General features: G+C 40.7%; 1 protein-coding gene and 1 pseudogene across 5 annotated transcripts; one reads left to right on the top strand and one right to left on the bottom strand.

The window, feature by feature from the left end:
* Window positions 1-6359: 6359 nt before the first annotated feature.
* On the bottom strand, window positions 6360-63705 carry LOC119086088 (calcium-binding mitochondrial carrier protein SCaMC-1-like). 5 transcript variants are annotated; one of them, XM_037207012.1, is made up of 10 exons: window positions 63467-63705; window positions 56196-56322; window positions 44534-44621; window positions 36253-36364; window positions 23214-23372; window positions 17968-18120; window positions 10445-10552; window positions 9437-9604; window positions 7954-8104; window positions 6360-6706 (listed from the first exon to the last, which is right to left on the bottom strand). In XM_037207012.1, the coding sequence occupies exons 1-10, from the start codon at window positions 63650-63652 to the stop codon at window positions 6531-6533; spliced, it is 1428 nt and encodes a 475-aa protein (XP_037062907.1). In that variant the 5' UTR covers window positions 63653-63705; the 3' UTR covers window positions 6360-6530. The 5 variants fall into 5 exon arrangements, with proteins under 5 accessions (XP_037062907.1, XP_028735159.1, XP_037062910.1 ...); XM_028879326.2 differs by having other exon boundaries at window positions 7954-8101; XM_037207015.1 differs by lacking the exon at window positions 63467-63705 and adding an exon at window positions 62078-62278.
* A 7024-nt stretch (window positions 63706-70729) lies between these two features.
* Window positions 70730-71309, top strand: LOC114699960 (annotated as a pseudogene).
* The last annotated feature ends 35029 nt before the right edge of the window (window positions 71310-106338 follow it).

Genomic DNA, 106338 nt, shown 5'->3' with positions numbered 1-106338 from the left:
TGACTACCTCCGCTGTTTGCTATGATGGTGAAGGATGGCTAATACAGACAACAGTCACAGCAAGTTTCTGCATGGGAGAAGAAAACGTCTGTGGACTTCACACGTCTCCATGAGAGGTCTTCCTTTCCTGTGTCTGTTGGTAAGGCCCACGGGCCAGGGGCTCCCACAAAGGCCATACAGAAAACCCTGAACTCATATTTGTTTTACTTGATTCATTTCTGTGGTCAGGGGAAAGTCTAGCATTCAGCCTAATTCAGCACTTCTGCTTTAAAAGGCTTCTGTCCTCCTCCTGTCCTTCATTTCCATGGAAACAGCAGACTGTTTTGACCTCATCCATTTTGATCCTTGAAGACTTCAGCACCGACTTTGGATTTCTTGGGGTGGTAGCGGCTCTGCTTGAATAACCACTCTAGAGCCTCACAGTTTGAGCAGGTAAGCATTTGCTCTTTTTACCAGCAGCTACTGATTGCCCGGATAAAGACAAAGCACCAGCCCTCCACGAGGACCCGCTCTACCCGGCGTGTTTAACAGCTTCACTGTACAGCTACGACGATCATAGGAAAGGGGATCTTATCATGCAGCAAAATATGACCCTGGATGTCCTAGCAGCGTAGTGAGGAAATAACCATTTCAGGTTTAGGCTCCTTCATACCACATTTAAGCTACTTGGAAATTCTATCATACTCTCCAAGTCATTTAGGAGTCCGAATTCCAGGTTAAAAGGCGGATGAATTCTGTCTCTTGCCAGACTATCTACCAACCCCTTCCCAAAATAAATGCAAATAATTCTCAGTTGTAAAAACATGGCACTAAATTACTAACATCACCACCATTACTAAATCATGTGAATACTTCACATTTAAAAGTAATTGTAGCCGGGCGTGGTGGCGCACGCCTTTAATCCCAGCACTCGGGAAGCAGAGCCAGGCGGATCTCTGTGAGTTCGAGGCCAGCCTGGCTACCAAGTGACTCCAGAAAGCGCAAAGCTAACAGAGAAACCTGTTCGAAAAAAAAAAAAAAAAAAAAAAAAAAAAAAAAGTAATTGTAATTGTTTTAAATAAAGAGTTATAACTGGCTTTAAAAATCGTGCCTCAGCACTTTGAAAATTATTTTAAAAGCTGTGTTAAAACTTCAGTGTTTCAATATTTATTCAAATTATGTCCTGAAAACTATACATTTAGTGTAAATAATGTGAATATTTTTAATAACAGTAATCATAGGCAGTGGATCAATCTTGTATATTTCCACTTTATACTAAAATACCGATAGTCTCTCTTCCCTCTGTCTCCTCTGTCCTTTCGTTACCCTCTTCTCTCCATCTCTGCATGCTTCCTTCTTTCCTTCCCTCTTTCCTCCCCATCCCTTTTTCTTCTTTCCTAACTTCTTTACAAGTTAAGAGACGCCAGGCAAGACTGAGGGATGCAAGCTGTGTGGTAGGCATCAAAGGTGCCTGAACAGGATGCCTGACTGGATTGAGTGAGTAGTTCCATACAGGAGAACAATCTGAATGCAATCACGAGGAAACGTCAGATAAACCAGAGTATTCTACAGTCTGTAACCTTTAGATTTGTAAAGATAGTGAAAGTCGAGGAGTGACTTAAACAATGTTCTTGGATGAAAAAGACCAGAAATAGCCAGGTGGTGGTGGTGGCGGCGGCGGCGGCGCACACCTTTAATCCCTGCACTCAGGAGGCAGAGGCAGGCAGATCTCTGTGAGTTCAAGGCCAGCCTGGTCTACAGAGTGAGTTCCAGGAAAGGCGCAAAGCTACACAGAGAAACCCTGTCTTGAAAAACCAAATAAAATAAAATAAAATAAAAGAGAGAGAGAGAGAGAGAGAGAGAGAGAGAGAGAAGAGAGAGAAACCATAAATAAAAGAAGTTCAGCATATGACCTGAAAGGATATCATCTAGAGAACAGGTAAAATTTGGATGGAATCTGTGAATGAGTATACACGGGCTGCTTCTTTTCTATGTTGCATGGGCTTGCTAATTTTGCAAACTGGCTTTTGAAGTGAACAAAGCCCCAATATTCTTTAAAAAAAAATTCCTCTTCTCTAAGATGGGTTTACTTACAACAAATTTTCCTTCACAGGAGCAAACTAAGTAAAACCAGCTCGTTATGACCAGAATAAAGTACAACCCATAGTTTATGTAATACTTTCATGAGGTCAGCAGTGTGATACAGTAAAAGCCATCCAGAAAATGAGAGAAGGAAGAAACACTGGTCACTGATGTTCAGTTGGGTGGCCAGGAATGGGGTTAGAGCAGAGAACTTACCTCCCTGCATCTCCCCCATACCGTCTCCTGTGATGTTGCTGGCATCATAGAGAGGAGGTTGGGATTTGTCTAGGAAGCTAGCAGGAAGAGGTGAGTGACGGCAGAGCTTGTTCTATACACCCAGAGTCTATTAGGGAAAAGGAAATGGCACGTGGAGGGTGCATCATGTGACCCATCCTTGGCCTAATATCACAGGGTGGATTGAGTCAGCAGTGGTTTCACTAAGCCTCTGTATAATTTAACCTTCATGACTCTTCTATCAGACATGAAGGATAAACTTTCCAAATACATTTCTTCATTTTTATGTTGGAAATATTCCACACAAGCATTGAAGGCAAGGCTTGATGTGTAGAGTGGATGTGCAATAATTGAGGTTTTCTTACACACCTGTGGAATATCTTCTACTGGAAAAGCAACACACAGTTTCCAGACTTACCCAGTATAAAAAACTCTCTTTACGACACAAAGCTTGACTGCTTTCTCCTCGCAGACATAGAAACAACACCCAGTGTATGAGGAAGACTCTGTAGACGTGGTGTATTGCAACCACGATCACTGTCCTTATTCAGAGACATACTCAGTTTTTTTTACTATCTCTCATTCCCGCCTCCCTACTTTCCAGAGGGAGAGAAAGTTCAAAGCAAATAAAGTTCAAAGGGTTACTGGGAGTAGTCAAGAACGCTCAAGCCAGGAACAATAGCAGAAGTGACCACAGGCTGGAGGGAAGTGAAACTCTTAGCTAGAGCTTTATTACAGTACAGGACAGTGATACACATTGAGCTATTGAAAGCAAAGTTCCTAGGAAGTTTTGTTGCTTTAGAAGGTAAATTAATAACACAATAAGCTACAATGCAATACAGGATTAGGGGTGAGGAGAGCTGGAAAGATATCTCAGTCAGTAAAATGTTTGCCTTAGAAGCAGGAGGACCTGAGTTCAATCCCCTGGCACCCACATTAAAATAATAATAATAATAATAATAATAATAATAATAATAATAATACATGGCAGTGCACACCCACAATCCCAGTGCTGTAAAGGCAAAAACGGGCTCGCTACCCAGACAATCTTGCCTCAATAGGCAAGCTCCAGGTTCATGAAAGACCCTGCCTCAAAAAATAAAGTGGAGGGCCCTGGAAGGGCTCAGCAAGTAAAGATACCTATTGTTAATCCTGATGATCTGAGTTTGATCCTTGGGACCCACAGGGTGAAAAGAAGGAACTGAACCCTCAGTAACTGACCTCTGGCCTCCACACACATGCCTTGGCACTTGCGCACACACACACACACACACACAACACACACACAATCTAATAAAAATTTAAATAAAGTGGGGAGTGATTAAAGAAGACACCTAATGTCAACCTCTGGCCTCCACATGCACACCTACACATGTGAACACATGCAAAAACAAAACACACAAAAGGTGAGATAAAACTACAATAACATTAATTATTTTATATAAACTACTTCCCTGAATCATGTTAGAGTTAGGTACTATTGCAATAATTACCAACGGTCTAAAAAGAAAGGGCTATAATTAAGATTGGAAAAAGACAGGTAACAAAAAGTGGTATAATAACCCTTGCCCTCCACTGAATATACAACAAGTGTAAACAGATGTTCCTTCCCCTGGGTACGGCTCATTCAACTAGTAAGTCTTCACTGAAATGCCTGCTATGTGCCACCCAAAGACCTCCACGGGGGAGAGACAGCAAGGAAGAAACTAGCTGAAGGCCCTGTGTTTATGGAGCTAGTCCAGGAAGGCAGAACACAGGAGTCCAACACTGTGAGAAATTTGGGTCAGGGGCTGGAGATACGGTTTCGCAGTTAAGAGCACGATTTGCTCTCCCAGAGGACTTGGGTTTGGTACCCAGCACCCACATGACAGCTCACAACCATTTGTAACTCCGGGTGTCACAAACGTTCCCTCCCAAGCCACTGGCAGCCACCATTCCACCTGCCTCCATGAGTCTAATCAATCTTGGTACCTCATATAAGAGAACATACAGTGTTTACACTTCGTAACTAAGTTTATCTCACTTAGTATCATATCCTCCAGGGTCATCCATATTGTAATATGTACCAAGATTTCTTCTAAAAGAGAAAGAGCATTCCATTATACGCATGAACCACAGTTTATTGACCTGTAGATGGACTTCCAGGTTGCTTGAACATTTTGGTTATTGCAAGCAATGCTGATGATGAGCAGTAGCTCGATGGATGCAATAGCATTTGTTTTTTTTGCAGACAGCACTAGCGGCTACTTACTGTAGCGCAGCTCTTGCTTTTTTTTTTTTTCCCTGCTTTTGGACTGTTTTTCAAATAGCATAATGTAGCTGGAGATTTCTCCTGTACTGCCAGGTCCACCGCCACTCAGACCCAAATAAACACACAGAGACTTATAAACTGTATGGCTGTGGCAGGCTTCTTGCTATCTAGTTCTTATATCTTAAATTAACCCATTTCTATTAATCTATAAGTTGCCACATGGCTTGTGGCTCACCAGTACTTTTACCATCTTGTTTTTTTTATTTCTCATGGCAGTGGTGTCTGGCAGCGTCTCCTGACTCAGAATTCTCCTGTCTCCTGTCGCCGCCGCTATACTATACTTCCTGCCTGGCTACTGGCCAATCAGTATTTCATTTATCAATTAATCATAGTAACACATTCACAGCATACAAAGCCATATCCACATCAGCGTAAGCTGCTGGACGGCAGGATCATTCTTCTTTTTGGTGATGAGATCTCCTCAGGAACTGTTCTCCAAAGCAGTGGCACCATCCTCCATCAACAGTGCACAGGGCTCCAGTTTCTCCACATCCTCACCAGAACTCACTGTTTTCTAGGGTTTTCTCAATAATAGCCATCACAGTGGTGTAAAATGGGATTTCATTTAGGTTTGAATTTGCTTTTCCTGTGGTCAGGAATATCAAGGAACTTTTATTTGCTTATTTGTGTCATTTGTATATTTTCTTTGGGAAAATGTCAATCTAAGTCCTTTGCTCACTTTTTAACTGAGTTTATTGTTTAACGTGATCAAAGTTCATAGCATAATGTATGAAAATGACACAGTGAGACTATTCATTTTTGTATAATTGATATTTGCTAACAAGGTTAAAAAAATAATAATACAGAACTAACCAACTATTAACAGAGTTCCGACAATAGACGTCTTATTTGAAAGTGAAATATAAGGTCATAACAGCATTATCACTCAGTCAACTTTATGACCCCTGAAGCTCCCACTCACAGCTCAAATAAAAGGCAGTGACTCCAAAGAGGAACTCTGGAGACAGAGTGCTGTGAGTCACACACTTAGCTCTCCTCCTCCCTTCCTCCCTCCCTCCCCCTCTCTCCCTCCCTCCCTCCTCCCTCCCTCCCTCCTTCCCCCCCTCCCTTCCTCCTCCTCCCTCCCTCCCCCATCTCCCTCCTCCCTCCCTCCCCCCTCCCTTCCTCTCTGGCTCTCTCCCTCTCTCCCTCCCTCCCAGGAGACAGCTGCCCCACCTCCAGCTCCAGCAACTGGTTTCAGTTAGATTACCTGAGATGGTTGAAGTGAGTAGGACTTTTGAGGACACAAATGGGTCCTCAATAAGAAATGTTAGCCAATGTTTTCCCAGTGAAGTGAAAGAGAAGCCGCTTCCCTGGGCAAGTCATTCTCAGGGTTTGTGGAAACCATATGCACAGGAATTCCCCCAGGCTAGGCAAGAAAGGCAGCTCTTGTCTACAAAGGTGTCTAGAAAGGTAAACCAGTCTTGGGGTGGGGGTGGGGTGGGGGGGAAGGGATGTGCAGAAACGGAAGGGACATAGGACTAGCAAGGGAAGTGACAAAGCATGTCACCCAATCCATAACATTCTAGAAGGAATTATGGAACGGGTTTCCACTTTGCTGAAGAGATGAACTGTAGTGTCAAATTTAAATGAACTGACTTTTGCTTTACTGTATAAAACATGTTCATAACTTAAAAAGAGAATGCTAGCAAAAACTCTAGTGTAGCTTACCAAATGTTTTCTAATGTGATTGTAACAGGAAATGTAAAATAAGAACTCTGTGGATAATAAAGGATTTTAAATTATTAAAAACTCCACCAAAACTATTTTTTTAATTTGTATATTTTATAATAAATAAAAAACAAAGTAATTTACAATTAGTTGATAATTCTTTCCTTTTAGGAAACAGTAAGATCATCTGAGAGCCCAAGATTATCTTGTACCTTAGTGATTGCGGCAATGGTGGCAGTTTGATATTCCACTTCTAGGTTAATCCCATAAGGAATTTCACTAGTTCATGAGCCACACAGCCGATGCCCACTGCAGGAAGCAGCTTGATGACGTTAGGGGTGAGACCCCTGTAGAATCCCCTCTTTCCTTCTTTAGTGTATATTTCTTTAATGAGCTGCAACATAGGTATTGTTTCATTTTTCCGGATAACTATAAATTTTAAAACACAGTATAATTCAATATTTAATGCTTACTTATTAATCTAGCTCAAAGATAATGAGAATTTATAGAAATTGAAATCATTTCAGAGGATACTCATATATAGAATGATCCTATGTTGCTCAATAGGGTAGTAACTATACATGTGACTGTTTAATTAAAATTAAATTAAATTTCCACTCTTCCGTCATATTAGTACATTTCAAACAGCCACATGTAATTGGTGGCTACTATGCTGGGCAGTACAGATACAGATGATTTCATCAGTGCAGAAAGTTCCCTTGAACAACTTGCAAGTCTTTCATGAGAGACTTCACAGAAGCATTTGGAAGTGGGACTGAAGGGTAGTTGAACAGAAAAAGGCATGAGTGATGCTAGGCAGGGAAATTCTCCACCTCCATTGCAATATAAATTGAACCCAAAGCCCAACTTAGAAAGAAAAGGCTAAAGCATGTCACCCACCGTGAGACCCTTAATTTACTCAAAAGATAATAGCATTGTGTTGTTTTTCCATCTTTGAAAAGTGATTTTTTTCATTTGTTGAAATCTAAATCCCTAATATTTCACCAAGAAAATAAAACCAGCAGTCCTTAATATCACCTCCCTGAGCAGACTGAAGTACAGAGAGTCCCAAAGCAGCTTACAACAGTAAGAGCAAAACCAAGAAGAGCGACGTGCCTACGAAGATTAGCTGTTGCTTTGATTTAAAGAAAGAAACCCTACACTGCTCTACATGGCACTTCCTAGTTAAAGTCCTCTTAAAGAGATCATCAGTAACCGGAGCAAATGTGGAAGGCCCCAGACAGAACTTTGGAGGGAAAAACAAAAACATTTGAAACTTACAAAAGTTTCCAAGAGAGATAGCTCAATGGTTAAGAGCACCTGCTGCTCTTCCAGACGACCCAAGTTCAGTTCCCAGAACCCACATGGAGGCACATGACCATCTCTAACTCCAGCTCCTAGAGATCTAGTGCACTCTTCTGGCTGCTTCAGGCACTGCACTTATGGAGAACATGTGGATACATGCAAGCAACACACTCATACACATAAAATAAAATAAATAAATAATTTAAAATAATTAATAACAATACATTCAGATTTAATGTTTTAAACTGGTTAGCTTTTCCTTTATCAATTCTATTGGTTTTCTGTTTTTCAAACCATCAATTCAGACTTACTTAAAACATATTCCTTACCTTAGTGATGGCATCACTAAACTAAACTACTGAAACACTCACCTGCCTGCATGCGAGTTCTAACAAGGTTCAGGGGGAAGCTGGCTAACTGACCACAAGTGTGTGACAGTGTGCTGCAGCCCAGCACGATCATTAACCCAGGGTTCACTGAATTCACTGAGTAGTGTTCCAGCCAGTAGTTCTTCAGAAGCTGCTGGAGAAGAAAGGACCTTTGATCTTGCAACTCTAAGTAGAATAAAGTCTCACACCTGAGCCTCACACTCTGCATTCACATGTCTACATTTCTTATGTGTTGTTGTCTGGCTTTGTTTTTATTTTTGTTTTTTGGTTTGTTTGTTTGTTTGTTTGTTTTGCTTTCCTTTTATTGTTTTGGTTTTAAAGACCAGAGCAATAATTCTGGATATTCCCACAGAAACTAACACAATACCATTTTTATGCCAATCTCAAATCTGTCCTGAGACAAATGTATGATCATGACCATGAAATGCCTGTGACCCTGCCTGATAACACTACACTGTCAGGGTTTCACTTCTAGGCTGGCTCTCATCTTTAACCCATGTTTATTCATTTCCTTGATTCTAATCTTCACAACCATGCAAGGATAGTTCTCTTTTCTCAACCTTATCTACACATCAGATTCTTCTGTGCAGTTAGAAAATCTGAATCCCAGGCTGTTGTGAAATATCTGTTTAACTATGCAAAGATGTATTGCATTCATTTAACTACATAAAGATGTATTACATTTGTTTATGTTGTGGAATATTTGTTTAACTATGTAAAGATGTGTTGCTGTTTTACCTTGCCTGACTAAGGCACCTGATTGGTCTAATAAAAAACTGAATGGCCAATAGCAAGGGAGGAAGTATAGGCAGGACTTCTGGGCAGGGAGAGTAAGTAAAAGGAGGAATTTAGGCTTGGAAAAAAAGAAAGAAAAAGAGATACAAGGGAGATGCCAGGAGCCAGACAGACACAGAGAAAGCAGGAAAGTAGGGCATACAGAATGAAAGGTAAAAAGCCCTGAGGCAAAACATATATGAATAGAAACAGGTTAAATTAAGTTAGAAGGGCTAGTGGGACAAGCCCAAGTGAAGGCTGAGTATTCATAATCAATAGTAAGTCTTTATTTGGGAGTTGGTTTGGCAGCACAAAGAAAATTCCAACTGCAACAGTTCTTCCTGGGATAATTAAATCAGAATACCTCAGGATGTGGCCAAGGGGGTCTATTCTTTTAAAGATCTACAAGTAGGTGATTCTGATGCACTTCCAGGGCTTAAAAACTCCTCTTTTATCAGAAGTTATGTCTATAATCATCATTACCAAGAAGTAAGTTACAAAAATAAACAAACAAACAAAAACAAAAATGACTAGATTACCAGATGTCTAAGAGAAAGGCAAATAAGAACACTCAATTTGATTATTGATCAGAAACTATTTCATGCAAAGCCATAACTATATTTCAAAATAAAAATCTTGTGTTACATTGTCAAATATAACGTATAATGTAATACTTTGAGAATGAACTCACCTCAAAGGTGGCGAGATCTAGGCCTGCATATGGCACAATGCCTATCATGTTGGGAACATAGCCTTTGAAGAAGGTCCGAATGCCCTCTGTCTTCAGAAGCTTTCTGCCACAATCAATAATCCCAGAATACTGGCCAGTTTTACCTAAAATCAGCCTGGTCTTCATCACCTCGGTGTAAAAGATAGTAATGTAATAATAGGGTAATGATTAGATTCGCCTGGCTTATGCAGCAATCTAGTGAGGCTTGTTATATCATGCTGACAAATTTTTTAAAAATTATAGCTTATGCCTGTAATCTCAACACATAGGAGACCAGGACAAGGGATTGCCAAGAAGCTCAACGTTAGCCTGGGCTGAATAGTGATTTCCAGACTAACTTGGACTATGGAGTGAGATACTGTCTCAAGCAATCAAACACAAACAACAACAATAAAAACACCTCAAACAGTGCAAAACTAAGTGTCTACTTATTAAAATTTCCTTTCCTTTGTTCAACCTGCTATTTCCACTGAAAATGCCTTTCTTCATAACTCCTCATGTTCAAAGCCTATACCATGATCACACATTCTGGTCATGTCTTTGATGGAATTCTTAACCAGAAATAAATAAATTCTCCCCTTCGAGTTTCCCTAGCTCTATATAGTGAGCTCTCTTCTATGACTTTTTTTCAATTTTGGATCATTGATATCGATATATACGTTTTTTCCCTTATAGACTATGGAATACATAATCAAAATCCCCATCTCAGTCCCCTTGGATCCTACATGGCACCTAGCAAAGTATCTTAAGCTCAGCATGCATAAAATCCATATTCACTTACCAAATGACTAAATAAAATGTATTTTCTTGGTCTATCTACAACATCATTTGTCTCAAACAACAACAAAGTATATTGAGACTGACACTTTATACAAGATTCAAATCATACAAAGTTATTATAATGATCTGGAAGCCATTTCTGATTGTTAGTTGCATTAAAAGCATTATTTTAATTAAAATGTTACATACCTCCATGGGATAAATACAGGTTTGGGAAGTTGCACCAGCCATGGAACCAGCTATAAATCTTTGAAGAACTCCTAAATTAGATTCATCAAAACTAAGAAATTTCTTATACTGTATAAATAAAAATATTGAAATATATAGTATTACTGAAATATATGCCTTTCAAGTTTTATAACAGTAAAAGTACAAAATTATATTAAAATATATTACATATCAGGTGCTGAATATTAGCATAACCTAGTACAATACTAAATTTTAGTTTCTATGTAATAGATAAGTTAAAGCTCTCTATTCAGCTTTTTTCTCTTATTTATTCATTCTATGGAATAATTTAATAGCTACATTAAATTACTTAAGTCTATTCATGAACGTGTTATATCATAAGCAGCATGTAAATAACATAAACAGAAGTTGTATTTTTATCTTTTTTGGGCACTCTGCTTTACACATAGAAGACAGTGTGTTTGGTAACTAGATAACTAGAAACAGCACAGCAGACTCTTTGGTTACAAAAAAAAGCATAGCAAGGAAGACTAGGACGGTAAAGCTTATGAGGACTCTGTTAGCCTGCGGGCCACACTTGTTAGCCATATACACGTGTTAGGGTGGAAGTGCAGAGATGGTTCGGTGGCTAAGAACACTTGCTGTTCTTGCAGAGGACCTGGGCTCAGTTCCCAGCACCCACTTGGGGGCTTACAACCATGCTTAACTCCAATCCTAGGGGATCTAGTATTCTCTTCTGACCTCCACAGACAGTAGGCATACACACAATAAACATACATACATGCAGACATACACATGTAAAAAAAAAATAGGATGCATGTTGTTTGTGGCCTGGGATTTTGCATGTCAGACTTTCAAGGTGACAGAATGCTTTACTTGGCAGAGAAATTCCAAAGCAGTGTAGCATTCAGCTGCAGCATGCATTGGCCTCTTTTAGGCAGATATGTCATAAGAACTGGGGGGTGGGGTGAGCAGAGCTGAAAGACTTGGAAGTCTACAGACTGTCCAGAAAAGGGGGTACATAGAAAAGTTGCTAAGAGATCAGTGCCGTTAAAAAGGAGCCATGTTGCTGAATATAGTGGTGCGTGCCTATAATCCCAGCTACTGGGAGACTGAGGTAGCCTTCAAAACAGCAAAATTTCATCTAAAAATTTTTTTAAATGAGGGGGTGAAGTAAATGCCTTTCAAAAAAAACTAAACTCAAAAATAAAAAGGGAATATTACAGTTGGTATCACAGAAATAAAAATAATTATAAGATACTAGTAGACCAATAAAACTACATAACTTTATCCCCTGAAATATGAAGAAACAGAAAACCTGAACAAACCAATATCAAATAAGGAGACAGGATCACCAATCAAAAATCTCCAAACAAAAGAAAACCAATAGTCATATGGCTTTAATTAAAAAAAAAAAAAAAAAAAAAAAAAAAAAAAAAAAAAAAAAACTGATGTCACTCTTTTCCACTCTTTAATAAAAATGAAAAGGATATTCCTATATTCACTTTAGGAGGCCAGAATCACACAGGTTCCAAGCCAAATACATAGGAAAATAAAACAAGAGGCAGTATCCCAAGTGAATATAGATGAAAAATTCCTCAATACAACACTAGCAAACCAAACTTAAGAGCATACTTAAAAGATCAGCTCCTAGGGTGAAGTGGTATTTATCGAAGACAAAGATTTAGCATACTCACATGTATCAGCATGGTACAACACTTAAGTAAAAGGAAAAACACATTATCATCTAAATAGACAGAAAAGGCACTGAGCATGGGTGACATTCATTCATGATTAAACTCTGGAGGAAAAATTTCAAATAGGTATGTATAGGAGGAACTTTTTTCCATTCAATAAGGTCAAACAGAAAAAACTCTCAGCTGACTCCTTCAGTGGTCCCTCCTCCACTCATGTTGGAATTTAATTGTCTTTTGTTCTAGTTTTATTTCTGTTGTTATGATAAGAAGCAACTGAAGGGAGAAAGTTTATTTCAGCTCATGGTTCCAGGATACCATCCATTATGGCAGGGAAGTCAAAACAGCAGGAGCTTGAAGTGGCTAGTAACATCCACAGGAAAGATCAGAAGGAGAGAAACCGCATGCATGCTTAGTCAGTTAAGCTTTCTCTGCTCTCAATGTTGCCTCCTATTTTCAATCTGAGTCTTCCCACACTGATTAACATAACCAAGACAAACCCCACAGGTTGCCTGTGGACAACCCAATCTAGACAATCTCTCATTGAGCCTTTCTTCCCAGATGATTCTAAACTGTGTCAAGTTGCCCACTAAAACTAACCATCACACCATTGTAACTTATTAACAGTTTGAGAAGGGATAACCTAATTATCACCAGAGTGGGTCAAAGATTACTATAGTGAGCTGTAATGAAGCTAGGTAGCCTCTCTCGCCTCTTTCTCTTTGATATGCTCTCTTTTGACCTCCCATCTTCCACCACAGGATTGTGTAACTTGAAGACTCTCAAAGGGTTAGTAGCCTTGGACTTCACAGCCTCTAGAAGTGTTAGAAACAAATCCCTTTTCTTTATAAGTTATCCAGTGTCTCACACTTGTTAAAGCAGCATACAATGGATGTAGACAGACTGAAAGAAACTTCATAATCCACGGGGGAAAGTAAAAACTTCCCATCCAAGATCCAGGATGAGACAAAAACACTCATTCTCATCATCTCTGCTCAATGGAGTACTACGAGTTCTAATCAGAGAGACTACACAAATTTGTGCAGCTTGAAGGTTTCCAAAGGGATTGGACTTCAGGGCCAGTCTCTTTTCTTTATAAATTACCCAGTCTATTACTTTTGCCAAATTTCCTTTGTGTGTTTTTGTTGTAATAAATCATAGCCATGAGGACCAGAGTAACAATGCTGACACCTATGACCTCCCTAGTAAGTTTACTGAACGTGGGGAGAGACAACTTGTGGGCTTTGGTATAGCCTAAACTTTATAATATTATTATAAATTTAATGTCTAATTTATTTAGACATTTTGCAACCATTTTCCAGCATATTTAGGACACAGAGCGTATTTGCTTCGTGTTCTATGTGTCTGTGTCATATACAATGTTTTGCATAGTTGTCACAAAGTCTTCCTGTCTTTCCCAGTAACAAATAAGTTAAAGTGTAGTTGTCATGGAAACAACTTAGGATGGATTAAAGACAGCAAACACTCATTAACATCTGTGTCAGACACTGCTATAAGCACGATATACACATCATAATTCATCAGGTTCCTACAACACCTCATCCTCATTCCTTCTATTTTAAGTTAAGGGACATAAAGCACAGACAGGGAAGTAGTGTGACCTACTTTGCATGACTAGAAAGAGCGGGAGTTAGAATCTGAATTTAGAAAGTGTGGCTGCAAATTTGGCATGATTGTTCAGTGGGTAGAGACTTGCTTCTAGGTCTGACAACCTGAGTTAGCGCTCCAGATCCTACAAGGGAGCAAGAGAGAACTGATTCCTGATGGTTGTCCTCTGACCTCCACATACATGCCCTGGCTTTGCGAACCTGCACACACACACACACACACACACACACACACACACACACACTTAAAACTTCTTTAATTGAAAGTCTACAAAGTGCATGACCTTAACACCTTACCTACTGTTCTACATAGTCTCTTTATTACTGACAAATGCTGGTATCTAATTTAATTTACAATGAACCTCAACTCACCTCTTTAATACACACTAATACATGATAGCCCTTGTGAATCTCTAATGTGAGATCAAAAGCAACATCTCAAGATAAAGGACCTGAAGCATGATGACTTGGGTTCTAATTCTGACTCTTTCACCAACCAATTACGACTTCAGTAAGAAGTGCATCTTTCCTTGCCTATGTTTCCCATCAACAGAAGGGTGTTGTGTAGCTCCTTTGTTGGCATTCAGTAATGAACAGGCACTGTTCTGGAAATGAGCTTGCACACCCTATTCTGAAGAAGCAGTTTTTCCTGAACAAATATTTTAAAACAGATCTTAAAGGAAAAGATGAACCCTGACGGACCGTGACTGCTAGTTGTATCCTGATATACATTCGTTCTCCCCTTCATCCTCAGAAATACATTCATTTGCAGCTGGTTGTTTCACAACTAAAGACGACACTCCTAAGTTCTTTCCAGCTAGACCTATTCGTGTGTCTAAGTCTAAGCTAATGGCATGAAGCTTAAGCATCCTGTGTGGGAAAGTATCCTATGTAGCTAGAGTTTTCTCCAGTCGTGCATGGCCCACAGTCAGGACAAATCTCTCTCACCCACCAGCAGTCCCACAGCTGCTCAGACCCAACCAAGTAAACACACAGAGACTTATATTACTTACAAACTGTATGGCTATGGCAGGCTTCTTGCTAACTATTCTTCTATCTTAAATCAACCCATTTCTATTCATCTATAAGTTGCCATGTGGCTCGTGGCTTGCCAGTATCTTAACATCTTCTCATCGCAGTGGCTGGCAGTGTCTCTCTGCCTCATGCCTCAGCCTTCCACTTCCCAGAATTCTCCTCTCTCCTTGTCCCACCTATACTTCCTGCCTGGCTACTGGCCAATCAGTATTTTATTTATTGACCAATCAGAGCAATACATTTAACATACAGAACATCCCACAGCAATCCTAGATGGGAGGGATGTATCCATCTTTGATTCCTTCCCTAGTTATTGCCTGGAAGTTGGGTGTGATAGCTGGAGCTCCAGCTCAGACTCATGACAGAGGGACTACAAAACAGAAGACAGACAGTGAGCCAGAAGTGACGGAATTTCTTTTTGCCTACAGGATATCTTTACACTTTCTGCCTTTCCTCAGATTTCTATGTGTGCATAAGTGATGGATTTCTGTCTTAAGTTGTGTGAGGATTTCTGTCACACACCTCTGAACCTAACTCTGACTTACGGAAAGCAGTAAAAGCAACCAGCAGATTACAGCAGAAAGAGAAGATTCTAAATGAAGTCTCTTCTTGGAAAAGGAAATGCAAGATATGGATTCTAGAAAGAATTTCCATAAGAAGGAGAAAAATGTAAGCGAAAATGTGAATAGCATTAATACAGGAAAAGCAGAGTTTGTTGGGGTATAATTTAAAGACTCTTCTGTCAAAGCAGTATGTTGTCAAGTGGCCAATGGTAAGTGTCCAGGACATGCTAAATGGGGAGAAATTACAGAAGGCTTAATATTGGGATAAGGACTTCACACAGAGTCCAAACTGTAAGATACAGTCTCTGGAGAATTGCTGCAACTCACTTGACCTAGCCTCACTCAACACCCATCCTCCAGTAAAGTTCTCTGCTGAATCAAGAGAAAAGTGAGCCTCCGAGAAAACCTGGAGAAGAATACAGGTTAAGTAGGGAAAGACGGGCGTCTAGTCAGCAAGAAAACTGGATTCTAGGTACAACAGAACAGGGATGGCTACTGCTTTTCACACCTTCTGTGGCAGCCCCTTCGTTCTTGTTATCCCTACAAGGCAATGTGCCCCTGGACAGGCCAACAGGAAGCAGGATGGGGCCGAAGAGGAGGAAGCATCAAGTAGGCTGTTGTCTGTCACTCATCAGAAGTTGCACAAAATAGGGAAAGGAGCCCTTTGCTGCCTCTATGTGATTCATTCCACCTCTCCAGGGCTGCAGACTAGACATCTTAAGTCAAAGTCCTGGTTAGTAACACCATTACCTGGAGCGTCCTCTGTGTCACTACATGCCCCCTTAAGTAGTGACGGTGGCATGCTGATGACAGAGAGTCTAGAACATTCTTCTTCTTCATAAATGACAGCATAGACATTCCCAGCTAACAGTCATGAGCACACATTGGACACAACTTTTTTATATGTTTACAACACACTAGTTCTCTCTCTTAAATTGGTATTTTTATTTAGACGAATCGTCCCTGAATTTCAGCATGGACTTTCGATAGAATGTGGATCTGGAAGGGCAGGGAGTTGATATATATCTTGTTTTCTCATGTACCCCCAGACTCTACTATAAAACCTAAGACCTAGCTCATGTGTGTAGGCACATAACAAATACTGAAATACAAGAAATTGCCAAAATTCAAAAGATATTGTAACTCAGATATCCTGGATCTATCTGCTTCCAGATACAACTTTATACTCATGACTATTCAACAGACTTTTGCTACCAACAATCTTGTTTCATTTCCTTGTTCCATCTATACTGTGACTCTCTTAGATTTTCATAGTTTCCCCTCTTTTGAGGCTCCAACATATCTTTGTTTCCCATTTTTACCAAAGAAACTAGAAGCATTAAGAAGAAAGCAACAAGAAACCTACTTACAGCTGTCCCCACTCAATAGTGCTTCTCCTGGGCCTGTGGTTGAAGACCCTGGGCAACACCAAGCCTGCCTGAGCCCCAGCTCCAATTTCTTACCAAAGCTCTTCTCCTTTTAAGGACAGTCACTTTGCATACCGCCTTGGTCTCTTTAGTACCCCCCTCCCTGGGTCACTTTAGGAGCATTGTTTTTTCCAGCTCTAGGAAATCCCTCTCTTTGGACCCATTCCCCCATCTACCTGCCACTTCCCTCCCCTTCTTCTTCTCATGCTGAAACTCCTTGAAAGAGTTGCCAGTCTCTCTCCTCTATTTTCCCAGCAACCCCTGAGATGGTGCATTCATTCATTCATCCATTATTGGTTTTTAGTTTAAAATCCACAAAGACAAATGAGACCTTTTTGCTTGTTGTTATTTGCTACATTTCTATTACTTAGAAAAGGGTCTTTTTAACACATGAGGTGTACACTAGCTGATAAAAACAATACTGTTGAATGAGTCAGCAAATCTCCATTTTAGGAAGAGCTGAATATTCTAATGGCAAGCATTTCAGAGTCGTCTATCTCCTTGCTTTTCACCATCTGACCTAAGAAAGGGTAGCATCCATCTTTTATATTTTCATAAAACAGTACGGCTCTGTGCCCACATGAGAAAGGCCCTGCAGAAGAAGCACTTTAATGCCCTAGCTAAGCATTTATTTAAAGAGGAGAGAATTCTTCTAAAATTCACAATAAAGAGGAAAAACTTGAGAAGCATATAGAGCATCCTTAGACTCTTATGAAGCCCAAATAAAAACTGATGTCTGTCCTGTCTCAAAGTAAATTACTTAAGCAAAAACAAGATCTTAAATCAGACCAAAAATCTTTGAAATTCGGGGCATATTTCTCAACTCTGTCTTCACTAAATAAGAAGGTTAATTCTTGATTCATTAACAAATGGGCTGAAATCTCTGAGAAACATTCAAACTGTTCTAAGAAAAAAATTATGAACTGTTTTGTGAACACCTCTTAAGCTGTGACAATTAACTTAAAAGAACGAGGCACAGACCTGCAGTGGTAATGCAGTGCAGCTTCTAGAAGCACTCTATAGTAATAAAGCATGAATGAAAAGAAAAGTCAGTAATATGTACACGGGCAACTCTTGCTTATATACACTTGTGCTCTCTTTCACAAAAGTCTAAAGTTATAAAAAATTAAGTTTGAAACATGATCATTTAAAACCCCAGAGTCAATAACACTTTACCTGTTCATAGGCTGCTACCTTGAGTGCTGTCTCTGGTGCGATCTTGATAACATTCACACCATTTCCTCGCCAAAGAGAAAAAGGTCCTCCTTCTCTTATCATCTGCTTGAACTCATCAACCAAACTCATTTTACTCATTCTTGAACGACGCACCTAGAAATAAGTGGCAAATTTATTTAAATTTATTTTGCTGGTAATATAAAACTACTTCATTGCTGGTGAAATACTTATACCTTGATCAGAATCTAGACTTGGTGTGTTTTCCTTTGTATCTCCTGTCCCTACATTCCCTCCGTAGAGTGGTCGAGAACCCATTGTAGCCCTGCAAGCGAGGCATGTTAGTATTTTTTTCTTGTCCCCAGTTACACAGAAAAATCATGGTAGCCTTCCCTCTATCCATTGTTTTGCATCCCATGTGGTGGTATTCTAATTGTACTGAAATGTGATTTTGATTGTATGTTAATAAATAAAGTTGCCCGGGGGTCAGAGCTATTAGAGCCATAGACAGAGTGTGGCGGTGGTGGCACACGCCTTTAATCCCATAGATCTCTGTGTGTTCAGGGATACAGCCAGCATTGGAGATATATGCCTTTAAGACCTAGGGGGCTGTACATACAGACAGTGATGAGGCAGTCACGTGTTTGGGTTTACAACCAATGAGAAGGCAGAATGACTATGAAACGACTTACACACAGGAAAATAGCTCTCTTTTCGGGAAGCTGGGACACTGCAGGAGGAAGGGTGAGATTTAGCTCTGAGTTCTGACCTCTTGGCTTTCTCTTTTACATTGTTTCTGTGTTTCTTATTTAATAAGACAGTTGGATACATCTACATCCCCATGCTTCAAATAAAGTAAAATCACAGAAATAAACATTTCCTGCATTTTAAATTGCATGCTATTCAGCATAGATGATGAAATCACCCACCACCTTGCCTTCCAGAGTTATGAGTCACCTTTGTGCAGTGTATCCAGGTGGTATATTCTACCTACCCATATCAGTTAGGAGCTATCTCCATTATCAAATCTACTACTGCAGTATTACCATAGTGCATATGTTCAAGCATCCCTTATTTTACTTCATTAAGGCCCCAAAGCTCAGCAGTAGCGATGTTTGCAATACACATGTGCCAGAGGCAACATAAAGTGCATCCTTCAGTGAGAGATGAAAGTCGTGTAACTTGTATTAGGGTATATTACTATGATTGTTGTACTTTAGTATTAATGCTGGTAATCTCTTATTGTGCTTAATTTATAAATTAAACTTTATTGTGTATATGTATGTATGTATAGGGTAAAATACAGTATTCCAAGGTTTAGAACTATCTTCAGTGTAAGGTAACCAATGGGAAAATTCTCCCAGAGATGGGGACTATTGTAATATAAAACATCAAAGAAAAATAAAGACAACTTATGGAAGACAGAGACCCTCAGCATAAGCAAAGTCTGTGGTTGCTATCAAAAGTACCCCAAGATTATTAAAGAGCACACTGAAATGTTGAAATGCACATTGAAATGCATTGAAAACAGAACTGGATGAAAATACATCAAACTTTCAAGATGAATACATTGAGACTTCAGGGTGTTGTGGATTGTATTGTAGCTCTCAAATATGTCGAAGCCCAGACTCCTATTCCCTCAGGGTGTGCTCCTATTTGGACAGGATCTTTGCAGATAAAGTCAAGCTGATCTACTATTACCTTTATCCTTATAAAAGGGCAATTTGGACATAGAGAAATAGCACACCAAGAAGGAAGGCAATATGAAGTATCCAGGTCAAGGAAAGGCACCAGGAGCAGACTCCCTCAGCACCCTGGGAGCAGTCAGCTCTGCTGTCCACTTGATTGGTCCTCCAGAACTACAACACCACGCTTCTGATTTTATGCCAGGCTGTGGTATTTTGTTACTGAATTGAATTTTTAACAAAGGGAGCTGTAGGAATTACAGGTCAGCTAATGTCTACATCCATGCTTTCCTGTGTTTTTGTGTTTTCCAGTCATCTTATGGTTTTTAAAAATGTGTGTGTGTGTGTGTGTGTGTGTGTGTGTATGAGAGAGACCGACAGACAGACAGAGTCTGACCTGAAATTTGCTATGTTACTGAGGATAACCTTAGACTCCTGATTCTCTTGCCTCCACTTTCCAAGGGCTAAGAGTACAGGCCTGTATCATCATCACACTTGGCTTTAATTCATTTCTTATCTACTCTCCCTCCATATTCTCTATTTTTCTAGATTTTCCTTTCCTTTTTCACATCCTTTTCCTACTCTATCTGCTTTAGTTCTTTCCTTTTTTCATTCTTTCCATTACCCCACATTTGCTCCATATTTTTGAGATTTCTTTGTTTAATAATTTCATACATACATAATGTGTTTTGATCAAATGTCTACCCCCATTTCATCCCCTCCATGTCCTCCCCATCCCTTCCATCACTTTTCCCTCTCAACTTCATGTGCTTTTTAATCCACTGTGTCCACTTGATGCTCAAGGATGTGCATGGGTCTAGGACCATCTCCTGGAGCACAGCCTCTCAGGGGCCACATCCTTGGAGATGAAACTCCCTCTCTCAGCAGCCATCAATTGCCAATTGCTCCTCAAAGACAGGTTTCATGAAGGTGCCTCCCCTGCCCGTGCTGTGGTTTTAGCTGGCTTGATCTCATACAGGTCTTGTGCATGTGGTTGCAGCTGCTGTGAGTGCACGTGTGCAGCAGTCCCACCATGTCCAGCAAACACTGTTTTGCTGCAGATGTTGCTGCATGCTTTTTCACTCTCCCTAATCCAATGACGCATGTGTAGCCCTTAGAGATCTAATCATCTCTACCTTGGTGTACCTACAATGTTCTTTTCCAGACTGTGTGAAGCAAAACCTCTAAAGTAACAATTGCTCTTTTCAATATCGTATCACCATCACAGGTTTATATGTCTGTCATGTTCTGGACAATAAGAACCATGCTCGTCCATCTTTGCATTTCTAGCACCTAACATGGAATAAGCACATAAGCTATCTTTCTTCTTAATTTTCCCTCTTGGCCCTATTTCCATGTCTGTTACCTCTCAACCATGTCTCCTCTGTGTAGCACTGTAAATGTCTGTAGCCGAATTTCTAAGCAGTCTTATTAAATAAAGAACACATAGCCAAATATAGGGGCGAAACCTTCGAGATCAGGGAAATAGTGAGAGGCACCAACCACCTTACCTCACCAGCTCTGTAGCTTCCAAAATGCGAGCTACTTCCTGTCTTACCCGCGCCTTTCTTGCCTTGCTGTTCTGCCCTCTCATTGGCTCTTAGCCCAGCTACCTCACTGCCTTGTCACTGCCTGTCTGTCCAAACCTCTAGGTCTCTATGGTTGGCACTGGGATGAAAGGCGTGGGTCACCACACTTGGCTCTGTTCCCTAGTGTGGCCTTGAACACACAGAGACCCTGCCTGCCAAGTGATCAGATCAAGGGTGTGTGCTACCACTGCCTGACTTTTGTGTTAATGGCTTGCTATTTCCTCTGATCGACAGGCAAACTTTATTTATTAACATACAAATAAAATACCACCACAAATGTCCTTATTATTTCTTTTATATGTAATTTTAAAATTTTTTATTGGAGGCCCAGGTACTGGGAAAACTTGGTTTTCTACTTTAACATGTAACAGAACATTTTCAACTTTGTCTTTCCTAACAATTGTCCAAATTTAGCTTTCTGGCTGAATAGAATATGGGTTACACATGAAATCAAACATATAGAAGGGTAATGGGTTAGTTGCCCTATTATCATAACTAAACTATATTCCCCATATTTTAGATGATTAAACTAAAGCCTTTATTTCCATTGGATAAATTAACCAAGATATTATTATATAGCTACATGAGACATAAGAAGAAGAAATAAAATAGTATCTATTCCCCCTTGGTATTCCCATGGTACTAATGTGTTTTCTGTCCAGTTATATAATGGCATTTCAATATTTATTATCTAATTATCTATTTCCCTGATGTATTATAATTCCTCTAATGTTAAAAAGTGTGTCTGACTTGGTACAGTACCTAATGCCCCTTAAAGACAGGCTGGGCAGCAGTGATGCACACCTTTAATCCCAGCACTCAGGAGGCAGAGGCAGGAGGATCTCTGTGAGTTCAAGGCCAGCCTGGGCTACAGAGTGAGTTCCAGGAAAGGCGCCAAAGCTACACAGAGAAATCCTGTCTCCAAAAAAACAACAAAAAAATAAATAAATAAAGACCTAATACATAACATACCCTGCTAAACAGGTATGGAATAAATAAATAAAGCTCCCTTAATCCAAAATAATGTCCTTGTAACACAATATATATTCTAAAAATGACATATAAATTTAATATTTAAGCAGAGTCACAAATTTTGACAGAATGATGAACAATTACAGACAAATTTCAATGTTCTTAATTAGGTAACATTACAATTTTACATAATTATCATAGTATACTATAATAACTATCCATAATTTATCACTGAAGGTTACCAATATCACCAAAACAACAAAGGACAATAAAACACCCAGATATATCATTTTAATTACCAATTTAAATTCACTCTATTGTTTCTTGAGTTTTATATTCTTACAGCAAAAGTATTCAGCAAGTATTGAATTGTAATTATCAATTTTAATAATTATTGGGTAGACTAGTTATGCTTCTGAAAACCAGTCTAATAGAGGAGTTCTGTTGTTATTTGAAAGTAAAATTCCTTTGAGTATTGTATGAGTTCGTGTTTTCGCACTGTGAGGAAGCAAGCAGCACTTGGGGATGGCTCCTTGGGCCTCACGTCTTTAGAGATTTCTTTCACAGCAGCCAGGCAGTGGAGTTCCCACCGTGTGGCTAGGAGCAGGGAGAGTGAATGTCTGCCTGGCCAGCTCGCTCCCGGTTTCCTTTTCTTCTCCCCTAAGGCCCAGCCTCACCAGAGTGCTGCCGGCCTTCAGAGTGATTCCTCTCCCTTAGTTAATCCTCCAGCAAATGCCCTGATAGACCCCTCAGGCGAGTGCTTTGTTCATCTGCTAGGCTCAGCCTCGTCCAGTGAAACTGACATTCAAGATCGATCATTCCCAACACCATAGAGGCCTCTTGAAGAAAAGGGCGGAATGTTTTGATAGTAAAGAGAAAATCATTTACATTTCCAAGAAAGCATAAAATCTCAATGAGAGGTACTGTGACCTCTGCCAGACATTGAAAAGTAACGTTTTAATGACCGAGGACTCTCCACGGCCCTTCAAGGCACGCAAACTACCTGCATCAGGACTTTCAAGCGGTCCAAAGGCGCCGTGCACGTCCGCGCAATCGCACTCGCTATTCCTGCGGCCACTAAGCGCTTCCACCACTCCCCGGACTTCTTCTCCTGTTCTGTAAATTCATCGGGAATACTTATGCTCTCCCCTATATCAACTACCTGAGAAGTGGAAAAAAAGAATTAGACACTGAAGTGGAAACACTTGAGAAATCAAAGCATAACTTTCTACAAAGATCAAGAAAAAATTTTCACACAGAGCAAAAACTTCAACATTTATTTTTCAAATCACCTCCTATACTGAAGATTGACAATTTGCTTAGTACTCGGTGCTTATACTCAAATCACTTGGTATAACACATTCACATACAGATTTAAAATAAAATTTTCATTAAATTAGCTATTAATTTAAAATAATTCTCAAACCATTTAAATAATCTCTTCCATGAAAACAATGTAAACCTGAGATCAGGGAACATGCCATTCACACCGTGTCTGCCACATACTAGGTGAGGAATAAATACTGAATAAATTTCCACACTTTATTCCAAATTCATACATATGAGTCAAAGTCAGGAGGCAAGAATAGCAACTTACGCACTCTGACTTACTCAGTGACCTTCTGTTGACCGATTTTCTCTTTAAAAATGTGTATTACAATGAGTTTATATTTAGTAATTTTACCTTTAGCAACCATAATTTATTTCCTGAGGAGTATTTTTAAGTGTTGAAGCATCGCATCTCAGTGAAGAGTGCCAAAGAATAGACTTGGATTCTATTACTGTCGATGAGATAGGTAAGTGGCTGCTCTTCTTAGCTTTCCACTTTGATTTATTCACTCTGTTAATGCCCTTTCAGGAACCTTCTTAAATTGTTTTCCCTCTGCCCACAAAGGTTTCTTGTTGACTCAGTCGCTTCCTGTCTAATAATGCACAATCTTGATTGATTAGTTTACTCTGTTTATTGTTGGCTGCTCTTGTACAAAGTAAGCCTGATGAGGCCAGCAACCTGGTCTCCCCATGTACTGCTGGAAACCTAGACCTCAGCTCCTGAAGACAAGGGTGCTCAATAGACATGGTTGAAGCAAACGTCCACACGCCAGGTTCTGGGCTTTGCATTAGTGAGACACAGAGAAGGTGGTTTCTGCCTCTAGCTTTTACAGAGCTCTGTTATTGTTGTCTCTATAATAAGAGACATGGGGGAAAGATACAATCAACTACGATACAGGGCAATAACTACAACAACAAAGGTAGCAAATACAAGTGCCCAGAGAAAATCCTACGGAAACACTGAACGCACAGATCAGACTTGATGGGTTGAGAAAGTGGAGGCAAAGTTGAGTCGGCAGGGAAAGTCGAGTGGATCTGGGAGGAGATGGGTTAAGGGTTAAATATGATCAAGACACATTGCACAAGATCTCAAAGAACTAATAAAAATAAAATAATAATTTAAAAATAAAAATTACAAATTTAAAATGGAAGAAAAGAATTCTTTATAGTTAATGTAACTTAGAAGCCTCAAAGCCCAAATTTGAATTCAAGTGTCATGACCTCAGAGGCCATTGCATTATACTATCTTTCTATACCCACAGGAATGTTCTAGGCAACAAAAATGGTATGCTTAAAGATACTACTTATTCTAAGAACCACAAGATTATATATAGACAAGGAAAGAGATATTTTAAAAATAATAAAATAAAATGGCAAAGGTCAATGAGATAGTTCTGCAGATGGAGATGATGGCCACCAAGCCTGGCAAACTGAGTTCATTTCCAAAACCTAAGTACTGACTCTTGCCAGTTTTCCGGTCCTCTCCACATACCCACCATGGTGTGAGCACATATACTTACACTAGGCCTCATATCTTTCTAAGGGTTTAGATCATCATTAGTTAGAAAGCACAAAGTGGTGATGGGTTCAAGAGCTTGAAATGCCCACTGTTTTGCTAGGTTGGCTGTCAAGAACAAAGGATTTAAGTTTTGAGTTTATATTGTTTCATTCCATGTACAAAATCCAGGTTGATCTGTCTGGAGATGACCTGGTATCACAGACCAGCTAATTAGAAAAAGAAATGAAAGTAAGAGATGACTGAAAGAGGAAAAAACAGAGGAATCAGAATAACAAACCACAGACCACAAACTTAAATGCCTTTGGAGGCCAGGCATGAAGTCTCATGCACGTATCAGGAGAAAGCCCACAGAAAATGGACATATCTGCCTCTTCACTTTAGCCAGTTTTATCCAGTTGTTCTTATGTAGGATGCATATTGGGGCTCTATGTTCTTCTAATGTTCCCAGAGAAACCAGAAAGCTGGGATTTACCTATGAAATTCCTTTAGTTTTAAGCACTATGTGAGTCAAACAGCACACTTGGCCTTTGATGGATGCCGAGGAACTTGTGTCAGAGTGAGCTCCACTGGTCATACCCACGCCCAGTTTGGGTGATGCTGAGATAACACTTTTATCTTGGGCTTTAAAGGTGGTGGTGGAACAAGTTAGGAATAGAGGCTCTTGAGAATGGTGGGATTTATTTTGCATGTGACAATGTAAAATTTGGAACTAAAGAGCGGAATGCAATGGGATGAATGGTGGTGTCCCCCCTCCAATTTCATACACTTAAATCCTAACCCAGTGTGAATGTGTGTCTTAAGAAGACACCTGGGAGCTATCTGACTCTTTTTTTTTTCAACCTGTGAGGGATAAAATATTCCTCTGTAACCAGGAAGAAAATTCTGCTAACAATGGGACTATGAGAGTATGCACCTTTAGCTCAGGGCTCTAGCTGCTAGAATGAAAACACATTGTTTAAGCCACTACATCTGTATTAATTTGTTATAGCAGACCATGATAAGACAAATAAAATCACAATCAATTTTCATTTTTAAAGCAGCTAGAATCAAGAAACTATAAAATCTATGTATAAAAATAAAAATGCAAGTTAATTGGGCTTTAAAAAGTAAATGATGAAGAGTAAAGAGGGGTTGCTTACTTTACCAGGTTCAGTGCACTATAGAGCATGAGCATCGAAAACAGTTCAATACGGCTATAAAATCAGACAAACATTTAGAAGAGACACACAAAGAAAACTCTGAGAATATTGAGCTCTCAATGGAAGTTTGATATCTGAGCAAAGAAGTACTATATTAAGAATAAATATGGAAGCCATAGATTGGTTAGATTGTGTTGAGAAAATTCCTCAATACAGGAAAACATACAAACAGAGCCTTCCCTTGGCCATGTACAAATTCAACTACAGAAGTGTTAAGATCTAAACGTAAGAAATGGAACTACACCAAGAGAGGTCAACAAGACCAAGCGATGGTGAAGGATTCTTTAAAATGCAGGAGTTGAAAACCCATTGACTTTTGATGCATTGAGTATCAAAACGTAAGGATTCCTGTTCAATTAAGAACAATGTGGAAAAAACAAGCAAGTGGGCAAATAACATAGTAGGGAGAAAAAGGATTTGCAAGTCTTAAGTTCAAGAATATGTATCTACAATAAATATGCAATTCCTATGAATGAATAAGAACAAGATAGAAAACCCATCAAAAATAGGCAAAGGCTGTGAACAGATATTTATGTAAAATAACATGAACACATCTGATCTTTTATGAAAATATTTTCAAACTGCATGGAGAATAGGAGATATTCAGTGAAGCAATGAGATGGAACCTTACACCCAGTGAATGTTTGAAAACTGGATGGTGACAAGCAGGAATGGAATTATTAGGAGGTGTGGCTTTGTTTTGAATAGGTATGGCCTTGTTAGAGGAAGTGTGTCACTGTGGGGGCGGGCTTTGAGGTTTCCTATGCTCAAGACACTGCCCAGTGTGTTAGTCAACTTCCTGTTGCCTGCAAGATGTGGGACTCTCAGCTACTATTCCAGCACAACTTCTGCCTGCATGCTGCCATGCTCCCTGTCATGATGATAATGGACTGAACCTCTAAACTGTAAGCAAGCCACCTATAAAATGTTTCCTTTATAAGAGTTGCCATGGTCAGGATGTCTCTTCACAGCAATAGAAACCCTAACTAAGACATAGCCACACCTGGCAGGATCTCATAAGCATTTCCTATCAGGTAACCCACAGCCACCAGACTCTCCTAAAAAATAGAGAAAATAACAGAAACCAAGAAGCAAAGTACCCACCCAGCAAAGACAAGATCAGATAAATAATAGCACCTAGAATTCCAATCATCCCAAACCCAGATTCCTAGACTGCAGGAGGCTACAGGAGTACACAGTAGGTGACAAGTAGTGTTCAACAGGTCGACCCACCAGATGAATAATGCTCTGTTGGGCAACCCTGTTAGGCAATGTCCATGGGGTCACTGTTTGTGGAAACGGGTTGCTTTCTGTCTGTAACTTTCTCATGTGCCACCACTCACCTCTTTAAAAAGAACAGCTGTAAGGTTCTTTCCACATTGAAAGCCCATTGATAGTGTATTTTACATCTTTGGGCACACATATAGCTGTGAATGTTCAGAAAGATGATTTCTGCTTAAGCTGTATAATTCTGATAATACTAGAATACTTTTCATAACTAACACAGGAAGTAACAGTATTCTTAGTCACAAATACAGCTAATTTTAGATTTCAGAACAAATTCAAAACAGTCTAGCTGCCCCTGCAGAGAAAACACAAACATAAGTTCCAGGTGTTTATTGCTGAATCAAGGCCAAAACTGAAGCAACTTTGGTAGACATAAGCCCCTGCAGCAATTCTCTTTCTGCATGTACCCCAACCACTCAAGGTTCATCCAACTAACTGCTATTGTTAAGTCCTAAATTTCAATGCCATTCACTGTCGGGGAAAGAGATACATGCGCGGCCAAGTGTTACTCACTGGCCAGTCAGTGTGACATCTCTAGCCTGAGAAAAACTGTGTGACTTATCATGTATAATGAGAATGGGTTGGACCCTGAGAATGTAACATATAATTGTCCAGAGTCTGGCTGTGAGAGGGAGAAGGAGGAATGAGAGAGAGAGAGAGAGAGAGAGAGAGAGAGAGAGAGAGAGAGAGAGAGAGAGAGAGAAGGTGTGCAGAGGGAGCTGAGGAGAGAGGATGGGTAGCTAGACAGGAGAGAGAGAGCAAGAGAGATTTTCAGAAAGAGATTCTGAGATGTATGTCTCTGTAAAGATCTGAGCAGAGGTGAAAGTGTGTGTGTGTGTGTGTGTGTGTGTGTGTGTGTGTGTGTGTGTGTGTGTAGAGAGAGAGCAGGAGATGTGTGCAGAGAGAGCTGGGTAGAAGATGAGTAGCTTTGTAGAAGAGAGAGCTTGTGTAGTTATATAGAAAAGAGACATAAAGGAGAAATGTGTGCGTAGAGGAGAGTGAGAGAATGAGTGAGTAAAAAGTGAGTGAATGATGTAAAAGTGTGTGTGTGTGTGTGTGTGTGTGTGTGTGTGTGTGTGTGTACATGAACGAGCTGTGTAAAAGACTTGCTGCTATGTAGAGGAGCGATGTGAAGAGGTGTGGAGGGAGTGAGTGTGTATTAGAGTGTGGGGGAGGTGTGCAGAGGGAGCTGAGGAGAGGGGATGAGTAGCTAGGCAGGGGAGACAGCTAGAGAGATTTTCAGAGAGGATTTTTAAAGATGAAGTAAAAGAGAAAGTTACTATCGGAAAGTGTATGTTTCCTTATTTTTTCCCCTCAGATAGAAAAAGTCTAGCCCTCACCACATTCATGGAATTTTTTGCATACCCTGGTGCTGACTGGAGGCTGGACCTCCCAGTTAGCATGATGTTTAGACATCAGCATAAACACACAATCAGTAATAACCAGGGCACTATGTATCCACTAGAGCCCAGCAGACCCTGAGAAATGCAACATAGATGAAGCACAAGACAAGAACTTCAAAATAACCTTTATTCATATATTTAAAAGGATATGAATATATCCATTAATAAATCTATGAAAACACAAACTGAAATAAAATGAAGAACATAGTTCAAGACTTGCAAGTAAAAATGGAATCAATCAAAGAAACCCAAACTGAGAGATAAATGGAAAAGAAAAATGTAGGAACTCAAATGGGAACCCCAGAGGCAAACCTGGTAATTGAAAGAGAATCTCACGTATTGAAGACATGACAGAAGAAATGGATATAGTAGTCAAAGAAAATGTTAAATCTAAAACATGCAGGAACTCTGGGACACTATGAAAAGAACAAGTCTAAGGATTAAGGGAATAAAGGAAGGAAAAGAAACACAGGTCAAAGGCACAGAAAATATCTTCAACAAAATGATAGAAGAAAATGTCCCTAACCTAAAGAAGGGAGTACCTATCAAGGCACAAGAAGCATACAGAATATTAAGCAGATTGGACCAGAAAATCAATTCCTCACAGCACATGATAATCAAAACGCTAAAGATACAGAAAAAATATTAAAAACTGCAAGAGAAGAAGACCAAATAACAGGTAAAGGCAGAAAAACACCTGACTTCTCAATGGAGACTCTGAAGCCAGAAGGGCCTGAACAGAGATATTCTACAAACTCTAAGAGACTACAGTTGCCAGACCTGAATACTATGCCCAGCAAAATTTTCAAGAACAATACATGGAGAAAGAAAGAAATCCCATGATAAAACCAAATTCAAGAAGTATCTATCTACAAATCCAGCCCTACAGAAAGTGCTAGAAGAAAAATTTCAACCTGAAGAGGTTAACCACACCCAGGAAAACACAAGGGATAAATAATATCAGAACAGCAAATCAAAAAAGAAGAGGAAAAAACCCACATCTGTGGGAGCCCACAGAGACTCCATCTTGGCTCAAGGTCAGAGAGCTTGTTTTGTCCCCCAAGGCTGCATAAAGGATGTTTTGGCCAAAGGTGTGGTTACCAAGTGTCTTATACTTCAAGGCCTAATTACAGGATGTTTTGCCATAAGGCATGGCTACTAGATGTTTTAAGAACTGAGGAAGTGCTTACACTTGTCTGTACTTTGTACCTTGAGCCATTATGTCCTTGAGAGGGGGAGGTCTTTTGCCTCTCCCCTTTCTGCTGTATAAAAATCCCATGAGGAATAAACTCAGGGTGACTGTGGTATTGACCCAGAGCCCTCCTGATGCTACTGTGTGTCTCTGTCTTTTTCTTTTCATCTCTATTTTTCATATCTATTATTTCTCAATCCTCACTCCTCCCTTTAAGACTGTTTGATAATCAGGCAGGACCTGACACACTGTAACAACAAAATAACAGGAATCAAACTCTGCTCATTGATAACTATCAACATAAATGATTTCAATTCCCCAACTAAAACACACAGACTAACAATGGTGCAAAACAGGATCTATCCCTCAGCTGCATCCAAGAAACACACCTTAACATCCAGGATAGACATCACCTCAGGGTAAAAGGATGGAAAAATATATTCCAAGCAAATGGACCTAAGAAGCAAGCCAGTATAGCCATCTTAATATCTGGCAAAATAGACTTCAAAACAAATCAGAAAAGATAGGGAAAGACACTACATACTCAAAGGATAAGTACACCAAGAGAATAATTGCAATTGTTTACATCTATGCATGAATCACAAGAACACATGAGTTCATAAAAGAAACACTACCACAGTTGAAGTCACATATTGACCTGCATGTAGTGATACTCCACTCCTGCCAATAAACAATTTGTCCAGACAAAAACTAAACAGAGAAATGCTGGAGTTAGCTGACATCATAAACCAAATGGACCTATCAGATATTTAGAAAACATTTCAGCCAAACACAAAAGAATATATTTTCTTCTCCGCATCTCATGGAACTTCCTCTAAATTGATCACATACTTAGACACAAAGCAAGTTTCAACAGAATTGTGACTACCATGGATTAAAGCTGGATATCAACAGCAGAAACAACAAAAAACTTACAAACTCATGGAAACTGAACAACTCATTGCTGAATGAAAAATGGACCAAGGCATAATTAACAAATTAAAGACTTTTTAGAACTGAATAAAATGAAAACACGACATACCTACGCTGGCTAGTTTTATGTCAACTTGACACAAGGTATAGTCATCAGAGAGGACCTCAACTGAGAAAATGCCTCCATATGATTAGGCTGTAGACAAGCCTATTTATACTTCCTTAATTAATGATTTATGGGGGAGGGCCCAGACTATTGTGGGTGGTGCCACCCTGGACTAGTGGTCCTGGGTTCTATAAGAAAGCAGGCTGAGTAAGCCAATAAGCAGCACCTCTCCATTGCCTCTACATCAGCTCCCGCCTCCATGTTCCTGCCCTGTTTGAGTTCCTGTACTGACTTCCTCCATTGATGAACAGTGATATGGAAGTATAAGCCAAATAAACCCTTTGCTCCCCAAAATGCTTTGATCATGGTGTTTCATTTTAGCAATAGTAATCCTAACTAAGACAATACCTTACTTATGGGACACAATAAAAGGTGGTTCTAAGAGACAAGTTCATAGCACTAAGTGCCTACATTAAAAATTGGAGATCTCTTATATTAGTAACTTAACAGCACACCTGAAATCTGCATAACAAAAGGAAGAAATAACACCCAAAAGGAGTAGACAGCAAGAAATAAACTTGTGAATGAAATCAATAAATAGAAACAATAAAAATGCAAAGAATCAATGAACCAAAGAGTAGGTTCTTTAAGAAAAATCAGTATTGATAGACCCTTATCCAAATTATCTAAAAGGCAGAGTGAGAAGATCCAAATTAACAGAATTAGAGGTGAAAGGGGAGCATTACACTGAGTGTCTTAGCTAGGATTACCATTACTGTGGTGAAACACCATGACCAAAAGCAACTTGGGGAGTAAAGAGTTTATTTCACTCAGAGCTCCATATAACAGTTCATCATCAAAAGCAGTGAGGGCAGGAACTCATGCAGAGCAGGAACCTGGAGCCAAGAGCTGATGCAGAAGCTGTGGAGGAGTACTGCTTACTGGCTTGTTCATCGGATGGCTTGCTCAACCTGCTTTCTTATAGAGCCCAGGACCACCAGCCCACGTGGTACCACCCACAATGGGCTGGGCCCTCCTCCTTCAGACACTAATTAAAATATGTCCTACAGGCTTGCCTGCAGCCTAATCTTATGGAGGCATTTTCTTAATTGAGATTCCCTTCTCTCAGATCATTAGCTTGTGTCATGTTGACATAAAACTAGCCAGAACAATGAGAAAATCCAGACAGTCATAAGGACATACTTTAAAAATCTGTACTCCACCAAATAGGAAAACCTAAAAGAAATGGATCATTTTCTTGATATATATCACCAACAAAGTTAAATCAAGATCAGATAAGCAATTTAAACAGACCTATAATACCTAGTGAAATAGAAGCAGCAATTTAAAGTCCCCTAACCCAAAAAAGCCCAAGGCCAGGTTTCACATAGAATTCTACCAGACCTTCAAAGCAGAGTGAACACCAATACTCCTCAAACTATTCCACAAAACACAAACAAAAGGGACATTGCCCAATTCTCTTTACAAGGCCACAATTACCCTGATATGAACATTGTCACATAACGATGTTCTCACACACGTCTCAACAAAGAAAGAGAACAACAGACCAATTTCCCTTATGAACACAGATGTAAAAATTCTCAATAAAATACTTGCAAATTGAATACCAGAATTCATGAAAAAGATCATCCACTATGATCAAGTAGGCTTCATTCCAGAGATACAAGAATAGTTTAATTTATGTAATTCATAAGCATAATCCACTATATAAACAGACTGAAAAACAAAAACCACATGATCATCTCTAGAGGCAGAAAAATCCTTTGACAAAATCTAACAGTCCCTCTTGATAAAAGTTCTAGAAACATTAGAGAAACAAGGAACATACATAAACATAATAAAGGCAGTTTACAGCAAGCCCGTAGGCAATATCAATCTAATTGGAAAAAAAATTCAAAGAATTTTCACTTAAATTAGAAACAAGACAAGGTTTTCTATTCTCTCCATACCTATCCAAGTCTTAGCTAGAGCAGTAAGACAACTGAAGGAGATCAAGGGGGTACAAACAGGAAAGGAAGAAGTCAAAGTATCTTTAATTGCAGATAATATGGTAGTATACCTAAATGACCCTTAAAAATCTACTAGAAAATTCCTACAGCTGATAAACACTTTCAGCAAAGTAGCAGAATGCGAAATTAACACACAAAAACGTATCCCTCCTATATACACATGACAACCTCACTGAAAAAGAAATTAGGGAAACCATGATGACTTTCGTGCATAACACCCTGGTGAAATAGTAGTACAAAGCTTATGGGAGTAACCAACCAAGATGTGATTTGATTAAGGGCCATTCCATGAGATGTAACCCATACCCAACACTGCTTGGGTGGTCAAGAACATGAGACTAGACAGAGGCCAGGCACCTAGGGGAAAATCAAACACTACTACTCTGCAAACAGAAAGTAGCCATAAAATGACTCCTAATGTCACTCTGCTATACTTACTCATAGATCAGTGCCTTGTTCAGCCATCATCAGAGAAGCTTCCTCTTGCAGCAGATGGGAAAATACAGACACCCACAACCAGACAATGTGCAGAGAATGAGAGACCTTGGAACACTCAACTCTAGAGCATATATCTCCATCAAATCCCTCCCCTCAGGGCTCAGAAGTATAAAGAGTATGAGAGCCAGAGTGGATGGAAGACGCCAAGAAAACAAGACCTTCTAAACACCAGGACCGATGTACATATTAACTCACAAAGACTGTGGCAGTATGCATAAGGCCTGCATAGATCTGTACCAGAGGAGAAGTGGACACATGCCCTATCCCTAACCCAGAAGCTAGCTCCAGTTAACCACTTGCCAATGACAAATTGGTTTCTCCACCAGAGATAACTGGGAAAACAAACCACTCTTGAGAATAGGTCTAATGCCCGGTAGTAGATGGTCAACACAAAGTGAACTCTGGGGCATCTTAGGAAGTTTCTTTGTCTCAATATGTTGTGTCAGGGCATTTTTAACCTTACAGGCCCTTTGCAAATATATTATGGATTCTGATTTTGTGTTTTTATGGGATTACTGTGTCTGTGAACATGTGTATCTCTGTATCTATGTGTGCTTCTCATGCTTTTTCTCTTTACTTTTCTTTTTATTTTATTTTTAATTTTCTTTTATTAACTTTTTTCATTTATTTTACATACAGTTCCCCTCCTCTCCTCTCCTTCAGTTCCCTCACCACCACCCCTGACTCCTGTCTACCCCTCTCCCCATCCACTCCTCCATCTCCATTCAGAGAGGGGCAGGCCTCCCACAGACTTGAACAAAGCATGACACATCAAGTTGAGGTAGAACTGAGCTCCTCCTGCTGCATAAAGGCTGGGCAAAGTAATCCAGCATGGAGAACAGGTTTCCAAAAGTCAGCTAAGCACCAGGGACAGGTCCTGATCTCACTGCTAGGAGCCTTACAAACACAGCAAGCTACACAACTGTCACACACACACATGCAGAGGGCCTAGGTCAGTCTCATGCAAGCTCCCTAACTGTCTGTTGATCCAGGATCCATGTGCTCCCACCAGCTCAGGTCAACTGTGGGTTCCTCTGTCATAACCTTGACCCCCCTGGTTCATACAATCCCTCCTCCCTTTCTTCAGGAGGACTCCTGGAGCTCGGTCCAGTGTTTGGCTGTAGATCTCTGCATCTGTTTCCATCAGTTACTGAATAGTGTATTTCTGATGACAATTAGAGTAGTCACCAATCTGATTACAGGAGAAGGCCAGTTCAGGCACCTTCTCCACTATTGCTAGGAGTTTTAGCTGCGGTCATCCTTGTGGATTCCTGGGGTTCTTCCTGACCCCAAAATGCACCCCCCATCAAGATGTCTCTTTCATTACTCTCCCCCATTCCACTGGGGAAATGGAAACTGAAGTCAGAATATATTGTATGAAAAAAAATCTATTCCCAATAGAAGAAAGATGTAATAATACATCCCAAGTAGTAGTTATAGGAGATAAATTAAGTGAAATGGAAAGGCTGATCAAAAAATAAGAAATTAGGTGTGTTATCAAAATACTATAGAAATCAAAACCAGATGAGAAATGATGTTGTGTGTTCCTCACATGTTCAAACATTCAGGAACACAGATGAAACCAAGTGGCTAACCTAACAAGTGTTTATTGAAAATGTGTTCTTAGATTGTTTTAAACACATTGACTAATGCACTAATTGAACTCTGAAAACTCATACACCTATCTCCACTATCTCATGGGAGAAACTGAGGCGTGAGGATACAGAGAGTGGGTGTGAGGTGTGGGTTCAAACGTGTGCACTCTGACTCCAGAGCTAATGGTCTCTTTTTCTTGTGGACTGTCTATGGAGAGAAGACAGAACACTGATGAGAACTGTGTGTTGTGGGTGCAGTATTTTAACTCCCCCACCTTGCATCTAAAGAACTTAAAAGACTTTCAATACAGAATTTCCTTTACTCCTTACAACTTCAGGTCAAGGGACTTATGAAACTTGAAAGAGCAGATAACTTGTACATTCATTTCTTTTTTACTCTAAATTCTGAAATCTTAATATGCAATTTTATATTCCCAATGTGCAAAAGACCCACTCAAGCATGTAATTATCTGTGTAAAAAGAAAACACATATTTTTCACTTTTCTAGGACAACGCAACTACATATAACAACCCTTTTTTTTTTTTTTTTTTTTTTTTTTCGAGACAGGTTTCTCTGTGTAGCTTTGTGCTTTTCCTGGAACTCACTTGGTAGCCAGGCTGCCTCGAACTCACAGAGATCCACCTGGCTCTGCCTCCCGAGTGCTGGGATTAAAGGCGTGTGCCACCACCGGCCAGCTAACAACATATTTTTAACACAGAATAGATCCTTTTAGTAGGCACCTATTAAGATGCAGGTTTTAACAAGCAAATTGTGGTTTCTATGTTTGCACATAAATTACTAACACTCCTTACTAAATAAGAATATTGTTAAAAGTAAATAACACATCTTTAGCCACTGAGACTAAAACTATAACAGGAACTACGTAATAATATTTACAACTATAACAGTTAAAGAAAAATAAAAAACAGTAAAATGCAGAGTAACCTTACAGTAGAATGCTTCCAGAAACGAATAATTTCATTGACATTTTTTGCAGGGTGGAGGAAAAAGTAGTCTCTCCATTCATCCCAGTCTATTGTCATTGACCCATCGCTATCCATGCTGAAATACAATTTTAAATGGCGTTTGTAAGACTTGCAGCAGCACTGTTACTCACTTTACTCAAACACTTCTGGGAGGTTTGTTACTGAAGTCCCTCCTTTGGATTTTATCAGTACCACTGTATTTTCATTTTTTTCCTTTTTAAGAAATAGACTGTCTTTTAGAGCAACGTCAGATTTTAAGAGAAATGGAGAGGATGATATAGACAGCTCCCATATACCGTCATACCTATGTTCTCCTATTGGTTATGTCTTACACAATTGTGGTTTATTTGTTACAATCATGACTAATGGCTGACACATTATTCATGACTAAATTTTATACTTTATTCAGACATCCTTCATTTTAAACGAATGTTCTTTTAGCCTCGGTGTCACACTGAGATATAACAATCTATTCAGTTATCATGCTTCCTTAAGCTCTTCCCTCCTATGGCAGTTTCCAGACTTTTCTTATTTTTAACAATGTTGACATTCCCAAAGAGCACTGAAGATCAGGGACTAGAGAGACAGCCCAGCATGTAAAACGCTTGCCTGGCAACCACGAAGATTTGAGTTCAGTCCCCAGAACCCATGCAAAAATAAGCCAGGCACGCTGAGGAAGCAGAAACTAGATGGTCCCCTGGCTCACTGGCCAGCCAGCCTCGCATTTGCAGGATGTTCTAGCCACTGGGAGACCCCATCTCAGCAAGGGAAAACAAGCAAACAAACAGAAAGGTGGGTGGAGTCTATGGAACCTGAGCTGGTTTACACGTGCACATACACACATAAACAGGAGGACACACACGGGGACGGACACACACACACACACACACACACACACACACACACACACACACGAGTAATGATCAGATGTTTTGTAGACTGTCCCTTCACTGGAATCCACTATATATTGCTTTTTTAATTGTTTATTTGAATGTAATTTCCACATGTTCCTCGTATTTCTTGAAGAGAGAGATTATTTTAAAGTCATATGCATATCTCTAGCATTTATTACAACTGTTGGGAAAATAGATTGCCACTACCAGAGATGTTATGGTTCTGACTGAGCAGGGACCAAATAGTGGACTTTTAGGAAATGGTTCTACTAGAAACATGAGATCAGACATGTTCCAGACATAAATGCACAACTGAAACTCCAAATTGCAGTTTAGTATGCTTTGTATTGTAGGATATAAAACTAGTCCCCTCTGTGGAGTTAGCTGATCCCGAGACTGACGCAACCTCTTCTAATTCAGTACCCTACTGTCTTCTGTTGTACCAAAAAATAAACAACCAGTGAATGATTTCACCTCATAAAAAATCATTTACACTTTAAAAATGGGATGAGGTAGATCTCTCCCTCCCATGTTTCTAGAGCTTCTTAAAAACTCGCATTTAATAGTTGATCAAATATTCCTCTGGATTGTACAAGAAGGGAGGCGGGGACACTGACAGACGCTATGGATGGCTAGTCGGACTTGGCTTCTTCCTCTTCTGCTTCGGAGGCTGGACTCTGGCTTTCTGTCTCAACACTTTCCACAGGCAGATCTGTATTTGCTGGTCAGCCACTTGAGCCTGCTTGTCCCTTGCTCCCCTCTCCCATTTCGTTTGCACTTTTTGTGTCTGGTGATTTATCGCCATTAGAGGCCTTTTCTGGCTTCGGGCCCTCCTTCAGGTCCACTCGTGGGTTTGACCGACAGCCTGGCAGGGCGGCCCTGGGCTCCACCTTCGCTCCCTGTCTGTACTGTGCTGTGCTAACCTTCCTCTTGGCCACTCTGGCAGCGCCTCCCAGAGTCAGTGGAGAACATGGCTCCCAGAGCTGGAGGTGAATTACCTCTGCCATGTTAAAAAGCTGAAATGGACGTATAGACAATTATATAAAAAAAAGTTTTAAAAAATAAAGTCTTTAAACAGACAGTAAAAGTAATATAAAAAAGTAAGCCACATAAAGACGGAAATCACACACAGAGTCTGGATTATATTGTCTTTGGGATTTTTAACTGCAGAAAGACATTTGATTGTAAAGGCTACTAAATTAAACTAAATCAATATATAAATATAATAATATTAATAATATATATATTTTTAAAGATATCTTGACTTCAAAATTTGTGTCTAAGGATATGTTGCTTTCATAAAGAGGTTCTGTTTTTGTTTCCACAGAAGATGAGAACCTGTGGATTGCTTCCAAACTAATAAGGCTTGACCAGCCAAGATCCCCTGAAAGATCTCTGATGACACCATGGCCCAGATGATCCAACATCCAAAATCAGCTTCAAAATAACTGGCTGAGGCAATCTCTCTTCACAGACTGCAGCCAAGATTTAACTATAATTCTTAATTTTCTCAGGATCCCCATAAGATTACCAGTGCCCCAACCAGCAAAAAGTAGTATGAGACGCTACACACAAGTTCCCAAAATATTTTTTATAAATGTTTATTTTTATTTAAAGGGGGTTGATTATAAATACAATCTCTTTCTAAAAATAAAAAGAGGATATTATATATACGATAGGATGAAAAGGTAGATTATTAAATGTACTTTTAAAGAGCAACAACTTGTTTAAAATGTTTTACATTGCTATAGATTTTAGTTTATTACAAATTTAAAGTCAATTTTGTTATACTGTATGTATATTTCTACTCTTGTTTAAGGTACTATGTTTATGCAATTCATTTAAAATTATAAAATACAATTAAAAACAGATTAATAGTTATCTATGATAATCACACTTATAGTCATGTTACTTAAGTTTTTTAGGTATACATAGATATATTTCAATTAGGTCGGTAATCTTCAAATACCTCAAAGACTTACAAAATATAACATTTAAAATGTTTTAAAAACTTAGACTTTCTTGACAGTGAGACATGTCTGCTCCTGGCAGCACTGATTTACTTCAAAGGAAAAGATAGGCATTGAAGACACTCTATATGGAGTTTATCTTCTTGACAAAAATAGCCATTTGGGCAAGAAACTGCTCTTGCCTGGACTGCTGATAATGTTATATAAACTAGACAAGCAAGACCCATAGGAAGGTGACCACTAAACTTTACAAGGCAAAATGGTTCTTCAGGTTCCTGCTTTGCAGAGGAGACTGCCAAATATTCTATAGGACACAGTGTAACTGAAAGTTTTTCTGTGTCCCAGCTGGCAGACAGTTGGGACAAATCTCTCTCATCTGCCAGTCCTGCAGCCACTCAAACCCAAGTAAACACACAGAGGCTCATATTAACTAAAACTGCTTGGCCATTAGCTCAGACTTATTATTGACTAGCTTATTATTGACTAAAAAAAAAAAAACTCTAGGCCTATTGGCTAAAGATGGATGCCCCAACATTACAGAGGAACTGTATATGACTGTCCAGGCAGCCAGCTGTCTCTATCATTTCCAGAATTTTGGAAGTTGCTTACAAAGCATTTCCTGTTTACTTAGGTAATATTATATACTTCTAAGGTCTTTGATGTAAAGACTAGATAGTTATAATTGTCCTTGGTTATGATAAAAGATAAATTAGATATGAAACCTTAAACTCACAAATACAGGATAAAATATTTCCTTTAATTTTGCCAAATATAAATAGACTAGATATTGCAACTGTAATTCTTGCTTGATAACTGTTTATTATATATAATTTTACTATATTAAAGCTAAAACCTTCCTTTTTGATTAGATAGAAAAGGAGAAATGCTGTGGGATGTCATTCTGTATGCTGTGAATATATGTGTTCCCATTGGTTAATAAATAAGCTGCTTTGGCCTATGGCAAGGCAGCTTAGAGGCAGGTGGGAAATCCAAGGAGAGAGACAGGAAAGAGAGTTGTGGAGTCTAGAAGACACCAGCTGCTGCTGAAGAAACAACATGCCAATAGACCGGTAAGCCACAGAACACGTGGCAAAACATAGATAACAGAAATGGGTTAATTTGAGATATAAGAGCAAGCTAGCAAGATGCCTGCCATAGGCCATGCAACTGGTAATTAATATAAGCCTCTGAGTGATTATTTTATAAGCGGCTGTGGGACTGTGGACTAGGTGGGACCGGAGGAACGTGGGACTGCGGGGGCCAGGTAGGACTGAAAAACTTTCCGACTATAGCACGTGTGTTAAGAATTGACATGTCTGTGCAATGCTCCTCAATCAATAAAATCTCAGTTGTGAAAAAAAAAAGAATGATAAAAAACTTGTCAATATATTTGAAACTTAGGTGAAACTAATAAATTCCTGGAAATATTCTTTATTTATTGGTACATTAATTACCATAATAATGGGTTTCATTATGAAATTTTCATATATGTACCTGTCTTTAGATCATAATTTGCTTCCCCTTTATACTTTCTTATTCCCCTCCCAACTTCCTCTGATCTCTTCCCAAGGAGGAACTTACACTTCCATGTTGTGTATATTGTGTTCACATGTGTGTGTGCACACGCTGTGTGTGTGTGTGTGTGTGTGTGTGTGTGTGTGTGTAACCCAATGTACTTAGTTAGGTTTAGTTAGGTTTGCTCACAGGAACATGAGTAAGGATTTGCTTAATGGAGCATGGGCACCTGACCAGTGATCGTACCACTGAAGAAAATGTCTCCCCTCCCATCAACCAGAAATTACATATAACCCCATGAGTTCCCCTCATTCCATGACAGGATACTGATGAGCCCAAATTGGTGAAATCTTATACAGGAAATCACAGATGCTGTGAGTTAAGAGTGCAAACACCATACCATGCCCTAAGTCATGTTCCACACAACTTCTCCCCAACTTCCTCTGGCTCTTACATTCTTTCACCCCTTCTATAGTGATACTCCCTGAGCCTTTTAGGGGGTGATATATATGCTCTGTTTACAGCTGAGCATCTGACACTCACTTATTCCTAGCATGTTGAGTCAGTTACCTCTGACCACTGCAAAGAAAAGCTTCTCTGACCAAAGCTGACAGCAATAGTAATCCTCTGCTAGACATAAAATAGTTACTTAGAAGGTGATTTGATAGACACATCATATCCATTAGGCAAAACAATAGTAACTTCACCAGATGGGCCATGATTTCACGTGTGTTTGTGTGTGTGCAGGTGCACCTTTCTGTGCTGGCATGTGTGGGGAGACCCACAGAATGTCTTTCCTCCATCAGTTCTCCAGCTTATTTTTTAAGATAGACTCTAAACCCAAAGGTCAGAGTTTCATCTAGATTGTCTGGATACCAGACACCCAAGAGCTCCCTGTTTCCACCCCTGCTACTGGGCCATTCTGTCAGCTTCCCCTGAGTTCTGAGGACAGGACTTGGGTCCTCATGCCCATGCAGCAAGCACTTCCCCCACTGAGGCGTCTCCCCGACCCCACAGACAGTCTTCAACAGCGTTCTTTGTTTTGTTGTCGTTTAATGTGTTGAGCTCTTTATAGACTGTTGAATATTAATCCTCCGTTAGAGTACAGCTGGCAAAGATTTTTCTCCAGCTCTCCACTGGGTTGTCTATTCTCTTTGCTTTTTAATTCCATGTGGTGTCATTTGTAAATTGCTGCCCTTACTTATTCAGCAACTGCAGTCCTGTTCAGAAAGTCTTTACTTACACCTACATCTTGGAGTGTTTTCCCTGCTTTTCCTCCAGTACTCTCAGAAGGTCTTTGATCCACTTGGTGTTAATTATTGTGTGGGCTGAGAGATAAGGAACTGGTTTCATTCTCAGCACATCCAGTTTTCCTAACACCCTAAAGGCTGTCTTCTCTCCAGGGTATACTTTTGGCATCCTTGTCAAAAAAGCAGGTGGCTGTAGTTGCCTGGACTTATATCTGGGTCCTCTATTCTATCCTGTTGATATCCCTGTCTGATTTTGTGCCAATGCCATGCTGTTTTTATTACTATGGCTCTGTAGTATAATTTGAAATCAGGTACAGTGATCCCTCCAGCACTGTTCTTTTTTGCTCCGTATTGCCTTGGCCACATGGGGTCTTTTAGGTGCCTATATAAATTTTAATATTCTTTTCTTTCTATGGAAAATGGTGTTAGGTATTTCTGACAGGAATTAGGCCGAATCTGTAGATTGCTTTTCATAGGGCACACATGGACACATACACAAATACAGCTTTAAAAACACAACTTTTTAAAACTGACTAAAGAAGGACTGCAAAGTATGAATGGTTCTGTAAGTGAAATTTAATTAGAATCCCCCCACATAGAAAACACAGGGCTCAACTAGTTTTGTGTAGTTCTTTTAAACCCTTAAGAAATAAAGAACTGTAGCGACTAATATTAACTCAACTGAATACCTAGGAGACAAGCCTCCAGGCTCACCTGTGTGGGACTGTCTAGGTTAGCCTCTGAGATTGTCTGTGAGGGGTTATCATGACTATGTTAATTGATGGGAAGACCTACCTGTGGTGATATATTGTGTACCCTAATAAACTTTGCCTGAACATCAGAGAACAGAACAAGGCACTAGATTAAAAATAGAGGCCAGGCAGTGGTGGCACACACCTTTGATCCCAGTAGTGGGAAGCACACACGCCTTTAATCCCAGGAAATGATGGCTGGGCAGAGAAAGTTCTATAAGGCGTGAGGAGACAGGAACCTAAGGCTTTCCGGCAGAAGCGTCCCTTTCAGCTAGAGGCCTTTTCAGCTGAGGAAGCTCATTTGGCTAGAGGCCTGTTGGCTGGAGCTCTTTCAGGCTGAGGAGTTTGTGAGGTAAGAGGTGGTGGCTGTGGCTTGCTCTGCTTCTCTGATCTTCAGGCAAAGTTTATCAAGGTACACAACGTATCACCACACCTGCCTATCGTGAGCAGCTCCATTCTTCCTGGACTGCATAAAATGCAGAAAAGTGAGCTGAGTGCAGGTGTACATGAGTTAGCTCATGGCTCTCTGCTCTCGACTATGGATGTAATGTGACCCGCTGCTGGAACTGAGAGTCAGATAAACATTTGTCCTTTAAGTTGCTTAGGTCAAGGTATTCTATCACAGCAACAGGAAACATAACTAGGACAATAATCCAATTCTATTCTATGTTTTACAAGAAGACCCCCCCAACTCATTCCAGGTCAATATACCCTAAATAGCAAAATTAAGAGAGTCAGCACAGAAAGGCTGATCTGGACAACCTCTCTTATGAAAACAATTGCAAAAATCAGGAACAAATTTTAGCAAATTGCATACATCGTGTGTGTGTGTGTGTGCGCGCGCGCGCGCGCGCATACATTCAATTTGCATGCATGTGAAGGCAAGAGGCCAATCTCTGATGTCATTCCTCAGGAGTCATCTACCTCTTTGGCTTTTTTTTTTTTTTAAGTTAAGATCCCTCACTGAGATCTGGGATGTATTGGTTTGGTTTCTATTGCTGTTATGAGGCCATGACCAAAAGCAACTTCAGGAGAAAAGGGTTTATTTCATCCTACAGTCTATAGTCCATCATATAGGAAACTCAAAGCAGAAGCTCAGGACAGGATCATGGAAGCAGGAACTGAAGCAGAGGCCATAGAGGAACACTGCTTACTGGCTTGTTCCCCATGGCTTGATCATTGGTTTCTTATACAACCCAGGACCACCTTACCCAGGGGTTGTGCCCCCTGAGGAGGCTGAATCTTCCTTCATCAGTCATTAACCAAGAAAATGTCCCCAGAGACCTGCCTATAGACAATATGATGAAGGTATTTTCTCAATTGAGATTCCTCTTCCCAGATAACTTTAGTTTGTGTCAAGTTCACACACACACACACACACACACACACACACACACACACACACACACACACACCAGAACATAGGACTCGCTGACTAGGCGGGGTTGGCTGGCTAATGGGTCCAAGGAATTAATCTGTCTCCACATTCCCAAGTATGCCACCACCCTAGATTTTATGTGGCTGCTGGGGATCGAACTCAAGACTCATGCTTCACAACAAGCACTTAACCAACTCCCCAGACCCCATACAGAAAAAAAATTCAATGTGTTTACCAGAAGTATGAATGTAGATGAATTAATAAAGTCAAAACTGAATAATATACTGCACTTACAGGCTCAAGAAATATATGTTCAATCATCTTATAAATGTAAACCCATTTGAATTTTAAAACACTCTCTCTATAAAATGAGAGACGGAGCTTGAAATGTCACATGTATAGCAATTAGTTTCTAGCATAGACCATAAAACACAAAACTAATTTAAAAAAAAAAAAAAAAAAAAAAAAAACAGGAGCACAGGCTGACCTTCTCAGGATGTCGTTTGCCTGAGTGGGAGAAATGTGGATTCCCAATGATTTCACGGCATCAATTACTTCTGAAGCATCTATTATTCCTTTAAAAAGTGAAAAATACAAAGATAAGTATCTGAAAAGATGACAAAGCAAAATATGCTTAGAATGCAACTATATTTGATTTAAAAGTCTGTGTTTGGTGGGTCTTTACTCCCAAATTCATAACTCAAAGCCTAAGAACTCCAAAAGGTTGGCACCAAGTTTACATTCAGTAGAAAAGTCTCTCTCTCTCTTTTTTTTTTTTTTTGGTTTTTCGAGACAGGGTTTCTCTGTGTAGCTTTGCGCCTTTCCTGGAACTCACTTGGTAGCCCAGGCTGGGAAAAGTCTCTTTAAATTGAGACAAGATAAGTTTTACTTAGTTATTTATCTAAATGTGAACATTCATATTTCAGAACAGAAGTATTTATGAATATAATAGCTCATGGCCCAGACATCACTTAGGAGATTAGATATCACAAGCACACTGCATTACTCTAAACTCCAATTTCTAAACTTCAAATCACATCTGGCCCCACAGATCACAACACCTTTGACTATTATACCTACTGAAAAGAACTGAAAAAGTTGGTGCCAAAGACCTGATTCAGGAGACAAGAATAAAGGACTGTTTATAAAGCAAGCTTCCAAAGATCCAACACCCTTAGAGAACCAAGCTCTTTGAACAGAAACATGTACTGTGCTAAATAATTCAAATATGTGAATGTATATATATATATAATTATATTTGTGTATATATCGTATATAATTAAATATATGTGTATATTTATACATATATATATATATATATATATATATATATATATATATTTATACATATATATAATGAAAAATTTCCCTCTTGCTGAGCAGGCCTTAAGTCCAATAAGAGAGCTGTTGGTTTTTACTAAGGTATGTATATGTATGTATATATACATATATATGCCTACTATACAGTTCACTTGTTGTGAAGGGAAAATTTTAAAAATCCATAGTCTCCTCAAACTCTAAAACACAAATATAACACGTATCATTTTCCAATTCCAAAAATAAAGTCAGATTCTTTTCTTTTTACTTTTATTATATCTTTCTCTATTTTTTAAGACTGTAATGGGATTACATCATTTCCCTTCCTTTTCCTCCTTCCAACCCTTCCCACATACCCTCCCCTGCTCTCTCAAATGGCTTCTTTTTAATTGTTGTGATATATGTGTGTGTGCGTCAATATGTTTATATATGTATATATTCTTAAATATGTAAATACACCCTGATTAGTCCACATAGTGTTACTTGTATGTACATGTTTCAAGGCTCATCATTTGTTCCTGGATAACCAAGAGGTATACCCTTCCCTGGGGAAGACATTTATCTTGCTCTCAGAATTCCTTAGCTGCCTGTCGCTCTTTGCCTGAGGTTGAAGTTTCTTGAGCTTTCCTCCTTCCACATTAGTACATCTATTGGAGTCGTTCTTGTTCGGGTCTTGTTTAGGCAGCCATGTTGGTGAGATTCAGTAGATGTAACTTTATCCCCCTCTTCAATAATGACCCCTGGATCTTAAGTGCAGGAGTTGTGTCGGAGATGAGATCAGTTGGAACTTGGCTTCACAGCTCTGCATTTTGATCAGTTGTGATCTTCTAGAATGGTCTCCATCTGTTGCAAAGAGAAATGTCCTTGATGAGGAGTGAAGACCGCACTTACTGTGGGCATAAGGACAAATACTTATAAAGTAGTTAGGGATTGTGCTGCTTTGGTAAGTGGTTGTTGTAGGTTCTCCTCCAGGATCCATGAATTCACTAGCCCTGAGTAATTGGCTAGGTTTCCAGTACCAGCCATGATTTCCCTCTTGTTGAGCAAGTCATAAGTCCAATAAGAGAGCTGTTGATTACTGCCAAGGTATGTGTGTCACTACCGTACCCTTAGGGTTATTGTGCCATGCTGGCCATTGTCGTGAATCCTAGGCATGTCCAAGTGCCACAGTGTATATGTGGAGGTGAAAAGACAACTTTCAAGAATCAGTTCTCTTCTTCCATTGTGGGGACAGGGACCAAACTCAGGTTGTCAGGTTCGCACAGCAAGCGCCTTTCTCCCAGAACCATCTCACTGGTCCTGGTAAATCGTGAATGCATGTATCACTCTTATATCAACTTTACTGTCGCCTGGTTAAAAAAAAATACATCAAAAAGCAACCATAAATTCAGTCATACTTTCCATTTGTATAAACCATTTATAGAAATTATGTATGGGAAACTATATACATGTGAGGCATTACTAATCCATCCACAAAGACACTTTTTCATACAGAGTTCTCAATTTTTCTTTATAAGAATCAAATGTCTCAAGCTCCAGACAAGGCAGTTTACTGGCCTACAAACCAATGTTTCTTCAAATGATAAGCTCTAATCCTTACTTAGGGAATGGCAAATATTACGCTCATCTGTTAAATTTGTTTAATCGACCATCTGCTATGTACATCACCATCTGCACTAGGGTTACTACTGCTACGATGAAGCACCATGATCAAAAGGCAACTTGGGAAGGAAAGGGTGTATTTCACCCACAGTTCCCTGTAACAGCTCATCAAAAAATAGTGGGGGCAGGAACTCAAGCAGGGCAGGAACCTGGAGCCAAGAGCTGATGCAGAGGCCATGGAACAGTGCTGCTTACTGGCGTGCTCTCCATGGCTCACTCAGCCTGCTTTCTTACACAACCCAGGACCAGAAGCCCAGGGATGGCACCACAGGCCCTCCCCCATCAATCACTAAGAAAATGCCTGTCAGGCTTGCCTGTAGCTTGATCATATAGAAGCATTTTTCTCAGTTGATGTTCCTCCCTCTCAGATGACTTTAGTCTGTGTCAAGTTGACATATTATCTATCTATCACAATCACTATACTAAATGTAATCTAATTCAAAGACTGATAAACTCCCCTAAGGACTTGGAAAATTTATATGGGTATTAATATTTTTTAAATATTTTACATTAGAAACTCCAGTAGTACAATCAGTTAGCACATGGCACTTCTGCAAGGTATATTACATTGTGCTAAATGTATGTTAGTTGAAAGATTACAAGCAAAATACAACAGAAGGGTGAATAAGAGTAAAAAATGAAGTATTGTAAAGGATGAACAAGACACTACCAAAAACATAAAACAGTTCCATAAAAGGAGTAGTATGAGCAAAGTGTGACTATTTATTTCACAAAGATCTATTTCAGACTCACACAGTATTAAAAAGTCATGATAATTAATGTGCTGGCAAGGGGTAGTGACTCAGGGGAGCTTGAAAGGAGCTCTACAATGCCAGTGATGTTCTGCTTCTTAATCGGGAAGCTGTTTTCAAGCTGTATATTTACCTTATAAAAATTTATGGAGTTTACAATTATAGTTCGTAATTCATTAAAATTATAACTTATCCATTTTACTGAATATATTATATTAATAAGCATCTCTCTTCATGCAATCTCTCCAACTGAGTAGCTGGGCTTCTTTCCTAGATGCTCAAGAGGCAGCCCATCAAGACCATAAGCCCTGTGTACAAGTCTTATTAACTTTGCTCACATCTACAAAACCGAAGAAAGTTAAATGACCAGTTCACTAAGACACAGGCCCACACAAGAGCAAAAATCCTGAAAGCTGTGATTCACTGGGATGGCCACTGTAAAGCAAAAATACTTAGCCATCCTGAGTTTTTGGTCTCCTCATCTGAAAACATGGCTCCCATGAAGATAGTGTGAGATAAAAAATAAGATACAGAAAAATGCCTTGAACAAACATAGTATATAGGAGAATATAATAAAAAGTAGTTCATTTCTGTTTCCTCAATCCCCAAAAAACTCCATGCAAGAAAGAACACTGGTGGTGAAATTATGCTTACTTTATTTACACATTTGCAACTCTGTTTTTTGACTATATGAACTGAACAGAGCAGGAATTCTGAGAAATTTGGGTGAGAACGTCCAAAAGATCAGTTCACAGTAGGACTTGAATGCCTCCAGCTAGTGAGTCTGAGAGTACATCAGCCCTTGTGCACCCATCTGCCCCCACAAACTGACATACAGCCTGAAAAGCTCCCTGCAGCAATGGACAGAGTCTGGAAAGGACTTAATCCTGTCTACTGTGAATGCTTCACTCGCAAGCACGTGGTTAACTGAAGACCAGAGGAGGAAAAGTCAGATGCAGTGAGCCAGGGCCAGTACTTAGACTGTGGGGAAAGCACTGGCTCCAGGATCAAAGGGAAAATGTTGGAACACAGTGTTAAACTCTTGAACATAAGGGGTCTATGAAATAAAGGTTCATCGAGCTATATTAAATGACATTCAAAAGGTGAAAGAACCAATCCTGGTACAAATCCTCTGAAGTACCAGCACAAAGTCAGACATCAGTTGGGGGGGGAAATATCTTCTAGACCTAAAGAGCCAGAGTGTTATATGATGAAATTTTGTAGAAAAGAAATACAAAACCTACAGATAAAGGACTGAGACCATGTGAAATGTCAAGAGACCTGGGGTAAGAGGTTAGGCCATAAAGAAAAGTTCCTACTACTCTTGACTAGTTAGTTGGTTCTAAAACAAAATATGATGTGGTCTTGGTGTGTGATCTTCCAGCACACAAGAAAAGAATGTGCCTTTTCTTCTTCGCTGATTTCACTTGAATCCATGGATTATAATGACCACCTTTATATCTTTATCTCCATTCTGTGACCTGTAACTTAACTTAGAACATTCCGGAATTCTCTTATCACTAGTAAGTACCCTCTCCTAGCCACCTTGCAAGCACTTTGCAGACTCAGCGGAAAGTGGTTCCATGTACATACGAACTGAAAAGGATGTACCTCAAGACTCTACTATCCTGTATCAGATATAAAACAGAGGGGAGAGTATATTAATTTTTATAAGACTGTTGTGGCAAAGCACCCAAAGCTAGATGGTTTAATTCACAACTCTGAAATCAAGGTGTAAGCAGCACTATGGACCTTCTGATAGTTCCAGGGTAGGATCTGTTCTCTGTCTCTCTCCTAGTCTCAAGCTTTCATTGGCATGTAGATGTAGCATTACAAGTCTGTCAGTCTTGGCATCACCACCATGATCATCTTTTATGAGAGCACCATTCAATAACAGAATAAAGCCTCATCCGAATACCCTAAGCTGATTACACACACAAAGATCATGTTCTCAAATAAGGCCCCTTTCTGGTGTGCTGGAGGCTAAGACCTCAGCATATCTTTCTGAAGAGATACAACTCAGCCCATAACAAATGAAGTATTCTCTTTCTCGCCTTCAAGTATCCTGGCCAAACTCTACACATAGGGGATTACCATGACATGTGCAGTAACAGGAACTAAGATAACAACACAGAGCAGGCAGATAAATCAAAGCAGAACCCCTGAGGGGTTGCTAGGGCCTGAGCTCTGCACTCTAGATGGTGGGCAGTATCCCTGATGATAACTGTACCTAACACTTCAACTGGGGTACTCAAAGCAATGAAGCCAGTAGAAGGCAAATGGAAATACTCCTAGAATGGTATCTTTGGGGGCTGAGCTGCAATATTTCCATTCGACTTATCAAGACTTACAGCATGATACTAATACAACAACTTGGGAATTTCTTCTTGGTGTCAAACTTAATTTACTTCAGGAGCATTTTCTATTACCAAGGGCTATTAGCAGATGTATTAGTCAAGGTTCTCTAAAGGAACAAAATTGGTTAAATGAACATATATTACAAAAGGGATTTATTACACTGGTTTAGACAATATTGTCTGGGTAGTCCAACAATGGTTGGCTATATGCTGGAGAGGCTGAAAACTTCATAGAGGTTCAGTGCGTGGGGCTAGATAGCTCATCAGTCTCATCTTAGAATGAAGGCATAGAGGTTTCCTGGAGCTACTGGTCTCCAGTTCAGTTTTGAAAGCTGCTTTACTTTTCTATTGCTGCAATAAAACACCATGACAGAGGCAACTTACAAAAGAAAGTGTTTAATAAGGCTTATGGCTTCAGACACTTAGAGTCCATGATGGTGGAGCAAAACCATGGCGGCAGGAACAGCTGAGAGCTCATATCTTGATCCACAAGTAAGAGGCAGAAGGAACACTGGGAATTAAGCAAGTCTTTTGAAACCTCAGGCCCACCACCAGTGACACACCTTCTCCAACAAGGCCACACCTCCTAATCCTTCCCAAACACTTCCATCAACTGGGGACCAAGTTCTTACACATATGTGCTTTACAGAGGCCATTCTCATTCAAACCACCACAAAGACTAGAGAAGTTGGGTTCCAGTGTCAGCCAAAGGAGGGTTGTAGCAGCGGCAGTAACAACAAGAGTAGATGAATTCACAAGGCAAAAATAGAACCTCTTTTACCTCAGACCTCTTCATACATTGCTAAAGAGTGCTGCTCCGAAGCCTCACACCAACCCAACCAACACACCACACACCCATCATCTGCCCCAACAGTTAATCCTTCCAAAAAGGACTCTCACAGACTTGACCAGAGGCGTGTCTCTTAGTAGATTAAAATTAATTCAAGCTGATAACCAAGATTAATCATCACAATAGGGATAATAGAAACACTATATTTTCCTAAAGGCATTTTTAACTTCACTAATTATCTGAGGGTTTTCAGCTTCACAAATGGTCATGGTGGTGATAGTCAAGAACAGCATAAAATTTCACAACACTAGAATATATCTATGTTAGGCCAGCATATGACCAGATCTAATTAACCAGACTATAACTAAGTCTAAAAACCTGCATAAATAATGACTGCACTACTGTTTATAAATGATCAGAGCTAACAATATAAGAATGATTAGATGATTCACATACTGTTACCAGAGTTGTTAGGGTCAGAGCCAGGCCAACAAGTCACACTGGGCCACCTCTCCTCAATAAGCCAATTAAAAACAAAACAAGGTTGGAGAAATGACTCAATAATTAAGAATGTGGACAGCTCTTGCAGAGGACCAAAATTTGGTTCCCAGGACCCATGTGAGGCTGTTGACAATTGCCTATAACTCTAGCTCCAGGGGATCTGAAGCATCTGGCCCCCATGGGCACCTGCACTCACATGTACATACCCATGCACAGACACACTTATATACACATACATGCACACATATGTAAACATTTTTAAAAAATGAAAATAAATCAGAATTAAGAAAATAAAAAAGATACAATGGTGAAAACAAGAAGGGGGTTGGTTCTTCAGTATGACCATATTAGAAAGAAGAAGGTCCAGTGCCACACCTCCCACCAGGTTCATCTCTCCACATGGTTCAAGTTTAAGCAGAGAGCCAGAGGTATGCAGAATGAAGCAGTCCTGGTCAAGGGCACCCATCATCATGGTCCCTGCTCCAGCCTCTCCTTTACAGCAGCATGACGGGTTGTCAGAACTGTGTGAAGTCTCTTTCCAGGAGAAAACCTCTCCTTCTGGTGGAAAAACAAGCCAGTCTTTTCCTTCTCCCAGCATAACATTCCTTAGGAAATTCCTATGTCCTGGAATCCACTGTTTCCACAGGAATGGGGGCATAGTGTCTCTAGAACATCTTCATTCCTTCCAGGACAGCCAAGCAACTGGAATATTTCCCAACCACTAAAAATTATGTTTGCAAAGGAAATAAAAACACAATATAACATTAAAACAGACATGGGACACAAAACTATACATACACAGCTGCGAGTTCATTTAAAGAAAAAAGAAACTAAGAGAGAAACCAAGTCTATAAGGAATTATGAAACTGATCAAAATGTAAAAATTGATCTCTAAATAGCAGTGTTAACTGTCAACTTGACAGAACCCAGAATCACCTGGGAGATGACCCTCTGGGCACATCTGGGGATAATCTTGACTATATTAATTGAGAAGGGAAAGCCTGCCCACTGTGGGTGGCACCATTCCCTAGATAGTATCCCAAACTATATAAACTAGAGAAAGTAAACTGGAATTCATTCATCTCTCTCTGTCGACCAGCTGCTTCAAGCTCCTGCCATTCAGACTCCCCACCAGGGTGGCCCTTGAACTGTGAGCCAGGAAAAACCTTTTCTCCTTCTGTTGCTTTTATCAGTCTTTTCCTTTGACAGTTTCATATATGTACATAATAAATTTCGGTAATTTTCATACCTATTACACCTCTCTAATCCCCCTTTCCCCAGTGAAACCTTTTTTCTTCCCAAGAAATTCCTCTGCTATTTCCATGTCTTTCTCTGTGTGACCCACTGAGTTTAACTGGGTTGTTTGTGAGACTGTGAGTAGAAGATCATTTACTGGAGCACGGGCAGCTTATTAGGAATTACATCACTGAGAAAAGTGACTATTGTAGAATATTATTTTAAGGTGTGTTACTTCGGTTTATGTTGCACTTGTTTAACTTTGTGAAGCTGTGTTACTGTGCCTGTCTAAAACACCCAATGGTTTAATAAAAAACTGAAAGGTCAACAGCAAGGCAAGAGAAAGAATAGGTGGGACTGGCAGGCAGAGAGAATATAGAAGGAGAAATCTGGGAAGAAGAAAAGGAAGAAGTAGCCAGAGAAGGAGGAGAACTCCAGAGGCTAGCTACCCAGCTACACAGAAAGCCACAGAGTGAGAGTTAAGATGTACAGAAGTAAAAGAATGGGAAAAGCCCAGAGGCAAAAGATAGACGGGACAATTTAAGTTAAGAAAGCTGGCAAGAAACAAGTCAAGCTAAGGCCTGACATTTACAAGTAAGAATAAGCCTCTGTGTGTGATGTATTTGGGAGCTGGGTGGTAGGAAGACCAAAGACCAAACACACAACAAGTGACACCTGTTCCCCTAGCCACCATTAACTGCTCAAAGTCCCTAAGGAAGGGTGGGGCCTCATGTGGAAAGATTGACAGGCCCAATCATATTTATCTCTGTGCAGGTAATCACAGTGATTGTGAGTTCATAGATGTAACAGCCATTCATTCCACACACCTCCCCATCCTCTGGATTTTCCGTTCTTTCTGATTTTCTCAGAAGGAGACTCAATGTCCCTTGAGTCTTGGAGGGTAATACAGAGGACCTATTTACAGACAAGCATTCCACCATCCTTTATTCTCAGCAATTCAACCAGTTATGAGTCTGCATTAACCACCACCGTAAGATGCTTCTCTGACAAAGGCTAAGAGCAACACTAATCTTTGCATATAAACATGTGTATTTAGAAAGCAGGGTGACCAGGCATTGGTGTAGAAAAAACACAGTGGTTCCCCTGAGGTCCTATGATATCCCTACCTCCAACTCTTCAACAGGTTTGTAGTACCAGACAAGATTTCTCTTCTTTGAGTTGGCCTAAAACCCAATCAGGAAGCAGTTAGTTACCCATATAACATTCATGAGATCATTGCTGCCATGGCTTTATCTCACCTGGCCAGTTGTTTGTATAGCTCTCAAGGTTCACAGCTGAGATGACCTTCTCCTCAGAAGCCTGCCTCTCACCTTCCAGCCCTATGCAAGCTAGACAGGAGGGGCCATGTTCCCAGGTCAGCACCCGCATATCTCTCCATGTTCTGTGACCAAGGAGTGTGCTGTCTTCAGCAATACTCTTACCGCCTATTTCTGATAGACAGGAGCAATGGCAATCGTTTGGGGAGGGGCGGGGTCTTTGTGGCCTCCCTTGGTCAATGTTTTGTTTGTTTTGCTGTTGTTGTTGTTGTTGTTGTTGTTGTTGTTGTTGTTGTTGAGACAGGGTTTCTTTGTGTAGTTTTGGTGCCTGTCCTAGATCTCGCTCTGTAGACCAGGCTGGCCTCAAATTCACAGAGATCTGCCTGGCTCTGCCCCCCTAGTGCTGGGATTAAAGGCGTGTGCTACTGCCTCCTGGCTGGTCAAAGTATTTTATCACGGCAGTAAGAAAAGAAACTAAGAGCAGGATTATAAGAAATGTTTATTTTCTTTCAGAAGTTTGTATCACCTAAATTTCCTGAAACAAATATATTCTCAAAATAATTAAAACTGTCATTTTTTTAGAATGTCGTGTGTGTGTGTGTGTGTGTGTGTGTGTGTGTGTGTGTGTGTGTGTGTGTGTATGTACATGATATGACGCATGTGTGCCACAGAACACCTGTAGAGGTCAGAAGACAACTTTCCAGAGTGGCTGTCTCTTTGTGCTTTTATATCAGTTCCAAAAAATTAACTCAGAGTGATGGCTGGTGGCCAGCTCACAAATGTCATTTTTAAACTCCCATACCAAATTTTCTATTTATTTATTACAAAAAAAAAAAAAAATAGAAGGACAGTCAGGAGGCAGTGGTGGCACATGCCTTTAATCCCAGCACTTGGGAGGCAAAGTCAAGCGGATCTCTGTGAGTTTGAGGTCAGTCTGGGCTACCAGGACAGCCAGGGCTGTTACACAGAGAAACCCTGTCTCAAAAACACAAACACAAAAAAGATAAGACTACCCAATACACAAAGTTTAAATTTAGAGGATATAAGCCTCTGTAAAACTCATTTTATTAAAAATATATCAGGTGTGGCAGGTGTGGCAGCACATGCCTTTGATCCCAGCACTCAGGATGCAGAGGCAGATGGATCTCTATCTGCCTAGTAAGTTCCAGGCCAGCCAGGGCTACATAGGGAAACTCTGTCTTAAAGAGTAAATAAATTAATTTTTTGTTTTTTTGTTTTTTGAGACAGGGTTTCTCTGTGTAGCTTTGCGCCTTTCCTGGAACTCACTTTGTAGACCAGGCTGGCCTCGAACTCACAGAGATCCGCCTGCCTCTGCCTCCCGAGTGCTGGGATTAAAGGCGTGCGCCACCACCGCCCGGCATAAATTAATTTAGAAAAAAAAAAAGGGGGGGCTAGAGCAGTATTTCTCAACCTGTAGGTCACGACCCCTTTGAGTTGGACAACACCTCTCCCACAGGGGTCACCTAGAAAAACAGATTGGAAAATAGATAATTACAATTCATAACAGTAGCAAAATTACAGTTAAGAAGCAGCAACAAAAATAATTTTATGCCAGGCAGTGGTGACACATGCCTTTAATTCCAGCATTTCTCAGGAGGCAGAGGCAGACAGATCTCTGTGAGTTCAAATCCAGCCTGGTCTACAGAGTGAGTTCCAGGACAGGCTCCAAAGCTACACTGGGAAACTCCGTGTCAAAAAACAAACAAAATTATTATTATTGTTTTATTATTATTATTATTATTATTATTATTATTATTTATGGTTGGGGTCACCACAACATAAGGAACTGTTATATATATACATATATATATTTGTTTTATTTATATATATAAATTTTTATTTATATATATATATATATATGAACATGCTAGACATGGTAGTGAACATCTTTTATCTCAGCACTCAAAAAGCAGAGACAGGGAGATCTCTGTGAGTTCAAGGCTAGCTTGGTCTACATAGCAAGTTCCAGGCTAAGCAAGGGCTACACAGTGAGATTTGCAACCTCAAGAATTTCCTACAAAAGAGAAGAAACTCAAGTTGCTTTTGGTTATAATGTTTTATCACAGCAATAGAAACCCAAAGACATCTATTACGTTATTCTCAGTAATAAAAAAAAATATTGCTAGATAATAAATTGGATCTGACAGGAAGAAGAAATTAAAAAGGCTAGTAAAATTAATCATTAGTACTAGCACTTATTCACATCAAACTAACCGTGGATAAAACATACACATACCATCATTATTTTTGTCCAGACTCTTAAATGCCAGTTTCATTTTCTTCTCATGGTCTTGAAGGTACTGCACAAATTCTTCAAAATCCAGTGCTTGATCAGCATTGGAATCTGCAGTTTGAAAAATTTGCTACAAGAGAAAAAACGCATTGCAACAATCATATGTAAAGTCACTATACCATGCTAACATTGGCACATTTCACTCTTACTATTTATGGTGTCTTTAAGTGTCCATTACCTAGTTTTTAAATCATTAGTGTAAGCCTAAACACATTAAATGATTCAAATATTTTTTAATTCCTGCAGTAATGAGGTCAACAGCCATCACATCATCTCAAATAAATGTGAATTTATGATTAAATATTTACTTCAGATGCACACACCTCATGGGCTTAAAGATACTAAGGTATATAGCCTTTGCTATCAGAGACCAAAAAAAATCTGTCTACTAAATGTGATAGATATTAAATTCTAGTACGTTCCTCAGATTAATAATTTGAGACTAGCCTTGTAAAGTAAGCATGTATGTTCAAGTCTCACTAAGTCATTAAGCTTTTTAAAGTAAAAAAGTTAACATTATAGGGCTGGATAGATGGCTCAACAGTCAAGAACACTTGCTGCTCTTCCAGGGGACCTGGGTTTAGTACCCAGCACCCACATGGCAGCTGTAACTCCAGTTCCAAAGGATCTAGCACCCTCTCTGGACTCCACAGGCACCAGACACAAACACAGTCCACTTACATAAATACATACAAAACACTTATACACCTAAATATAAATAAATCTTTCAAAAACAATAATACGTAAAAAAAAAATGTATATTCCCATAAGACTCTTACCACACTGACCATGTTATTATTCATCTTTGTACCATCAATGTCTAGCATAAAATATGAAATAGAAAGGCCTTTAATAGATAACTCACACTCAGTACTTATTGAGTTTGAGAATAAATGTTATGAGCTGAAAAACTAGATCACAGTTCACAACACACACTGAACACTGCACACCATACACTACACAGCACATAATACATATCACACACTGCATACTGTCCAGCACATACTGCACAGCATACACTCAGCACTGCATACACCACATACTGCATGCCGCACATTGAATACCACATACTGCACATCACACACACTGCACATTGGACACAATGTACACTACATACTATATACTGCACACTATACACCACACACTGCACATTGAATACCACATACTACACATCACACACTGTACACCTCACACTGTCTATTGTACACTGTACACCACACACTGCACATTGAATACCACATACTGCACATCACACACTGTATACCACACACTGCACATTGTACACACTGCACATCGCACACACTGCACATTGGACACAGTGTATACTGTATACTGCATACTGTACACCACACACTGCACATTGGACACACTGTACACCTCACACTGTATACTGCATACTGTACACCACACACTGCACATTGAATACCACACACTGCACATCACACACTGTACACCTCACACTGTATACTGCATACTGTACACCACACACTGCACATTGAATACTACACACTGCATGTCGCACACACTGCACATTGGACACACTGTACACTGCATACTGTATACTGTACACTGTACACCATATACTGCACATTGAATACCACACACTGTACACCTCCTACTGTATATTGTGCACTGTACACCATGCACTGCACATTGCACACACTGCACATTGGACACACTGTACACCACACACTGCACATCACATACACCATACACTGTGTATTACACACAACACACTGCTGGGAATAAAAAGACAAAAAGTTACAGTCTTTAGTATGAAGCAAATTATAGATACTAAAGATGACTCACATAACCAAAGGCAATATGTTAGGTGAAATAATGCAAGGAATTCAAGGTACAGTAAGCTTGGAGATATTAAATGAAATGAAAATACTGAAAGACTCCTGTTAGCCTTCATAGTAAAAGACTGCTTGAGCTGAGATTCACAAGGAAAAACATTTGCTAAGCAGATAAACAGGAGTCAACATTTCTATAATACATGAAATATTTGCATGGAGATAGAACAGATGTTAGTTATAAAAATATAGTAATACTAATGGTGATAATAACCATCAAAATATATTGAGCATTTAGTCCTAAGCAAGTTATGGATATAAGTTCATCTCATCTCTATCCTGCTGTGGAATAATCCTTCTGTACACTTTAAATATGTCAACTGCGATTGGTTAATAAGGAAGTTGACTGGCCAATAGCTTTACAGGACAAGGTTTGGTGGGAGAGCCAAACTGAAATGCTGGGAGGAAGAAGGGCAGAGGTGTCACCAGCAGAGACAGAGAGAAGCAAAATGGGAATGTTGTACTGAGAAAAGGTACCAAGCCACATGGCAAAGTGTAGATAAAAATATGGGTTAATTGAAAATGTAAGAGTTAGCTAGTAACAAGCCTGAGCTATTGGCCAGGCATTTGTAATTAATATTAAGACTTTGAGTGGTTATTAAAGAGCAGCTTCCAGCACAGGAAAACTCCACTTACACTATCCAATTTGCTAAAGATGAAAATGAAAGGAAGAAAAGATTAAAAAAAGGGGGGGGGGGAGAAATGCTACAAAAATTATCTCAAATTAATGGTTCAGGTTGGTGTTTTTCAGTAAGTAGGACATATATCGTGCTCATAGGATGTCTTAGTTAGGATTTCTATTATTATGAAGAGACATCATAAACACAACAATTCTTATAAAGGAGAAACATTTAATTGGGGTGGCTTAAATTTTCAGAGGTTTAGTCCATTAGCATCATGTTGCAACATGGTGTCATGCAGGCAGACATGGTGCTGGAGAAGGAACTGAGAATTCTACATCTTGATCCAAAGGCAGCAAGAAGACTGAGTCTACACTGACTGTAGCTCGAGCATAGGAGACCTGAAAGCCCACCCCGACAGTGACATACTTCCTTCAACAGGCCACACACACCCACTCCAACAAAGCTACACCTCCTAATAGTGCCACTCCCTTAGGGGGACATTTTCTTTCAAACCACCACACGTGACAACAGTATTAAATCACAGTTTGAGAAAATCAGTCTTTGTTTCAAGTGTAGCAGGAGATTCCACAGAGTCATTGCATCTGGCTTGAACTCTGGAGTGCCAGCACCTAGGCTTTGAACTACCTTTTGTTTAAAGTCAGAGATTCTTATCTGAGCTCTTCCTGAAGGATTTCAGAGCCTTTGCAAAATGTAGTCTTAGGACTTGGCAAACCAGATGGTCTTGTGGCTGAGAATTGCTTAGGCAAATGATTCCTTCAAACAACTCCAGGTAAGAAGTTTTGGTATGTGGAAATTGACTGGGAATTTGGAAATTGACTAGGAATAATTTGTGTAACAATAAAAGGAGGCTTTTGCAAAGCTGCAAGTCTCAGTCCATCCGAAGTTGGATACCCCTACTGCAGAGAGCCTAAAATTCATCTTGGAGTAACCCTTCTTCAATGGACCTAAGCAAAACAGAACACTGATGTTCAAGTATCATTCACTCTGACTATATCATGGGAAATGTCTGTATTGTTCTAACATGCCTGAAAACTTACCAACTTCTTACAGAAAAATATAGCAGAGTAGAAGTCTCAACTTCACAGGCAATACAGTAAAGCATTTAAACAAAATTTTAAAATACAACTTTTAAAATGTTGATTTTATGCTTATTTATAATCTACTTGTTTTCTACCTATGGCAGAAATAAAAAGTTTTATTTTCAAAATAAATTTTTGAGAATGATATTAACAATATCACAAAATAAAAAGTCTTGGGCTCCTTTCCCCCACATGCACACATACCAGAAAGCCTAACTATTGACCATACACACCAGAATATCTTTTTGAAACCCCTAAGATTTAGAATCAAGCCAAAAACAGCTACATAATTGGCAGAAGTGAATTATAAGAGCAAGAACAAGTCTCCCTTCAAGCATGATGCCTCTCCCAATTCATTGAAATCAGTACAATGTGGTGATATTGTGTCCCCCAATATATTGTGCACCCTAATAAACTTATCTAGAGTCAGAAAACAGAATAGCCATTAGATAGACATAGAGACCAGACAGTGGTGGCACACACATCTTTAATCCTATCACTTGGGAGGCAGAGATCCATCCGGATCTCTATAAGTTCAAGGCCACACTGGAAACTGAGCCAGGCATGTTGACACACACCTTTAATCTCAGGAAGTGATGGCAGTAAGCAGAAAGGTATATAAGGCATGAGGACCAGGAACTAGAGCCTTTTTAAGCTTTTAGCTTTTAGCAGCAGTTTATCTGAGATCCATTCAGATGAGGACTCAGAGGCTTCCAGTTTGAGGAAACAAGATCAGCTGAGGAGTTGACAAGGTGAGGTTGGATGTGGTTTGTTCTGTCTCTCTGATCTTTCAGAGTTCACCCCAATACCTGGCCCTGGGTTTGTTTTTATTAATAACACCTTTTAGGATTCATCTACAGTACAAGGCCAGATAGACTCTCTTCATGATCAAGTTCCTACAAGACAAAAAACAACCAGAGGTAGCCACCCAGCTTCCCTAGCATTCCAACATAGTTTCTGGGAGGCCCAGCCAAGTCTTACTATACATGGGCCACTGGAGTAGCAATATGGTTGACTACTTGCAGTTAGACAGAAACCAAAAAAAGGGCAGTTGGCTCAAAGAGTATAGTGACAAGTACATAAATCTTGATATTATCTCTCTGTTCCTGCTGGGTTTGGTAGTAAATCAGAAATATTAGTTAACTTCATAACCACTTTTAAAACTGAGCTGGTAGCCCTCAGAAACACAGTAGGAAGCTTAACCAAATTTGTTCTATAGAGATTCTAGTTTATACACACACCCACAGGCCACACTCAACCAATAATTACCCAGACAAGGAATGCTCAACTCCATCCATTACAAAGAATCATAGAGACTGGAATTGCTGGACCCAGAAAGCCAAGGAGTAGCTCCACTCATCCAAAATCCCTGCCTGAAGACACCAGATAAGGACAGCCCAACACACATGCATTTTAGAAAAGCACAGTAACTCAATTTCCCTGACCTAACATATCAGACAAATACTAAGCCAAAAGCCCAAACCTATAGCTCTAATTTGACAAAGAGGAAGACTCAATGGAATATTTCTAAGAAACACAGTCTGCGGTGGTTTGATTAAAAATTATCTACATAGGTCCATAGGAAGTGGTACTATTAGGAGGTGTGGCCTTTTTGGAGGAAGTATGTTTCAGTCACTTCCTGCTGCCTGCCAGTCTAGATACAGAACTCTCAGCTCCTTCTCCAACACCATGTCTGCCTGCACACCACCATGCTTCCTTCCATGATGATAACTAACTAAACCTCTGAACTGTAAGCCAGCCCCAGTTAAATGTTTTCCTTCATAGGAGTTGCTATGGTCATGGCGTCTCTTCACAGCAATAGAAACCCTAAGTCACAGGCTCTGATCTCAAGGTCTGATCTCTGATCTCACCTGTCCCAAGAAGTACCTGGTCCTAAATCTTGAAACCAGTCTAAGACTCTGTCCAACTGTACTCAAATTCCTCTTCTGGAGAATATATGCTATGAGGCAATCAGACCAGAAGGCACTTAAAAATCTAACAAGAAGCACTACCCAGCACATGAACAACGCCATCAGCCGAGCCAAGTAGCAGAGACCATGCAACAAGCTCTACTTACCTAATCATCACTTTGCCCTTCCAGAATCTTAGGCTAAACTAAATAGTGGATGCATAGTCATGACAAAATGCAAAAATACATAGACCAGACAAATGGACTGCCTCCCCAAACACATAAACAATAAATACAAGACGTTAAGGATTATGAAGAATCAGGGATTTGGACTCACTTTTCAGGCCCAGCAGCAAGCAGAAAATCACACAGTACTAGCCCAAGGGTTTCCATTCTGCTGCCCTCTGGGCTCTGTGATTCCTATACAGTCTCAGGTCCAAAGCTACTGAGTCAGGTTGGGCGGCGGTGGCGCATGCCTTTAATCCCAGCCCTCGGGAGGCAGAGCATGTGAAATTATCCTGAAATGCACCATTACAGTGAGATATTGTAAGTTAATGCCTTCACCAGGGCATTTAGGAATTACCAAGTGGAAGACATAACAGCTTCTAGGTTAAAGATCACATGAAGGATTCAATTTCCCTGACACGGTGCAACTTCCTTGATTAAGAGCACTTAGCTTAATTTCAGATCCCTGAACAGGGAGAGCAACACCCCAGCATGTTGTGACATGCTTGCAGGCTTGGGAGTATTCCTCCCAGCAGACTCTAGGCTAGGGCAAGGGTGCAGAGGACTAAGTTTTAGAAGCTGACATCATGGTACCAAGATATTGAAACTGAAAATTAGCCAGTTTGCAAACAGTTATCCATGCTTACTTGGTTTTAAGCTCTGCAGAACCAGGTCCTATAAAGGCAGCACTTCCAATAGATATCAACTTGGAGAATTTAAATTGGTCCTTATCTCTCACCCTGCATAAAAAGCAGTTCCAAATGAATCAAAGATTTCAACGTTAAATGTGAAACTGAAAGTTCCAAAGGACAGAGTAGGGAGTACACTTAAGGCTAGAGTGAGGAATTTCTGAATAGGACCCCTCAAGAAGGAAATAGGGCCAAGGATCAACAAATGGGATTCCGTGAAATTAAAAGGCTTCTGTTAATCAACTAAAGAGGCAACCTATAGAACAGAAAAAAATAAAATCTTTGCCAGCCATTAGTATCTCGACTATACAAAGAGCTCAAGAAACCAAACAAGCCCATTTAAAAATAGATTAATGAACTGAACAGAGAGTTCTGAAAAGAAGAAATGCGTATGGCTAAGAAATCATTGGTGTTAAAACTTCTTTAGCTATCAAGTCAATGGAAATTAAAATGGCATTGAGATTTCATTTGTACACCAGTCAAAACGGCTACCATCACTTAAGAAAAACAGGTTTGCTTTGGTCAAAGGCTAACACAGTCCTGACCCTTCTGGACAGGAAATGTTCAGAACCTCAGAATCTCCTTCCAAAAGCCCGGGAAGTTTTGTCACTACAGATAATGACTATTTTGAGAATGTTGACAACGTGTTTCACTGGGGCTGTGTTATTCCGCATAAAGAATCCCCGCAAAAGGGAACCCCACTCCTCCTCCACAAGCTCAGGAAAGCTCTGGAAAGTCCTGAAAGGGGCAGGGTTGGCCCCGCAGCAGTATTTCCAACATTCCCAGTGCCGCATTCTCTCTCGGTGGCTCACCTTCTCAGAGTTGGAACCAAAGGAGGAATTCCAGTTGTACAGCCCATCCCTGAGCTCCAAGATGTCCACCACACCATCCCCATTGCGGTCCAGGTCTTCGAAGAGGATCTCATAGGCCAGGCGGTCATAATCACTCTGGCAGGCCGCGGGGGGCAGCACAAAGCCCCGCAGCAGCCAGCGCAGCATGGCCCCGCGGCGGCGGCCGCCACGATCCTCCCCGGGGCACCGGCTCCCCCGGTGGCGACCGACGTCTGGCGCGCCCGCCCCGCAGCAACCGCCTGAGACGCGAGCAGCGCCACGGTTCTGCCGCGGAACCCTGGCGAACCGGGAGTGCTGCCCGGTGGGAACCGGGGCTCCGCGCGCGCCACGCCACGCACCGCACCGCCCGCACCGGAAGCGGGGCGCTGGGGCGCCTGAGGCTGGGACCACTCGAAGCTGGGGACCCCCCAGCCCTGAAGGCGCCGTCGGAAGAGGTTGTGAGTGTGAAGTCCTGCGGAGGGCTGCAAAGGGCAGCACTCTTCCCGGTAAGTGTGCAATCTGCTCGCACAGAATTAGCAAGAAGCAGCTTCCCGGGGGGCCTCTCTCAAAGGTCTATGGTGTGTCAACTAAGGGTGGATTCTCCTCTGTTGTGTTCCTTGAAGAAGAAGAAAAGGAGGAGGAGGAGGAGGAGGAGGAGGAGGAGGAGGAGGAGGAGGAGGAGGAGGAGGAGGAGGACGAGGACGAGGAGGAGGAGGAGGAGGAGGACGAGGAGGAGGAGGAGGACGAGGAGGAGGAGGAGGACGAGGACGAGGACGAGGAGGACGAGGAGGACGAGGAGGACGAGGACGAGGAGGAGAGGAAGAGGAAGAAGAAGAAGAAGAAGAAGAAGAAGAAGAAGAAGAAGAAGAAGAAGAAGAAAGAAGAAGAAGAAGGAAGAAGAAGAAGGAAGAAGAAGAAGGAAGAAAAGGAAGAAGAAAAAAAGAAAAAGAAGAAGAAAAAGAAGAAGAAGGAAGAAGAAGAAGGAAGAAGATGGAGGAGGAGGAGGAGGAGGAGGAGGAGAAGAAGAAGGAAGAAGGAAGAAGAAGAAGGAAGAAGAAGAAGGAAGAAGAAGGAAGAAAAAGAATAAGAGGAAGAAGAAAAAGAAGAAGAAGGAAGAAGAAGAAGAAGGAAGAAGATGGAGGAGGAGGAGGAGGAGGAGGAGGAGGAGGAGGAGGAGGAGGAGGAGAAGAAGAAGAAGAAGAAGAAGAAGAAGAAGAAGAAGAAGAAGAAGAAGAAGAAGAAAGAAAGAAAGAAAGAAAGAAAGAAAGAAAGAAAGAAAGAAAGAAAGAAAGAAAGAAAGAAAGAAAGAAAGAAAGAAAGAAGAGACAGCCCGGTGAAACAGATGGGCAGCCTGTTCAAAATCACCGTTGTCTACCCAGCCCAGGGAACCAGGACTGAGTTTGTGCTGCTTCGTTCACTATTTACTCTGTCTCACACTCAGGGCTTGAGTGAAGCAGCTGTGCCTCATGCTAAGGGGGAGGGGTGCAAATGGAACTTTTCCCCCTTGGTATCCGGTGCCCTAAAGCCACCCCTCACTCCAGGCATCTGGACAGCATGGAGACTCACCCCGTTCCTAATCTGAAGAAGGAAGGGGACAGCCTGCCCTCCTATCTGTCCCCTGCTGCTGTCTCAAAGAAATGGTGTCCTATTGACCCATTTCCTCCTCCTCATTTCCCATTTCCTTCTGAAGAAACTGCGTTCAGCCGTTACCACCACCAACTGCCTTATTGAACTAATGTATCACAAAACTCCAGACACACTTTAAAGGCTTTGATTTATTAACCAGGTCTTAGGTACACAGTGCCGGCCACGCTCTCCATTCTGAAACATCTCCTTTGTCTTCTGGGATACTACAAGCTACGGCCTCCCCTCTTTCTCTCTCTCTTATGCCCCCTTCCCAGGCTCCTTTGTGAGCCCAGGATCTTCTAAACATGAGGCCTTGAGGAATTGAAATAGATGCACTTAAGGGTAGAAAGATAACTCAGTCGTCATTTCTGTGAAGCTTTGTGCCCTCTGGTCACATTCTCTGAAAGGTAGCAGGAGAGTATAGGCCCAGTTTTTTGTTTTTAGTGGGTTTTTTTTATATGTGTAAGTGTATACTCTGTGTGTGTGTGTGTGTGTGTGTGTGTGTGTGTGTGTGTGTGCCAGCACATCCTAGAAGATGGTATAGGACACCCACACACGCACACTCCCAGAGCTGGAGTTACAGGTGGTTGTGGGCCTGAGAACCGAACTCTGATCATCTGGAAGAGCAACAAAAGCTTTTAACATCTGATCCATTTTCCGACTCCCAAGACCTGTGTCTTTATGTGAATTTTTTTCTTGTTCAAGCCCAAATCTTACACCATAAAGTTCATTTATTTCTTAAAATAGTACTGCTTTACATGTATTTTATGATGTTACTTATTCCATATATGTCTTTTTATACCACATGTTTTTAAATGCTAATGGCATAAATATAAGGTAACATTGAACCTGCTCTTATAGAACACTCAACATCTAATACACTCTAAGGTGAAATGCACCTTAAGTGATGTAATAAATACATGACCAAATCTCATAAAATATATATTTGAATTGTATTACTTCATAGAATAAATTCATAAATTAACAATAAAACAAAGCTATTTAGAAAATGTAAGTACTGAGCATTTATAATTATTAAAGACCATTTTTCTTTAAAAGATAATTGTAAGAAACAAACAACATATTGTGGAGATTATAACATGTCAGAGCTAAATGTATGACAGTAATAAAAAGGATATAAAGGAGAACATGGATGTATCTGGCTAAAAACTCTTTGCAGGATGTGTGATAAACATATTTTAAATACATACAAGCCAGCTGTGTTGGCTGCCTTTTAATCCCAGTAATCAGCCGGAAGCAGGCCTATGAGTTCAGGGGTCGTTTGGGCTACATAGTGAAATTCTGAGATGCTATCAAAACAGAGAGGGGCAGGGAAAAGGATAGGAAACCTCAATAACAATGTCAACCAGTTAAGATTTCTAGAGCACTATGTGCAACAATAACAGAATATCTATCTTTTTCCTTCACTTGCACATGTAAAAATCACTAGAAGGGGCTGGAGAAATGTCTCAGCAGTTAAGAGCACTGGCTGCTCTTTCAGAGGTCCCAGGTTTGATTCCCAGTGTCTACATGGCAGTTCACAACCGCCTGTAACTCCAGCTCCAGGAGATCTTATACTTTTTTTTTCTGTCCTACTCAGGCACCAGGTACATACATGGTGCATAGACATAGATGCAAACAAAACACATATATTTTTAAATTGTAACGACCGTGTATGGTACATAAAACAAGTGAACACATTTTAAATGATTGAACTTATACAGATATACTCTCTGACTCCAGTGGAATTACAGTAGAAATTAATCACAAAAAGATAGAAGTACCAAAATATGGGAAAATTAAGTAACATTATTTTTAATGACATGCTAAGAATTTGAAATCACAAAGGGATTTACAAAATATTTTGAAATCTTAAAGGGAAACGACAACTCACCTACTACAGCAAATACATCAGAATAACATGCAGTCTTCCATGGCAACCCTAAAAGCTAGGAAAGCGTGAAACAGTGTATCCCAACCCTGAAAATAAATAACTGCCAACTAAGACTGCGATAACCAACAAAGCTGTCTTTTGAACCTGATAGTGAAATAAGACATTTAAAAACAGACATCGAGGGCTGGAGAGATGGCTCAGCTGTTAAAGGCTAGGCTCACAACCAAAAATATAAAAACAGACATCGACTAGGGCAATTCATGACCACCAAGCCAGCACTGTGGCAGATTCTTAAAGAGATGCTATACACAAAGACACAGAGAAAGAAATCCTAATTACAATACCACAAAAGTGAGTAAATTTCATGATAGGAATGGATAAACAAAAGAGACCTTAAAAGGAATTCATTATGTCAACACACTAAACCAGCAAACCCCTAATACTAACAGAAGAGCGATAAATGAATAAACAGTATCCTTCAAAAGGAGTAACAACCAATAAAATCACAGGAATTAGTAAATGACCCCTAACTGTTACTTCACAGTGGTTCCAAAACATCACCAAACAGGTACAGACTGGCTGACCGGATTCAAAGACTAGAGCCTGCAAGATTACCCAGTGAATAAAGACACTTACACCTAGTGGCCTAAGTTCCTAGAGCCCATGTAAAGATCTGACTCCACAAAGTTGTTCACTGGCCTCCACATCCATGCTACATATCATACACAAAAAATAATAATAAAGTTTTTTAAAACTAAATTCAACTTCCTCTTGTCTTCAAGAAACACACCTACAGACTAAAAGTCAAACAATAGACTCCAATCTATCAAGCAAGAAAAAGCCAAAAACAGGCTAATTGTAACTATCGTGATATCTGATAAAGTAGACTTCAAAATTAGAAGAAATGACTACTACATACTAATAAAAGGAATTCCTATCAAGAAGACATAACGCATGTAAATGTATGTGCACTGAATGGTGGTGCTCCTCATTTCAAAAACTAAACACAATGAATATAAAAGGTCTGATAAGTCCTGATACAATAATAGTAAGTAACTTCAAAACCCCACTCTTATCTTTAAATAGGTCATTCAAACTAAAAACCAAGAGAGAAACCAGCGTTTTACTACGCCTTAAATCAAATGGACCTAACAAATATCTACAGAGCATTCCATCCATCAGAAATGAAATACAGTCTCAGCAGCCCATGGAAACCTTCTCTAAAATATACCATCCTATGTCACAATTAACAAATACAAAATTGTGGATCTTCTCAGGTCATAATGGGATAAACTAGAAATCAGTAGCAACAGAAACTATAGACCACATAAACACTTGGAGGACTGAACAATACACATTTGAGTGATCAGTGGATCACTGAAGAAATCAGGAAGGAAATGTTTGAATTCCCAGAATCAAATGGGAATAAAAGCACAGCTTACTAGAACCTCAGTGATACACCTAAGGCAGGTCTAAGAAGAGCTGTAACTAGGAGTGACTGCATTTTTAAAAGTCTGATCTCACGTAAATAACCTAATGATGCAGTAGAAGGTCTTAGAAAAATAAGAACGAGCCAAACCCAAAAGTAGTGGGTAGAAAGAAATAGTAAAGATCAAAGCAGAGACCAATTGAATGGAGGTTAAAAGAATAATAAACAACAAAAATTTTATTCTCTGAATAAAACAGAAGATTTTGTCAAAGCTCCAGGCAAGCTAGTCAAAAGAAATAAGAACCCCAAATTGATAAAATTGCAGATGGAAAGATGGAGGTTATAACAGATTCCAGTGAAATCCAGAAAATCATTGAGAAGTGTTTTGAATTTTTTTATTCCAAAAAACTGGAAAATCTAGAAGAAACTGATAGCTTCCTAGGCACATATTACCTACCAAAATCAAATGAAGATGTAAAGAACTTAAGCAGATCCGTATCAAGCAATGGGTTTAAAGTAGTAATAAGAGGCTCCCCGCCAAACCAAACCAGTGGGGACTCATGAACTGTGGACCAATAGCTGTAGAGCCTCCATGGAACTAGACTAGGCCCTCTACATAAGCGAGACAGTTATTTAGCTTGACCTGCTTAAGGGGCCCCTAGCAGTGGGATCAGAATCTGTCTCTGCTGCATGAGCAGGCATTTTGGAGCCCAGTGCCTGTGGTGGGACACTTTATACAGCCATGGTTCAGGGGAAGGGACTTGGACCTGACTCAACTGAATGTACCAGGCTCTGCTGACTCCCCATGGGAGTCTTTGCCTTAGAGGAGGTGGGAATTGGGAGTGGATTGGTGGGAAGCTGGGGGGCACCTGTGGTTGGAAAAAAAGAAAAAATGTACTTTGAGTAGTTGGTTATGATAACTTTGGAAGAAATCCATGTTAAAAGTTTTCAGGTATGGTGAAGCAAATGTGTGACTGCTTGGGTGAATTTTGTGATTCTTCCTTCTTAATGTTATTCTTATTTTTCCAGGAATTCAGAAAATGTTAGATTACTAAGAGGCTGGTATATTACACAAGTCTGTTCCTTTAGAAAATATCAATGATGATCATGTCAGGGTGGTGCCTTGAGAAAAGGGAATTTTGTGTTCTTTCCTCACTGAGCATACTTTACTCTCTGCCTCTAGGTCCTTGGCTTTTAAAACCAGTAATTCTGTTTAAAAAGTGGGCTGATTAAGAAAAAATAGTCTCCCCAACAAGAAAAGTCTGAAACCAAATTCCACCAAACCTTTAAGGGAGAACTATCAAACTGTTCCACAAAATAGAGAAGAAACACTGCTAAGCCTATTCTGCACAGCCACTATAATCTTGGTATCAAAACTAGACAAAGACACGAAAAAGAAAATTAGCATCTATTTGTTTGATGAACACAAATCCAAAACTTCGCAGTAAACCTCATACAAATAGTCATCAATAACACATTGAGACAGCCATTCACTATGACAAAGTTGGTTTCATACCAGGAATGTAAGTCATTCAATATACATAATTAATGTAATTCTACATTTAGTTAGATATAGGGCAGAAGTTACATGATCATTGCAATGGATACAGAAATGGCCACTCCAGACAGAACAGGTAGGCAAATGCAGGCAGACTCACTGCTGGACCAGAGACCTTGCCAGCCCCCAGAATTCCAGATAGGCCTCCTGCCCATGGACCTCCTCCACTCTGTTGGTGGACCCCCATCCTCTACTCATCGTCTTGTCCCAACCCTCAACTTAGGCAGAGACTCCTTGCTGGACCAGGGGTTATCTTAGCTTCCAGAACTCCAGGTAGGTACCTGCATACAGACCTTCTCCACTCTCTTGGTACCCCCCTCTGCTGCCCCCAGACACTATCCCCAATCACTCCTCCCCTCCTCACCACCATGCCACAGCCCCCAACTCAGATGGAGATTCCCTACTCAAGAAGAGGCCACACTGGCCACCAGAAGTCCAGCCCCAAACTCTGGCAGAGAGCCCCTGCTCAACCACAGTCCACACAAACCAGAGGACCAGAGAGGAAAAGAAACCAAGGAACCAAACTCCCACCTAACAAAGACAAACTTAGAAATCATCACCTAGATCTATAATCACCCCAAACCCAGATGCCTAGATGCCAGGGTAAGAACACAATCAACAACAGCCAAATCAATATTTCACCACCAGAGGCCAGCTATCCTACTACAGAAAGCCCTGACTATTCCAACATAGCTGAAGCATAAGAAAAAGACCTTAGGTCTTTCTGGACCTGGCTGAGCAGGAGGCGCCATCATGGGGGTTGACATTCGCCACAACAAGGACAGAAAGGTTCAGCGCAAGGAGCCCAAGAGCCAAGACATCTATCTGCGGCTGCTGGTCAAGTTGTACAGGTTTCTGGCCAGACAAACCAACTCGACCTTCAATCAGGTTGTGCTGAAAAGGTTATTTATGAGTGGCACTAACCGGCCACCTCTGTCCCTGTCCGGGATGATCCAAAAGATGAAGCTTCCTGGCGGAGAGAACAAGACAGTTGTGGTTGTGGGGACAGTCACAGATGATGCGCGGATTCTCGAAGTGCCTAAACTGAAGGTGTGTGCACTGCAGGTGAGCAGCCGCCCCGAAGTCGCATCCTCAAGGCTGGGGGTAAGATCCTCACCTTCGATCAACTGGCCCTGGAGTCTCCCAAGGGCCGTGGCACTGTGCTCCTGTCTGGTCCTTGGAAGGGCCGAGAGGTATACCGGCATTTTGGCAAGGCCCCAGGAACCCCACACAGCCATACCAAACCCTATGTCTGCTCCAAGGGCCCAAGTTCAAATGTGCCAGAGGCAGAAGGGCTAGCCGCGGCTACAAAAACTAACCTTGGATTTTACTGTTATTTAAAAAAAAAAAAAAAAGCTTTGAATGTTGAAAAAAAAAAGACCTTAAAACCAACCTTTTGAAGATGTTTGAAGTCCTTAAAAAATAATAGAATAAATCCCTTAAAGAAATCAAGAAAAAGATGAACAAAAAATTGGAGGAAATGGATAAATCCACATAAAAAGCCAAGGGGAAAAAATAAACAGTTGAAGGAAATGAATAAAATGTTTCAAGACCTGGAATTGGAAATAGAAGCAATAAGAAAAACACAAACTAAGGAGATTCTGGAAATGAAAATGGGTAAGCAAACAGGAACTACAGATGCAAGTTTCACTAACAATACAAGAGAAGAGAGAATCTCAGTCATTGAAGATTAGATAGAAGAAATAGATACATTGGTCAAAGAAAAATTTTAAATCTAAAAAATTCCTGACACAAAACATCAAGGAAATCTGGGACATTATGAAAAGACTAAACCTAAGAATAACAGAAATAAAAGAAGGAAAAGGATCCCAGCTTAAAGGCCCAGAAAATGTTTTTAACAAAATCACAGAAGAAAATTTTCTTATAAAATAACTTAAAGAAGGACACCCCCATAAAGGTACAAGAAGTATGTAGAACACCAAATAAATTGGACCAGAATAAAATCCCCTCACCACATAATAATCAAAACACTAAACACACAGAACACAGAAAGATATTAAAAGACTTAGTAACATATGAAGGTAGACCTATTAGAATTACACCTGACTTCTCACTGTAGACTCTAAAAGCCAGAAAGGCCTGGAAAAAATGTACTGCAGACTCTTAAGAAACCACAGTTGCTAGCCCAGACTACTATACACAGCAAAATTTTCAATCACTATAGATGAAGAAAACACAAACTTCTATGATAAAGTCAAATTCAAACAGTATCTATCTACAAATCCAGCTCTACAGAAGATACTAAAAAGAAAACTCCAACCCAAGGAGGTTGGTTAACTACACCCATGAAAACACAGGAAATAAATCTCACACCAGCAAAACTAAAAGAAGGGAAACACCCACATACCACCAATAACAAAATAACAGGAATTAACAATCATTTGTCATTGATATCTCTCAATATCAGTGGTCCCAATTCCCCAAGAGAAAAGAACATAATAACAGAATGGATGTAAAAACAGGATCCATCCTTCTGCTGCGTACAAGAAACACCCCTCAACATCAAAGATAGACATTGCGCCTGAGTAAGGGGTTGAAAAAAGATTTTCCAAGCAAACTCTAGAACAAAAAGAAGTAAGCACATCCAATAGGAGTAGATGGCAGGAAATAATCAAATTGGTGTGAAATCAATAAAATAGAAACAGAGAACACTACAAAGAATCAGTGAAACAAAGAGTTAGTTCTTTGAGAAAAATGAACAAGATAGACAAACCCCTATTCAAACTAACAAAGGAGAGAGAATATTCAATCAGAAATAAAAAGGGAGACATAACAACAGACACCATGGAAATCCAAAGAATCATTAGGTCATACTTTTAAAAACCTGTACTTCACAAATTTGGAAAATCTAAAAGAAATATATAATTTTCTTGATAGATACCATTTTAAATGTTAAATCAAGTTAAATCAAGATCAAATAAACAATTTAAATAGACCTATAACCTCTAAGGAAAAAGAAGCAGTCATTAAAATCTTCCAACCAAAATAAGCCCAGGCCAAACAGTTTTAATGCAGAATTCTACTAGACTTTCAAAGAAGACATAACACTAAGAATCCTCAAGTTTTCCACAATATAAAAACAGAAGGAACATTGCCAAATTCATCTTATGAAGCCACAGTCACCCTAATATCCAAGCCACAAAAAGATTCAACAAAGAAGGAGAATTACAGACCAATTTCCCTCATGAACATAGATGCAAAAATACTCAATAAAATACTTGCAAACTGAATCCAAGAACACATCAAAAAAAATCATCCACCATGACCAAGTAGGCTTCATCCTAGAGATGCAGGGATGGTTCAATATATTAAAAAATCAGTCAATGTAATCCACCATATAAAGAAACAAAGAAAAAACATGTGGTCATCTCATTAGATGCTGAAAAGCCTTTGGCAAAATCCAACACCCCTTCATGATAAAAGTCTTAGAAATATTAGGGATACAAGGGACACACATACCTAAATTTATAATAAAGGCAATTTACAGCAAGCCTATAGCCAAGATCAAATTAAATGGAGAGAAATTCAAAACATTTCCACTAAAATCAGGAATAAGACAAAGCTGTCCATTCTCTATTTATCTATTCAATATAGTACTTGAAGTTCTAGCTAGAGCAATAAGATAACTGAAGGAAATCACGGGGATAAGAATTGGAAAGGAAGAAGTCAATGTATCGTTATTTGCAGATGATATGATAGTATACATAGCAACCCAAAGAATTCTACCAGGAAACTCATACCACTAATAAACACTTTCAGCAAAGTGGTTGGATAAATTAACTCAAAACAATCAGTAGCCCTCCTATCTATAAATGACAAATGGACTGAGAAAGAAATAGGGATACAACACCATAGCCATAGATAATATAAAATATCTTGGGGTGACTCTGACCAAGCAAGTGAAAGACTTATATGACAAAAACTTCATGTCTTCAAAGAAAGAAATTGAAGAAGGTATCAAAAGATGGAAAGATCTCTCGTGCTCATGGATTGGTAAGATTAACATAGTAAAAATGGCCATCTTACCAAAAGCAATCTACAGATTCAATGCAATCCCAATCAAAATTCCAGCACAAAATTCTTTACAGACCTTGAAAGGACAACACTCAACTTCATATGAAAAACAAAAAACCAGGACAGCTAAAACAATCCTGTACAATAAAAGAACTTCCAGGGGTATCACCATCCCTTATTTCAAGCTATACCACAGAGCTGTAGTAATAACACACGTTATTGGCATAAAAACAGATTCCTTGATCAATGGAACCAAATTGAAGACAAACACACACCCATGGACACCTGATTTTTGATAAATAAGTTCCCGGACCAAAGCTGCCACACCCACTTTCACTACATTGCCCACTCAGGCTTCTGCTGCTGCTGCCGCTGCTGCCGCCACTGCCACTGCCGCCGCCACTGCCGCCACCGCCGCCACCGCCGCCACTGCTCACCCCGGCCCCTCATGCCTCACAGCCCCTCTGCCACAGCTGTTGCAGCAGATTTGGTAAGACACTTGGGAAGTCCAAAGAACGTCTTTCCCACATTAAGGATGGGAAATATCACAATGCTGGGAATTAGGACTCTGTATAGTGCCACAATGGATGGCTTGAAAATAGAAAAATAAATAAAAATGAAGGGATAACTGACTTAGCTGGAGTTGACATAATGCTGCTTATAATTACCATCAGCTTGGTAATACATATTTTATCCTTTAAAAAGTGGTTTGGAGGCCGGGCGGTGGTGGCGCACGCCTTTAATCCCAGCACTCGGGAGGCAGAGCCAGGCGGATCTCTGTGAGTTCGAGGCCAGCCTGGACTACCAAGTGAGTTCCAGGAAAGGCACAAAGCTACGCAGAGAAACCCTGTCTCGAAAAACCAAAAAAAAAAAAAAAAAAGTGGTTTGGTAACTGTGACAAATATGAAAAGTTGACTGACAAGACACAAGCCTTAAAAAGACTTATTAGAAAATAATAAAAATACTCAGACACAGACAGAGGAATTTAGACAAGAACGTACCACACCACTGCATGATGAAACTGAAGAGGGACAGTTTAGGGGCTTTAGAAAAACAACTTTAGTTTATCCAGTTACTATACAAGAACAACCAGCAGAGAATAGGCACCTCTGAAATTATACAGAAGTTAAATGGAATCCTATAGAAATATTAGATTTGAGGAGATTTAAGGAAGCAGTCGTTTTATATGGTATGCATTGACCTTATGTGAAGTAGATGTTAAATTCATGGGCAACTCATAACAGAATTATCCTGAAGACTGGAAAGAATTTAGCTACAGCAATTTTGGGAGCTGGTCCTTGGTTAGAGTGGCAAACATAGTGACCAGGGGAAGCTAGGGTATTAGAACAACAAAATAGGGCTAGAGGCATTAGTATTTCCCAAGACCAGCTTCTAGATGAAGGCCAATATGCTGAGTTGCAAAGACAGTTCAAATTGATGATCCCACTTCGGCCTCATGTCATTTAGCAGCCTCAAATGCTTGGGCCAAGGTTAAAGAATCAGGAAAGAGAGCTGAGTCATTTACTAAAATTACTAAAATTATGCAAGGCCCAAAAGAAGCCTTCACTGATTTTTCTGTCAAGATTGACTTCAGTTGTAAATAGAATAGTATCAGATCCAGAAGTCAAACAAATATTAATTGAATCTTTGGCTTCTGAAAGTGGTAATTCAGAATATAAAAGAGTGATTAGACCTTTAAAGGTAAGATCTGCACTAATAAATGAATGGATTAGAAATACAGCTGATACTGGATCTCACGCTTATGATGCTACTTTGACAGAAGTGATTTCTAAAAATTTTAAGAAAAATCAAAATATCAGATGTTTTAATTGTGGTAACAAGGTCACCTGAAAAGGGATTGTAGGCAAGGCACCCCTAAAAACAATGTTTTTTCTAGAGATGATCCAAATAGAAGGCCCCAGCCTTCTGGAGTGTGCAGAAGGTGTGGCAAAGGCTGGCATTGGACTAATGAATACAGATCAACAAGGGACAGGGACTCTTGCCATTGAGAAACAACTTAAGGGCCCTTTCACAGACCCCAATATCAAATTTTGTTCAATCATTCCCTGTCAGCATTGGAGAAACTCATCCATAGAGAAATTAAAAGACTTAATGTCTGTTATTAAAAACCATACTGGTCTGGATGTGATCAAGGACAGAACAGCTTTAGTAGATAAAACAAAAAAAAATTGTAAGAAAGACCATAAAACAAATATTTTGGCAAACTTCTTTAAATGATCAAAGACCAAAGCTGAAAATACAAATGAATGACATTGTAATTGAAGGATTACTGGACATAGGTATAGATGTAACCATAATTTCACCAAAATCTTGGCATCTAGATTGGCCTCTTCAGGTAGTAAATATTGAGCTTTTAGGGATTGGAACTTTATCTCGGGTAAAACAAGGTACAAGGTATAAGGCCAGAAGGACAGATAGGAAAATTAAAGCCATATGTGGCTAACATGGCAATGAATTTATGGGGATGTGATTGTTACAGCAATAGAAAACATGGATTAACATTCCTCCAATCTCAGAAACAAACCATAAAATAAAGAATGCTACTGAGAGAAATATTAAAAGGTATCAAGAACAGTCACCAATCATTCAGGTTGTACATAAGGAAGACATAACAGCTGTTGTTCTTTCAAAGGTACCAACAACCTTATCTTTAAAAATGGTTAACTGGCAATGCTGTGTGAGTGGAACAATGGCCTTTGATATCAGAAAAATTATAGGCACTAGAACATCTGTTAACTAGGAGCAACTAAATACTCAATATACTGACAAGTTGACCAGTCCTTGGAATTTTCCTATATTTGTTATTAAAAAGAAATCTGGAAAACAGAGAATGGTAACTGATCTGAGAGCTATAAATAAGGTGATTCAGCCAATGGGCTCTTTGCAGCTTGGAATTCCCTTGTTCTCTGTATTGCCTAAAAGATGGTCTATTATAGTGATTAATTTAAAAGACTGCTTTTTTACTATACTTTTACAAAAACAGGATCGAGAAAATTTTTTCCTTCACAGTGCCTGCTTTTAATAATTCCCAGTCTGTTAAAAAGTATCTTTTAACAGGTACTTCCACAAGGAATATTAAACAGTCCCACTTTATGTCAATATTTTGTACAACAGCCATTAGAAATAATTCATAAACGGTTTCCTCAATCTATAATTTACCACTATATAGATGATATCTTACTGGCTGATTTAGACACAAATACCTCAGAAAAAATGTTTGATGAAGTAAACAGAATTTGCCTTGTTGGGTATTATAATTGCTCCTGGAAAAACACAAAGATGAGATTCTATTAATAACCTAGGATATAAGATAGGTTTATAGAAAATTCAACCACAGAAAGTACAAATCAGAAGAGATCAATTACTAACTCTTAATGATTTTCAAAAGTTGCTGGGAGATAGTAACTGGCTAAGGCCCACAATTGGATTAACTACTCAAAAGCTAAGCAATTTATTTCAAACTTTACAAGGTAATAAGGTCTTAAATAGTCCAAGAAAATTATCAGCTGAGGCTGAGAGAGAATTGGCTCTGGTGGAAGAGAAAATTACAGGATGCCCATGTGGATCTCTTGAATCCAGGGCTTGATTGTATCCTAGTCATACTACCTTCTACACATTCCCCTACAGCAATTCTTATGCAGAGAGAAGATAATATCTTAGAATGTACATTTTTTTTTTGTTTTGCCGAGACAGGGTTTCTCTGTGTAGCTTTGCGCCTTTCCTGGAACTCACTTTGGAGACCAGGCTGGCCTCGAACTCACAGAGATCCACCTGCCTCTGCCCTCCCAAGTGCTGGGATTAAAGGCATATGCCCACCACCGCCTGGTGAATGTACATTTTTTTTTAACCACACAAACAGGAAAAATTAAAGACCTATGTAGAGAAAGTTTCTGAATTGATTCTGAAAGGAAAACTGAGGCTTTGTCAATTAGCTAAAAGTCTAAGAGTTTCATTTTTAAAAAATACCATGTTAATAGCAAAGATTGGAAGAAAGATTTTTCCATCATTTGGTAACAAGCCAAGTAAATTATAAGAAATGTTCTGCTTGCTCCTTGTGTAACCAAACTCCACTACCTGCAGGAAGTAACCCAAAATGTACTCAAAGAAATTAAATTTGGCAAATGGATGTGTTTCATTTTGCTGAGTTTGGGAAATTAAAGGGCACTGTACCATAAATACATATTCAGGATTTCAATGGGCAACTGCTTTGGGTTCTGAAAAGGCTGATTCTGTAATTGCACAATTATTAGAAGTTATGGCCATAATGGGAATACCTGTACAAATTAAGACTAACAATGCTCTTGCATATATCTCTAATAAAATGAATCAGTTTTTGCATATTACAAAATGAAGCGTATTACAAGTATACCACACAACTCTATGGGACAAGCAGTTATAGAAAGATCTAATTGCACTGTAAAAGATATGCTTAATAAATAAAAAGGGATAATAAAGAGCTCTAGAGATACCTTGCACAATGCTTTGTTAACTCTCAGTTTTTAAATGCTAACAAGGAAGGAATGACAGCTGCAAAGATACATTGGATAATAGAAAAACTACTGAAATAAATCAGCCTATATATTTAAAAATGTGTTGATCTCAGAATGGAAACCAGAATACGTGTTCTTTTGGGAAAGAGGTTTTGCTTTTGTTTCCACAGAAAAAGAAAGGCTATGGATACCATCAAGATTGATAAAGATTACATTTGAACAGAGACCTCTTGACTAGGAGATACAATAGTTCATCAAACAGTTTGGTCATTCAAGCCAAACTAACTTATAAGACTAACAAATGCCTTTCATTGGATCAGGTATGAAAAAAAGACGAAAAATTTTATTATTAAAAGATACTTTTTCTGTTGCCAAAAATCATTTTTGCCTTAACAAAGATATAACTGCCAAAAAACAGAACTCCCCAAAGTTAGGATTGGGGCAGGGTTGTTTTGTTTTTGCCTTTCTGGGGGAATAAAAGCAGCCAACTAAGGAATCTAAAGACCACTGGAAAAATGAGACATCTGAAGAAGAAGAATAACTCATCAAGAGAAAATGTCCCAAGAAAAAGAGTAAATTGGCCTAATGGTATAGCACACCTTCAACAGGGTAGAATTTCATAAATCTTCCCAAATGCTTGTTTTTGCTGCCCTCTACAAACATAAAAGACAAATGGTCTTTTTGTGGTCCCAATTCAATTAAATTTCAAAACTGGCTTTGGAGTTGGAATGTGGCTCTCTCCTTCTCTAAATGCAAGCATGCTTGTTAAAGGAAAATCCAAAATAGAGTATTTTCTCCAAATTTGCCAATACAAATGGACTGGACATTGTAAATGTAATTCTAACTTGTTAATTGTCCTTATTGTGTATAGTTTTACTGTGTTAGACTTAAAACCTTTTCTTTTTATTTAGATGATGCCTGATAATTGTTCTTATTGTATATGGTTTTACTGTGTTAGAGTTAAAACCTTTCATTTTTATTTAGATAAAAAGGGTAAAATGTTACAGGATATTTTATCACACTGTGAAACTCCAAGCCTGTGTTAATAAGATTAACCTTGGATCAGTGGGCGGGGCCATGGACTAGTTGACAAGAATTAGCCATAGAGAGTACAAAGGACCCAGGAAGATGGATAGAGAGATGTACAAGAAAGAGAAGGGAGGGACTTGGAGATTTGCAGGCCTTTTGGTTTGGAATGAGTGGAAAGATGCAATCTTGCTGGGTCCCCCACCAAAGAGCAAGGTCAGCTGGTTGCTTCGTTGTTTCTCTGATATAGCAAGTTTTCACCCCAGCATTTAACCCCAGAGTCTTTATTGGTAAATATAGCAACTTAGAAAAAAACATCACAGCTGCTATTATTTTATCAAAAGAAACTGAAAAAGAGTTTCAGAGAAAATAAGAAGGTTTACTATTAAAGAAACCAAGGGACAGTGGTGGCACACGCCTTTATGGGGTGGGGGTGGTGTAAAGGCAGGTGGATCTCTGTGAGTTCACAGCCAGCCTGGTCTACAAAGTTCCAGGACATCCAGGACTATACAGAGAAACCCTGTCTGGGTTGGGAGACAGGGTGTTATCTTTGTATGTTATGGCTGTTAGCTTGATGTTTTTGTGGGACGCCTAACAGTGGAAGAGGGGGTGTCTATGACTCTTTGGCCTGTTCTTGAGACTCTTTTCCTCCTACTGGGTCACTTTGTCCAGGCTTGATATGAGGGTTTGTGCCTAGTCTTATTGTAACTTGTTGTGCCATATTCGGTTAATATCACTGGGAAGACTGCTTTTTCCTGAAGGGAAATGGAAGAGGAGTGGAGGAGAGGGGAGGTGGGGTCGGGGACTGGGAGGAGTGGAGGTAGGAGAGGCTGCAGTCCATATGAGAGAAGAATAAATAAAATAAATAAATGAGTACTGTATGAGAGAAGAATAAATAAATAAATGAACAAATAAAAAGAAACCATGACAAAAATTTGTTTCTAGGATGAGAGAGCTGCAGAAAATGCCAAATGCTAATGAAAACTCTAGTAAAATAGAAAGTGAGGACTGGGCACAGTGTCTAGAATGGGGGGGGGAGTGGATCAGCATTTTCTGTCAAATGGTGGGGCAGGAATCAGTTGTAGAGAGTCAAAGACTAATTAGATCTCTATCTAGTTCATACTGTACATAAAAGTAAATCCCAGAAGACATAAAGGGTGGAAGGATGAAACTTTAAAATGTTCTGAAGAAAATCTAAAATAACTTTGTGATCTCACTGTGAAAAAGGGAGCTTCAAAAAAAAGAAGCATAAGCAAAAATGTTTTTTTAAGCAGAAGATAAAAAATATGATTTGAAGTTGATAGCATGTTTGCAATAACATAAGTCATTATAAAAATGAAAAATAGAGACTGAGGATGTGAGTTAGTTGATAGTGTGCTTGCCTAGCATGTACAAAGACCTGGGTTCGATTCAGCACCACATAAATTGGGTGTGATGGTTCATGCCTTTAATCTCAGTGCTTAGAAAGTGTGGGCAAGAGGATCAGAATTTCAAGGTCATCCTCAGCTACAAAAAGAGTTCCAGACCAACCTGGGCTACGTGAAACAATGATTACCATGATATTATTGATGATGATGATGATTGATGATGATGATAAAAGCCACAAACATAATGAAAATTGCAGGCCTTGCCACTAACAAAATGGTAGTATTCAGAAAGCACAACTATAGGTTAGTAAGAAAAAGATGAATATGACCTAATAAATGGGCAAAGAGTCTGAATATGGGCCTATATAACCTATAAATTACTAGTTCTACATAGCAACAGTACTCACCTCACTATATCCTCAGTTCCTCTTTGTTCCCACTTAGATAACAGGATCTATCATCTATTTAATTTTTCTTGGTGCCTGAGACTGAACTGAGGGCCTTGTGCTGAAATCCCCAACCCTAGGATCCATCTTTTTTTATATACTATTATTTAATTAGTGTTACTTTTATACAATTCTGCCTACATATTACCTGGATATAATTATAAGTCTCACAGTTTGACAGAAAAATAGAGAAACCTGATAAGTACCCTAACACTCCAGACATTTGGCTTAAATTTTATATATGTATACTGACTGCATTTACACCATTTTCTCCCTCCATTGCCTCCTTCATCCCCTTGACTCCTTTCTAAGTTCATTGCCTCTTTTTCTTTCATTGTTATTGTTGCATATATATATATATATATATGATGCATTATTATATAAATACCACCTGCTGAGTCCATTTAGTGTTGCTTATATGTGCATTATTTTAGGGATGACCACTTGGTATTGGATAACCAGTCAAGGAGCTCATCCTTGGGGAAAGCTGATTCTCCCTTCTCAGCCTACAGATCTTCATCTAGTGGTTGGGCCTTATGAGATTGCCATCAGCCATGGTGGCATGTCAACTGACAGTGTCATTGTTGAAGTCTGCTTTAGACTACCATATTGTTGGGAGTTTATGGGGACAGCTTCCCTGTTATGTGTGGAAGACACAATTTCAGTTCTGATGAGATACTCATACACTTACATGTGTGTAGCTTGGGGTAAACATAATAGGATTCCCTGCAGCATTTCAAACATCCTTGGTGTTATTCCTCCCTCCTCCCTCCCTCTCACACAGTATTGTCCTTCGTCGTCTTAATCAATACCTTATACATTCCTTCATTCCACGATCCTGTTTCCACTTACTTATTCATTTGACAAAGCCATAGCCTTGAGAAAATCCAATTGTCCTTGTTTTTGTAACTTTATGCCTTCACTGTCATTTTCTATAGACACTCTTCCAGTGCAACCAAAGAGCAGATGCAGGGCCCAGTGAGAGAGTGTGGATAAAGTAGAAGACCGGACTGGTCCAGTGGCTTCTATTTCTTCAAAGAAGAATGAAGCACAAAGAGAATCAGAAAGACGGAATCAAGGACCAGAAGTCTGAAGACAGAAGAGACTAGAGACAGTTATGAATATTGAGAAGGCTGTGGTACAAAGGAAACCAGAGAGATTTTGGCGACTGTGAGTACTAATTTGTTGGCGATGCACTGATAGGATATCAGTTTTCAGAACCATGCATTATGTACCTTAGATTTGGGCATGTGCCTGTCGGTATGTAATAGGAATGGACCATTGCATCAGGGCCTGTGTCGGGAGTGCAGGTGCCAACCTCGACTCTGCTGTGAGATGCAGCCCTCCCAATCTAGTCTACAGAGGTTCTGTGCCTGTTTATTCTACCTAGTTCCTGTGATGAAACAGTCATTCCAGAGGAGACAGGGTTAGGACGGCAATGGAAACTTCATTTCAGCCCTGGACTGAACAAATGGATGTGTGACAGAGATGAGCTCGGCTCTTAGGACCCTGGTATCTTCTGTCTCCCATGGAAGATGCCTGTTCTAAGCTAGAAAAATCTCCATTATTAATGCACATGTCTCCAGAATAACAGAGAACAAAAATGCCCTGCTAAATTGCAGTCAAAATGACTGTGAATTCAAAATTTAAAACTGCTAAAATAACTGTCATGTTTTAAACGGTGTCAGTATATTAGAAATATCTGTTTTGCTAATTTTTATGAATGTATAAAGTTTTTAATAAAAAATCAGCTGTAGAAATTGCTAGAGTTAATTAGCTGTTAGTTAACATTTCATTAATATGGATTTTGCTTGTGATTTTTGCTTGTTTGTTTGTTGCACATACACTTAATAAGCAGAATGGTGTTGCTAGGTATATGAAGACTAAACAAGTAGCCCCTAACATTATGAAACTCACAGAGACAAAATTTTTATGTCTGTCTAGTTGAAGTATTATTTATTTTATCTATGAACAGATTCTATAGATTTAGCAAATGAACAATCTTTTCTTACATTTTAACTTTATTGCCCTTTAGAAACAATTTAGGTTAGGGGAGGTTAGGTGTAATTTTGAGCTTAGGCAGTAGAGGGCAGCAAAGCATCAGAAGGACTGCTTAAGAATGCCTTTGTGGACTACCAGGCAGACATTTTTCTATACATAGAATTCATTCAATGACTTTTCCCTTGGAATCAATGGCATATCTTAGCTATAAATATAGGAAGTATGTAAATCTATTCTTATTAAAATTCATTCATGACTTGCCAAAATACATTTTAAAATAAATTTTTTACTGTTTTATTCTTTTTTATGTTATCCCTCTATGTTATATCATGAAAACTGATGAACCGAGGTCAAGCGCTGCATCAGTCTTCTCACAAATGTTGTAGTTTTTCTGTCTTACTTGTGTCTTTCCAAGTTAACGATCAAGTGAAAGCCAGCAATAAGAGCACCATGCCAACTATGGCTGTTGAAAGAATAATATCCCCATGTTATCTGTGAGCAGCATATCTCCACAGCATGGAATTTGATAACCCTTTATTTATATCAGTTCCTTTGGCTATACTTCATATAAACAATATCCATGTGACCATAACGTTTCCAAATGCAACTGTGTTCAATGTTAAGCTATTGCATTTTCGAGCGAAGAGAAGCTTTCGCTGGCAGGACGTGTTATTACGGTTGCTGTGGAAGTCCACCCTGCTCACTTTCACTTTGGTAGGGCATTGACTACAGTTGTTTATGGAGCACCCAGTTGATCCTGAACTATGGACATTCAGACAAAGAGGGTTTTTTTGTTTCGTTTGTTTGTTTTTAAGTTTGAGTTGAGACAGCTGTTTCTTGGAGCTGCTACAACAAACTACCAGAAACTAGGTGATTTAAAACAGAAATTTAAGAGTTCAAGAGGCCAGAAGATCAAAATCAAGGTGGTCAGAAGAAGTTCCTGCTGGAGCCTCCGAGGGAGAATGCACCCTAGACTTTTTCCTGGTTTCTCATGGTTGCCATAAGCCCCGGCTTTCCTTGGCTCATAGCTACATGGTTCTAATCTTTGCCTCATCATGCATGGTAGTCACTCTGTGTGTTTGTCATTCTGTCTTCCCATGACCAAGATCTCGTCATTGGATTCAAGGCTCACTCTAACCCATTTTCACCCCGACCTAACTACTAGTGTCTTCAAAGACTCCCATTTTCACTAAGTTTAAATCCTGAGGTTTCAGGCGGACAGGAATATTGAGGAAACTCATTATTTAACCCAGTACAAGAAGGAAGGCTATTTTATATTCCTTCAGAGAAATAATAAAAGGGAAGACTAATGCTTCCCTTGATGGAGATAATAGGAATAACTGAGTATTTTATATTCAGAATAAATGTATCCAAACATAAACTCAAATGAGTGTTTTTTAATTTATGTATTCATATATTTATTTATTGAGACAGGGTCTTCACTGTGTATCCCTGGCTGACCTGAAACTCACTGTGTAGACCAGGCTGGTCCTAAGTTCATAGAGATCTGTCTGTCTCTGCCTTCTAAGTGGTAGAATGAAAGTCAAATGCTACCACTCACTCAGATTCTACTTTATTTTATGCTCATATTATTTGTTGCCTGTTCTAGAGAGGTTTTCAATTATCTTACAAAATAATTAATATGCATCATGCACAATATAAAATGAATGCTATTCATTGTCAAAAATAGTATGTATTTTTTTTTGGCTGGGTAGTGTGGTACACACCTTTAATCCCAGCACTTGGAGGCAGAGGCAGGCAGATCTCTGTGAGTTCGAGGCCAGCCTGGTCTACAGCGTGAGTTCCAGGACAGGCTCCAAAGTTACAAAGAGAAACCCTTCCTCGAAATAAAAAAAAAATTAATTGAAAAAAATAGTGTATATTTTTTTATTAAGCCTGAAGGATTAGCAGTAATTCAGTAAGAAAGGAAGATACAACAAAAATCCTTGCTATAAGTAGAGTCCAAAATGTCCTATGTATAAAAATTCACCTTTACCTTATTGAAAGGGTGACAGAGAACATCTCAAGTAGTCTACCAGATAATGTGTGTTTTGCAAGCTATGGGGGAAAATAGACCAATTGTTAAAATCTACATCATACACTGAATTGAAAAAAACCCTAAATAGCCACAATATAATCATTTCCTGACTCTTCATCTGTAGATGACACCACTAGCCATTCCCCACTTAAGAATTTTATCCAAATGAAGTTTGGGAGCCAAGTTCCAATCTAACTGTGATTCCTATTACCTTAGAAACATTTTCACAATTTTTAGGTAGAATAGAGTCAAGACATGAAAATATAGATGATAGAGGAAAATACAGTCATGAGTCACTCAATGAAAACAAAACATTCTGAAAAATGCGCCATTGGGCATCGGTGCCATGTAGACATCAAGAGTTCTCTATAGTCCACTGCACCTCTAGGCTCTGTCCTTTAGCCGCAGTTAGTGAATGAGCTCTGTTGTTGACCAAAACATCATGCCACACATGATTCTGTAATCAGTTGCCTTATTATCATAAAAAGGAAGCAATGCATCACTTCCTTAAGAGAGCAAAGTTTTTTATAGCAGTAATTGTTTTAAAACATATCACCGAGTGATGAAGATTGCACAGAGTATCTTTTTTAAACTCCTAAGATAATCACAACAGGGAGCTGTTTGCCAACAGTTTTGTTAAAATAAAGACCAGAATGCCTAAACACAACTCAGTTGAGGCATTTTCAGGAACTGGAGAGAACTAAGCCAACAGTCCAACTTATTCACAACAATAAATGTTTTTCGGTAGCTGAGCTGTCTGTGGCCAGTGCACTCCTGTTAACCCTGGCTACTGGGGAGGCTGAGGCAAGAAGAGAGGGAAAGGGGGGAAGGGAATAAATGAAGAAGAACCAAAGAAAAATTGGACGTCCTGAATGAAAACTTGGAAGTACTGAGAACCGATGTCCCAAGTATATTTCTCTCTATTATTGCATTCTGGAGTCCTAAAACTCTCCCTCCCCACCACCACCATCCACCACCAATATTCTAATTCTAAAGTGCAGACAACCCGGAGTAAGTCTCTGTGCAAGCAGAGGCTAGCTGTCCACCGAGAATTTGTGTTCCTCATTCCTTAGTGCTGAAGCTTCCGAAAGGTGACGACGAGGACAGGACCTTCATTCTCTGGACTCGGTTACAGGTAGCATCTAACTACATGGAATGTGAGTAGATGTGACGTGTGACATTTCCAGGTCAAAGCTTTTAAGAAAGCAAAGGTGGGGCCAGGAAAGTAGCTCTGTGATGGAACTCATGCTTAGCATGTGAGGCAATAGGTTCGATCCCCAGTCTAAGAAAGAAAAAAAAAAAAAAGAGGGAGGGAGGGAGGGAGGGAGGGAGGGAGGGAGGGAGGAAGGAAGGAAGGAAGGAAGGAAGGAAGGAAGGAAGGAAGGAAGGAAGGAAGGAAGGAAGGAAGGAAGGAAGGAAGAGCCTTTTTCATATTATGGCTTGTTTTTGACCAGCCAGAAGTAGAAGACACCAAGGCCCAAGGAGGTGCTAGGACTCCCCATGGGAGAAACCTAGGTCTCAGAATGTCAGAACCACCTGCCAAGCAGGAACACTCACGTTAGATTATGATATGGATGAGAAACAAATGCATGTATTTTAAAGCCATTGAAACTTGGAGGCTCCTTTGGATAATTAGCATTACCATGATCACCCTTCCCATGTACACAGCTCCTAGGGACCATTTTCCTACTACCCACGAGAAAACAGACTTACAAACACAATAGTCAGAAACTCCTAAAAGCTATCTAGATCAGTCCTATTCTTAAACATGATCCACAATGAGATCTCAGGGAAAAAAGCAAGCAAAAGAGAAAGATTGAGGTAAAGAGTACTGATCCAGAGACAACAGAAGTCATCCATGGAATCGGGGAAAAATTAAGCTGGACACACACCTTTAATCTCAGCACTCAGGAGGCAGAAGCAGACTGATCTCTACTAGTTCAGGGTCAGCCTGGTAGACATAGTGAGACCCTCTCTCAAAAATAAATAAAGAAATACAAAAATAAGCATTGAAAGCTCTTAACTAGTGCTCAGAGAGAAAGTTGTAAAGATTTTTCTGCCCATAAAACTAGAATGAGCTTACCCCTACATCCTACCCTGACCTCCCCATACATTAAAACAAAAGAAGAATCCTTAGAGGGGCTGGAGAGACAGCTCTGTAGTAAAAAGCAGTATCTGCTCTCCCAGAGGACTCAGGTTTGATTCCCCGCATCCACATACCAGCCCACAACCGGCTAGAACTCCAAGCCCAGGGGGTGCAATGTCCTCTTCAGCCTCTCCAGGCACCATATTCACACAGTGCACTAACATACATGCAATCAAACACCCATACACACACACACACACACACACACACACACACACACACACACACACACGTTAAAACTATTTCAGCATGAGACTGCTGAAATTTTAAAAACCAAAAGGGAGATCTAAGGTCAGTCTAGTTTGTGTTCTCCCCTAGAATATATAGCAAAAGATCAACAGGTAAAACCCCGGAGGTTGGGTCTTTAAAAATTTTTTTTATTATTATCTATTCATTTACAGGAGGGGTGAGTGTCATGGCGCCCTTACGAAGGTCAGAGGACAACTTGAAGGAATTGGTTCTCCTTTCGCCATGGGAGTCCTGGGGACTGAACTCCAGTCATCAGGCTAGGTGCTGTGTGCCTTTGCTGTGTCCCCAGCCCATGAATAGCTTATAAAAAAAATTATAGACAAATGATAGGCAGGTGATAGATACAAAGATAAACAGACAGTCTCTGGAGTCACAAAATGGTATGTTTACCATTAAGGTAAACGGACCAGTACTGTAATGCTAACTACCCAAATAAGCCTCCAAGTTTCAGTGGCTTTAAAATGCATGCATTTGATTCTCATAGTCTAGTGTGAGTGTTCCTGCTTGGCAGGTGGTTTGCCATTCATGATAGTGAATAATGCCACTCATTCTAAGAGTAATGAGCGACAAGCCAAACAAATGACAGCACGTTGCATGTCCTGTGGAATTTTTATGAAGCAGGGCTTTGCTGGCCAGCCTCGTCCCTATTACATTGTGAGCTACTTTCTCTTCCTACACAAATGTTCACTTTCTACTTCATTTTGAACTTTCTCCCAGCGTTCTTTCAGTGGTGCTGAGAATCAAACCAAGGGCTCGTACATACTCTGTAAACAAGTTAGCTCTGAACTATACCCCTGACCCTCGTGGAATTTTAGAACACCAGATACTGAAAACGTTTTTTTGGTTTTGGTTTTGGTTTGGTTTGGTTTGGTTTGGTTTGGTGGTTTGGTTTGGTTATTTGGTTGTTTGTTTTAGTTGTTTGGTTTGGTTTGGTTTTGGAGGCAGTCTCATGTAGCCCAGACTGGCCTTCAGTTCTGGTCCTCTTTCTCAGCTTCCCAAGTGCTGCGATTGCAGCCTGTCATTCACACACCAGTGAGGAGCTGCATCATTAATTCTCACCATTGCAATAAGAACATATACCATCATCGCCATCTCTATTTAACCAAACAGCCAGTGTGTAGTACAGTACTGCTGGCTGCAAGCACGTGTTTTCGATAGCTAGAGCCTGCTCAGCTCGGATAACTGAAGCTCTACACCCAGAGAAGAGCGTCTGCCCATCTCCTCCTCCCCAGCCCTGGAAACTCCCCTTCCACTCTCTGCATCTATGGGTCTGACTGTTTGGATACTTCATGAAAGTGGAATCGCACAGGCTGTCATTGTGTGGTGAGCTTATTTCACTCAGCACAGTGCCATTCATATTGTCACAAGTGGCGCCATTTCCCCTGTATGGCTAGATAGCATTCTATCCTATGGACACACACATTTTCTTGACCTGCCATAGTCAACTCCATATCTGGGTTCTTATGCACAACGCTGCAATGCACACAGGGTTTTTTTTCAAGGCTTCTAGGGAGAAAGATTTTTTTAAGGAACAATAACAACTAGTCTCTCACTGCAAACCCTGTGCTAGAACAGAACAGAGCAGGGCCTTCTCAGTTCTCTAAGGAAAGAGGTTTGCTATGCTGGGTGTGGAGGAGCCGGCCTTTAATCCCAGCACACAGGAGGTGGAGACGGGTGGATTTCTTGAGTCAGAAGACAGCCTGATCTACATAGCGAGTTCCAGGACAGTTAGGGCTACATAGTGAGACTGTCTTTAAAGGAAATAAACAAAACTCTTTGAATGTAGAATTCTGTATTCTGTCAAACTATAAATCAATGTGAAAGCACACTAAAGACATTTTCAGATTTACACCTACTCAGAAATTTCCTCTCCCAACTGCTTTTTCTGTTGAAATATTTGGAAATAATCCAGAGACATGAGGTGCAAACCTACCAAGAGGGAAATAAAGAGCATAAGAAGAAGTGGGGTGAGCCAGGAGATCCCTCCAGAGTGGTCCCAGGTGCCAGGTGTGCTGGTTTACAAAACAATAGTAATAGTGAGTCCAGACATGATGCCTTCAAGAAGGAAACTAAAATGCAGTCTGTAAAAAAGATCAAATGCCTGGGAAATGAATGATACCAGCGACCCGGTGAAGAGAACATGTGTTTCCTCTTAAGACAAAGAGAAGACAAATTGAAATTCCAGTAAAGACAAACAACTGTATTTGAAAGTCATGTTACAAATTACAAACCATTTCAAATGTGTCACCATTTTAAGCAGATTTCCAAAATTATGAAAGATGGGTTTATTTAGTTTGGAAAGAAAAAGTTTCTCTATGACTCCCTAAAAAAAGGAAATGTGATTTTTTTTTTTTTGCACATAGTGTGCCTAGGCAGTAAATAAAAATTAGTCACAATAATATAAACTAGGGGAAGATGTTTTCCAGGTCCTCTCTACCTCTACTTCACACAAAAATATCCAACATCCCAATGTTCCACACCACCATGGCTAACACATTAGTCCTGGGCGTTTTCAAAGCCAGGGAGTGATACCAGTTATCACTTCTGTGGTTTTCTTGTACTGTGACAAAATGCCGGCTACAGACAGCCTAAGTGAGGAGAGGTGTATGGCACGGTTTGGGGGGGGGGCGGTGGCGAGCAGTCCGTCACATGGAGAAGGCATGGAGCGACTCCAACCACAGTGACAGAAGCTTGAGGCTTCTGTCCACAAGGAAGTAGCCAAGGATACCACTGTCCCAAGAGCCTGCCTCCTGCCAGGTCCTCCTTCCTAAAGGCTGACAACATCTCAGAACAGCGCCACCAGCTGAGGATCAGAACACAGACACATGGACCAGTAGGGGACATGTGTGGGGGACAGTTCAGATTCAGACCATAACACATGTCTATTTTTAAAAGCAGATGAAATGACATTAAACGTTCGGGTTTTTTGCTTCCTGATAGCTATCTGGATGGGCTTCACAAAGGCCCTATGAGCCAAAATTAGTCACTGTGTGAACTCCAGGGCTGTCTCGGCTACTACAGGTCAGCTCCTGGAGAATTCACCCGGTATTTTACCATGTGATCTTATTTCCTCCCCTCTGCATCATGTGGGTTGGCTTGGCCCCTTTATGAGATTGCCAAAAGCAAGTGCAACACGCAGAATCAAACATCTGTCAGCAAGCAGAAGGAGATTCGCTCCTCTCACCAAAGACAGCGCTTCCTGCCTCGGGAGCAAGGCCCCAGCCCTGGTGGACAGTGTAGCCAGATGTCAGGGTCCCGGGAGCACCTGCTTCTGCCCTTCTCATGGGGCCCTGTGGGACTCTGCTTCTTTCAGAGTGCTGTCAAAAAAACGAACTGGGGAGACAGCTCAGGCAATGACGGCATGTGAGAACTACAAAGAGCTCTTTGTGATGGTTTCCTAGTCTTTACAACCCTCAAGGGCTGAGCCATTTATTCACCAGCCAACCCTGGCATCTGAGACAAATGCCTTCGCAGACCCTAGAAAGCCAGGCGGGGTAATACAGACAGCCCCTGTCAAGATGCAGAAGAGAAATTCGGGTTCTCCACACTGGTTTTTATCCCCAGAGGACAAGGGCAAAAAGGGGGAGAGGATGCCAAAGGGCAAAAGCTTCTTGTATCCCCAGCACATCTTTAGGATGCGAATAAGGCTGTCACCTGGCAACAAAGGTCTACATAGCAATGTAACAAAGGTAAATGGCAAGCCATACACGATGTTTTTTAAAAGGATTGAAATTATTATTTGTAAAGTGTTAAATTTTGAAAGATGGCCTGAAGATTATATAATAGACCCCGAGGTATAGATGTACGTATGTTGCTTATTATGCTTATTAACTAACAAATTTGGGAGAGTGCTTTGCAGGGCAGAGACATAGCTTGGTAGATCACCAGCATGCACAAGGCGCTGGGTTCAATCCCCAGCACCCGACAAACAAGGAAGAGGAGGATAAAGGAAAGGTGAATGCATCTGTTATAGGATTAGAATTTTTACAGACTTTTAGTGTGTGTGTGTGTGTGTGTGTGTGTGTGTGTGAATGCCATGTGTGTGTGGGGGGGTGTACCATGGAGGCCAGAAGAAGGCACCACCGCACCAGATCCCCTGGAGCTGGCATTGCTGGTGGTTGTGAGCCACCTGACGTGAGTGGCAGGATCCACAGGTCCTCTGCAAGAACAGCCCGTATTCTTATGAGCTGAGCCGATCTCCAGCCCCAATTTGAGAACAATGTCGTACCATTGTTTTCTCTAACAATGGTCGTCCCCAAGGACTGGCATTGTTGATTCTTAAAAGAAAAACCTGGTTGTCATATATAAACTTAAGTTTATAAACTTAACCCTGACCCTCAATTTTCTAAAATAGTGAAACAACATGTGGAAAGATCACTTCTCTTACATATTTTAAAAGTCACAACTCTGTCCCTGTGACCCTCAAGTCCTCCAGTGCTGTGGAAGCAAGGCCTTTCTGAAGCATCTGTAACTGGGAGTTCCTGGGAGGCCAGCGTACAGCACCCTTTCTCCTCAGTCTCAATTCCATCCATCCTGGTGTCGCGGCCAAGCACCCGGGAGTGATTCTCATCCTCCTCTCCCACACTTTTCCTTCCACTTCCTGCTGACTAGGACTCAAAGCTACATCCTGAGCTTTCCACATTCCGTGGTTAAGGCAATCCACATCAATCTTATCTCACATTTAGTCTGGTACAATAGTCACTTTTAAAACAAAAATAATAATGGAAACCTCATAATTCTTAGTGTGGATCAGGCACTCTTGAAGCACTTTGCACATTTTGCTTCATTCCATCCTCTTAGCAACTCCATAAGAGATTCTAGTACATTCCCACTTCAAGCTGATGGAACTAACTTGCCCAAAGTCACACAGTGAGCTTTTTGGCTACTCACAATTGTAAACTTGATTGAATTGAGAAGCATCCGGGATATTGGTCAAGAACACTTCTGGGTATGTCTCTGAGGGTGTTTTCTGTGAGGATTATACTAAACGGGACCTGAATGTGTAAGAACCATCCAGTCCTTTGCGAGCCATTCTCTGGGGTCTGCTTTTTGGTGGTCATAGAGTGAGCGACTTAGCCCTTGCATCCCTCTGTAGCGCCATAATGTTAATCACAGCCCAGGAACAGTGGAGCCAGCAGACCGTGGACTGAAACCTCTGACCCATGAGACAAAAGGAATCTTTCACGTTTGCAGCCGGTATTTTATCAAAGCAACAAGCGTGACTAATTCACCTAGGACATGGAGGAGTCCGTGACCAGCCCCTTAGTCCTCCAAACTGATTTCCACACCGCAGCCCCGGCGGTTGCTCAAAATAAGTAACTCCTGTATATACGGGAGCAGAAGTTCTTGGAAGACAGAGAAAACAGCTTCGCTCTCGCTAGCCTGTTCGAGTCAGCACTGCAGACGTGTTCTTTCCCAGCAGCCTGGGCATGTCCTTCGCTCCCCGCCCCCACGCACTCCGTCAAATAGTATCATTTCAATAGTGAAAATGCCCAGTCTGGCATGTTGGTCAAAACTCTGAACTTCCTTTTCAGCGAATGCTTCCTCTCCAGTGTCCTCCCAAACTTGCTTGGACTGGTGGCTTTTGTGGCAGGAGCCCTCTGCTCCCTTCTGGCTCTCTTCCACTTCATTCTCTCTGCTGACCTTTGGCCAGCCAGGGGTGGAAGGAAGGATAAGGGCCAGGAGTGCCTCCCGCAATAGGCACAGCTGACCTACAGCTTTGATACACTCTGGCCACAGAAGGGGCAGTGGAATCGTGCCCTTGGGGTAACTTGTTTCTGAGGCAGGGTTTACGACAGCCCCGGCTGGACTGGAACTCTCTGACTCCCTGCCCCAGGTCCCTAGGCGTGGACTACAGCTGCTCAGGACCATTTCGGAGCAGCTTGGGGATTCCTCGGCAGCTTCTCCTGACAAGTTCCAGTCAAGTGACAAAGCTTCAACCACAGCTGGACACTTTCTGCTAAGCCTGTCCACTGTGTGTAGACGGCCTCTTAAGCATCGGGCTTCTAGCGAATGGTTGCTGTTATTCGAAGCAGTTCCTGACTTGAATGCCAGTGGGCTGTTTCCCAAGTATCTCTGTGACTCAGAGGGTACCAGCTAAACTCTCCATGTGGCTGCAACAGATCTGGTCTTCGTGGCCTGGCGTGAGGTGAAGGGAAAGCATGCGTGTCCCTTCCCCAGTCTCACGACCGATAAAGACTTGTTCCATAGAAGTCTTCCCAAACTCATGACCTGCTCCCGTCTTCAGGGGCAGCACACGCCCATGGTGTGCAGCCCTAAGAGGGGCGGCGGAGCGAGGGTCTGCAGAACTAGGTGGTGTGTTTGCTTCTTTGTTTTGTAGGGCTCTAACCCAAGTCTCTTAGGACTAGGTAGGAACTCTGCCTCTAAGCTACACGCCCAGCCTCACAGCTTTAGTTTTAAGTGTTTCTTCTGTAATTTTTTTCATTGCTAATCTGGCTCAAACACTCACTGTGGAACGTGGGAGTAATTGAAATTTCCCAGCACCTACAGGGTAGCTAGCAATCTTTTGTAGTCCAGTTTCAGGGGACCTAACACCCGTAAACTCACACAGGCACATGTATAGAAATAATTTTTTGGGTGTGGGGAGGGAGCAGAGACGAGATTTCTCTGTGTAGCCTTGGAACCCGCTCTGTAGATGAGGCTAATCTCGAAATCATAGAGATCCGCCTGCCTCTGCCTCCCAGGTGCTGGAATTAAAGGCGTGCGCCCCGGCCGCCGCCGCCACCACCACCACCTGGTTAATAATAAAATTTTTTTAAAAGAACTATTCCAACTAGCATACTGAAGAAAGAATTACAGAACTAGATTAATGCCCTCTTAAATACTGCTGAATTGATAAATCTAGACAATGATCATCAATTATAATTATTTGTGATAGGAATAAAGATCTGAGGATATTAAGAGCATTTCACCGAGTCATGAACTCTATTTTCTATTTACATTTACCTCCAAATGATTGTATTTAGCTCGGGCTTGCTTGCTTTCCTTCTGTCTTTTTTTTTTTTTTTTTTTTAACTGTGTAGCCCAGGATGGTCTGGAAATCACAGATTCACTTGCCTCTGCCTCCTGAGTGCTGGGATTAAAGGCATGCGCCACCATGTCCTAATCAGCCCCAGACTTTTAAATGTATCATTTCATTGATAGCTTTTCATTTTATCTCCAGTTCCATTTCAAATACCTTACCAGAGTCTCTACTTGGCTGTTAATAAAGAGTCTCAAAGCTTAATGTGCTACAGAAAACTATTTCTGTCATTAACAACCATTTCTCTTTCTCTTCTATATCTGAGTAGATGAGTCTAAGTCACCTCCATCTCTCACCCAGTGACAGTCTCCTGTGGTCTCATGTAGTGAGGTGAGTCCAAGCCAGGACTGGTGATTCAGGCCTGTGACCCCAGCTGCTCCTGAGGCTAAGGCAAGTGAATCGCAAGTTCAAAGCATGTTGGTTGACTTATGGAGACATTGTCTTACAATAAAACAGGGCTGAAATGATAACAAGAATAGTGTGATACAGGAACAACAACAACAAACAAACAAAAAAACAAAAACAACAAAAAACAAAAACAAGATGTGAAGATCAATAGAACCAAATAGAAAACCCAGATATAAACCCAGGCAACTACAGCACCTCATTTTTGTTTTCGTTTTTATTTATTCTTTGTGGCTTTCACATCATGCATCTAATCCCATTTATTTCCCCGTATCTGCCCTCTGCCCTTGCAATCTCCCATCTCAAAATAAAATTTTAAAAAAATTATGAGGAGAAAAAAAGAAAAGGAAAAATCTCATTGTGGATCTGTGGTGTGACCCAGTGAGTCACGCAGTACACCCTTTAGTCCACATATCTTGCAAGTGTTCATTGCAAAGAGTCATTGGTCTGGTTCGAGGCCTCTGGTTTCTGTTACACTATCAATGCTGGACCCTCACTGGGACTCCTTGTACATCCTGTTGTTCCCCATGTCATGGAGATCCTGCAGCTTTGGATCTGCAGGACCAGCCCCTTCATGTGCTCCAGCAGATCATAGGTGGAGTGGATGTTGGGGTGGGCCAACTCATAGCCCCACTTCTGGGCCTGGGTGGTTGCAGGGTTAGTCAGCCTACCAGCTTTCCCCTATCCTCATCACCAGGGTGAGCTCTCCAGCATTGCCCCGCCCCCACCCCAGTTCACCCTATGCTACAAGGAGCAAGGGGCAGCCGGTTCTCCTGTGTTCATGGCCTCGGTCGGGTCAGCTCTCCACTCCTACACCACCAGGGCCAGCTCTACTGTGCTGCCCAGGCGAGGTGTCGGACCCTCTCTCCCCAGGGCTGTGGCCTGTGAGGTGCGGGGCCAGTTCTCCCCAGTGCTGTGGCCGGTGAGGTGCGGGGCCAGTTCTCCCCAGTGCTGCGGCCGGTGAGGGCTGGGGCGAACCCTGTGTCAAGAGCCAGGGACATCAACAAAAACCACGCGTGCAGCAGGGCATGGACCCAGACACTGAGGACCCAGAGGCTGACAGTTAATGCAGGAGCCCAGGCCCGACATCACCATGGCCCCAGATGACAAGCAAGTCACCCACCTCAGCCCGTCCCTCCCTGCCTTCACCTCTTCGGATCTGCCTCTCTCCACAGGACATGAACCACTCTGCCTCTCTCTCTCTCCCCCATACCACATGGTATATTTGCTCACCGTAACAGTGTCGTACTGTCTGGCTCAGCTTCCCTCGCATGAGCAAATCCCTCAGTACCATCTTTAGCTCCAAAAATGAAATAAAATTAAATGAAAAATGAAACACCAATCAGAAACCACCACAGCCTTGTTCAAAACCCTTGCACAGCTTCCTAAAATGTAAAGTAAAATTTAAACGAGTTTCATGGCCTCTTGCTTCCTGGTTACCTCGCTGACTTAGTCTCTTTTTGCCACTCCCCCACTTGCTTCCTCTGCTCCTTTGTTCCTGAAAACAATCAGTGCTCTCCTGCCTTGCTGTCAGCACTTGCCCAGCTCTGCCCAGAATGCTCCCCACCCTTAGAGGGCTTTCTGGACCAACCTATCAAAAAGAAGACCTTGCTCCTCTCTCTCTCTCTCTCTCTCTCTCTCTCTCTCTCTCTCTCTCTCTCTCTCTCTCTCTCTCTCTCTCTCTCTCTCTCTCTCTCACACACACACACACACACACACACACACACACACCGCTTTGGCCATCAGTTCACCCTATTTTATTTTTCTTCACTAAACTTGTCAGGACTTGAGATCAGCTATTTTCTTGTTTGTTGCTTGTGTGTTTAAACCCTACCTCCCCTCACAATGGAAGCTTCACGAGTGCAGGAGTTTGTCTTGTCCTCTCCTGCTTCTTTGAGCTGCCAGTGAAAGGGAGCTAACACACTCTAACATTCTATCTATCTATCTATCTATCTATCTATCTATCTATCTCCATAAGATATACATATATATATATGTATATGTATATATATATGAATAAACAAAATTAATTTGTAAGTGAGCATGAATCTGCTGGAGGATGTCTTTCTGTACACTGTGGATATGTGCTGTTCCCATTGTTCATAAATAAGCTGCTTTGGTCTATGGCAGGCGGGAAATCCAAGGAGAGAGACAGGAAGAAGAAAGGCGGAGTCTGGGGAGACACGAGCCTGCCACCCAAGGGACAACATGCCAGCAGACCAGTAAAGCCATGGAACACGTGACAAAACATAGATTAATAGGAATGGGTTAATTTAAGATATAAGAACGAGCTAGCAAGAGGCCTACCATAGGCCATACAGTTTGTAAATAATATTAAGCCTCTGAGTGATTATTTGATAAGCAGCTGCAGGACCAAGGGGGCTGGGTAGGACCGGAGAAAACTTCCGATTACATGAACCCTTAATTACAGTTTTGAACATAATTTAGGAAACTCCAGAGTTCCTGTTACTTACTGACTGGGTAACATTGGTAGAGTTGCCTCATCTGCCTCAGTTTATTCATCTGGAAAATGGAAGACCTAGTGACTAAATCATTTGATGTCTAAATTAATGAGTCCGTAAAGTACTTAGGCCAGAGCCATGTCTGGTACACACTGTTTGATAATCACTTGCTAATATTGCTGTCGTTGCAGAACTTTCCAGAGTTTAAACTGACTAGGTGGAGGAAAGAAGTCTTTCTGCCTTGTCGAGGAAATTTTAAAACCATAGCTAATCAGACCCTACACAGGCAGGCAAAAAGGGCTCACAAACAGGCCACGTTTACAGTGTTGTAGAGCTCACAACTACTCACACCCCCACCCCCACTCCTCTCCCCCACCCCCCCACCCCCACCCCCACCCTCACTCCTCCCCCCACCCCCCCCCACCCCCCCTTACCCCCGCATGCTACAGACACTTATCTGGAGGCAGGCACGTTGTTCTGACACATGCTTGTCACACATACAAGGCAAATAAACATGGCCTGAAAAGAGGCTATACGAAGGAAGGCACTTGGTTGGCTAAGACATGCTGAAGACGTCACTACAGACAAAACTTTTAAAACCAAGCACTGCATACTTCTGACAAAACTTGTTTCCAAATTAGTCATTTACCTGTGCTTCTTTTTCCAGATATGTGAAATTGTTTTCTTTTTTTATTATCCAGATTGTTGTTCTGGTGATTTTGCTTCAAGTGTTAGCCATCACTTTTCTGCTTACATTCTCTTTTGAGCAAACCAACTTGCCAAGCATTCAGACTCAGCTTTTCCCGGCCCTTTGAAACGTGCCAAAGAAAGGAAATGATACCATGTATCTCAATATACCTAAAGTCTGGGTCCCCCTCCCCCTAAATTAACCTAACAGTCCCCAACTAGCTGTTTATTAAGACAGCCTTTAAGGTTTGAAGGAGAATTAAAAATGAAGACAGTTAGAGACTGGAGAGGCGGCTCAGTGGTTAGAGCACTGGTTGATCTTCAAGGATCCAACCCCCAGCACCCACATGGTGACTCACAACCGTTTCGAACTTCAGTGCCAGGGAATCTGATACCTTCCTCTGGCCTCTGCGGCCACTGCATACACATGGTGCAAAAAACACATGCAGGCAAAACAGCCATACTCACATAATTAACTAATTAACATTAAAATAATAACAAAATCAGGAAAGTGAATGATGACTTTATAAATACCCTTCTAGATGGAGCCACTGCGTATTCCCGCTGTAAATTCAGACTGAAAACGCCAAGCCATAAGGAGCAGGGCCTAAAGTGTTGCTTGGGACATTTTGTGTTAGAAGTGAACTCCCTTGTGATAAGTTTTCCTCATTCGCCTAGGCAGTCCCAGAGGAAAACTCGTCATTTTTACAAACTATTGTTTAAAAAACTATTTTAAAAAAAAAAAAACTGTTGTTTTACATTTGTGTAGCTTCATTCCGAAACCAAGACTTCTTAGAAAGAATTCCACCTGGGAAGTTATATTTCACTTTATGGCAGCAATTGTCTCTGAGCTATCGATCTTAAATGTATTGACAATATCAGATTAATCTAAAAAGTCCTTCATTTTAAAGTTCCGAGAGCTTCTGAGCTTTCCGTCCTCCCCAGGGTGAGGACTTCTTTGTAGGTAAAAATAGAGATCTTTGGTGCTATTTTGAGAGTCTCCTTGGTTAGAGAGTTAGAATGAGGTATGAAAATCTATATGCCTCCAACACTGACTAACGAGGAAGGTCAAGCTGAGGGTGCAGGAAGCGCTTCCCCAGTTCATCAATATGAGGACATAAATATGCTTAAGTAACAAGGGAAACAACTTTAAATACAAGTGACCAAGTCACTCATTATTATTAAAGTGCAAAGATCCAAGATGATGTCCTCATTGCACTTCTACACACACACACACACACACACACACACACACACACACACACACACTTCTGGAATGTAAATATGCTTCTTCCTTGTAAGAATGTATTATTTCTGTCTAAGTCTGTTTCTCCTTCTGTATTTGGAAGTGTCAGCACACTCTATCAAGAAGATTTGGGATATTGAGTCAATTTTTTCTTTCTCTTATTCCATCCTTATACACACTGGGCTTCTCGGTCCTGTTGGTTATAGTTTTACAATAACCTTTCATGAGCCTGCTCCCCTCCATGAGTCTCTTGTAGTTTCTAATGCAGGATTGCCTACTAATGCAGAAGGATTGCCTGGGGTAACTGGCTTTGTAATGGGTCCCTACGCTTGACTTTTCCCCATCCCAGAATAAATTAAATACGGTCAAAACTGGCCTCAAATTCACTATGTAGCTGAGAACGACCTTCAATTTCTCATCCTCTTGCCTCCAGCTCCCAAATTCCGGGACTATAAACAGACACCTATTGAATAGAACCAGGCTTCTGGGATGCTAAGCAAGTACTACTCTCCAGTCTCAGATTAATTTCCTCAGTGAACATCCATGATTTGTTCACTTCTTTGTCCAAATGCTTTAAAACTTACAAATAAAGTCTAGACTTCCCAAGCCTCAGTTGTCTTTTCCTCTGGTTTCACAGATCACCTTTCTTGTGTTTTAACTTGAACTCTTCTCTCTAACTTCATCTTTTTCCTGTCTCAGAAATGGCCTTGTTTCCTTCCTCGCCTTTGTAGTTCTCACACTTCCTTCAAGACTCGAGGTCTAACTCCACATCCTCCACGAAGTCTTCTGGTACTGTTTATCTGGAAGTATCTGCTTCCTCCTGTGAGGTCCTCTGCAGAGTCGCCTGTAAATGGCTCCCTCCCTTTCCCTACACTCAATGTTCTAGGAAGATCCTGTTCTTGCTTAGTTTAAACACTCTAAAGGATTTCATAGTAATATTCTGGTCAACTAAACAAGAATAATTGAAGAGATAGAAATGTATATACCTAATAGATGTGAAGGAACATCACATCCATCTTTATGTGAAAGAATATATAATCTAACGTAGAAAAACACTGTATTTGATACATGACACGCTACTAGCAAGAAAGAGAAAATCACATTGAAAATAGTAAATATTTATGTCCAAACACCACTATAAAAGAGACTTTTCTGAGAAAAATCCCCTTGAAACATTTTTCTAATGAATATACTCTGTTATAAAGTTTATGAGGTTTTTTTTTAATAGTGTGTGTGTGTGTGAGAGTGTGTGTGTGTGTGTGTGTGTGTCTGTCAGTGTACATGTGGGTGGGAGGTACCCAAGGAGGCCAGGAAAGGGCATCAATCCTTTGAAGCTGTAGCTATAGATGTTCATGAATCACCTGATGTGGTTGCTGGAACCAGAACTCTGGTCTTCTGGGACCTGAACTCTGGTCTTCTGACAGAGCAGTAAACAGTCCTAACCACTGAGCCACCTCCCAGCCCCTTGTCAATGGTTTCTAATGGACAAAGAAGCAAATTCTTCCATTTCTATTTCTGGATTGTTAGCACAAGAAAGTGCTGCTGAATAGGCTCTCGGCAGCTCAAATATGAAATACTGTCGTCTCTTAATGTCCCCCACGTGAACTTACTGCCTCTCAAGTCATTTCCTGATGAATACATTCTGTATTTCACTATGGAACTCTGAGATCAGCCTTTAGACATTCGGATTCATTTGTGTGTGTGTTGACCTAGCAAAGTGCCTGCTACATGAGAAAATAAAATACATTGAATGAGTGAATCAACCAACCAGCCATCGAACAGTCACAAAATGGGAGTGTTCACAGTGCTGGTTAGATAGTACTACTTCTGGGTGATAGAGCCCTGCTAAGAAACAGAGCTGATAAAAAAAGCTGGGCAGAAAATAGGTACTCAGCATAGATTAGTTGAGTTCAATGATTATCATTTTAGAACATAGATAAGATGTGCCTCTGGTTGATGCTCTCTTCTTTGAGTACATGGTGGCTTTTGCATATAATTAGCAAGAACTTATTTAGTCTTCCTCAATGCTAACTCCTTGAGGACAAAGACATCATAGTGATACAGTTTTCCTATCTTCATCTCATGTGATGCTTAGAAGACACTCAGAAGTTTGCTGAGTGAGTGACTGAGTCTGGGCCTCTGCTCCCCAGTAGGGTAGTCACGAGCTACAGGAGTATATTTGAACGAATTGGAATTAAGTGAAGTTTTAAATACGGTTTACTAGTCACACCAGCCACATTTCAAGTGACTAGTGACTACTGTACTGTACAGAACAGAGACTACTCCCAACATTGCACAAGGCCCTACTGGACAGCTTTGGTCTAGACAATTTCCTTCGTTTTGCAGAACAGGAGTCCAAGGAAGTCCTCATTTGCTCAGATTAAAGCATCAGAAGCAGTGCTGGGACTCCAGCTGGGACCGTGACCCGTCCTGTCTCTGTGATAGTGTGCCTTCCGTTGAACAGTCCAGAATCCCAACTGTAGCCTGGACTTGGAGTGCAGTGGTGCAGGAAACATTGTCTTCCTCTTAGGATTGCTACAGAAGCTATTTTACCTAATCAGCTGGATGTTTCATTAAAAAAAAAAAATAATATGTAACAAGAAAGAAAAAAAGTACCTGAGAAGCCTGTACTGGTGATGCTGAAGGAGAGACCAGTGCGGAGTTTAAAGACGCTTTGAAGGTATCTAGCTGAGCAAATATCATAATACTCTGGTTTGTGCCAATTCAGCTATATAACACAGTCATAGATCAGGGTCTGATTTGATGAGTGCTCTTTTGCTTTCCTTCAACTTCATTTAAATCATTTCTTTATAACAATATATATTTTTTTAAATCATCGGACTCTCAAGCAACAAGTCAATAACATCTGGTTAAGATTCAGGGGCTGGAGAGATAGTCCAGCAGTCAAGGCCTTCCTGCAGCACCTGAAGAGGACCTGCACCTGTTTCCCAGCACCCACATCTGCCAGCTGACAACCACCTGTCACCCCAGCTTTGGGGGATTTGACACTCTCTGGCCTCCAGAAGCACCTACACTCGTGTGCACCTCCCTATACACCTATGACAGACACCCATGTATACACCTAATTAAAAGTAATCTTTTTGCAAAAACCTTGGAGTTCAAAGTTGGTTTGGTTCAAATTCCCAAAAAGTTGTCTCAGATGTTTTAGAAAGCATCAGCACTTTCTGCCAAAAGGTACTTGGCAGAATATTCCATGGAAGGAAGACTCTAATTCATCTGATGGGGCAGGAGTAATAATAGAGACGTGATTATGGTTCAGTCCCAATCCCACTGAACAACAGACTTTGAAGGGGGCCAGGAAGTAAGAGGCAAATGGGAGTGAGATATGACACCCCCCACACAATGCCACTGGCCTGGACAGGCCTCCATACACTTTCCCCACTTGTAACGACTTTCAGCAGACATTTGTATATGACGTGGTATGTATAGGTACATAAAGAGTATACAAATCGAACATCACTGATAGTAAACCTTAAATGTATTTTCTCTTCTGGGAATGCCTTATTGGCACATAGGTTTCATTGTGAAATTTTCATACATATTGTTCTAGTTTGTTTGTTTGTTTATTTATTTATTTATTTATTTATTTATTTATTTATTTATTTTGCTGTTCTGATAAAACGCTGACCCAAAACAACAATCACACTCCATCACTGAGGGAAATCAGAGCTGGGACTCAAGCAGGAGCAGAGGCAGGAACCATGGCAGGACAATGCTTACTGTGGCCTCCAGGCACAGTGTCAGCTACCTCTCTCATACCTCCAAGGGCCGACTGCCCAAGAGTGGGTCTCCACAGTGGGCCGGGCCCCAACACATAAATCAACCATCAAGAAAATGGCACAGAGACAATGTGATGGAGGTGATTCCTCATTGAGGTACCTCCTCCAGGTGATTCTCCAGGTGTCAAGTTGAAAAAAACTAACCAGCACAGGTGTATAATGCATTTTCACCTCCATTTACCTTCTCTCACCCCGACTTACACGGAAACCCTTGTTTTTCCCTCAAGAAGTCCCCTACTTTCATGTCTTTTGTGTGTGTGACCCACAGAGTTTGGTTTATTTTTTAACTTCTTTATTGATTTCTTTGTGGATTTCACATCATGCACCTTGATCCCCTTCATCTCCCCATCCCTTCATATCCACCCTGCCTTGCAACCTCCCCCTAAAATAAAATTAAGTTTAAAAAAAAAAATCTTCCTCTTGGAAGCTGTAGTGTGACACAGTGAGTCATACATACAGTACACCCTTTAGTCCAAATATCTTTACTTGCAAGTGTTCGTTGGAATGAGTCATAGGTCTGGTTCGAGGCCTCTGGCTTCTGCTACGCCCTGGATACTGGGCCCTTGCTGGGACTCCACTTGGACATCCTGTTGCTCCCCTGTGTCACAGAGATCCTGCAGTTTCTGATCTGCAGGTCCAGCCCCTCCACATGCTCCAGCAGTTGATTGATGGGGTGGATATTGGGGTGGGCCAACTTAAGGCCCTGTTTCTGGGCCTCAGTGATAGCTGGATTGGTCAGCTCGCCAGCTCTCCCTCATCCTCACCACCAGGGCAAGCTGGCCCAGCTAGCTCACCCCATTCAGCAGGCAGCAAGGGGCGGAGCCAGTTCGAGGCCAGCTCATCCTCACCACCAGAGCCAGCTCTACAGTGCTGCCCAGGCAAGGTGCAGGGGACACTCTCCCAAGTGCTGCAGCTGGGGAGAGGCAGGACCAGTTTTCCTGTCTGCTGCAGGTGGTGAGGGGCGATGGAGGGAGGTCATCTTTTCCTCACCCACAGCACCATTGGCAAAAACGATGGGGGGTCAGGGCCAGCTCTCCCACTCTCACACCCTTGGGGCCAGCTCACCCACACCCCCGCCAACGGGCTCAGCTCTACTGTGCTGCCCAGGAGAGCTGCAGGGCCCACTCTCCTGAGAGCTGCAGCCAGTGAGGGGCAGCGCCAAGTCTGTGCAGCCCTATCCTCACAGGCTTCGGTGGTGACAGCAGCCATGGACAGCAACACAGACCGTGCTGTGGCGGTACCATAGAGCCAGATATGGGCCTCGGCAGCAGCCCAGGCTTGGATGTCACCGTGGCCCCGGGTGGCAAGCAGGCCATCCATCTCCACTTGCTCCTCACCTCCTTCTCCTCCTCCTCCTTCGATCTGCCTCTCTCCACAGGACATGAACCATTCTGCCTCTCTGTCTCTCCTATATCCCACCATGTATTTGCTCACCCATGGTTTCTTCTCCCCACCCGGGGCAAGCAACCCCAGGCAGGCACATGGATTCACTGCGTTTTAATTTGGCTGTTTGTATAGTAGGGGTGGGAGGTTATTTACTTAAGTATGAGCAACTTTTCAGTGGCTAAACCACTGAAACAAATGAGCCCCTTTCCCCAGAACCATTAACTGGCAATAATCCCACAGGAGTTGGGGCACCTCGTAAATGCCTTCCCATCCACGATAAAATGTTAATGGACCCAATCTTGTCCTGGTGACCATTGCCATGCATGCATGAGTACAACAACCATGTCGTGCCCACAAGACTTTGCATTAACATTATGTTTGTTTATTTATCTATTTGTACATGTGTATACACACACACTTGTATGTACATGTCTTCCAGGGTGCTTGTGCTGAAGGTCAGAAGACAGCTCAGGGAAGTTTTAGCTCTCTCCTTCTAGCAGATGAGTCCTGGGGATGGAATGCAGGTCATCAGGCTTCGCTTGACAGAAAGCACCTTTAACTGATGAGCCATGGGCGGGGGTGGGGGGCCCCAGAAGCCATTTTGAAAGTCTTTGTTCTCATAACTGCACAACGTTTCCTATAAGAGAAGAAAACTTTGTCTAGATGTATTTAAAAAATAGCGCAGTCGGGAACATGCGATATCAAATCTGAACTGCGGTGATTCAGGAAGCATCCCTTGGTGCCGACACGCAGAGCACAAAGCGTGCAAGTTACGTGTTCGGAATCGAGGCTGTGGGGAAGTGTGATGCAACATGGGCAAGGTGCCAGCCACACACTGGCTTCGTCACACATTTTACTGGGAATCAACGTCTGGTTGTTGCACATTCAGAAAACTTAAGGATGGCAGATTATTCACTGCCCCCCACATGAGTTACACAGCCCTGTGTGAAGTCGCTGCCCACAGATTAAGAAACTGGGGCCTACGGCACTCCAGATGGTCATAGTTGTTCAGCTAAAGAACTTTTTGACCCACTCTAGGTTATATCCTGACAGGAAAGAAGTTGAATAAACACCACCACTTGTGACAGACAATTGAACGTTTGCTTTTAAAAACTACAAAGACAGTTTGCCACCTTTGCACAGAAATTTGAACCTAGATTAAAACAAAAGTACAGTGAAGGAGGTCAAGTTTTAGAATTCAAATAGGAACCTCAGAAAGTAATTGTGTTTTGTTATTTTTTTTTCCTTGAAATCTATTGCTCTTCTATCAGGTAGACTAGGACTCAAGACAATCTAGTGTCATTTCTTAGCATCAGTAAATGTCTACTCAACTATGCAGTCAAAGAACAACTGTTTTTGGCGGTAGTATTGTTTTAAAACTTATTAATTATATTGTATGTGGACTTCATGGATGGCGGGGGAGTACACACGTCATGTGGAGGTCAGAGGGCAACTTTATGGAGTCAGTTCTCTCCTACCACCTTTATGTGGATTCCAATG

The sequence above is a fragment of the Peromyscus leucopus genome, chromosome 6 (genome assembly GCF_004664715.2).
Source record: "Peromyscus leucopus breed LL Stock chromosome 6, UCI_PerLeu_2.1, whole genome shotgun sequence".
NCBI classification, from domain to species: Eukaryota; Metazoa; Chordata; class Mammalia; order Rodentia; family Cricetidae; genus Peromyscus; species Peromyscus leucopus.
Note: the sequence above shows the minus strand (reverse complement) of the source record. Positions and strands in the feature narration are given on the sequence as shown.

Coding starts and splice junctions, on each gene's coding strand:
- LOC119086088 (XM_037207012.1), bottom strand. CDS start 63,652: ATGCTGCGCTGGCTGCTGCGGGGCTTTGTGCTGCCCCCCGCGGCCTGC. Junction 44,622..56,195: donor TCTGGACAAAAATAATGATG/GTATGTGTATGT, acceptor CACTTTTTAAAG/GAATAATAGATGCTTCAGAA. Junction 9,605..10,444: donor CCTGTATTTATCCCATGGAG/GTATGTAACATT, acceptor TTTTACACCGAG/GTGATGAAGACCAGGCTGAT.